At 41.1% G+C, this 101459-nt stretch overlaps 7 protein-coding genes across 11 annotated transcripts; 3 read left to right on the top strand and 4 right to left on the bottom strand.

Annotated features, from left to right (window-relative positions):
* Positions 1-204: 204 nt before the first annotated feature.
* On the bottom strand, positions 205-7882 carry coq6 (coenzyme Q6 monooxygenase). The gene is made up of 12 exons (XM_034563312.1): positions 7451-7882; positions 7035-7169; positions 6170-6228; positions 4366-4492; positions 3079-3209; positions 2872-2979; positions 2573-2635; positions 2376-2483; positions 1525-1727; positions 1265-1380; positions 762-928; positions 205-264 (listed from the first exon to the last, which is right to left on the bottom strand). Exons 1-12 carry the CDS (start codon positions 7653-7655, stop codon positions 235-237), a joined length of 1452 nt encoding a protein of 483 aa, XP_034419203.1. The 5' UTR covers positions 7656-7882; the 3' UTR covers positions 205-234.
* Positions 7850-15973, top strand: fam161b (FAM161 centrosomal protein B). Of its 4 annotated transcripts, none has more exons than XM_034563309.1 (10): positions 7850-7941; positions 8032-8116; positions 9049-9300; positions 9381-9898; positions 10907-11217; positions 12682-12800; positions 12927-13094; positions 13214-13313; positions 13402-13574; positions 13827-14234. In XM_034563309.1, the coding sequence occupies exons 1-10, from the start codon at positions 7851-7853 to the stop codon at positions 13906-13908; spliced, it is 1899 nt and encodes a 632-aa protein (XP_034419200.1). In that variant the 5' UTR covers position 7850; the 3' UTR covers positions 13909-14234. The 4 variants fall into 4 exon arrangements, 2 of the variants coding, with proteins under 2 accessions (XP_034419200.1, XP_034419202.1); XM_034563311.1 differs by having other exon boundaries at positions 7855-7941; positions 9092-9300; positions 13827-15973; XR_004611882.1 differs by lacking the exon at positions 13827-14234 and having other exon boundaries at positions 13182-13313; positions 13402-13518.
* Positions 15974-16647: 674 nt separating this feature from the next.
* Positions 16648-20032, top strand: ngb (neuroglobin). Its single transcript, XM_034563313.1, has 4 exons — positions 16648-16768; positions 17440-17548; positions 17659-17778; positions 17885-20032. Exons 1-4 carry the CDS (start codon positions 16671-16673, stop codon positions 18035-18037), a joined length of 480 nt encoding a protein of 159 aa, XP_034419204.1. The 5' UTR covers positions 16648-16670; the 3' UTR covers positions 18038-20032.
* Positions 20033-23128: 3096 nt separating this feature from the next.
* tmem63c (transmembrane protein 63C) lies at positions 23129-47164 on the bottom strand. Its single transcript, XM_034563354.1, has 23 exons — positions 47105-47164; positions 38373-38615; positions 36505-36584; positions 35041-35128; positions 34236-34273; positions 33347-33489; positions 32412-32463; positions 32213-32321; positions 31567-31640; positions 31352-31432; positions 31151-31271; positions 30802-30935; positions 30548-30670; positions 29628-29781; positions 29426-29532; positions 28707-28793; positions 28512-28577; positions 28241-28403; positions 28034-28139; positions 27093-27260; positions 26868-26980; positions 26708-26782; positions 23129-26153 (listed from the first exon to the last, which is right to left on the bottom strand). The coding sequence occupies exons 2-23, from the start codon at positions 38580-38582 to the stop codon at positions 25938-25940; spliced, it is 2508 nt and encodes an 835-aa protein (XP_034419245.1). The 5' UTR covers positions 38583-38615; positions 47105-47164; the 3' UTR covers positions 23129-25937.
* Positions 47165-50370: 3206 nt separating this feature from the next.
* zdhhc22 (zinc finger DHHC-type palmitoyltransferase 22) lies at positions 50371-52211 on the top strand. Its single transcript, XM_034525235.1, has 3 exons — positions 50371-50422; positions 51282-51839; positions 51934-52211. Exons 2-3 carry the CDS (start codon positions 51284-51286, stop codon positions 52209-52211), a joined length of 834 nt encoding a protein of 277 aa, XP_034381126.1. The 5' UTR covers positions 50371-50422; positions 51282-51283.
* Positions 52212-54078: 1867 nt separating this feature from the next.
* cipca (CLOCK-interacting pacemaker a) lies at positions 54079-57241 on the bottom strand. Its single transcript, XM_034563644.1, has 4 exons — positions 57040-57241; positions 56349-56463; positions 55744-55895; positions 54079-55509 (listed from the first exon to the last, which is right to left on the bottom strand). Exons 2-4 carry the CDS (start codon positions 56455-56457, stop codon positions 54739-54741), a joined length of 1032 nt encoding a protein of 343 aa, XP_034419535.1. The 5' UTR covers positions 56458-56463; positions 57040-57241; the 3' UTR covers positions 54079-54738.
* Positions 57242-58421: 1180 nt separating this feature from the next.
* pgfb (placental growth factor b) lies at positions 58422-71772 on the bottom strand. 2 transcript variants are annotated; one of them, XM_034563650.1, is made up of 7 exons: positions 71298-71772; positions 61915-61951; positions 60565-60761; positions 60393-60472; positions 60053-60082; positions 59899-59961; positions 58422-59804 (listed from the first exon to the last, which is right to left on the bottom strand). In XM_034563650.1, the coding sequence occupies exons 1-7, from the start codon at positions 71481-71483 to the stop codon at positions 59783-59785; spliced, it is 615 nt and encodes a 204-aa protein (XP_034419541.1). In that variant the 5' UTR covers positions 71484-71772; the 3' UTR covers positions 58422-59782. The 2 variants fall into 2 exon arrangements, with proteins under 2 accessions (XP_034419541.1, XP_034419542.1); XM_034563651.1 differs by lacking the exon at positions 58422-59804 and having other exon boundaries at positions 59927-59961; positions 60397-60472.
* Between the last annotated feature and the right edge of the window lie 29687 nt (positions 71773-101459).

Genomic DNA, 101459 nt, shown 5'->3' on the forward strand with positions numbered 1-101459 from the left:
GACTGTCAACAAAAATAATATATATATGGAGTAAAATGCTCAGGAAAGCTGCAATGTAGTGTTGTCGGTCTGTATTAATTTTGTACCATGGCACACCCACACACACGAGAACAAAAACCACAAAAGGAGTAAAATATATCTATTATTTAATTTGTTTTACATTTAGAATTTTTACAGGCAATATAGCTCACACAGTTTTTGAAGATCCACCAGCGACCTAGCACGACGAATGCATCACTTGCTTGCAAATGCTACGATCTGCTCCTGCAGAGGACAAAGACATCAATTCAGAAACTGTGAATCACGCTTACTAAAGACCTTGATACAAGACCTGTAAACACAACATTTAATATGGAAAAAAATGTCACATTTAACTTTTGTGTCTCCATAGTGACCTGCCTTTACAACACTGTTGTGTTGGTATGAATCACTTAGTAGGGAATAAAGTCATTTCACATGAATGGTCGGTAATAAAAGGGGTGTGAAAACACAAGCCAACAACTCCGTCCGCTGCCCTAGGGCCAGCCATGCACTCCACCCACACACTTTTAGTAACACTAAATTTGGGGCTAAACTTAGAAGCCGTAGTAGTAGGTTCAGAACTCTGAAAATTATAGACGCCGCTTAAGTAAAGCTCCGTGTAATCAGAAAAGAGCGTGGAGGGTGGGGTCAAGGTGGAGGAGGAGCTTGGGTTTGATAGGCGGTTGATATTATCTGAGTGATGTCCAGTGATGTTTGGAGCTAGAAGGGAGGGAGCTTACCTTTAGCGCTGGGACCATGTTGGTGGCCTGCAGACCGAAGGTGCGTAGGAGAACAACAGGAGCGGCGTTAGTGGAGTAAAGACGTTTCATGAGGTCAATGGCAGCCATCATGGGCAGATTGTGCCGCTGGCGTTCAGTTTCATATTCCAACAGGTGCTGTATTGCTCCTGCAGAAACCAAAAAAAATTGGGTTTAACAAATGAGGACATAGTTTAAGTTGTGTACTTTCATCATATGTTTTCTGTATTAAGTCAATACACTGGTGCCATTTTGAACATTCATAAAATGTGTAATAGTGTAAAAAATAAACAGGATACCAAAAAAAAAAAAGAAAGCAACTTGCATATAGTTCTTGGCGGAATGAACAGAAAAAAACATAAAATAAATGCCTTTTATAATTTAGGTCAACAGCATGCGTTTGAGTTGGTGCTATGGAAAAGAGCTTAGGGGAAACCACTGTACTCTGGTTGCAGTGCTCGTGTCTGTTTAGAGTTCTCACTGACCCAGGTCCTTCCCGTCAAAGGCTGCCTGACTCAGGAGATGAGTGAGGCAAGCCACATCCCCAAAGCCCAGGTTGACTCCCTGACCCGCCAGAGGATGGACACGATGGGCTGCATCCCTGCAAAAAAAAAAAAAACAGTATACTATTTCACAGTGCAAGGCAGTAGTGTAAGGTAAAACATTAGTTGAGAAAACAATGAAAGCTCAAAAGCCACACTTATCATATATTTTTTTTGTGTGGAAGCCATTATGACCAGCTTACCCAATAAGGGCTACACGGTGCCTGATGTATTCTGATGCATGACCGATGCCCAGAGGAAACATGACCCTGGACTTTGGGCCGATCCCTGCCACACTTGGGGGAAGCTGTCGAGGTGAACCTGCAGATGGCATGATGGCCGACAGGGCGCTGCGGAACAGAGAGCCAGCCGTCTCGATCAGCTCCGACTGGTTCTCATTACTCCACTGTTAGTGCACAGACAGACAGGCAAGAAGACAGAGGCATATTGACAGAGAATGAACAATGACCAGAAGAGAGAAAATAGACATCCCTTTGATTGGACAAATAAATTAGGTGACATAGGAGCAAGCTGAACTCCAGGCCAGCGAAAGTGCTCTTTTTCCCCTCCCTACTAACTGGTTTGGCAGGGCTTCGGGAGCTTGGCTAATTAAAAGAAGATGCCGGCCAGGCTATGCAGTTGAATTAGCTCCGTTTGAAAAACATTCCATGCAGTAATGGTCGACACTGAGAGACCACAGGTTTAATTAGTAAACCAGGCCTGAAACCAAACGTGACTCAACCGTGGTGACCCCGTCCATCAGCAGGTCCAGTAAAAATAGCCAGCTTGGGAAAAAGGAGTTTCTCCAAACATAAAGAAAAAAGATAGGTATGTCATTCCCTTTGTGAAATATTAGTACTGTTTAAAGTTTGAGCAAAACAATGACAACATTGTTTGTATGAGTCACAAAACAACAGCTCAACACTTAAGTGAGTCTATGGAGAACTCCTGCCACATGTTGCACACAATACAGAAATGTTGCAACATCGTCCTGACAGATATGAAATCTGACTGACTACAACATCAGCACTTTAATGTTTAGAGCAAGACTTACAAAGGCAGAGTTGATAGCGTCGACAAAGCTCTCCTCATCCATCTCCAGCAGCTCCTCTGCCAGCCGATGGCTGGTTGACCACACCAGAGAGCTCTCTGTGTCCGACAGCTGCAGTGCACAGAGTTATCACACACTTATGAGACTGACGGATACTTTGAAAAAAAGAAATATTGCAGTAAATAATGCAGATGTATTACCGGTAACATTGCAATGGGCCCTGATGGGAGAAACCTCTGCCATGCGACATTGTTCTCTGTGGGCTGTCCAACACATACATCTGATTAAATTAAATATTAAACTGAAGTATGGTGGCATTGCATACATGTTAATTACATATATTGCACATAAAAAGTTATTACAAAGCATTTTTCTGGGTGGGTGCATTGTTCTCAGATGTAAAAACACTCCTTAATAAATTCAGAACTTAGTAACATCCAATAACACTTGCTTAATAAATACAACATGGAAAGGAGCATGTGTCGAATGTGATACTCACCTCTGAAAGGTGCAGAACAGCAACCACAGCAGATTGGTCATAATCCCACTTGACTGTTGGTATTCCCAATTCTCGCCGAACCATTGAGTTTGATCCATCTGCACCAATCTTAAAACAAAAACAACTGATGAAAAAAGCGACCCAGTAGAAAAACTACAACAAGAGCAGCAGATGAATAACTAGAGTTTTTCATGGAGTCAAACTGACCAACAGCTTGGTCTCAACACTCTCTCCGCTGGCCAACGTGACCTTGACCCATGGGATGGAGTCAGCTGCCAAGTGGGGCTTGGGCCACGCGTACTTCACCACCTTGGACCTGTACTTGACTTGCACGTTATCTGACAAACAACAAGAACATAAAAGTGGTGACTACAAAAAGGCAGCAGCGAAAACAAAAAAGTCAGATTCTTAAAATAAAAATAGCAACTGGTGTGACTAACAACAAAAGGGATCAATCTTGGTCCTGTGTGTGCGTCACACTAAATCAGTGCTTTGCTACTTTCTTCGTCAAAACGAGAGGATTCGTTCCCTGCAGCCAAAGCAGTGGAAGATCTATAAAACCACTTATTTTCCTCCCTGGCACATTGTAGCTGCAAAAGTTTACATTTGACACATTTATGGTCTTGGCTTGCCACATTGACCTAACTAATAGTGTTTATCTACAAGCACACCACGCCACACTTTGCGCATGTTGCCAGCTTGTTGGATTTTGCACTAAAAAGGGCCTCTCTTCCTAAAATATCAGCAGCTGGACACCCTCATCATGAAAGGATCCTGAGCTACGCTGGTTTATGCAGACTTGGAGGGGGACCCATCCACAGCCCGGCTACTGGGATCAAATACGGGTTTCTAGGGATTGTGAGAGCAGGGTTACATTGAAACCAGCTGGTGTGAAGCACACTTCTCATGTAATGCATCTTGAGCGTAACAACACCACGACTAAAATGAGAGAGCAGCTGAAAAAAGGGAGGCATATGAGGCTGTAACCACACGTTCATTGTTTGGTGCAAAACATTGAAAACTGTTGATAAATATGCCACTTTAACTGTCAAGCACATATCAGAGCTAAGTTTTATTTGCAAATGTCACAAAAGTTGGTCTAATGTCAACGACAATACAGAACTATACAGCGTCAGCGCTTTAGTGTCCTAAGAGGTGGCAAAGCTTGGGAGCACATGGCAGCTTTAAATAGGTCACTGGACAACTTTGCGTGTACACAGAGGTTACCGGGGCCCTGCAGCTCCCAAAATGTGAGGTTTTGATTGAAATTGCAGGAAAAACATAAGCAGCTCCAAGGGCTGAACTTGACTTTAAAAACAGTCACCCGGAGAGGGTACAAATAAACAAAACCTGGGGACAGGATGGAATAAATGTGGTGGCATTAGCTGCCAGACTCGGCTCCCACTAGGCAGCTGGAACATGAATCAAGAGGTCTCACAGAACACTGCTGCATACTGTGTGGGGCTTTGTTTTATTCATAAATGCTGTGCTTACCAGACAGGCTGTCCAGCTGTTTAGTGAGTGCAGCCACAACGATGTCGTTCTCCACGATGTATGCCATCTCGTCCTGCAGGTTCTCCTTATCAAATGTGATCAGAACATCTGAGCAGGCATCCCAAACCTAAATGAGAGACGCATTATGCCTGCGGTCTACAAGTATATCCTTAAATGCAGCAATTACGCATCCCCTCTCCCTATATATAGCTGGGCAGAGTGGCGCTTCATTGAGCTGAACACATCAAAGTTGTTAGCTGCTGTCGGAGGTTGGCACAGCCGACATAAACCCAGAGCAATGATGGTCACCAACACTCCTCCGGCCGGTCGGCTGACTACAGCTTCATGGAGCCCTCTGAGGCGGAGGACCATATGACACTTTGTGATGTGGATTTTTGCAAACATTCTCTTGGAAACACAAATAACAAATGACATGTTTGTGAACATAAAGAGTGAGTCAATATTTATCCGCAACAAACAGCGGCAGAATGAGATTTAGTTTTAGGTTACTGTAACTCCAACCTAGAATTACTATTTGAGTTAAACATGAGGGGGTGAAAAGTGTTTGTACAAGGTTAATCCTCTCCTGGGTTGTAACTATGGTGACAAAACCCATCATTCTGCAGTAATATGCTGCTGCACTGCTTTTTTTCCAACTTGCCATAAAGTAGGGGGATATACCCTACAGAAAACCACTAATGGCAGTGGGTTTTCAACTTGTGATAAGTGGTTTGGAAGTAAGATTTACTGAGACCAGCCCAAAAATTGTTTTGGTTTTGTTTAATGCTGGGTGAAATGATGCAGTGTTGGGGTAGAATCTGTTACTACATACTTTAGGATTTAAATAATACACTTCCTCGCAACTTTATGGAGAAAAATCTGGGCAAAATGACGCCTTGATTCAAATCTAAACCGTGGAAGAGCATTTTACTGCATGGAAAGAATGTTATTTAAGAGTTGAACTTCAGTACATACTTTTCAGTGCAATTGGTGAGATGTATATGACCGAGATTCAATGGGAAACAAGCCAAATAAGTGGTAGCAGGGTCAATGTATAATGGGAGAGGTACACTACCATAATCACTGTAAGGCACTGAATGATGACATCTTAGCCCCAGAGAGAAACCCTGCGGTTGAATGCTTGGTACACAGCAACCACATCTTACAAGAGGGACTGAGCCTGCACCCACAGCCGTAAAGCAGCATCACTCTACAGCAAACAGCCACTCTCCAATTCATCTTTTTCCCGTTGTTCACATGAATTTTGATAATTATAAGATGTGGGAAATGAGTACCAATTTGAAAACGTCAAAATGATGATTTAATAAATAAAACTTGCACGGTTAAAGAGCCATCCAGTACTTTGAATATGCCAGGAGATGTTTAAAAAAAAAAATTTTTTTTTAACCTTATCTTCGTTGGCATTCCTTGTGCAAATCCTGCAAAGCTACTGAAGTCATACATTGCGCACAATGCAGTATATGAACAATGAAATCATAAACAGGATTATATTATACAGCATTGAGTTGCTTGTTCGTTAAGCTCAACTACGGAGTACAAGCTGAGTGTCACCGATTTTTTTTCACAGAAATACATACAGTTTGCCTGTTAATTTAAAACAGTCTGGAGGACGTATGAATAAAACTCAAGTTGTGAAACAGAAGGATTTTGGGAGATGCTCCAGTTATCTTAAATTGTACTCTTCTGAACCTTTGACCGAGCAGTACGATGGCAGTTACTACATCCTTGTGTTGAAGATTTTAAAAAGCAACTTAATGGAATAGCGAGCTGAAGATCAACATACCTGCATCCTTTTATAGGGCTTGCATCTCATCTTGGTGATGTGCTCCCATACTCCAACACCTGTGTGTGCACAAATACATTTCAAAACAATTACATATGAATGTAATACAATAATGCATGTCTGTGTATGAAAAAAATGAAAGACCATGTTTTGGGTGAATATTAACAAAAGTTAGTGGAACGAAGAGTACAAGGAAATTGGTCCAACTAGTCTTTGTGATGGGGGATAAGTCTGAGCTTAACTGGGCAGAATTCAGTAGCACTGGGATCAACAAACAGGTGCACATCTAGTATTGTGGATGTGTTTTTGTTTTTGGGATAGGTATATGCTTGAAAAGTGAATTCACACTTGAACATGAATTTGTATTTTTTGGGGAAACCATCATGATTCATATGTAAGAGATACGATTGAATCAATCGATTAACATTGTTTGGATGTGGTAGCACATACAGTTAGGCTGAAATCTTGAAATAATAAAAATCCCAGGTTTGGACAGATGGTCATGTTCAGCTGTCTTTAATGGATTGAGAAGGCGGATTAAGGCATAGAACGTGTTTCACAGGCGAGTCAATCACATCAAGCCTGGCTAAATTTACAAGGAAGGACAAATAAGGTGAGATATGATCCCTGCTCAGCCCTGGTGACTGGTCAGTGTCTGATCCCTTGTCTACCTTGTGGGAGCCATTTATCAGTCAAGTAGCACAAGCTTCTCACAGGAAGGGAGCTAATAAACTTTTGATACATCTCCTATCTGTTGTGAAACTGCCCTTTTAAATGTGCATAGACTTTCAACAAGAGCACAACAAATACAAGGCTACATTCCCCAGTGTTTACAATGTGTTGTACGTCAGGTTGCATACTGTACCACTCAGGAGGGTGGCAGAGCCTGGACTGATGGAGCTGACTCTGGTGCTGTAGGTGTCTGGGACCTTGTCCATCACTTTCTTGTTGCCCGCTTCCAGCAGTAGAATCTTCTTACCCTCCAAGTTGGGATCCATGCCTTTAAAAAAAACATTGAGGAACAATCATTACACATATATAAGATTGAGTCTAAACAGTTTTGCTACAGTAAAACAAGTGTTGAGATATTTCTGGTGTCATACAATTTGACTACATATTGTTCCCTATGGCCACACATGCTAGACTTTATATTGTAGAAGCTTATATAGTAATAATCTAAAATCTAAAAATATGTAGGTTTTTTCCATTATTATTACAATTAAAACGTGTGGTTAAAAATAAGTCATACGTCAAAATGTGAAGGGCGACGGCGTCACTCACCGAGGGAGCATGCCATCGCAGACCCAACCATTCCTCCCCCGGATATAATAATATCATAAACTTCATTCTGGCTGGAGTCGTCCCCATGTTCTGCACACACTAATCCTCGGCTGGGAAGTTTTATAGCAGATACTCGCTGTTTTGCCACAAAGCACCGGCCAAGTCCGTTCAAGGCCAGCGTCGTCGCCCTTGTGAGCTTGTGCATGTTTTCTGTCTTCACGCTGTCTTCACGTGAGACGAGTCCCGGATTAAACAAGACCAACCCAGGACGGTTTGCAGGTCTGGATACTTTCGTTCGTCAATCAGGTCACGATTCCCCCGTGAATGTGTCGTAATTACGGCAGCTGTGTCATTTATTGTAAATCCAGCCGCGTTGGTTTGTGTTGACGAGCGCTCCGAGATGAAGTACTTCCGGGTTTGTGTCCAATCACAGAAGACGACCGTCGCGGCTCCACAAGCAGCGCCCATGAGACCGAAACGGCGGAGCGAGAGTAGGTGTCGTACTCTGTCCACTTTATTACAACAGACCTCGTTATCTTACAGAATAAGCGTGTGTGTAATATAATGTATTTTGTCAACAGAGAGCTTTAGAGAACGGAAGCTCCGTTTGGAAGACGACGACGACGACGACGAGAAACACTTCCTAAAACTCGTCCTAACTAGCAGGTTGGCTTCTCATTATTACTTTAATCGTTTAATCATTGGCTTTTAAATGCCAGGAAATCGAGAGGTTTATATATGAGTATAAAAGTTAACCTAGCGTTAAGTAGCTAAACTAAACACATGATATGACCAACCTCCTGTTGGGAGCGAAGAGGTCTGGTTACCATGGCAACCCGTTTACATTCACTGGATGTGGTCTGCAAGTTTAAAGTTTTTGGAAGTTTTTTTATTTGCAAGCTTTTAAAATACATTGATTGAATGTATTAATCATTTACGAGATCAATAATTTAAAATGACCGTTAAAAAATCCTTATTACAACAGAGCTCAAGAGGACAAATTAAGATGAACCTACAGCTGCCACTAAACATCTGTATGGATGACTTATTTTCTTGTCAATTTCCTTTCAATAAATAATTGATGATTTACAAAATTATATTACAAAATGTAATAAAATATTAAAAATGTCCGTCACAGTTTCCCAGAGCCCAGTGACTCATTTAAACCCACATTCAATATGTATTGAAGTAATACATTTTAAATATACTCAAATGTTATTTTAAAAAGCTGGAATCATTGATTTTATTTTAACATAAGATGAATCAATTATAAAAATTGTTGGAAATTAATTTTCTGTCCACCTTTTAAACAATTCATTGGCTCATCATTTCTGAGCTATGTAAATTGTATAGCTGTTCAATTTAAGAAAATGTACAGAGAACACATAATTCGACAATGTGAACTTTGGCAAGTCATGTTTATGTTGAGTTTTACATCAGTGTGTGTGTGTGTGTGTGTGTGTGTGTGTGTGTGTTTAGATGTGTGTTCACATTGAAAGTATTGACATGTTATTTTCCCACCCCCCTGCTTATTTTCGATCATGGATCATATTCAATGACATTTTATTATTTTGTGTAAAACAACTTTTTGTTTACAGGAATAGACAACCATACTCAGCTTTTGTTTATGTTACAACTCAGAGAAACATGCCAAAGCTGGACACCCTGCTAGCAGAAAGACTCCGATCAGAGTTAATGCTTCAGCAGCAGCTGAAGGCCCTGAGTGAGGCCCTCAGGCAGCAGCTGCAGGAGACAGTAACAAGACAGAACGAGGAGCTTGAGAGGAGGATTTATCAGAACTCTCTACTGTCAGAGTCCGGTGATCAAAGTAAACTGAAACATCAGGTCAAGTAGGTTTCTGCTTATGTCTTTTGTGTTTTGTCATAATTATAACATATCCATTTTCTGAAAGACCTTTCTGTTTTTTAAGACATGTAGGAATGAGGAGATCCACCTCTACTTCTGCCCTGACATCAGGCAAAAACACCTTGCTGCATCCCAGACAGTCAGAGAGCCCCAAATTATCTTCTCCAGCCTGGGTATCTTCAAAGTGGAAGAATAGTTCAGACAGAGCTCCCATGCTCATTCCTGCCAGGACTCAACAATGTGAGCCGTTTGCTTTATCTAAGACAACACAGTTGAGGAAAGAGGAGGAGGCTGAGGCCGAGTGTCAGAGGAAGTTCTGCGCTCACCCAGTGCCCAGCCACGTCATCCAGCCCCTCTATCAGAAGATGATGGAGCTGAAGGAGAAGGACAGGAACCAGGGGCATGAGCAGAGGAGGGACTTCTTGCTCTCCATTCAGCGACCTTTCAGTTTCCAGGAGAGAGAAAAGGAGAAAAAGGAGAAGATAACAATGTTAAACCAAGTCTCGCACAAAAACAAGACTGTTACTGTTAGGAAACCTCCTCAAAAAGAGGTTAAAGACGTGTCAGATTCTGAGCTGAAAGGTGGGTTTCCTTTTCTGGTGGGATGATGCTGGCGAGTGTTTGGTTTGATATTTGGAAAGATCAGACTCTTTGTAACATAACTTTGTTATTTTACAGACTTCCATCTAAGAAAAGTATATAGGCCACACCTTTATTTGACTTGTGACCTTTTATTTATGACTTGTGACCCCGATTATAAGTTGCACATGTCAGTGAGATGTGAGCCGTTCAACCAAAGAGTGATGTTTCCCTCTCAGATTGTTCCACCTTTAAAGTTTTTAGATGCCAGAATAGTGTCCAAAAATATGGAGACCACACATGACTCTTCAAAGTAAAATGTATTTATTTTAGGAAGCTAAATTAAGTGAGCAGTCAGTTAATTAGTGATGTCTGTAGTGTATGAATGTGTGAACGTGGCATGTGCAAGAAAACGAAGATAAACCAACTGACTTAGAGAGTAAATAGAGACTGACTGTTCAGGCACCCATATGAGCAGTCACACCAACATAAGGTTCATTCATTACTCTATAAGAGACTCCTCACCACTTGTTAATCATCCCCCAACGCCTGTCTCACATTGGGACTCACTGGTAGTCAGTCAGTCAATATAAGATATGTACTGGTTTTCAAAATGCATGGTAGCTTCTGTGCTGTAGAAACAAGACTTCCTGATGAACATTACAACTACCTTATGTTAAGTTATCTTTCTTGTTATGCTCCTGAAATTCATAGTTACATTTGATGTGATGTGGGGATGTCACAATGGTGTGCCTCACAATGTGTATTTTTCATAGTCAGCCATAATACTATTTAAAAATGATGGAAGCAGTGTACCTGATTTTAGACCAATTGAATTGTGGCTTCTTGGTGGCCTATACACAAACAAAAGCAGTGCGTTGGTCTGAAAGTGTAATAAAATCTATTGTATTGAAAGTAATCATAATACACACTTAATTTGTATCATGCCATTTTGCGTGCATGCGTACAGTACGTCTGACAGTGACATCAGCTTCTTGTAATTGTGTCCAGACCAGGAGCTTTGCAGTCAAGTCCCCACCCAGACAACAGTGCGACATATGCATCCTGCTGTCTCTGGCAGCCCGAAACTTCGCACTGCTGAGCGCACCAGGAAAGAAAAGTTAGGCTTCCTGGATGAGAGGCCCAGCTTCCAGCCAAAAATCATCCATCAGGTTCCTGATTTCAGTAGGCTGCACAAAGCCCTGCAGACCGAGGCGCTGAGAAAACCACAGAGTAAAGATGTGATCAAATGTCAGCCCTTCTATCTGAGGACATCAGCTCTCCCTGCAAGACAAAGTAGGACGAGCCCTGAAAACCCACAGGTAAAACCTTTTCTTTACCACAAACTATAAGATATGTTAACATGTTTTTTATTAGTTTTTAGTTGCTATCATGTGTAGTTTGGTTCTAGTTAAATGTAATGCTTTTTCTGTATTTCATTAATCCACTGCCTAAACCATGGTAGGAATTAATACACTTAATTCATTTTGCAAAAATATTACATCAATAAAGTGTAAGAATAAGTCAGAGTCAGTGACTCTAGAGAGCATTACATATGAAGAGACCCGGGACTCGAAAGCACCGGGCCCAGATGGCTGGCTTCACATTCTAGTTTTACATTACTATGTTTGAGGCATGGCTTGGGAGACATCCACCCACCACTTTGTCAAGTCAATAAATACCCTTCTCTTTTCTTAAGGCTGATAGGAAACCACTGGCCTTCCTTAAAGCCTTGAATGTTCTAAATGACACACGGTGTTGATTACCTCAGACCTTGCTTGTTTAAAAAGGTCCATATCACCATGGTTGCACCACATGTACAATAACTGGTAATGATGATATTTACCCTGCAGTTTTTGCCATCTGTGAAACACTATCATGTATTCCTGTCGTCCCTCAACACTCAGAGGTTTACTTACAATGTGACAAAGAACTTTGACCTGATCACACTTTACTTTCTTTTTTGTATCTTTGGTAGTAATTTACTTGATTGTTAGAGATTTATTGTTTGGGTGAAGTTCTTTTGTGGCTTATGTGTTATTTTTCAGGCCGTTCAAACCAGTCTCCTTAGTTGTGGAATTGTAAAGCTATTTAAAATATGTACAATGGGCCTTCTTTAGAGAGGGAATCATCCTCTCCCTTCAACAGTTGTATTTCAACAAGTTCAACTTAAGCCCCATTGCGACAGTGATGGATATTTTCTTTATTTCAAGCAGGAATATAGTCATTTCATCTCTATACATGTTCATAGCACATTTGTTGGGTGGAGGATTCACATAAGGGCATTACCGAGTAACAATAAGTATAACAGTAATTAAATATGAATAACAGTAATTCACTCTAATCCAAAGTGAATTAACTTTTTGGTCATAATAAAGTCTTCCTTTCATATATTTTCAAAATAATACCAGATATCTATTTTATGAACAATGTCAGACATTTCTGGGTAAATGAATCTGATTTAATTCATCCCATATAAAGATATATTAAGCGTTGTTGCTAAAGGTGTGGTAAATAAAGAAGATACTGTAGATAAGTAGTCACATTATTTGTAGATTATAGTATCAGATAGGTAATTGTATCGTTTCTCTGGAAAACAAAACAAAAACAAGATCCTATGATTAATCTCATTGACATTAACATTGTTGATACAAACAAACACTGCATTACATTACAAAAGTAATAATTAAATACATTAACCAGAAAGCCTTGTATCTCCATCACATCCTCACTGCACGGATTTAGCAAATCTATATAACTAAATGTTAACTATTTTTCATTTACAGGTTCCAAAAGCAAGGAATCTCAGCAGAAGCAAGTCACTCGGGGCCTTAACGTCACTGTCGGCAGACACACTCCCCACATACATCACAGATGCTGCGAGGAAGCGCTGCACGGCCATCAGGTGACTTGGATGCTTTTGGCATGACTTTGGAACAATAGACGGTGGATTTTTTTTTTCTCCCCTTTATTGTTTCTACACAGTAAAAAGTTAAATCCTCTGACATGCAACATATGTTCACCTTCTCAGAAAGTCAATGGAGATGAGGGATAGCAAGAATCAAGAGAGTGCCGACTGGCTGAGGAAGTACCATATGAGATCCCAGGCCATGAAGAAGACAGTTGCACTGCACGCGAGGTTGCTTGACCCACACAGCAGCTTGAAAGACGTGTTTAACGGCCAACTACAGTACCATCGGTGAGTACTGGTCAAGTGAGGCCGCTCATTCTCCAATATTGCAACCTTTGCAAATCGCATCACAACAACCACCAAATCCTTCCGCAGCAGCTCAAACTATAATGTTCTCCCACATGAAGGGAGGCTGATCAACAAAAGATGAAAGCGTACACGAGGGAGTTACGGGATATGAAGGCACGAGTTGGAGAGCGCCCTTTTTTGTTCGAACAGGTGAAGCAGGTGAGTGACATAGTAAGCTGAGAAGATTACATCGCACTGGAAATGACATAGCCCCTCCTGCATCATTTTGACTTTTTCTTAATGGTAGAAAACTGCAAAGGCTCAAGCAGAGCAGACATTCAGGAACAAGCTGAAGATAGCCGGCTTAAAGGAGCTGTTTGTTGAAGAAAATGGAGAAGCGGTTGAAGGAACATCCTCATCATTCAGCTCTAAGGAGGATACAGACAAGAACCACAGTACTGAGAATCACATTTGCAGCAGGTGAGGAGAGTGAGATTTTTTTAGCAAGTTTTGTTCATCCACTATGTAATACCACTGGGTCCGGTACAATTATGAATAGCACTGGTGCTGTAGAGCCAAGGACTTCTTGTGGTTTGGTCATACTACATTACATTACATAATTTTCTGAGCTTGTCCTGCAGTCTCTAGTGAAGAAGGATAAATACTGTAGCCAAGTATAAGTTCAATGTAATTACAATATAGCCATTTTCTAAACCAACATGTCTGATTTAGGGAAGAAAATGTAGACGACGAGGAGAAAATTGAAGATGTGGAAGAGAAGAGCGTGAAGTCCAAAGGGGAAGAAATGCCATGATCAAAAAGGTTCAGGCGGTCAAGTTTTTTATGGCCTGTTCGCTAGAAAACAACACTGTCTTAAAAAATGATTCATGTCCCGGCTAACTATTCCCACCAAGCATTTGATGGTTTGAAATGTGCAACTACATTATGAAATGACAACAAATCGGGACTTGACAATCCTTTCAAACTATGAGTACTGATTATAAGTAATTCATGTTTTATATGATTTGAATATATATGTATATTTTTGCACTTTTGCTCAGGAATATGAACACATTAATGTTGAGGATGATAATCACTTGGCTACCAGGATGAACAGTTAAAAAACTGAATGAGAACTCCAGTTGAGACCACTGTGTCTGTAAAATTAATCTGTGTTTTACCCAGTCGGAATCAAAAATCTTCTGATAGCATCAAAGGCAAAAGATTACACTTCTGCCATGACAAATGTAATCTGTTTTTGCTTTTTCTTTAACTCGGTTAAAACAATCGTACAAATGTATGTACTTTAATGGGTCAGGTCCCGTAAGGACACAAAGCGTCTGACGTGGCCTTTCTCAGATGGATGGGTTAAAGTTCCCAGTTATTTTTACAGCCACACTGCCACCTAAACAAACATCCTGCATGGTGTAAAATGCACAGAGACCAGTCCAGTGGTCCGTTCCAAGCACATAGACCCACATCAATTACACTTGAACACTGGCCTCCGCTGGAAGCTTGTGCTTAGACAACTGACTTCCAGGAATCCTAAAAATCATCTTTTACAAACAGACCACACGGGAATGTCTGAATATGTTGAAATGCAGTCATGGAGGCCAGTACCTACCATACGGTTACTTTTTGTAGGCCACTGTGTTATGCATTGAAGACATATAGCGGGCAATGTTTCAGTTCAGAAACACAACATCATTTAAAATGAAGTGTTTTGTCCGGCGGTAAGATGATTGAAGGAGTAGTTTGAAATTTAGTTGAAAAGAGTCCAATATGTTACATAAACCTACAGTACAATTTGGTGCTGCCAGACAGCTGTTTAGGTAATGACAGAGAAGAGAAAATGTGACTACAACAGCATTCACTATTACAAAATAAGCATTTGATTAATTTTGCATAATTACAAAAATAATTTAAGTTGTAATGCCAACATGTTGCCACATACTTAAAGATGCATCAAGAGTCCCTTCCTGAGCTCTCAAACATCACATGATGAAGCTTCAAGGGCTTCATCTTGGCAGGTTGTCATGGGAACAGTTTATCCCTCCGCTCTCTGCCTTGTAGTCCCTCAGGAGAATGCTGCGCACCTCTGATTCCCCCAGTGCACGGCTGAAAACCAGCCAAATCTCTCCCAATCTTTTAAAGAAGCTGTAGCGCTGCAATGTTTGTAGAAGCTGCTCAGCCTCTCAGATTAATGAGAGGCTGAGCACTTCGCCACCAATTGTTCTGATCGCACTGTTTGAGGAGTGGCTCTACTTAGCAGATAAGCAATGTAATTTCACTTAGGTGGTGAGTTTAGGTTTTTTATTATTCCAGCAACTCTTAAATTCGATTCCCACACATTGATGGGTTGCACATGTGCAGCTGAAGACACCCTCAAATAGACTTCCCTGTCACAATGTCAGCCAATTCCTAGCCTCACATTTTCCTTGTCTGCTTACTCCCCCTGACATGAACTCATCCACTTGACATTTCATATCCGGCTACTCCCTCCTGCCCTGCTGGAACCCCTGTGTTCCCCTTCACCTCACCTCCCCTGCCCAGCTGCACACCTGTTACCGCTGCCCCATCAGCCCAGTAGTTTATATACTGGCCCATTTCCCCGGCAGATTATCTGCATACTTCCTTTTTAGGAGTCCAGCCATTTTCCCTGCCTGCCTGAGTACCTCTGCCTGCCTTTTGGACTCCTGCTCTCGCAACTGATCCTCTTTTGGATACGTTTGGCTCATCTATTTTAACTTTTGCATATTTTTGATCTCGGTTTACATCAGCAATTGGACTGCAGGACATACCTCTGTGTTCTGGTTTGTCAGTCATCTTTATTTCCTGTATATCTTAAATCTCTTGATTTTAAAGTAAAAGTGCAAAGTAAGTATTTTGTCAAGTGCAGTGTAGGTTGTGCGTGCAGAGTTGTGTGCATGTATATTCTCTGTATGTGTTCAGTCCTTGGTTCACCTGCAGGAGGAGCTGTGGCTCGCTGCAGCCTCTCTGGAGCAGAAGAGAGAGATCCCTCTTTTTCTCCTTCAGTGGCATGACAAATATCCCCAGAGCTGGAGAGAGAGCATATCAAGAGGCAAACGAGAAGGGGAGAGAGATAGCAGCCAGTGTGACAGATAAGAGCGTGGCAGAACTTGTCTTCCTGACTGCACCGTGGGGCTGGGGAAAGAAAGAGCAAGTGCACCAGAGTGTCAGGCAAGGCTGCTGCCTGCACACACACACACACACACGCACACACACACACACACGCACACACACACAGACACAGACACAGGCAGGCAGACCCCTCAGCCCGGCTGCACCAGAAGAAGTTCAGAGAGAAGACTGACCTTAAGAAGGTACAGTATGTTTGTGCATCTCTAGCCCCCTCTTTGTATCTCAAACATGACTTACAAATCTGCTGTACTCACTTGATGGTCCACTTTATTTTCCAGGTGGGTTGGCGGACCTTTCGTCTGTGGATTAACTTGAATATTATGGCTTGCCTTAAACTGAGCCCTCTTGTCCTGTAGAGGAGTTGTGTGTTTCCGCTCTAGAAGAACTTGCCGCGTGTTTACAGCCTGAGGGAGGATGGAGAAGCTGTCAGGCAAAGACAAGGAGCTGATACGAGGCAGCTGGGAGAGCCTGGGCAAGAACAAAATTCCTCATGGTGTCATCATGTTTTCCAGGTAATGTATAAATCAGCATGATTGAAATGGAATTAGACAAGTGACATATAAGAGAAGACAATATTGTTATTCTGTGCAGATAACCTTTCATCAACCTTAATTCAAAATTGTTAACACTTAAACCAAATGTCATAGTATATTGCTGTTTTTTGTGTTGAGAAGATTTGTGCTTAGAGTTTTGAAGTCTAGGGCCTTGAGATGCGTCTGAAATGTCAATTTCTTGTGTTTCTTGTGTACATTTTACAGACACACTGTAATACTGCAAATATATAAATATTGAAATACTTTCATCAGTGAGACATAGGCTCAGGCTCTGTTGTGTAACCCCCTTTGTTGATAGATAGTGACATAACAGACATTTATATAAATCCGTGACTACAAGATTGACACTTTTTAAACTGTGTTGTCACGAATAAGTACATGTGAATATGTAACACAGGTGTGTGTGGAGAGAGAATCAAGCTGCACACTTTCTCCATGCAGGGACCGGAAGCTTGACTTGTTGCTTGGCGACAGACTGCAATAATCCACAATTTACTTTGAGACAGCTGCCGCTAAATAGACGAGCAAGAGAGATGCATGCATACATTGATTTGGTGTCTGTGTGAATGCTTGGCAACCCATGCCGTGTGTATACACCTATAGAATAGTGTGGTATTTGTCTGTGCTAGACTGTTTGAGCTGGACCCCACACTCCTCACTCTTTTCCACTACACTACAAACTGCGGCTCCACACAAGACTGCCTCTCCAACCCCGAGTTCCTGGAACATGTCACCAAGGTGAGCACCGTTCACCCCAGTCACCGCCACTAGTCTACAGGTCGCTCTTGTGCACAGTTGAGAACACTCTCTGTCTGTGTATTTGTATGTATCCGTGCACGTCATGCCAGGTGATGCTTGTGATCGATGCAGCGGTCAGCCATCTGGACGACCTTCACTCCATAGAGGACTTCCTGCTCAACCTTGGGAGGAAGCATCAGGCTGTGGGGGTCAACACGCAGTCATTTGCTGTAGGACCAACATTTCATAGCACAACTCTCAAACAGGAATTTCACAAGTGAATGAGCTGGGGGGAAAAAACTTTTTTTCTTGTGTGTTTGTTTTGGACTACTTAAGGTGGTGGGTGAGTCCCTTCTCTACATGCTGCAGTGCAGTCTGGGCCAGGCCTACACGGCCCCACTGCGTCAAGCCTGGCTCAACATGTACAGCATCGTGGTAGCAGCTATGAGCCGAGGATGGGCCAAGAACGGAGAGGACAAGGCCGACTGAGGCGCACTGCGGTAACTGCTGAGCAGTTGCTGTCAAATCACTCAACATGGTTGCCATGGAATAAGGTTGTGTAACTTGCAGCATTGTGGCTTTGGCTGCTCTACTTTGGGTGAGGTCGCATAGCGTAGCGATTGTATGGTGTGGTTACACTTTACAATTGGATCGACCAATCGCAGAGTTTTTTTTCTTTGCTGTGGATGTTTAGCTACCAGACGACAAGGCTGCTGTACAGCTGTTCTGAGCCAGCTTGCTTTGGTTCTTCTAAGTCTGGATCTGTAATCTGAGCGCCTCACAGTGAGAGAAAGCAACTGCTGAGTCTCTTTGTATATAATGGCTGTGATATATCTACTCAAATAACACTGGCTGTAGTGGTCTTTGATGTATCACAATTGTGAAACACTAGATATTATATTTAGGCATCACAAACTACTCAAACTGTGATGGTTACTGTGTCCAGCGTGGCAGCTCTCTCTCTAACTGGAACACAGTGATACTGTACACACCATGTCGAAAGCTTTGGGACAAGGCAATGTGATTATACAGAAGAAAGTCCTATCACCTTAGTCATAATCATACTGTGTTTTCTATTGATACTACACATCATTACACCTACGTTTGTGTGTGACTTTGTTATCTAACATTTAACCTATTGATGAAAATAATTCAATAGATACTGACAAGAACTGTTACACTCTCTGATAGGTCTCTCCAGCAATCTACGACTGTTAAGGCGTCCATGCGCACCTTACTCAACATGGTGTGTGATGCTCTCCTTGGTGGAGGTTGTGATTAATTCAATAGGCTTCAGCTGACTGTTAAACTAATAGACTGTTAACTCGTTACATTAGAGTGAAGGGCATCTTTGAGGAATTAGAACATCTTTGTTCCTTGAATATCAGTTTCTAGTCATTGTTAGTGTAAAGTAGTTTTCTTGTACTGTAGTCGCTTATCTTAGTAGTGCTTATTAACTGTATTTCTGTGGCTACAAACAAAGCATTACCTCAGCTTTAGAGGTGAAGGTGAGTGCCTTGTGTTTTTCCAACACATGGAAGTGGGGCTGGAAGTGAATATTTATTTTGGATTATGACACAAAGGCAAACTGAACTGATGATGATTTGTTCCTTTTAATTGCTTAACACAGAACAAATAATACATATACTGTGTGCTGTCACTGTCCACTATGTGTGTGTTATTATTATTATTGCTCACTGTATGTATCATCCTCAGCTGTTGTTGACATTCATGGTCATAATGCCAAGTAACTTAGCAACAGTGCGCCAAGTATTAGATAATAACACCATACAACTGTAAATCCAAGCTGCTGATATGTGGTTATTATTGCTTTAGTATGAGTTTACATGTACAAAGTTTATTTTTATATTCTGAAATGTATGTGTTGTTAAAGAGCATAATTTTTGTTTTTTCAAACGTAACATACAGTATATCCTCCAGATGTAGTACCTTGTGTGGGTTTCATTTATTCAAAAATAATATATATATATATATATATATATATATATATCTTCTAAATGTACAGTCCTGACAGAAAATTATAAAAGCTGAGTTTTTCTATTGAACTGTTGTATCCCTGCATAGTCTGTTCAGTCTGTACAGTACTTACCAGCCCACAGGTATAATGTGTATGAACTGTGTATGTGGTGTATTTCTAGTGATTCTTTTCTTAGTATCAGTACACAGCTGTTCTTCACATCTCCTGACATTAGGTCTTTTTAGGAGGCATGACTGATAACTGGAATGTTATCCTGTTAACATCCAGCTCTGTACATATTGGGTGTGTCACTGTCTACCTCATCATTATCAGCTGCTATTGAACAGCGATGACTTCACCTAGTTATCCTTCAACCAAAAACGCACTGTAGTATTATAGTTAATGCAAGCACGCACTCTTTGTAAACTGGATTCCATCCTAAACAAAACTTGTTGTGTGCTTATACACTGAATAAAGTGATCTTCTGTGAATATTTTACTGCCAAACGAGGTCAGTGTGTTTTCCTCTCGCTCTCAGATTGTTTGTCAAAGAACGCTGATTGTTACAACACAATAGTCGGCGTTTTGAAATCAATCATACAATGCCTGAATTCCCACTGACAGCCCATCTCCTAGTGTTACATAAGAGCCAAGCGCTGAATGGTTCATCGCCCTTGGCTACAGAGACGAGCCCACTTACTCATGCAACTGCACAATGTAACATCAAGATTGTTTACAGAATTTATAATAATTGACATGATGGTTTTTGCAATCTGGACAGATTTATTATTTTTTTTCATCCAAAAACAAGTCAAATCCTTATTGACGTTTGCACGTGTTCCCGTGTAAATATAAATATGCGTGTGTGTCCTGTAGGGGAAGCCGTAGTACTGAGAGGAGGATGGTCGTCGTAATGAGTTATCTGAATACACAATTTGCTTGTATCATTGTAAAAGTCACATCCATGAGCTGGCTGTCTGTTCTGCTGTTGAAGCTGTGGCTGACATGGCCTTAATCTGTCTCTCTGCACTGCGAACAGTATCCCTGCTCTCTCTGTCAAACTGAGGGTCTGCTGTATTTCTGTTGGCTCCATGTCTTGCTTGAGCCGAGAGAACCACACTGAGTTGTCTAGTCACTGGGCTTTATGGCGACTGCTCTGACCTCCACTCAGGTCACCGACAAATGGTTACGCAGCGCTCCGAACTAAAACACACTCAGTGTTTATTTACCTAGTGGTAGTTCATCAATCAGTACGTGGAGTTCAACGGGCTTAGCTTGTAATGTGCAAGGGTTTGCTCTGTGGGTTGTCGTCGTCTGGAGAGGAGTTTGCGAGAAAAGACAACGCGCATTATTTTTAGAAAGTCTGCAATGTGTTCTGGAATGAAGGGGTAGTGAACGTTGTCATGGCAACTGTTAAGTGATGGTGGTCCGGAGTCGTATATGTGTGCATGTGTGCATTGGTTTTGTATGAAGGAGGAAAGCAAGACATTGCATTGCTTAATCCCTCACTCATGCTAAATCCTCCTGTGGAGAGGAGTGAGAAGTGGACAATGATATGTGTGTGGGCTCAGGCTAATAAGGTTTGCTCTGAGTCTGCAGCACAAGCCTGCCAAGCAACAGGGGGAATGAGCGGTCTGTCACTTCTCACCTAAAGTACAACCAGTTCAAGGATACGATTGGATTCATATATTTTCTAATTGTCAATCAAAATCCCATTTAAAAGAGGATTTAAAATATTTTTTTTAAAACTTCACAAATTGCCAATATAGTTTTATTACTCAGAGTTAATTGTGGATTTCTTCAGGACCATTTCCAGCCGCGGATTAATACACATTTGGCGTTTTACAGCTTACACAGGAGGCGTTTCGCCCATCTCATGCGAGTCTGAGAGAAACATATACACTTCTATTTTTAATCTATGCAGCCATCAACACAGGTCGCATAACAGCATGTGTATTACACATGCTATTTGCACTCGAACACGACCAGAAGTGCATGTCAATGCTTCATGTCGACTTCCTTCCATTTTATGTGTGCACCACAGTGACTGTGTATGTGGTTCTGAGCACAGCCAAAATGCGGGTGACCTGCAGTCGATGCTGTGCCTGAATGCATCTTGTGTAGACACAGATGGAGGACGGAAACTGCTGCTCTGCTGCTACGGGGGCTGTGTAGACATTATGTAAATGTATGCATAACCTGGTATGTTGCATTGAATTACTCCTCTACACACCTGATACTTGGATATACTGATAAAGCAATTACGTGAGAGTTTGTGATTAAATAAAGTAAGCCCCCTGTGAAACATTGTCTCCAACTTTACAAAACAATCTCAACAGATTGAAAGTTGAGAACAATTTACAGCTACTGAATAGATTATTTACAAGGTCAGGGATTAATTTACTATCTCATCTTTTATGCCAACATGGACAAAAAGTCTGTCCAGTGCTGGAAAAGAAATGGGGAAATTATGAGGCGTGATCAGAAGCTCTTGCATGGCTACTAAATAAAAGACCAAGATATACTCAAGGGGAGATACAACAAGTTAAACATTATTAACAGAATTGCAACCACTTTAAGCCAAAATCTTATGTAAATACTAAACAACACCAACTTATTCAGCAACATTTGCATGCTGAAACGAACCCATATGGGAGTGACTATATGTTTGCTGCAGGAGGCAGAGATATTTTCTATTCTAAGCATCTGGGCAGGACGAGCGACAGGCCACGCACCCAGAGGAATTCACCTTTCACTGAGAAGCATGCTCTCAGCAGTTGCCACGGGTGACAGGGGAAATGTTAGGGACTTTTCTTTCGTAACTCGCAGCAACGAAGAAGCCGTGCATATAATCACAGGCATGTAATGCTGTTTTCTGACAAACCCTTTTATTGCTGAAAAATGGCATCCATCCAGTCAGTGTGATAAACTTGCTGCAGCATCACTTTGCTGGAACATCTACCATCGGCACTATGGTGCCTCCACTAGCGATGTGTTTTGGATACAAGCAGATGCTCTTGTATTGCCACATCCACCCTAAGATGTGGTTTCAGGGACCAATGAGGCCTGTAGTATGTAGCACGGCTTTCGCCGAGGCTCGTTTGTATGCAGGTACACTGCTTCCAACACTAAGCTAACATGCACTGAATTCATTAGTCGCCTCTCCCCAGCGCTGTGAAGTGAGGAAATATATTCTGTAATTATCTTGGGAGAGACGGTTTGATCAAAGGAATCACTGTCATCTGTAGTGCACTTTGTCAGACTTTAGGAATAGTTAGGCATTTTGGGAAACATACTTATTTTCCTTATTCCAGAGAGTTAGATGACAAGATTGATACTATTTCAATCTTCTCATCTGACGTATGGCAAAAAAAGCAAATAATCACAATTGTCAGAATTCAAACTATTTATTTAAATTGTCCAACATTAATCCTAAACCAGTAATGCAAGGAGTTTAGCCTTTTGCACATTTCCTGAAGGCGTCATGTGCACATTCACTCTTGCGCTACTACTAACCACATGAAATGTGACTCACTCGCTCTTAAACCCTTCAGCATAGACCACACGAGGAGAGCAATAAGGAGTTCATGGCACAAGATAAGTGGATTGAGTTGAATTCATTTTAATTTCAGATCACAGCACTTTACTTTGGACAGATGAAAACTCATTAACAACACAGCTGACAGAGATCAATCTCAAATGGTGTCTTTCCTTTAACCTCAACCTTCTTGACAACCCACATCTACAGCAGGATCACATACTGCATGAAATAAAGCACTTATGATACACACATTTCATAACCAAGAGTGAAAACCAGTGGACATGTCTGGAAAGCTAATGTACCTCCAAATAGACCTCGGGTGGCCAAGCCAACAGCATATGAAAAGACACGACAGGATACAATAAAACTCGTTAAGCATGAAAATGGACAATCCCTCCTTGCATGGACATTGGAGCTAAGAATGGCCTAATAAGTTTTATGTTGTATTTTTCAAAGGAAAGTACGTTTAATGATCTGTGCAACCCACAGGACACGTTGGTAGTTCACAGACAGACATTTTGAGATGCTCTTTGATGTTTATTTTTCCAAATAGATTTTTCTTCATGATTCTCTGCACTGACCACTCTCGCTCTGCTTTCATCTCTTCTATACAGCATGAGAAACTACAGTTAGATTCCATGTAAAATGTAGCAAGTTGATTTAATATTATGCAGTAAATCTGAAAACAATGTATGTCACAGACCTATGATTTTGTGGTTACTGTTAATCTAACATGTTAAAATGTAAGACAAACCCAATATAAGTTAATGGCACTGGATAAATAAGTTTCAAAGATTGTATCCTCTAGAGAGAACTTGGTCATCTTATATGAACAAAAACAAATGTGATCGAAATCAACAACAAGGCACCGAAAAGGACATAATACAAAACATCGTAAAGAAGTGAGGGAACTATTGTGATGTAAACACACACAGTAAAATGGCTTAGTGGTGAGCTCGACTGTTCTTGACCTTGAAATTATAATAATGACCTTATTCCAGAGCTTTTGATCATATCACATGGTGTTCATCAGCAGATGAAGTTTGCTCAGTTGTCACTGATGTGTAAACAGTAAACACATCTTTAGGACTTCTCCATGGTGCTGCACAAGTTGAACATTATAGTTTACTCTTAAAGGTTTCAGAAAAAGCAAGTAAGTGGACCTTGGGTAGAGACTGTTTTATTAACATGAATAAACTATAAAGCATAGAAAGAAAAGTCCAAAACCTGCACTACTATCGTATAAAGTTTGAACATGTACAGTTCACTATGACCATGTCCATGAAAACTGAACAAACTAATCTGCAGTTGAAGTTTATGAGATATAGTCAAAAGCTCCGGAAAAGGCAGTAAGGGGACCTTGGTTGAAGATGTTTTGGTCAACATCTCAGTGGAATGAGCCTCCTGCGTATCTGATGACTAACAGAATGAACTACCCATTGCCTGTTTACTACTCTGGGTTGTTTTTCAAGATTGTTGTTATTTTCATCTCTTTAGTTTTGAGTCAATGGAGCATATTTTAGGCCATGCTGGATTGTCACACGAAAGGACGTGTTTGTTCAAGGCACAGCAAGAGACATGAGTAACAAACTACCATCATTTTACATTCAGGAGCAAAACATACTTTCATCCCTCCACAAGGAAATAAAACTTGCAAACACACAGACAGACGATAAGCCTAGCACATGTGAAACTTGACCTTATGGTTAAGGACGAAAATGCATACCTAATTTATACAACATAGTCAACATGCATGCAAAAATGTTAAATTAAAAATGAATAAATTCCTCTCTCGTTCAATATGGTTGTCTTGCAGTGAGAAGAAGTAGACACCACGGTATATTTTTCAAAATATTCTGCAATTTATGATAAAAAGCTATTTCCTTTCTTGCAGAGAATTAGATGTATACCACACTCATATGTGGAAGTGGTATTGATCTTCTCATCTAACTCCCGGCAAGAAAGTGAAAATGTTGAACTATACCTTCAAAATAAAGAAATAAAAAATTGAATTGGATCACATACGCAGTCAAAATAGCATAATAAGGGAATACTCTGATTAAGACGGGACAACTCTGCAAATCCCTAAACAATCTCCAGTAGCCCCCAACCCAGAGCACAATATCAATGACACCGAAAATACTGTAGCAAAAATAGCAACCTTAAATTGATAATAGTTCCAACAAGCTTCAGGTACAGTCAAGCTGCTTGTGCCTCCTTGTTGAGAGTGTACATATATTACAGTACATCTCTAAGTTACATTCGGCCCTCCGTCTGTCTGCGCTCTCACTGCAGATGGCTTCACAACTAGCTGCCCTCGCCCTCAGCCTCCCTGAGCTCTGCGTTCGAGGAACCAGATATCACCCGGGCTCAGACCACTCTGTCAGTCTGCCGGGGCAAGCCTGCTCACACCACCCACACTGATAGGAACTTTCACCTCCACTCATGTCCAAGTGGCACAGCATTGGAGAGAGGATCTCTGATAGCAACCCAAAGACAATTCCACCGCAGACACTTTCGTTACTTTAAACCTTTTTAACTTGCGAATGAAGTCACAGGAGAAGTTGCGATCCCTGTCATGGAGCATCCAATATTTTAACTGAAATAATCTGTACATTTAGGGACGTATCGTCTGTAAAGATTGGTGTTTTTGTCCACGAGACAAGTTAAGGAGATGTTTTAGCAAACTGCTGTCTATATATTTATGACAGCGTTTACAGGGATTGTGCTCCTGCATTCTTTCCTTTTCAGGTTCTTCATCAAGCCCAGTCTGGTCTCAGGGTCTGAGGCAACGGAAATGCAGCATTGCAGCATTTAGCAATCTGTGTTCCCCAGGTGAAGGACACGTGGAATCAGCTTGGGGATTTAGTGTTACTGGAAGCCTACAAGGCTGGAGCAGTAGGGGTCTGGGGGGTCTTGGAGTTCAGTCTCACGGGTCTGGGCGTGGCCTTCCTCACACCGCTCTTCCTCCGCCACGCCGTGGCTTGAACTTTGGGAGCTGGCCATGGTGCCGTAGCTGTGGTGGGCCGGGGACGGCATGGGAGTCAAAGCCAGCTCTGGCTCCAGCAGCACAGATGCCACAAACAGCTGAAAGAGGAAGATCCACATATAGTGGAAATCAGTACATTAGATAAAAGTACGTTTTATTGTTTGTTTACCCATCCTACACTTAACTCATGCACCAAGTTAAGATCTTAACACAATTTAATTGTAAGTCTAACTCTGCATATCCTGGAACCCAAAAAGTAAATGGCAATTATCATAAATCCAGGTTTGGATACATATAACTATGCACCTTTAAGGATCATGCAGTATTTTAACTCGTCATGGCTATTATTATTATTATTATTATTATTATTATTATTATTCTTTGACACCAACATTTTTTTGGGGATTATTTCTCTGACATTGATCATAAATGCAATGCTCATACGTGCAACACTGTTCAGCACTCTCACATCTCAGATGTCAGTGCTTCCCACCAGCACAGTAAATTCCCCAACAACAACTACAACACCTAATGTAACTTTTACACAAATAAAACTATAACTATTAAAACAAGCAAAAATACTAATATGATCCTGTAAGATATGTTTACTGGTGTACTGTCAGGCTTATCATATAAATATGAGCTACTGTACACTAGAAGCAGTTGTGGATGTTTCGGTACTCCTGTCTTCATCAGTAAACGTCTCCTCTGCTTGCTGATCGGACATCTGAAAAGAAAAATAGCACATTATTCATACAATATTGCTTTGTCTTTAGCTGAACTTAGTCTGTGTGGGTTATGGCGGAGCTGACCTGATAGCTTGTCGACTTGTCTGGTTGCTTCCTAAGGCACAAGCGAAAGAGGGAAAAGGCAATACAGGAGAGCAGGGACACTGAGGTGAAGAGGGTGATGGGATGAACTGGACCTGTGACAGCAAGGGGCAAGAAATTACAACTTAACAATGCTATATTGTACGCTCACATTACAATGACGGTTACAGACACTGTAACAGGCTACGAATGGAAGTGATAAAGTACCTAATCTGAGCATTGAGAAGAAGAGCAGCCAGAACATGCAGAGGATGGGGGCCAGGATGACCTGGCTGATGGCTGCTCTGTGGATCCGTTGGCTGAGTTTAGTGGGAATGTATGCATAGTAGATGTTGTATCGGTCGACCATGTGCTTCAGGATCACATAGAGCAGACCTACAGGGGCAGAGAAAACACATTAAAATACCCAAAACACTGCAGCATTCTGGAAGATTGACGGCGGTATTGTTGATTTGAGGCAAAAGACAGAAAACTCTGGTATGGTCCTTCAACATCATTGTGATATTTTATTTGTTGTTCTCCAAACGTCCACTGAACCCCACACATAAGCCTTAAGAGCCTCAAACACTGAATATTATGCTCAATGCATAGTTGAATGCAATGTACAATTTAAAAAAGCATTATACGTTTATTTTTCAATTGAATAGTTATCCCATTTAGCTTTCGCAGGTATCCTGTGTTGTTTTTTTGTGTTTCCACACAATGAGGTTCAACCAATGACATTATCTGCTTAAGCTTAGCCTAACAATAATAATATGAGACACAGACCAGTAGGGTGTATGTATGAAAGGGCCTGTTCTCACTAGCATTGGACTGCAGTGGCCAATATAAGCTTGGTGAGCTCTGGGCAGAGACAGGAGCAGAGTGGGCGTCTGGCTCGCAACTCACTGTGTCTGGGTGTCTGGGACTACAGCAGCAAATTCACACAGTCTGCATCTGATTGGCAGGCAGTGGAGGAGAGTGAGGTCACAGCATGAGGGGAGACGACACTCACACACACACACACACACACACACACACACACACACACACACACACACACACACACACACACACACTAAGACTAAGGGGGAAGGTGATGGGATGGTAAAGAAAGACAGGTGGAAAGAAAGAAGAGGTAGATGAGGATTTGTATGTATGTTGCTCACCAAAGGGTGTAATGATGGGACATGTGATGCTGTAGGTCATACTGACTGCAAAGATACACATGGTCCAGGCGTACTCCAGGCCAAACTGGAACTCATAAGCTTGGCTCTGCATATGAAAACGCAAACACCATTTTTTTAAAAACAGAGCACAATCTTCAACCTTCAAGAAAAACACTGTTATAAGCTAAACGATAAGGCTCAGCTGACCCGTTTGACATGAATGCGCTCAGCCTGGGACTTGGCAAAGCAGAGGCGGAGGGCATACACTGTCAGTGCTGGGATACGGAGCAGCTCCATAGATGTGCCAATCAGACTTGATGTAATCACATAGTTCACAAAGAATGCACCGTTGTCAGGAAGAAACACACACCTGCACCAAGAAAAGAAAGAAGCTGAGTGTTTGGCTGCGCCCCAAATGTCTTCTTAGGAGCCATGATACTATTTGTATGTTTCATTTGAACAGAAAGAGTTATCTTACTGGAATTTGACCTCCTTCTCATCCAAGAAGTTGACATCAAAGAGCCATGTGAAGAACAGGTCCAGACTACAGACAGAAACAAATAAGATACAATACATCTAAAAATTGTGTAAAATCAAAATAATTTTGTGAAAATAAGTATAAAAGCAGAAGTTAAATGTTTAATTTGTCTCTGTGGTTATGCTGTGAGTGTACCTGGACAGACCAAGTGAGGGCAGGATGATGACCATGAAGACCAGCAGGAAAAAACACTTGTGCATCGTTACTTGGTTCTCACCAGATCTGAGACATGAAATAAATAACATGGGATTGTCAGAACATCATTACGCAATGCATATTTAGTTATGTAAAACATATCCACGCAATTCCCTTCAACATAGTAAATTCCTAATGTGAAATAATGTAACGTAAAGTCAGCTGACTCTACATGTAAAGGGTTCATTAGCACAAGCTATGCTTTTCCCTCCAGCGAACAGTTAATTTGCATTCGGTCCTTCGCACATCACGCCTGCACAACACGTTTGTGGGGGTGGTTATGTAAAGAAAGGGTGCTCATTGGTGCTGCGTGAGGTTGTCTCCTAATGCACAGTAGCTCTGCTCCTCCTCCTGCTAGTCACCATGTGCCTTTCCCCTGTGCATGGTGACTACTGTGCATATCATTATCCTCACATGGAGATCTCTATGACAACCTGCCCAAAATAACAGTGCAGAGAGAGTGACAGAGAGAAGGAGGGAGGGAGTAAAAAGAGCAACAGGGTGTAAAATAAAAAAATAATTGAGATGGAGGGGGGGGGGGGGAAGAAATGCTGAGAGTTGAGAGGAAGAAGGGCAGCTACACATGAAGGGCCTATTTGAAGAAGCAAAGGACAGGCATATCCATTTCAGAGGAGAGATGGCTGATGGCTGGTGAGTACCTGGTCCAGTGGGACTCAAAGAAGGCTGAGTAGTAGACGATGAAAGGCAGGAGTACCGAAAACGCCCACAGCAGGAGGGTTGGGAAGAACTGGGTAATGACAGGGCTCTGGATTGGACAGCAACATTATTTATTAATGAAAACGAAGAGAGTTCAAATGTAGCATTGGGGTCACACAGTGAAACTCAATCTCAAACTCTGACCCGCAGACTGTCCACAGGCCTTGTGACGTTGAACTTGTCCATTGTGTTGACGATGATGGCTGGAGTGGTGAGGAAGAACAGCAGCAGGAAGAGGAGAATGTTGAGGAGGACGCATCGGAGCCACCAGCGAGATCCGCACACTGACAGGTTTTCCCTGGTGATGGGAGAAATAATGAGCGTCAATACACAATCATCCAGCAGGACAGACAGGACATTAAACACACCACTCTCTCCCTGACAAGCCTGTTCTGTATGTATTGACATAAGCCTGAAATAGCCAGCTCAGTCAGGTGAGCGTGTTTCCACTGAGCGGGTGGGAACAGAACACTTCAACGCTCAGTTTTAATGAAGGAACAAAAGTACCTGCTCAACCCCACAGCCTGCGACTGCTCCAGAAAACACAAACACACTGCAGCCAATCAGGCATGAAGCACAAACAGTGAGCAATACCATGTTAATATCTTATACATATGCATCCCTCACTTGTTACATAATCTCAATGGGACTGCTGCATTCATTCTCCAAGATAAGAAACATGCCTTTTAGCTAATTCAGTCATAGATAGGGAATGAGTTTACATTGTTTTTTTAATATCTGCTACAAACAAGAAAATACATACTGATACATCTTACATTTGCATTTCTAGCCACAACCCAAAGGTTTCCAAAGATACCAATATGTCATGATTAATTACAGTTTTGAATGTGGGTGTGAATGGTTTCTGTCAGTGTACCAATGCATGCTGGGATAGGTTATAGCTCCCTGCAACCATGCACAGAATCCGTATATATAATGGATGGGTGGATTTCTCACGTGCTACAAAAGTAGTAGATGGTATCAGTATGGAAGATGTTGACTTTGCTATTAAGGGAAAATAAGGTTTAAGAAACTAAGGGAGTTCTGGTAATGTTAGTACTTACCAGATGATGTCACTAGGAGCAGGTGCGTAGTTGACCCCCCACCTTTGCGACTGCACCACAGTGGTGATGCTGGACTGCTGTGGTCTGCGACGGCAGCGTACACAACCATAGTCCTTCACAATGCTGGAAGACCAAACAAGATATACAAAAAGGGATCTGCATCAGTACTCAGTAATGTCTGCTTTTATGCCACTTCATGAATGCTATGCTTGCTCCCAGACATAAACCTTAATGTCATGCTGTTGTTTACTCACACAGCAGTCATCCTCTCATCACGAAAAGTCACAAAGGCAATGCCGAGCCTCTTCATGGAGATGCGGTTCTTCTCAGCGTTAAACTCGTCTGTCCGCTTTTCTTCTAACTCGCTGTAGTACTGTTCTGCATCCACCTGCAGATAAAAGTTAGAGCACACATTACTCACTGCATCTTTCATTCTCAGAAAGATCCTTAGATTTACAGTGGCAGGATATCTTGTTGCTGCATGTTCCTATTTCTGGATGGCAGTGCCATCCAGTGGTAACATACATTATGTGCAGCCCAACTGAGCTGTAGGTCTATACAGGCAGTCACCCACTAATCTCAATTAATGCTGATACAACGTACCTTTTCAAAGCCACAGATGTCGCAGCAGAATATCTGAGCACATGGATGGGTCTTGATCATGATCCTCCCTTCCTTTTGGGCCTTTGTGGCAAAATACAGCCTGCCTTTCATTGCCTTGCGTCTGCAAAACACATCATCCTCAGACAAGAGCCTCAGGCTGATCCCAAACTGTGTTGGTCCAATCTGGAGCAGCTACTGTACCTCTCTAAGTCCAGCCTCATCAGCGTGTGGACATCAAAGCAGAATCGGATATCAGTGACAGTACAGCTGGGGTAGGCCTCACTAGTGAATGGAGCAAAAGGAGTTGATCATAATGAAGGCGATGACTTTGTACATGGACAATGGTCTTGTGACATTAATGAAACAAAAGGAGAGGATTTAACTTAACAATGAAAAAGAGAAGAAAACATGTGTACTGGAAGTGTTTGGTGAGGAGTCCGGGGTCAGAGATCTCTCTTGGTATGGAGGTAATCATCAGTGTCCTGGCTACCTGAAACATATAATGTAATCACCATGAGATACAATAAACTGAAAAGAGAACTCTCCATCTAATAAAGAGGTATCAGCCATGCAAACGTCGTGACTCTATGGATGGCAATGCCGGTCTGTTGGTTCACCGCGTTCAGACATGAATATCTACTACTACATAAACAAAGTAAGTTCACACATTCATTGTCACTAGAGGATGAATCCCAATGACTACGGTGATCCTCTGACTTTTTTTATTTATGCCACCAGCAGGTTGACTTTTGTGCTCCAGCGTGAAACGCCTCTACAACTCCTGGATGGATTTCCAGGAGATTTGACACACACATTCATGTTCTCCTCAGGTTGAATTGTAATCTTTTTGGTGACACATTCACTTTTCATCTATTGCAACCATCATAATCTAATTCATGAGCTAATGACCTTCCATCCAGCCTCAGCTGTATTTTGTGTTTAGCCCTAAATAGCATGCTACCATGCTAGACTAGAGGAATTGATTTAATAAGATGGATATTTTTGCAGTATAAAAATGTCTGGGCCTAAATGTTTAAACAGTATGACATGATGGTGTCAGACCTGCTCATCTTCTCGGTACTCCAGCCGTATCAAGTGGTGAGCCATACACAGCAACGTGATGATGAAGTAGACCAGAGCCAAGATGCTGTGGAGCCACAGAAAGCTGTCCCTATGAGGCACAAAAGGGTTTCAACAAATATAGATATGGTTCTGCGCTACTTCATGAGATTTGATGTCATTCATAAAATGCTAGACTTACTTTGCACTAACATTAGCCAGTGTTGTTCTTCCAAAGTTTTCAGGACTGTCTCCTGTAGAGATAATGAAACATGACAGAGAGGGAGCCATTTTAATTTTTTTAATAAAGAAAAGGAAACCCCTCCTCTTTTGTCTGTGGGCTGAGGCAACAATGAAGCAATGTTACTATTTAGAAAAAAAACTTTCCATGCAATTTAATGACATCTTTCTCATCTCAATGAAATGTCGCACGCAATTCAAACATCGCAGTCATGCCTAACTCTGGTGTTTTAATTCAGGCACCCTTTGTTTGCTGTTACCATGGCAGCCTGACATTGGGTGTTGGTTAATTTAATGGCTACTGTGACACACTGTTTCATCAGATGATAGCCAGCAGTAATAAAAAAAAGAGTCTGTGGACAGCCCAGCTCCTCGTAGGACCCTTAATGACTCCTGCCTTCATCCTATTATGGAATGACTTACTCAACACCTACAAAATAAGCACACAACTGCCAAAAGGCACATTTTCTGCACTATCCCACCCCTCACACCTACATGTGTATGTTAAGTGGAAATGAAGCACTTTCTATTCCTAAAATCCTCATCTTGACGCTATAAACTCCCATTTGATGAAAGGCAGCCATTGTGTATATAAATAGTAGTTTCACTTCAGAATCTTGTGTTATGGGTCACTTTAAGTTAAAATTACCTTAGTGGCTTTGAGTGGATTTCAGCTTTGATCTAATTTCATGTATGCAATATAGTTTTTTATAAACTCATCTTTACCACAGATTGTTTTATACTAAACTTCAGTGCATTTCACTAATACATCCTTTGGTGTGTAGACGCTTGTGATTGTCTCTGTGTGGCCAGATGCCTCATATGACTGAGGTTAAGGATATCCCTTGGCATTTCAAATAGTCGGCCCGCAAGACCATAATCTAAATACCAACATACCCAGGAGGTTCCCAGAAAAGTTGACCGGCAGGATTATGGCCAAAGACAGCAGGCAAACCACTGTCATGAGCAGGATGATGTGGCGCTGGAAGGACAGGTATGTGACGGCGTCGATGCCACATTTGCTACGGATCTCCTCATCCCTGCAGAAACAGAGATGGGAAACTTTCAGAATCCCTGAATCACATATCCAATAGATCCCAAACGCTCTACGCCACATGTCAAAAAGAGAGATTGTTCTCGATGTGTCAATAACGGATTTTCCACACATGCACTGTGATGGGACACAGAGCTGTGCAATCTCATCTGGATGTATGCAGCTCGGTCTCCTGCCAGGACAAATGGGCCTACAGCTTACATCTCATCATGAGTAAAACCGTGGCACCACTACGTTGGTGCCAGAAGCTGCGGTTGTCAGGAGGGAGGTTTAGGAAACACAGTCACAAAATAGAATAAAAAGAAAAAAATGAGAAAAAATGAAGAAAAGAGGGGCACGCTGGTCATATGGCGGCCCACACATTGCGAACTCTCAGGGTGGGTTTGCACTTTCCTAGGGTGAGCCACTGGCACGGGAGCTGAAAACAGAAGCACACAAACTCCACCATAATACTATGGAAACCATGGGCACCGTGGAAATCCTCTTTTCTCCAGGCCTAAATCTGTTGTGTGTAGTCAGACTGGAGCAAGAGCAAATATTCAACGAGAAACCACGGCACCGGCGGTCGCATGAGCCCAGACTCGTTTGTTTTTGCTGCTAAATGACACATAACAAGAGACTTTACATTTGCCGGTGACATCAGCTTTGAAGACAGAGGGCCAATAAAAGGATAGAAGCTACGATGACAGAAGGGTAAACATAATTACACGGGCAAATCCTTTGTGTACTTACTTCATATGGTAGAGTGATGACAGCCATGAGCAGAAGCCCTGGAAAGAGAGAAGTATCGTAAAACATCCCATGGATTAGTTATTAAAGATAATGGATGACATATGTATACAATTCTGTGCACACCACATCTGGCTGCTTGCAAGCATCCACTATTTGCATAGTAATAAGGTCTGCAGAGTGACACAGAGGGGGATATTTAATAGGTCTAGCCTGGAGCAGTAACTACTTTACTGCAGCTCAGCTTTGAGTAGGCACAGGGCGATGACTCCAGTCTGACTCTTTGTCTTACACCGTTATACACATGCAGGGAGTGACCTCATCTATCACACAGGTGTCATGGAGTCACAGTCCAGCAGAGTCAAACTGTCATTGTAGATGTGCATTTGGCTGCATTTTTAGACATCAAGATATCGTTGGTAAATGAACTGTGACACCTTGTTATGAAAAGAAACTGCAGAGTTGGGAACTCATTCTCTGTTGTCTCTCTTTCCCATTACATGTAGTTATTTAATACATTGTTAATGAAAGAATATGACTTAGTACAGCTTTAAAGTAAGGCAGAACCACACTCAGAGGTCAGCTTAGAATGGGACCAGTGCAAGTTTCATCACATAGAATAGAATAATATTCTATAGGTACGAAATGCATTCAATATTTTTGTAAGAACTTAAGGAGACATGTGTTTTGTTGAGAGAGCAGGTGTGTGTGCGTTTGTTTAGGACAAATTGTACTTTTAAATGATGTTTAAAGGGTTCCATGTTGCTTTTAGCAGCTGATGAACAACTCTAAGCCAAACAAAACTTACCATGTCCTTGGTCTCAGAGTCGGAAGGGCTGGACTCTGACGGAGACTTCTCTTTCTCACTTGGTTCTCCATAAAACAGGGATGTGAGACTAAAAACATAAGCAAATAAATAGCAAGGCTATCAATTCTGATTGTGGCATGGCTCGACTTTATCAATGCATCTAATATTTAATATGTCAGTGCTGTAACAGTAAAGGCATAATGTAACTTCTCTAGACGGTCCTACGGTCTCAAACTCTATACATAAAGAAGACTAAAAACACATTCAGTATGGTCGAATCTAATAAAGCCAGTGTGATGATTGAATTTGTGGATATTGTTCTCTGGGCCGTACCAATGACAGTTCAACATTGTGTCAAATTAAGCAGCATAATGTAATCAGTGCCAGAGAGGACCGTTGGCAAAACACACAGATGCTGCTTGCTGTGGGAGCTTTAAAGCCACTGAAGAGGCGACTCGGGTCAAGCAGAGGAAAGCTGCTGCAGACTCACGCCAACGGCTGGATGGACTTTGACTCATTTTGTATACTTCAAAGTAATATGACAATTGATTTATTGTTTAAAAGGATACGCCTTGTGATATACTTTTGTTTTCTTACCATCAGAAAACCTAATGAAAATGCCAAAAACAACAGTGAACCATATTATAACCTAACAGGTATTGTCTGTGTTATTCTTATGCCCCGCTGCCCTACATTCTCACACCAAATGCATGTTAATCCGCCGTTGAAAATAGTTCCACACACAAGCATTATTTTCTTGTGTTTGAGTAACATTTGTTAAAAAAACTACAGTGCCTTTTATAAAAAACTGTTTTTTAAGATTAGAACTAGTGGACTTTGAGTGCCACAGACGGCGTAAAAAAGTTAGAAAGAATTGAGAGATGGATTAACACATTGTTAGTAGTGATCTTTTTGTGGGATTTGTGGACTGAGAAAAATACAGACTAACCAGCCTTATAGCCTTGTCCTTGAAGTTTTCTATCAAGGTGAAATGCCAAACATTGGCTGGTTCAAGCCTCTTCATTTTATATTGCTGTAAATTTAACATATTATAGTTTTAAAAATGTTAATCATGAGGATTCTTTCCAAAATTAGTTGGATCAAATATGGAAATAATTATTAGTTGTATCCCTAATTTTAAAAGAGTGAGAAGACCATTCATCCAGCCACTGTCTGTTTACATACATGAATGTGTATGTCTGATCAGTGTTAACACTTTGATATTTTCACTGTTACTACCAAATACGTGAATGCATTGCCACAGTTGCATTTATCATTCCAATAACAACAAATGAGCATTAATCAAACGCAGAGTAACTCTTTGCAGTACTTTGCCTCCTACGCAGTACCATTACTACCCAGCAGAGGGAGCTGGAGGCTTCATGGTCAGGACTCAGGAGAGGTTCCATTGAAAATCCTAACTTGTTGCCAAGGCTCACAAACCAGAAGTGTATCAGGATTCACCTGTCATTCTCCATCAGCAGAGCCAGGCGGCCATAGTCCCATGCAGCCTTCCTCAGACAGGAGAAGATGAGCAACAGGAGCTATATAACACAGAACCAGAACGTGAATTTAATTTAATTTACACACTCGCCTCACACACTCATCTTTCTGGGCCTTTTCCAAAACCTGTCCATACTGCTTGACGTGAAAGCTGTGGCCTTTCTCTGCATGTTCATAAGAAGCCTACACATATGAGACAGGTTCAAAATGCAGCACCAATAATGAGCCCTCGTCTTTCTTTAGAGTGGTACGTGGTTGTCTTGGAAACTACAAGACACAGGTCAGCATGCACATACAAACACATGCTGTGTACTACATCCAAATGAGTGTGGTCAATAGCGAGAATAAATATGAATAGCCTCCATTCTGCCCAAAAGGGCATTACAATGACATAATTAAAGCCTATTCAATGATATATTATAGGACACAATAGTGAATTCATGCTCTGTTTAAAAATAAAGAGCATAACTGGGTGATAATGGATGAATGTTGACAAATGCAAATCACAGCATTAAAGAATTCATTAATTAGAGTTTAGAAGACATTTGGTTTAGTGGACAAGGATGACAACACTGCTAATAAGAAAAATGCCCCCATTAATAATCGATTCTTTAGTGATCTAGAGCCACGCATAGACAATCAAGGCAGCCTTCACTAAGGCGAGTAGCTGAATAATGAGTGCGTGTTCACATTAACAGTCAGGGTCCAAACTCCATCTTTGAATAAGAATCTCTCCATTATCTCGCTCTTTCCCGGTGTAAGTCTCCACCGTGTTGTTTTAGTTTGTTTGGTCTTTATGTGTGGGCGTACTCTCCTTAAGTCCCACAGATGATTCATTCTTATTCTGTATGATGATGGAATTGATGCTTCCGCCACCTGGGGGGGAAGCACGCTTTGACTCATGCTTGTCATTAGGAGACAGCAGTCGACCCTCTGTGTTGTCTTGACAACTAGGCAGCGATAAAATGAGCCAATTAAAACACGGAGGTGGCATATTGAGAGTGATATCAGGGCAAAGATCAAGCTTGACAAGGCCTGACATCCTATTTTTATCTGCAGACAAGAGGAGAATATGCAATTATGTTTCTAAAAAGTGTAAACACTGTATTATATTATGTTATCCAGTCTATCATATCGACAGATACACTCATCCTTGGAAATGAGTGTATCATTTCCAGGGATGAGTAGCAGCTTAAAGTCTCAAAGTTTACCTAACCACATCTCTTATACTGTCAAGGGAATACAACACATTTATAATGTCATATCCAATTTTTATATGAAGGAAACCCATGAGGGGTTCCAGACAGAAAAGCCCCAGCTGTGTGACCCCAGGACATTGTTTTTGTGAGGTGTCAGTGCTAATCCCTTCACCACTAAGGACTGGATATGACATTTGACCCAGTTTACATTTTTAGCCATTAAGTTGTGAACTATGTTTGCTGATCATACTTCAAGGTAGACTATAAGGGGATTTCTAGTGATAGTAGTTAGCACTGCCCCTCAAAGCAAGAGGGGCCTGTGTTCGATCCCGGGCTGTACTAGTCTGTGTGGAGTTTGCATGTTCTCTCTCAGTGTCAGCGTGAGTTGTCTTCCTCCCACAGTCCAAAGACATGCAGCGCAGGTTAATTGCTGATTCTAAATTGCCTGTTGGTGTGAATGTGAGAGTGAATGGTTGTCTGTCTCTCTGTGTCCTGAGATAGTCTGGCGACCCGTCCAAGGTGTACCTTGCCTTCGGCTTCGCCCAATGCCAGCTGGGATTGGCTGACATTGGGCATCCCTGAATAGGATAAGTGGTTACATATAAAGGATGGGTGGGTGTGAGTCAGTACCATCCAGAGCACGACATTGATGGCGAGGACCGTGGGCACTCCTCCAAATGGCAGACCTTGGAGGACACTGCTGCGGGAGTGCGAGTGGTAGCATCTGTCCGCAGTGCTGTTGTCTTCCCCAAAAGAATCCAGGAAGCTGAGAACATCCAGCTCCACACGTGTCCCCTCCACAGGGGGCGCTCTTGTCACGAACAGCTCAGAGTGCGCCATCAGCACTGGACCATACCTGAAGAAGAGACAAAGCTACACAGAAAGTGATCATTAGCCAAGCTGTTGGACTTCCTGTTGCCTTGATACACACCTGTTGAAGCTCTGGGATGCTCGGGCTTTACACAGTTATTCATAGTGTCATCACATTGGGTTAACTGATAATTAATACAAGTTCTGTAATTATACAATGATTACTAGTGATTCTGACGTTGTGATTGTCTAAGCTATTGCTACTTAGCATAAGAGGAGGGAAGTCAGCAAACTGAATCCCTAATAAAGTTAATATGACAAAAAGTGTCAACAAAAGAAGGAGAAGCTCGTTACAACACACAGTTACATATATAAAAGCTTTTTAATGCTATATTAGTGCTCTGAATACTGTATATTGCATCTCTAACATACACTGTCCCATTTATCTCAGACAAGTACCAGTCATTCACTGTGAGTGCAGTATTGATAAGTATTGAAAGCATTTGCCAGGATCAGCCTAATGACCATCACAGTCCATTAGCAGCTATTGACCGCCGTGTCTGTTTCTTTATCTGACAAATGGAAGCGGAGACGTCACATCAAAAGCGACATGCTGATGGGATGACACTGCAGGATCTGTGAAAACACACAATATGTGTCCGGGAAGATGCCCATTTAACTATTTAACCAGTTAGACAAAAGCATACTTCTGTTGTGAACTAAATTCACCAGAACAAGAGTAAAAGCTTAAACTGTTTACTCCACTGCAGTTTCTGTGTATCCCCTTGTCTACAGAGGCATGTGCAGGATATGGTCATTCACTGCCATGACCACAGAATGGAGGCCTGAACCATCTGTCCTCCAGCAGCACACACTCTCCACACGTTTGATCAATACACTCCAGGATGCCAGCTGCTCAGCTTGTGTACACTCTTCACCGAATAAACAGTCGGAGGAAATGAAGCAGCAACAGAGTGCTGACAGAGCTTTGCATCAATACAGCGAGTGAAAGACATCAATCATCAGATTTCATGGGAAAAGAAGTATGATTCCACGATATTTTGAGAGACTACTGTGACAGTAGACACAGTTGTAAACAAATCGTGTGCTACGCAGCAGTAAATGGCAGCCGGAACTGCATCACAACCCTGCTGCTGTCCAACCCTCACAAGCGATGTGAGGTAACACGAGATTGAAGTGAGAAAGAAGAAGAGGAAGCTAAAGGCCTCCAAACTGGCACACATTACTGATCCCAACCGGGGTGTGATTTATCACTGCGCCAATGATGTCACTTCCTGAGAAGTTTTGTGAAGCATTTACCAAACCACACGTATTGAAGCCATAGCAGGATGTCTGGTGGAGGAGGGCGAGCTGACCAATGGACTGCTGTACGCAACACTGTCAGAAGGTCACGATATAGTTTAAAAATAAAACCCAGTAATCTTTTAGCAGCTCTTTCGGCACTGTTGTAGTCTACTTTATTTTGTGAAAAACTGTATAGCTTGCAGTCAATATTCAGATGCTGTCAGCATCTGAATAGTGCTCCCTGTGGAGACAACTGGGGTGGAGATCTCCTGAGGATGGACCACAAAGCAAATCCATAAAGTACACACACACACGCAGCCTGCAGTGCTGTGTTTCCCCAGAAGCCGAGGTATCAGGCTTTCTCTCTCTGCTAATAAATAAGCCATCGATATGCACAAAAAGATTATTTTACAGCTAAAAGTGGATTAATAACCACATAGGCTTACAGTAAAAGGAGAGAGCATTCGGTTCTCTGAGAAAAATACATGTCATCAAGGACATTTAATTCACTGGATCGTTTATATATTATAGTTATTTGATAAGTCCTGTGTCCCATTTTCAAACAAACTGATGGACAAACTAACACAATGATTTACAGGAGATTTTTAAGTCGTGGGATCAATATAACAAAAGATCAACTAAAGTATCCCAGGAGTTTTTATCGTGATTAAAAGGCATTGCTTGTGATAACATGATGAGAATACTGTTTGGAGCATTTTACTTTTCTTTAATTAATTCAATCATCGTGAAAAGCCCAAAATGGAAAGCTGCAGGAAAAAAGTAAACTGTTCAGTGCCTATTTTTATACTCCTGTGATGAGCTAATGGCATAAAACCAATCAAAGAGGAGCTGTGTGAACTGTGACATGCAGCAACAGGAGCTGAATCAAACAGAATTGACGCCTTATATGGAAGAAAATACAACTAGCTAGCTGTAAACTGGAGCTCGAACACAATTTGAAATGCAGAAGCATAAACAGACCTTTATCGTCTCACTGCCGTTCTTCTTCCTGCATCAGACGAGTCACTTTGAACGCTGCTCCCTGCTGATGCTCACAGTTAAACTCTTCCTCTCCAGAACAGAGCAGGATGCTGAAGGATGCAGGCTGGCTACGGTGTGGTTTCACACAACATTTGGACAAACGTCACAGCATGACTCGGCAGTTTAACAACAAGATATTATTTCTGTCTCACCCATCGTATATAAACACTCAAACATGCTCACAGTTATCCCATGGTATCCATTTCCTCTCCAGCTTATTTAACTCAGCAAATCTGAAGTCTTTCTAATCCTTTCCTTCTGCTGATTTCTGTCCTCCTCATCCCTGACTCGAGCTTCCGAGCCAATGCAGCAGATTACAAACTGATGTTTGGTTTGGTTGGCAGTGTTGTGCCTCCCGCTGGCAGCACGAGTGAAATCTCTTGTCTGTGCTCAGCTAGACTATTATGATCACAGATGCTGAAGTCAGTACACGAGCCGCGAGCTGGTGAAGAAATAACTGAGTTTGAGTCAGAGAAGCAGAAAAAGAGAAGAAAAGGCTAGCTCAGGTCAGCTAATCAGCTCATTGCACCAGAAAAAAGAAACAGCTGAGGTATCTGTGTGTGTGTGTGTGTGAGAGAGACAGAGATAGAGAGAGAGAGAGAGAGAGAGAGAGAGAAAGAGAGAGAGAGAGAGAGAGAGAGAGAGAGCGAGAGAGAGAGAGGATGTCATCCTTGATGTGATACAGACGAATCAATTAAACTGTAAGTCAGAAGGTCAATAACTTGCAATAAACCCTGATTCAATCCAGATATATTTCATCACTCCATCATACCATTTAGATGGACTCAGCTTCTGCTGTGGCCTTACCATGAATTGTTTAAAAGCATCATTATTTCGGTGGTGTCACCAACTTAAAAACATAAATAGTCTCAGCGACCAGTTCTGTGAGGTTGAGCCTTTGCACAGACTTTGAGCAAAATGACAACATGCTTACGATGACAATGAAACGTTACTGATCTTCAGCAGGTATAATATTTAACATGGTCACCATCTCAGTTTAGCATTCAAAGAAATGCTAATTAGTACTATACATAAAATGTGGTTGGGGCTGATGAGAATGTCATTAGCTATTTAGGTATTTAGTCATATTACATTTTGACTTGATGATGGCGTATGATTGAAAGCCTGAGGATCACCAAAGTTATTACAATTCGGACATAGATGTCTGTGCTACAGGAAAAGCTTCACCAAAGGTATTAGGATTCATCTTCTTGGCACCATGGATATCTGTGGCCCCAAGACTTTTTAACCATGTCATTCAAAAATAGCAGCTGGTGCCCAAGAAAAATGTATCCTCTGGGGGATTTCTGTACACACAAATCATGAGATTGCATTCAATAGTTGTTGAGATATTTCAGTTGAGACCAAGGTGTGCTGAACTGAGCCCTCCATCCTCCATGGCTTAAAAGAAACGAGGATGGTACGGGGAACACAACTCCCTGTCAACATATAAACCAAGCGTGTTGGCCTCCACTCTTTGTTACCATAAAGGAATGAGACATTGTTACATATAAACATGTCTTTCAGGGGTTGGGTCCTATTCCCAGCTGCACCAGAACCTAATGATCAACATAAACCATTTGGTGCCCCCCCCCCCCCAACATTCAGCTGGACCAAGATTCATTGCCTGCCTGAGGAAATGAGAGAGATGGTCCTGTTTTGCCAGATAGATGAAACATAAATACAATGTGAACTTGTGTTGACTTCCAAACCTCTGCACCGCAGCTATGAGATAAGACTACCCCCAAGGAGAACTTGCAATTACCATAAATAAAAGAGTAATGGCTTCAGAGCTGTTGTTCTCCTCTTGACTGCAGCCTTGTTAAATGTGCAGTTTCCCCTTGCCACGATTCCTGCATGGCAGGGAGAGGTTTGACGCTTTCCCTGTCAACAGCTTCTTCTCAAAGGCCCAGAGACGGTAGCATATTCATGAGCAATGTTTAGCTGTGCTCTGCATGTTAATCTAAAACTGAGCCGCTGATTATGTAAATCCTGGTGTAAAAGGTATTCTGTTAAAACAATCCTTCTCTAATGAACTGTTAACAAGCCAATAAAACATGAGTCATGACATGAGAGGACACATTATGGAAGCAGCATGGGAGCGTACTAAAAAGGCAACAGTGGGGAGACAAAATAGTGTAAACACATCTTGAAGAACGTCAGCTTTAAAGATGTCTTATCACACCAGAGTTGACGGCGTATTTGCAAAATCACACGAAGGCTGTAAAAAGACCCCTCCAGCGTACCAATGCTCTCATTCACTGTACATGAACTACATGGCAAGCAGGGACACCAACATTACACCTGTATGTGATCTCATTATAAAGCCGTGAGCTGCCTCCACTCTTCTGGGAAGTCTTTCTACAAGATTTTGGAACCCGATACAGCTATTTGCTCCTGGCCTCAAACGCACCAGTGAGGGAAACGTTTGCTTAAAAAAAGACTTATTTTCCCTGAATTAAAAGCATGTGATGGTTTTTAGTTGGAGGGGAGTGTTGGGGGTTGTGGGTGGGCAACCCTCATCAGACTCAACCTGAGGGGGAGAGGGGCGGAGGTAATCGCACAATTGGCTCACCACCTGCTCACCACCTGCTCAGCTCAGTGGAAGAGGGAGGAGGCTTTCCTCTTTTCATACCTCTCTCTCTATCTCTCTCTCTCTCTCTCTCTCTCTCTCTCTCACACACACAACACCCAAACACAGATTAACAAGGTGTGTCTGCATAGGGCAGAGTTATTGCAGCATCCCCCAGCCAGCCTCTTTCTGAAGGATGAATGAGCCATAGCATGACTGGAGCATGACACACAAACCTGCTTCCTGTCTGGCTGCACATGCTCAGTAGGCCCCCAGTGGAGCGCTGTCTGGCTGCGCTACTGCTGCTTTGTGGACTGGGCCGCTCCTCACTAGAGCCCACCTGACATCAGAGATGGCTTCAGTACAACATGTGTGCTGGAGGAACCTGACTCAGAGCAAAGAACCATAACAATCTGTGTTTTCTCTGAAACTCAGAGCTTCTTGAAGATTCCACCCACAGCCTCTTATACTGCTGGAGCTGATCCTAAAAAAGGCCCTGTGAGACCTGAGACTCAGTCTAAATTACATTCATTCCCACATCTACAACACAGTGTAGACACTGCTCATTTCAGCCTTCAGATACATTTCTACTTTTTGGAAGCAGCTTAACCATATAAAGGAATTCACAATGCATCAAATAAGTCTCTCGACATTATGACAACATGTCAACCATACATTTAATTAAAGAATACAATTGAAGCAATTGTAAATGGTTTTATCAATGCAGTTGTTCAATAAGCTTGCACTTACATTTGAAGCGTGTTAATCATTTTTGAACATTAAACTACTGCCAATCATATTCCAAAGAACAGTATGATGGCAGACAATTAATGTTTGTAAGGTAGGACATCAATCTAACCACATACAGTTGAAATGGTCTGCAATAATGTGACGTAAGGACTAAACTATATAATTGAATTAAATATTAATCTGCCATTATTTCTTTAATAATAAATTAATCATTTCATCCATAAAATCGCACAACAAATTCTTCCCAAAGCCCATGTTGGCATATTTGAATATCCCGTATTGCCCATGTAACAGTACACAGTCCTGTACAATTGATACATTATCAAATTAGTTGTTCCAGTCATCATACTAATCAATTATTGACTGATTGTTTCAGCTATAATGGGAAATATTTGAAAACCATCTGTACCATGTACAGAAAACATCTGGATCTGGATCCCTGCCAACCAGAGTGCTCATATCACAATGTCTTATACATACAGGATGTCTGCTGCTACAAAAAGAGGTTGTCTTAATAATCAGCATACAATGTGTGACAGGTAAGAGGACAAGATAGTTTAAAAATCTGAAAATATCTTATGTCCCATGCTTACTGGTGTTATAGTAAGCTTATGGCAGCGTGCTTTGTTGCTGGTGAATATCTGTGTATGATACAACAGTTACAATGCTGCATGTGTCAGTATCCCTGTGATGGACCCCTGTGGAATAGGAGGGAGGTTCGCAGCAGGCATCTTAAATAGCAGGAGCCTCTGACGACATAAAAAGAACAAAGCTGTGTCTATTTGTGCTGTGGTTAGATGGCAGGTGCAATACAAATGGAGGACTCACTATCTGCTGTTTTGTTCTAATATTCTGTTCTTTCGATTTTCCATCAAGAGGCTTATCACTAAAGTGTTTCCTGATTTCTTCATTTAAAAAAAAATGTATTTAACCAGGAAAAGCCTCATTGAGATTAAAAAAGTCAGACATACAACATAAAACAGTGACAGACAATAAAAAAAACAGCATGAGTAAAACCAAAACTAAGACTCAAGTTATCATATCCCAGTTCACACAGGTGCACATACCTCAGTCAAAAAAACATCTACAACCAGATGAACCTTCCACCAACTCTTTCAATCTATTTTTAAAAACACCTAAAGAGACCGGCTCCGGTAGACCCAAATCAGTCTGCAGCAAATTCCAAGCCGCAGGAGCAGCAAACCTAAAAATCCTTTTTCCCGTTTCGAGACGGACGTTAGGGACAGATAGCAAGAGGAGGCCTTGCTCATGTGTCACAGAGCGAAGACGGTAGCTTCCACCATTTTTCTGATAAATTAACTTACATAGATAAGATGGAAGTACCTTAATTGCCTTATAAATAAGGACATGCCAATGATTTAGTCTACGGATGGACAATGCAGTCCAACCAACCCTAGCATACAGGGAGCAGTGGTGAGTAAGAGCCTTAAGATTTGTTATGAACATAATTCATACACACCACCACCATTATCATCAGCATCAGCAGTACTAACAGAGAGGGCAGGAGAGGAAAGTACACTAGAGTGCAATCTGTAGTACCACAGTCATGAGCTCAACATGATAACATACCTATTTACAAACACATTTGAATTGAGATTAAGATTTAATGTAACTAAAAACTAAGTCTGCCCTCGATGGACTGGCGGCCTGTCCAGGGTGTCCCCTGCCTTCGGCCTATGTCAGCTGGGATAGGCTCCAGCGCCCCCGCGACCCTAATGAGGATAAGCGGTATTGAAAATGGATGGATGGATGGAAAAACTAAGTCAAGAATCAATTCACGCTTGAACCTCCTACTGGTTTGATATTTGATATTCCTGGAGCTTAAAATTTAGTGTAGGAGACATTCTTAATCTGCACAGTATTTGGTGTCTTTCCGTGTGATACAGAGGTCATTTTGATGCTTTGCACCATGACAATAAGATCCAGAAAGGATCTTTGCTCACCCTCTCCACTGTTTGTACTGTTTGTTCATTCTGTGCAACTGGAGCTGTCTACCTGCTCGAGGTGCTGAAATATACAAGAAAAAAAAACAGACAAAGAAAATCCACGACGAGAGGCTTACGCATTCTCTCATACATGCACCTTTCTATCGTCAGCCTGTTCAGCAGTTGTACAGGTATTCCATATCCATCTCTACTGCGAGCACTTTATCAATCTGTGTTTAGTCTCTACTGAAATATTAATATCTCTTTGATACTCGAAGATGACCAGCATTATTGCTCTCTATTCTTGGGAAACTTACTGTGCACTCTTTTGAAGTGTTGGATCTCATTTTAAAGTGATAACGCACTGAAAATATTTGAATTATTAAACACTTACTATAAGTGAACTCCTGCACACGACCAACACTTAACTGTGGCAATAGAGCTTTGTCAGGCATTGCAACATGAACACAATTGTATCCTTATTAAGCCTTAGATTGAAAAGAACTACCCATTTTGTAGCCATGAAATGTCATTAAAGGTATCCCCCCCTCCCCCCCCCCTAATGTACTCAATTAGGAACAATTGATGTTGTAGAGAGAAGATCTGTGTTGGGTGTTATAGCCTGACACGTTGCCAGAAACATCTTCATCCTGACTGACCAATAACAACACGGTACTACAGCGCATGGCGCCTTTGGACGTTTAGACTCAATTCTAAAATCGTATTTTCACAAATGAAAGAAAATCTCTTTCTCTCTTTCTTTCTCTCTCTCTCTCTCTCCAATCAGACATATTTCGGCTCGCCTTCCTCCTCCTCCAGCTCTGGAACTTGGTGAAAACGATGGCGCCATAAATAGCGGCATAAATTCCTCCAGTCCACGTTTAGATCACCACACGGATACATGCCTTTACAAATAAAATAAAAATCACATCACTCACCTCAGACAGCTTCCTGGTCGCTGGTGTCTGGTGTTGATGGGCGCTGCTTTGTTTTTTTCCTCCAACAACAAGAAACAAGAGAAACTCCCACTGACTCAGGGGCCGTCTGACAATTAAACACCTGCCTTGAAGACTGCTAAGGGAGCGTCAACTAATGCTTTTACTCCTATGTATTTGTCTCTATTTTTAGGATATACGATATTATTATCTGTTATGATTATACAATTATTTTGCTGATGAAGTGAGTGTTATATTTATAGAGCTAAAACCAGAATGACTGAGACAACACAAGGTAAGTACAATATGATATATATATATATATATATATATATATATATATATATATATATATATATATATATATATATATATATAATATGACATCACTCAGTCTAAAAGGTAAAATAATTGAGGATACATAGCCACCTAGTCGAAAATTATCTTTCATGCATTGTGTCAACCTTTTAGCCTTATTAGCCCGGAAGTACATTTCTGACAGAAAAAAAAAAAAATAAGATTTCAATTTAGCTGTGATAATAAAAATATCTTCGTGGTAAGTCATAATCAAGATATAGGAAGTCATAATTATAAGATAGAAAGTCGAAATGATAATGAGTGCGCAGTGGCTTTTCTATTAGCATTATTATATTATCTGACAGGTCTCTTCATCCTCTCGCCGTTCTAACCATGCAAACGATATGCAAAAGGTAACTATTACAGGTTTAACAAAACAAATAATAACATTGCTATTAATGTAGCTGTTCCAAGGGAGTTAACGTTGCATCAGACTCCATATGGCCCTTTAACCAAGTGTCATCACATCCTCCTTATGTAACGTATAGTGCTACATATGTTGAAAAGTAATGCAGATATTTTAACTGTGCACTTCGTTGTCCTCTGTCATTTAGACAGAAAGTGTGTTATCAAAATACAATTTAGAGAATGAAAACAACTTAAAGCATATTTAAGGTTCCACCTCAACGGCTGGACTCTTAAATGCAACTTAATGACTTAGATGTGGCTTAAAAAATGAATACATCCATATTGCTAAGAATAATTTATTATTCCAACTAATTGTCAAGTATGTCAGTGCATACCTTAGGGAGTCAGACACCCTGCACCTCTCTCTTTCCTTAGATTGGGCACTGGATCAGACTTGTTCACAGGAAAGAACATACCATAACTTCAGGGATTTCAGAGAAGACCTGTTGCTCACATGTGGCTGCTACTTGGAGTTGCCTATCAGTTATTACAACTTTTGACATGAAATGAACCATGTTTTAGAAAGCGACTTTGTCTACAAAGTTTTGAGCCAACAGGAACTGGACTGCCATCAGAGGTTCGTGCATTATAGGATTTCCAGATGTTTTCCTTATGAAATACAGCTACCTTGTTTACCTGACTAAGTGTCACAGCTTCAACATGTTGTCCACATTTTCCAGCTGCTTTTTGCCACTTTTGTTTTGTTGGACATTGTTTTCAGTTTAAATATCCCTTTAATAATAGCAGTGGTGCTCTATCCTTCATGTTTAACAGCAAATGACCCAACTAATGTGCGTGTCTCACAGAACGGAGTACTGAACACATATTCACTGATATCTATATCAATTGTATTAATTTAGTTAGTGCTTTTTGTTGACTTTGAAAGAGTAGTACATTTCTGCAGCAATGGTCACTTTACTCGGGTCAAACTGGTGGTAGAGCACCAATAGTCCCAATATAATGAGTTCTTGCAGGTGAAACACACTGCTATGTAAACATGTCACTAAACATGAAGGATTGTGTGGGACCGGATGTGTGGAATTAGATCGGTTACACATCATTATCTAGGCGGGTACAAACTCTCTGTATGTTATCACCTGAAGACAGTTGAGGGCCTTTTACATGCTCCGTACTGCAGGAGGAAGTGTTGAGCATCTTAATGTATTCTGAAATATACCTCCTTTTTTCACACAATTTAATCCATCACATTTTACATTTTGGCACCTTTTAAAGGTTAACCTTTGGATTTTGTAACATTTGTGTACCTCTGGTGCCACCTTCAGGCCAAACTTCAATACTTTATTTTATTTTTGTTGCCTTGTGTTGGCTAAGAATAGCAATGTTTTTTTCTCTATTTTTCATCAAGTGCTCTGTATTTCATATTCTTTCAATATGTTTTATTAAATATGATTCCTTCACCACCAGCATGGCTGTAATTGTATTACATTTAATGTTTGTCTTTCAAACTCAAAGCAATGTTGAATGAACTATACATTGGGCATTGTAGCCACTGTCGGCATTTTTTACGACACCTGTGACCAATTCACTGTTTTAAAACCCGTTCACCACATTAACTCAACGCCACTGAAGCTACAATCAATCTCACAATTCAAAAGTGCCACTTTAGACGCTTGAGTGTTTTATTGAAACACCAAAATTGAGAAAGTTGGGTGACAAAGTGCTCAGTGGGCCTCTGGGACGCTCGGGCTTTCGGCTCTTCTGTGCTTTCTTCCACATCCATTCGGTCGAGCCCCAGGATTTCCAAAAGGCACAAGCTGCCCGATGATATCGAAAACAAGAAACAAGGCAACGGATAGTTAATCACATTTTCGAAAAATATAAACTAGAGAAGCCAGACATCAGGTGATTACCACAAGAGTTGAGGCAGCCATCTTCCACAGTTAGAGAAGAGGGGTCGATCTGCTGGAAGCGGCGAGTTGATTGTAGGCAGGTGAGCAGGAACCGGGAGGGACAAGGAAGCGTCCGTGACACATCTTTCTGGAAAACCCATCAATGCATCCACTGATTGCAATTCCAAATGAGATTAAGCTTGTCGTAGCCATCGATGCTGCTTCATGGCTTAAACTCATTTAGGGTGTGTTTGCTTAGTACAATCACATGTGAATTAGCAAGCAATTGAAGTAGTTCATCTGTTGTAAAGTCACATTTAAAGTAGTCTTCAATGTACGCACAATTCATTTATATGTCAAATAGGGTAAACTGCTTCTGACTATTGTGGTTAAGGATCTCATAATTTTGACATTCTATGTGTGAGGCACAGCTACATTTTCATTATTATTTGTTATTTTACTGGTAGAAGGGGCTTCCATAGAGGCTGTTACTATAACGAGTAAACTACTCAGCCAATTAAAAGGAAGGAAAAACAGACGCATCCAGACCAGCAGGTGGCGGTAGAAAAAGGAGCTGGCACCCCAATAATGAGAAAAGGACATCAATATGGATCAACGTGACCTTCTCTGCGTTTGAATGAACGTGCTCTGAGCCGAGGCTCCGCGGTGCTGAAAGGACAGCTCCTCCGCTCTCTAACATCAGCAGGTAGGCAGCCTGAACACCACGAGGATGACTGTTTTAATGGTGTCGTCACGTGAATTAAATGATTGACGCCATCGTTGGCAGTCTGAGAAAACACGAAGGAGAGGAAACCGCGACAGAGTGCCGTGTGCTCTCTGTTATCTAGGGCATTATGATCGACCTCCAGTAAAGCCTGCTACCATTTTCATAAATGAACATAAACATATTTTTGTAGGGTTCAGTCTTTGGGGTTCCTTCCTTCCTTCTTTGTGTGCTTTGATTCTTTGTGATTTGCGCATATGTTAGTGCTGTACGTTAGAAGATCGCAGAGAAAAAAAAGGTGAGATATTTTTAGTTTTATCAGTGGCCCCCTAGAGTCCCTAGACCCTACTTTTCAGATAAATTAGTTTTTCTCAGCAGCAGCTTACATTCTCTTTATCAAATGAGCAGCCACATTACACATTTGTATGATCTTTGTGGCTTTTTCTGTCACTTTTACCAAGATGCTTCATGTACATAGTTCTCTGTAATGTGCTTATTTCTGTAAGAACCATAACAAGATATGTTGTCATAAAGTATATTATAATGTACATGAAACATAATTGTTATCTATTCATGATGTTATTATATGTTTATTAAATGTTATTAAATAATATTTTTTTATTTTGTACTTTTGATGAGTTCATGGTCAATAGCTCTCAGTAGGGGTTAATAGTCTGTGGATCATGCTTAAAACCTAGACAAGACAGAATATATTGTGTTAGCCTGTAACTTTACGTTTTTCAAAGTAAACTTTTGAAATAGAATATAATATATAATATAATTGCTCCTTGAGCGCAGTTTCTGATAACAGTCTGCTTATTGTGTCTTCACTCTCACACAGATATGTTCACCAGGATGTTAAAACTGAGGCTTCTCAATGCTGTAGCGCCTGCCTACTTCTTCATGGCTACAGCAGTCACCTTCATCTTCCACTTCTGCTTCTTCATCCCAACAATCTTCCCAAATCCGGATACATCCCTGAGTCTGCCTACAACTCTTCACACACTTGTTTTCCTTTTCTTGATGTTCAATGCACTGGGAAACTACATAATGACTATTAAATATCCTGCTGAAAGCGCCAACGACGCTGTGGTCCCGGTGTGTTCGGCGCACTGCTCAGACAAAGTGGACGCACATTACCTCCTGAACGGTCGCCACTTCTGCAAACTGTGTAAGAAAGTCATCCTGAAGAGGGACCACCACTGCTTTTTTACTGGAAACTGCATTGGCAACAAAAACATGCGCTACTTCATCATGTTCTGCATCTACACATCATGCACTTGTTTGTACTCGTTGGTTCTTGGTGTGGCCTTTCTAACAGTGGAGTACTCCATCTCCTTTGAGAACCCGCTGACCTTCCTAACTCTGCTCCCCCTCTCCACTGGTTACTTCTTCACAGGTGACTCGTTCACTTATTCCAACTAAAGCTAATAACTTAAGATACGTGTTGACTTATGAGTATTACAATGTTCCTTCTTAATTCTTCCCCACAGGAACAATCTCAGGCTTGCAGTTGTTCCTGGTGCTGATGCTCTATGTGTGGCTGGGCATCGGCCTGGTCTGTGCAGGCTTCTGCTGCCAGCAGGTGCTGCTGGTGGCCCGGGGACAGACCTGGTGTCAGATGCAGAGGGGGCAGCTCGTGGAGAACCGCAGCCCTTGGAGAAGCAACCTTAAGGATGTGTTTGGTACCCGCTGGATCCTTGGCTTTATTCTGCCTGTGCAGACTGCGGAGACATGCTCTGAAGACACAGATGCACAAAAGCAAGACTGAGTGATAACCACGTCATGAAATAGCTCCCAATAGGTCACAGAAGTGGCACAAGTTGTAGAAAAGGGTTTCTTGGGATCTGTGTGGTGATTGGTTTGAAATACTAAATGGATGCTTTATGACCTTTGCAGTAGTTTATGAATTAGTTAGTTTTTAGCACATATTCCTTTAAGGACAGGAGCCATATATCAATGTGAAACTTATGATTAGGTGCATAGTGTAAGTATCTCCTTTAATAAGTAAGTAGCTTTGTGACAAGGCAATATTAAGACTAATAAGTTGGTGGTTTGGGTTCATCCAGCAGTTTTTTCATGCATCGCTACATAGTTGCATCAAAATACAGTATAAAGATGGCTTTGCATAAGTGCTTGCATTCACAGCTTCACATTTGTATTTCATGCTATTGATTTGAAGGCCTGCACCGCTTGGTGCTTTGAGATTACCAATCAAGTGTGTTGTTCCTTGTAGGCTGCTACAATGTGACATTCAGGAAACTTGGGGTAGTTTTCACAACAATAACTTACTTTTACATTAAGGGCTCGGAGACAAGGAAACTACAGTATGTGTCTACAGCATAAACTGCCGGGCTTGACACCAGTGTTTTGACAATAAACTGTCACATGTTGAGACTGATTTTTACTAAAAATGAATGTGACTCAGACAGTGCAGTGATGTGCTCCTTTATAAGAATGGGTGGGGGAAATATAAAGATTACAATATTATTATATCCAGGGTATTATTCACAATGTGCCATAAACATGTCTTATATGCTTACTGATGACCCCAAAGATGATGTATTCACTACACTGCTAATGAGAGGGTCCTCTGTTTAATAAAGATAATAATAGCATTAACAATAAGGACGTGTCAATGTAATGCTGCTGCTACAGCTACTGGCGTATTCAACATCCTGTCAAAGCTGTTTTGGATTTCAACAAATATACTTTTTAGAGCTATTTTGTCTATTCCTGTTATACCAATAAAAGTATTAAAATCCCATCAAGCGGCTGTTCTGTGTCTTTAAAAACTACACATTCTGAGATAGGAAAGTGAAATAAACGACTGAGTGGAAATGGTCTACAGAGTTTTATGACAGGCCATTATTAAGTGACATTTGCTAAAGAATAACACAGAAAGCACTTTTCACAATAATAGTAAAAAAAGCAATCTCTGAATAGTAGTCCTAAAATATTTACGGAACTCTCCTTTTGCTCTTTTACAACTAAGAATATAGTTTAATTATTTCTTAGTTTTCAAATTACTCGTTTTCAAAATATTGCAACAGCATCATATTGTTGCTAAAATAAATAATTCAACAGTTAACCTCAACTTAACATTCAAAACTGAAAAAGTAATGACTTAACTTGTCTTCATGCTATTCTTTCTACGTTAACTTTGCTTAGCCAGGGCATGTTTTGTTTTGTTTCAGATCTTTGGAGACCTTTAAGTACATTCAACTTTCTTACAGCTCACAATCGAAGCGGCTGAGCATTGATATGCTTGAGCAGTGAAGTGCAAACATGCACATATTCAAAAAGGCACAGGCATCCAAATAATCATGTATATTCACATTGCTTTATCCGACAGAACTTTCATTTAGCGATAAAAGTTGTAAAGTTTGTCTTAAAAAGTTGTCATCCATCGTATAACTAAAGTGCAAGTGTCTGTAATATGGAACAACTTAGTTGTCATTACTTTGCTTTGATGTTTCAATGTATACACAACACTACCACTACATTAAGTAGCAGGAACGAACATGGCAGCAACATATGAAAAGTCAAGAGAAAAAGATGAATATATATATATATATATATATATATATATATATATATATATATATATATATATATATATATTAGAATGTGCTTGGTTTGTTTATGTTATTCACACAGCTTTAGTCTTGGGTCGGAACTAAATTATATTTTTTAAAAGGAAACAATGTTATGTTTTGCCATCTCTCTGAACTCTCACTGAGCTACCCAGCTGATGTTTGAGAATACACACTGTTGGTATATGTACTTCCCTACAAAAGGAGGAATCTGCTTATTCACTTAAATTTTCCATCAAATTTAAAAACAAAGTAAATGGACAAGATATTGTCCTGTTATTAAATTAAAGATCTCACTAAAGAGGATATTGAAACACAGGCCAAATATATACACACCGGGTTTAAAAATGATATATTATATTTATATTTTCACATTCAGGGTATGTATGAGGACTTAACCCCAAGTGTCTTCATATGTAATGTATACTTGTGTCTAATGCAATTAAGAATTCATAGCCTTTGCAAGTGACACTTTCTATTTTGAAACAGTAGAGGCAAGACCAGCAGTTCTGAATGTCGCTCTAAAAGCATGAAAGTATAGCTTAGTTATGAGTTATTGTTTGTTTATGCATAATTATAAATATTGTAACTAGACTATTTTACACAAAGACAGCTTTAGTAAAGATTTGAGATGTATATTTTCACATTCAATAAATCATCTTGTGACCTCCCGATTAAGAACCACTGGTCATGTCCATCACTTTATTGCACCAGGGCTCTCTGAGCTCTGGCTCCACATTGCTCCTTGTCTGTGTGCTGCAGAGAAAGCTGCAGTTTAGTCCAGAGCTGCGGGTCTCCGGTGCTCTGAGCCTCCAGCAGCATCACCGTTTGCTCCTGAAGTTGCTGCAGCTGCCCCTGGGTGCGCTTATTCTCCTTGATCAACTGCTTTGTGCGCATGGTGATCCCCAGCAAGCCAGATTTGTTGAGAATGTTGTAGGTATTACTGAAACGTTTCAGTTTGTTAACGTCCGTTGAGAGTCCGTCGTCCTGATCAGCATCCATCCCGTTGTTGTCAATGTCTGTGCTGAATTCATTTGTGTAGGGGAGCAGCTCGGAGAGACACTTGTCACTGTCTTGACTCTCAGCTGCCTGTGACTGCTGGTTTGCTGCTTCAAAGTTTGGGATGGATTTGATTGCAGTCTGCAGTGCTGGCTGCAGGCTGGGGGAGCTGTAGAGCCTGTGGCCGTGGTGGTGCCTCTTCGGTCGCTGGTCATATCCTGACGTTGAACTCACCCTCACCTTGGAGGATCCCACCCTCTTAGTGGGCACGTCTGGGTGTGGGGCAATCTTGGGATACGACTTAAGGATGGGCACGTAGCTTTTTGATTGTCGGGTATTCTCAGAACCCGTGTTTGAGGAGCTGCTGCTACCATTTGATACCATGGTTTGAAGGATAACCATCTGTGACTGAGGCATCACTTCCACGGGTGAAGGAAAGCCCCACTGTTTTTCTGCTGGAGCCATCGGGGATGGCTAGAGGGGGAAACAACAACTTTAAATATCAAGTAACAACCTAAAGTACAACACATAAATTATAGTAGTTGAATACAAGGAGCATTCATAAAATTAACAAACATATAATGGTCAAATCACAATGTACACCAAGACGTTATGTTTGCACTCTTAGCAGAAGGTAATTTCACTCTGAATTGACAATAAAGCCCTGGATTAGTGCTATGCAGAAGTAGACACATTGCTGTATTTTACCTGCTTTAATATAAAGTTATTCATGATGATCATTGGAGAAAGTCCAGCATATGGGCCTCCCATCACAGCCACTTGCGGACCAATCGGGTAATTTCGTCCCGCATCTTCAGAGTCAGTCAGATCGACTGTACTAAGGTGCTCAGAGCTGGCATCTGAGGAGGGGGAGACAAGCATATGGGTCTTGTCAGGTTTGAAAGCAAGGTATTTACCTCTATTGGGGCAGAACATTAGTACTATGAAAACAGTGGCAGATGTAGATAAGCCTCTCCAGAGGGTGTGGAAAAGGATCCCATCGACATGATAAGGAGGGCTTAACCAGATCCAGGTCAGCTTCAATAGTGAATAGAATAGAAGTCATAAGACAAATTGACCCAATACAGGTTACCTTACATAGAACATGTGACCTAGATACCTACATTTGATTATGGCTGACCTTGTTGATAGTGATTTTTTTCTAATTATGGAAATGCTAATTATATACAGGTACACTCAGTTTAATACACGTGCCATACTGGCAACACTACCATGTCAAATTAAAACATACATCTGGACAAACCCAAAAGTTTAAAGGTGTATAACTACAGAGTAACATAATTGAATCAAACCTGAGAAGCCTGAATCTCTCTCCAGGTCAGACTTGGATGCTCCAAAGTGTGTTGTTGCCCTGGTGAATGATGGTGTCCTGTGTCTGTCGGGTCGACTACAACTGCTCATGTTTGCCTGGAAAAATGGAGAGTTAAGAGTTGAAAGGTAACTGACACTCTCAGAACATGGCTTTGACAGAGTTCAATGTGCTTTTGCTTTGGGTTATGGTTATGTAATGGCAAAGTAAAGACATTAGGTTGGTGTAGACTCCAATTCAGACTGAACAAAGTGAAGAGACACAGTCAACTTGTAAACAAGCAACAGTGTGTTACACTCCATTACTTTTTATTGCTATATTTTACTGTCTTGATGGCAGATCATTGCTCAATTCAGTTTGTTGTGGAGGAAATTTCCACAACTGAATTAGTCAAGTATTTTGACATTAAATCATGACACACATTGTGTCCATTTATGGAATTGAGCTTGATCTTTAGGAGGCCTGCACCCCTTCTCTACATGTATACATATATAAATAATAAAAGATGTCAATGCCAACAATACGCATGACACGCTGGGACCGCAGCCAACGTTACAGCTCCCTTCCTACTGGTGTTGTTGTTGTTTACAAACGCTTGACCCACTTGAGATAACGACCCTGCTGCTGCAGAATACATGTGGTCAATGAAATGCAACATGGTTCTCTGTCCTCACCGTTTCATGTCACGTAGCTCGGTTAGCTCGCTATGAAGCGCTTCCGCTCGGCAGCAAGCGCATCAGCAGACAGGACGAGATGTCCGGCTCAGAGCACGAGCGCGCACACCCGACCCACGCGGCCTTTGCTGGGAAACACGTATCCGTGCATTCTGGTATCCGACATTAGCTACAACGGCAGTGGGGTTTCCCCAACACTTGACTCGACTCCAGTTCAGCTTCTTCTCTACTTCATTGAGAGGCTTCACTGCTGCTTTACTGCCATCTTCTGGAGTTACGAAGTGTCCTGGATGTCAGCTTCTCATTGGGAAGCGGTGCAAACACCTCATGCAGTGGCTTGCACGGGGGAATACACTATGTATATATAATTATATTATAATTATAGTATATCATATAAATGGAGGGAAAAGAGAGAGAGATGGAGGAACGAACGAAAAACACCATTTGGAGTGCTCTATCATTTTAAAATGTAGATGTACCTATAGTATGTGCTTATGAAATGCATATAATTATGCAGGTGTCACATTTGATAAATATGGGCTTACATTCACATCATAACTAATAAGTAACACTTAAACATGGGAGTAGCATATCTGAAAGCAGTGTCCACAGTGAATGTTACACGGTTTGGCTTTGAAGGCATTTTGCTTGTTAATATACACCATGTCATACACAATAAAAATATTAGTGCTCTTGGTGTGTGCAGTTTTATATTTCTGAATTTAAATTAATAAAATATGGTGCTCTTGTGGACACCACATAATCCTTTACATACACAACAGTGTGACATACCAGTGATTATATAAACGGTGTTAAGGTCAATATGTATCATCATTATACACCATTTCTGAGGACATAATAGCTCAACAGTGATGTTACTGGCGGCATGAGGAATACAATAAGACATGATTGGGTACACAAACACACATCATTATGATAAAGGAAGAAGTTGGAGCATATCCATTTACAAAAGGAGGTCGATTTATACAGGAAAAATCAAGTCTTGCTCAAAAACCTAAAACCCCTTGAGGACCCAAAGCAAGAAATGAAACTAAGCTGGGAACAGAGCCAGCCACTCAAAGTCACGCAGTGCTGTCTCTGTTAACACCAGACTGAGTGGAGAGGGCCTGATGGAGGACATGGAGGGCCGGGCTCGAGACAACAGGGGTCCTGGCAAGATTTTCTTTGCGGGTCCTTACTTTGTGTGTGTGTGTTTGTGAGACAAGTCATATGTTTGCACTACACTGCTAGACCTGACATATGTCCCCCTGACAGTGACATATGTAAGAGCCAAATGGCCGCCATGTGAATAAGGTCAATTACTATTAGTCAGTGGTACGGGTTAGTCCTGTATATAATGAAATAAATCACACTAGACAAACTGACAACATAACAATTTAATAACAAAAATAAATATCTAAATGAAAAAGAAAATACTAACACAGTAGAAATGTTACTTTGTACATTTTGATAGAGATTTTCTTTGTGTAGTACAGGATAAAAAATACAAAAGGACAGAATTTTACATTATTACTTCAACTGATCCTTTCCAATAGACTTAGAAAGACACATGTGCTCTTGAGGGAGTCACCAAAATGCTTTTATATCTGTGAGAAACGTGTAATCACAGTAAACAAGGCAACAAACATTCATCACCAAATTAATGTATTGGTTATTGGAGTATTGATCTGCCCATTCCTACTGGGCTTGCCACGTCCAATATGCAGTCTACAACACACTTCCTGGTGTTGAAATAAACTGATGAAGTCTGATGTGATCCAACTCTCCAAATCAATAGAGAAAGAGAGATAGATTTCAAACAAACATTTAGATGTTTTGACACATAGACAATTTGATACATCATAGTCATTTATTTATACACAATCTTCTGTGGACACGTCTTCAGTTGCCCGATTTCTCTGATCCGTATTGTTCTTATTTGATGAAAACACTTTATAGTCATCATTGTAAATGAGAATTGGTTCTCAATTGATTTTACCTGGTTAAATAAAGGTCTAATAATGCCTGTTCACACTTCGCTACAGAGGGAGAGGATTCATTCCGTTACCTCCATAATAGTGATCGTAGAAGAGTCCAATAAGTTGATGAAGTGATTGTGACTGACATTACTGTCCTAAGTCTAACCTTATTTGTATAATTGATCTAAAAAAAGAAAGAATACTTCATTCCAGAGCAGTTTTGAACACGGTTTCTATTAACACTAGAGGGAGACATTTCATTGTTGCATGTGCAAAGCAGCTGCACACTCAGTCCAACTTGTTGCTATGACAAGTCAAGGTGTCTTAGATAATGTAGATAACAAAAAAATGACCAACTTTTGAAAGGTTGCTAGTCCAAATATATTCAGTTGTATCAATAAATATAGATGTAAAAAAAGTGTAACCATCATTAAATACCAAAGAAATTACCAAATTACAATAACTGATACAGTAATAACTAGTATAAAAGAGAAGGCGTCGGTCTGTTTGGTTCGACATTGCACTGGCTCCCAGGGATGTCCGTTGTGTCAGGTGTGACAGCAGTGTTTCCTCCACCAATCAAAACACACTTCCGGTTGAGGCATGTCATTATAAACGATCTGCCCATCAGCAAGAGGGCATGTCAGCAAAACAAGCCAGCTGTTTGAGCCTCTGGCTGCAGACAGCAAGGAGACTCTGGATGCTGTCACCGGGTTGGAAATAAATAGTGAGCCACACTGCAACTGGTTGGACTCTTACTGCAGTTATCTGCGTGGAATCTGGCAGCTGAAAAAGACAATAAAGAATAATGGGTTTTTAATGCTGTTAACTGCGAGTTTGAGGGTACGTGAATATATTACACTTGAGATTGCGCCATCACCTGTCACATTCTTTCGTTTTCTGTCTCTCCTTTCTCTTCCTTCCTCTTCCTCTTTGCCTTTTCCTACAAGGGGAACAACATTACCAATACACCTCTTTTCTCTCAGATGGAAGATTAATATACTGATGTGATAGCAATATATTCATGTTCTTACCTTTCAACATTCACAATAGGTTTCCTGACTCTGAGGAACAAAGCAATAAATTAGGAAATAAATAGTCATTGTAAGTATTTGTCAACCTTGTCTCCTAGAAATTACATTTATGTATTCATTTGTTTTACCAAATATGTTTTGTGGTAAACGTATTTGCTGGATTATGTTTATATGTCATACAGTCTATTGTTCCAATCATTCCAGTATGTTATGTTTCCTCAGATGGCATTACTTTGCTGACGGAAATTCGTAGGGTATAAATGTAATTTCATTAAAGACACGGTTGGTATTGGAATACTTGTGAATATTTCATGTCACAAATTATGACTTGTTTTCTTACCTACATTCACATGTCTGATGCTCCACAAACGTCATCTCAACATATTCTTGACCCGGCTCTGATGGCCTGATTTTCAACAGCTGAGGGATAAAACCAGTCAATGTTACCAGAAACAAATGAAGTAGATTTAACAAGAACTATTATATTATATTGCACAAATCCCTTGTCTTACCTGCATGGTGACGTTTGAGGTGTGAGTGGGATGGCACTCCAGGTTTTCATCCCCACAGCAACCTGCACACCTCACCAGTGGCACACAGGCGGGGCTGTAGATGTGCTCCACCTCTGACGGGTACTCCTGCACCACCTCCACCAGCTTCTCAATGGTCCGGCAGAAGCTGCGGCCCCATACTTCTTGGAACATCAACACTAGGATGAGAGGAGGAGGCTATGGGCTACTTTGCAGTTACGAACGAGTCAGCTTGTTTCTTATGGGAATACTTGCATGCAGGTCAGATAAATGTATTTTGGTTTAAGAGCTGCATCGTTTTCTGTCTCTCTAGCTTACGTTCAAAGTGCAATCGCCTCCAACTTATTCAAGCTTGTGTGTGTGACTTAGTCCTGCCAGAAAATTTGAATTGAACTGCACTGTTAATGATCATACACCAACAGTCTCAGTAATTACCTCAATAATGCAACAATGGCAACCTTATACCATGTATACAGAAACATAAAACCAGTTGCAATACGCCAGTGTGTATCCTGTTTTCATTTTGAAGAAAAAATGTGTGTCTAATGTACAGTACGCTTTCCTGTGGGAGCATATGTGTGAAAGTGTCCCAGTTGCACAGTCTGTGGGGGAGGAACAGGGAAGACTACGTCCGAACAAACAGAGAAGGAAGAGAAAACAAACATTGGAAACATGGCCATGAACAGAACCCTGCTGTAGCTGGAGCTGTGCCGCCCCACGGGCACCTCCGGGACTACAGTGACCCCTGAGGTCACCGAATGGAGCCTCACAACAGCTGTTTATAAAAGCAGACAGGCTGGAAGGAGACGGGTGGGGAAGCGTCTACGAGAGAGAGATGAGGCCATAAACTACATTGTTATACAGCGCAAAGGGCCAGTTACTGTATATCTGCTGCTTGTTTGGCCTTTCTCTTTTAGTAGCATTCATTTATAGGGATGTGAGAGAAGAAGAGGATATGAAGGGAGAAGTTAAACAGTTCAGAGTCCAGTCCTATATGCAAAACTCAAGAGCTTGGTCATTTATATTTCTCAACCGTATTTGGCATTGATTTATTTGGTTTGCGTCAGAATACTTTCGTAACTGTAAATTATGTGTCGTTTTTTTTGGCAAAATTTGAGTGTTGTGAGATGGAGAGTTGAGAGTTTCTTTTTTAAATATCACGGTTGTTACAGGCACATTGTGAGACCCCAACATCAGACTATAGCTGTATCACAAACACTGTAATAATATAGTATGACAAAATAGTTAGAACTACTTTTTCTAAGTAAGTAAGTGTTTTCAAATGAACATCCCAGAAATTATTTCATAAATAAAACCAGCTGAAATTCTTACCTTCAGTTGTATTGTTTATGCTTGACAAAGGAAGACTCTGTGAAACAGAAAACAATGTTGGTTATTCATTCAGGGTTCTTGCGACTGCATGTTTTAGTGTAAAACCCTAAATCGATTTAACAAGCATTCAAATTAAATAACTCAAACACAGATGACGCCAAACATTCACACATCCGACTACCTCAATACACACCTTTCAAACTTGAAAATGCAATATATACAAAATATCCTGGACATAAAGACAGCACCAGTCTGCAGTGTCACCAATATCAGGTATATTTGTACTCCGGTGGTGATAGCTGGAACTGCAGTGAGATTGAGCTGACGATCACACACCTTTTTTTCCACCCTGCAGTGGAAAAGTCTTTCTGACAAGCAGCAGATCCAGTCTCTGTGTGCCCAACTGTTTAGGTTCAAAACCTGTTTCCTGTGGTGTAAGATTCAGCTCTTTATTTATTTTCCAGCTCCGTCTTGATTTTTTCCCATCATCCCATGATAAACAGAGTGCATTTCTCATTCGCCTGGGAAAACACAAAACCTCTAGATGACTCCATCTCAGGAAGGGAAATCTACATTTGATAAAATACCCTCCAGCAGAAGAGCTGAAACGGCGACAGACAACCTGCCGCTGCAATCCCTCCTCATCACCAGTGTTACATTTCAGTTTTTGTGTAACACATACACACACACACACACACACACACACACACACACACACACACACACACACACACACCTGATGACAGTTGTACTGTTACACTGTCTATGAAAGTGAGACAGATGGTGAGATTGAAAGTGTTGGACTAAAACTTGTTGTATAATAGCACACAGAAGGACATTCCCAAATGATGCCAGTAAGGAATGTTGCTTTTTACACCATCTGTCCGTTGCTAAAATGCATCTACTTCCTGTTAAGTACCAACATTAGTTTGAGGGTGAAGATAGCATCTGTCAGCAGCACAGTGCTACGCTATTCTTGTGATTAAAGAGGTATGTCCTGCTTTAATGATGATACATTCACACTAACATTTCCAAAGCACTTATAAAACTGTCACTGAGATAAGTGGCAGGGAAAGCTATGTATTTGGGACAGTTCTGTCTCTGCAACAGAATGTACTGTACACCAGACTTCATATCAATAGATGCACAAGAGCTTCCAGTCAACCACTTATACGGTTCGGTCCTCCTCGTGTTAGGGGATCTGTTGAGGCATCTCCCCTTTTCTATAAAGTGTCTGGTGATCTGGCCAGAGTGAGCAGCTGTTCCTCTGTCAGAACAGCTGCTCTATACAGTGGTGGTCATTGAACTGTGTTGTCTTTACAACAGCACCACAGGAGACAAGCTCCGCTAGCAGCGTCATGCACAGCACGGGAACGTCACAGTTCAGTTTCAGTTTTTGTTTAAAGTTGTTTTAAAAACTTCCACTCTCTGGGGTATTGCTTTTTTTGCAACGCCAGGCTTGTAAAATAAATCCTTTTCCAGTATTAATTGGAGTATGATCTGTACTTCTTTTCTGTTGCTGCACCACATCACAAGGGCTTTTTGGCTCGGGCTCCTCAGTTGCCGTTCAGAATGTGGTGAGGTGGAGAGTTTTCTGACCTTGGTCATGGGTTAAGCCTCGACATGGTGAGCAATCATCTTTGGCACCTCCTGTGGTTGAGAACCGAGGAGTGAGCTGCCCACAAGAAGATGCCAGATTATGGAAGGCTGCATGAAGATCCTCACGTAGACATTCCTTCCTCCTTGTGTACAATACTGAGTGATTAATGGTGACTGGAAGGTAATTCAGAACAACTTCATACATGTGTGTAAACTTGTCTTAGGGTTTCTTTCATTCTTTCACTTCATTCCCTGATGACCTTGTTCAGGGAGTTTTTGCTCGTCCTTTTTCATTTATTGTTTTCATAAATTGAGTGTTATAATCTTTGAGAATTAAATGTTATTAAAGTCTAAATACAATTGACTTGACTAAACACTATTGAAATACGTCAGCTAAAAGCCATGTACAACATCTGTGTTTTGGGGAAAAAAAAACTACATTCCAACAACAACAACAAAAGGAAAATATTTATGCGCAAATTTGATTTGCTGCATGTCTATTGCTAATGGCTGGTGATGATAGATTAAAGATCAAGAGAAGGGAATAGTGCAAACAATAAACAGCCCCAAAAGCAGCAGTTAAAAATGGTAGTTTGAGGTTGATGTTTTTACAAATTATTGAGCAATATAAAATGTTGCTATAAAACATCTGTGTTACATTTGCAGTGAAAAAGAGAGAAGAGAGAGGAAGAGATGGCTGAGTTTAAAAAGCTACAAATTAACATGGTGCCCACTCTGGTCACTGTGCCCTAGTTAGACAAGCTCTTGACATCTGCTTCTCGGAGACCTTTTGCTTAGCAGCGCAGTTTATCTCGAGCCTTTGACCCGATTGTGTTGCAAAGGGAGGGGCGGTTGTTTTGATCAAAAGCAGTTAATATTGAAAACATGGCATTGACGGGTCACATATGTTTCTGAAGTCTCTGGTGAAAGTTTGTGAGCTGCTGGCTGAGAGTGTTCTCCGTCCTCTGGGTCAGATCAGAGGACCTGTTGTGTCCCTGGGCTCCTGCTGTCAGGACACAGAGGCTCCGGGCCTCATTACTCTCCACTCCCACACAGCTGAACTGTGTCATCTTTAACCTCTTTGCTTAACTCCATCTGTCAGAGGAAGGGCAGCATGCGTAGGGAGCAAAAACAAAACATGATGGGGACCCAGCGTAATGGTCATAAAAGATTTCTCAACATTGAGGGTCAAGCTAGGGAGGGGGGTGATGGGCTATTCCACAGCAGGTACTATGGCCATGAGCCAGAAAGATCTGGATACCAGCCAGCATATAGTACAGAGTGTTTCCTAAAGAGAAACAGAGACGACTTACAGATGAAGTAAAGCAATGCAAATAAAATGCCTTCATAGTTCAGCCTTAATAGATTGGACAACTTTGCCTGTGTGACTGGACCGGGAAATTACGCAGAACTTTGTTAAGCAATTTAAGTGTCTCTTCCCTCTTAGATTGCAAATCATTGACAGTAAGGATGAGCCATGCTTTGTTTCAAAATAGTGTGAAGTACAAAGTGTTTTTCATTAATATATTGTTCATACATATCCGTAGTCAAAGTTGAGTATCATAAAATATGCTCATTTAGGTTTTAGATGATGATTACTGGCTTGTTTGGTCACAACTTTTAGGACACAATGCCAACATGTTTGGAGATTTCTTTTCTTAACTGAGCGAAACTGAGTCTTTCAGAAAATTTGTAAATTTTGGCTCAGTAGCTTTCACAAAACCATATCCATATGTGGTGTAGTTTGAAGAGTAGGGGGATTTCAGTTTAAAATGAATTCTAATTAATAAGAGGAATCAAATTAAACCATGGACATGTTTTTATTTTCCCTATTAGCACACAATTACTAAACTGAAGCTATACTGCTGTCGTAGCAGTGAGTAATGATGTATATGTAGTCCTCTAACAAATCTCCTTCGACAAACATATTGCACACTGATCACTTTCCGGCTGAGTCTGCCTGAGGATTCAAGAAGATCTTCAACAGAATCACTAGAAACTACATGTGATTTGGAGAAAAGTTCTGGTTTAAGATCACAACAATCAGGAGGGCAGTACTTGGTGTGATTGGGGCTGAGTTTTTGGAAAACCCCTCTTCAATCCTTCTTAAGTCTAGCAAATAAAGATCCCAGCTAGATTGGGCATCATGCCATTATTTACTTTGCTTTCCAAAAAGGTCTTCTTTCAAACTTAACCTTATTCGGTGTGGGTGACCGTGTGGATAAACAGCCCACGGATGAGATGCAGGCTTCTGTCAACTAAATTTGCTCTTGAGCAGAGTTTGGAATTTGGGGGGTGCATGCAGAGGGGAAGCTGGCAAACATACTCCAGACCAGTAAAGCACCTGCACCTCTAGCTCACTAAAAGAAATATAGGTCAGGAGGAACTGCGTCCTGGTTTTTGCCAGACTCAAGCTGGACTCTAAACACGAGACCACACAGGGCCGCGAGCGCTAAAGCAGAACAAGTGAATACAAACACAGAGGCGGCTAGACGAGTGAGAAACAGAGCTACCTCCCTGCCTCACTGAGCGTCCTCATCCATCCTTTATCGAGACACAGATTCCACATCATCAACACCGTGACCGTGACATTTATTCTCAGGACTCTCACGCGACCTGCAGGTCGCTGTATCTATTCTCAGCCACGACCAAAGTAAGCAGGTTCTGTTTTGTATACACAACGTGGGTGAACCTACAATGCCAGCCATTACTGGTCTGAGAGTATTCAGCAGTGATCACTATGGTAGTCGGGTCAGGGCTTGTGATCATAGAGCGCTGACCAAACGCCAACAAGCTTCAACAGGAGCATGTGGTGAACGAGCCACAACCCTTAACTCTTCAGTAATCCGGGTGAATGAAGCCTTTCAATTTTTCTTTTAGTTGGGGTGTCACACAGATTCAAAGCCACACCGTAGCATGAATAAAGAAATCTGTTACTATTTGATTTTTAAATAGGCCTAGATTTGGTTTTACTGTACCATTTCTTGGCTGGGAGCAGTTACTTCTTTAAGTCTCAGCTGGCTCCCTGACCTTGAAGAAAGTGAAAAACTAGTTGTTACACTACGTTTTTTTGTACAGCTCACAAGATCTTTATGCTGACTTTGCTTATTTAATGCACAAATATGAGAGTGGTAGCAATATGTTTCTTCTACTTTTCAGCTAGAAGACAAATATTACCCAAAATGTCAAACAAAATCTGACAAAGAAAATTATATTGTACTTGTAAGTAGTAAAAAACGAAACAACAACAGTAAAATAGGGTCAAGTGACAGGGTAGAGGTAAAGGTTCATATAAATGTTGATTGAGATAAACACCATTTCCTCAGTATAAATCCATTAATTCACGCACAAATGTTCCCCTAAAGACACACGAACACACACAACCACTGTATAAATCCCATCTGCAAACATACAACACAGGTCTTGAGATAAGGCTGACCGGTGGTAATTGTGGTCTCTATTACAGTAAACGCTGTTCTCCCTGTGTAAACCACAGCAAATTACATCCAGATGGGAGATTAAAGCTGAGTAGATGGCTGCCCCGAGCGCCACCGCTCCTCCTCCTCTGCAGGAGGAAGGAGAAATCCATATTTCCTGATTGCGATTGCGGCCCTCCCTTGGGCCGGGACATTACAACTAGAGAGAAATACCACAATAGCGCAAATAAGAGCCCTATCAGTCAGCAAGTCCCTGCTACTGCATAGCCAGCATGCAGACATCTGAACTACAAATGTGTGAATGAGAAAGCCAAAGACACAGAGAAGGGGGCGCTTGATTTGTTTTAATGTTTGATTGTCGATAACTGGGCTGCATCTTTGGTTCTGAGAAACTGAAAGCTACACCTGATGTTTACGATTTTAGGAAAACCTGTGCTGATGAAACTCTATTGTAACAACTGGAAGTGTGACGTCATGCCGTCTACACTTGGCTATGAACAAGAATGACAAAAACACACCATGCACACAAACACGGCACATGTGTGCGATGCAGATGGTCAGACTCATGTATTGTTTTGCTGCCGGTGATGACGTAAAGGAAACACCTGTGAAACGTCATGTCCTCAAACATAGCGAGCAGAGACAACAGCAACATGCTTCAATGGTGAAGTGATGAGTCAAACTGTTGAGCAACATCAAATGAGTTAGGCAATAAGGGATTCCAATATCAGATATCAATGGTTTCATCCAAGAAAAATGATGTATCTTTTAGATAGATACAAACAAATAATTCCATGCCAATGGAGATTCTTACTTTAATCCGACACAGACTATGGGGCGACTGTGCGTCTGTGGTTAGCAGGTCTGTCATTCAATTAGAGGATCAGCAGTTCGATTCCCGCTCAGGGCCCGCCCTAGTCGACGTGTTCTTGAGCAAGACACTTAACCCTGTATGGCTCCCCGTAGCTGTGTCTACGCTGTATGATTGTAAGTCGCTTTGGATAAAAGCTTCAGCTGAATGTAATGTAATATAAATATAACATGTGTACATAAATATGTCAATGTCTTCAGCACTCAACTGCTTTGTCTTGTCAAGTTGTTTTGATGCAATCTGCTTTTATCACTCTGACAATAAAAAGGAGGTATTGTACATAAGCCGTTCTATTGCATATTTATAAGGTTGGGGAAAATGCAAAACGGGCCGGAGGTAACATGTACTGCAGATTTGAGCAAAGTTCTATTGAGTGAAGTAGAGGCAGGAACAAATTAGGGATATTTACATTGTTGTAGTTTAAACACACACCCACTCACACACTCACACTGTGCATGTACAGTATGTGGTTTATATGCACAGGAAGCATTAATAATACACTGAACAGTATGTGTAGAGTGTCTCGTAACAAAATAACCGGTGGTAACTAATGACCAAGAGGCCACCATTGTTCAGAGGGAAACCCAGGTGCTTCCACTCTGTATCAGGAGCCATATATGAATGGGACCAGGACCGTTTTCAAGAGAATGCATCACATCTGACAGAATGTTTATTCTGCTTGCTGTTAAATCCCAACATACAGTAGCAATGATGTTTCTTGTGCAAAAGGTAACTAACTAACTAACTAACTAACTAACTAACTAACTAACTAACTAACTAACTAACTAACTAAGCTCTGGTTTAGATGCTAGAATATGTTTACTCAGCTGTCAGCCTGTACTTGACCTTTGCACTCACTATCATTTATTTTGACCAACACCAGTGACTGCTTGCTTAGATGTGTGTAGCTGTCATTTTGATTATGTTGGTAAATTGAAGGTTAAAAGCAGAAAATATAAATAAAACAGTAGTCATGGTTAATGTTTTACGTGAAATAACAACTTCTGCTACCATATAAGTTGTTTTCTTATGGTTCCCAATCTGAATCCATTGTATAACAACAAAATGAACATTTATACTAAACAATAATATATTCATTTGTTTGGGACATTTTTTCTAATAGCTTTGCTTAGTGTGAATACAACAATTTTAACATTTGACCTCTTTAGTTTATCTGGCAACAATCTACTATTATATGCAGACAACGATTATGGTAAATAAGCAGACTTTTTTTTAAAGAGGTCACAAGCCAAGAAATGGTGGCTACTACTGCAGTGATGATACCAATCAAACAACATGCAGGCACCACAATAAACATCTCACTTGTTTCATCAAACATATTCAAATGACAGAACTTTGTTTAAATTAGATTGAATGTTTCTACCACACACACACTGGGCTATTCTGTAAATCCCTGGTAGTAAAGCAGAGATACTGAGCACATGAAGTTAACCCCACCCTCTCTCTTGGCCACTCTTGGTGAACATGAATGACTGCATGAGTCACAAGGCTGACGACTGCAGCTCCAGCTGCGAGTATAATGAAAAACTCATTTTCAATTAGTGACACATATGTATGGGTAGAGAATCCCAAAGAGAGACATATATAAATCACATTCCCAAAGCATATGGCCAATGCTTTCTCCACTTTGGCGGGCCAGACAGTCCTGGCAGGACGGACACCTAGCAGAACAGTCTCATTTTGCCACTGTGACTTTAAAAGAGCTGCAAGAATGAGTGTCGCTTGTCTGCTAAAAATGTGAAATATTTGGTGCATCTTTGCACTCAAGCAGTAAAGCAAAGCAAATCAACTGTTCCTTTTAAAGCCAACCTTTCTACATAAGCACATAATAATGGTAAATGAAGGGTTAGAGAAATACCTCAGATATAACACGCTCAGATCCTCCCAGTCAGTCTGTATCAGCAGACTGGTTGAATCTCAGAATTGAATGGTTTACATTTGTTGTCAGTCTCTTGGGCAGCGGAGGGGCATTAACCTGCTTCACTTTGATGGCCCTGGATTTTGTCACTCCTATTTTGAATGAGCAGGCCATGAGCTGATTATGAGGATTAGTGGAGATGTGGTGATCCCATGCCTCTCCCACTCACGCTCAATTCAGCAACAGCTGCAAAGTCTCCGGCTAGAGAATCTGGTGGGACATGGAGCTTTTTCCAACCTTGAGAGACGACTTTGTGAGTGTAAAATGTCTGAATGTGAACAGCAGCCTGGCAAAAGGGAAACTAAAACAGTGTTACTAAGTTAAACAGGCTGCAGCAGTGTATGAAGTGTGACAGAAGGACTGAATGGACACAACAATGGCCTGGTTTGCATTAAACATGAGAGGCATCAGAGATAGCTACCAGACATCAGCCACCTTGGGATGAAATCAGAAACTGAATGGGTACAAGAGTTGGCACAACTGTCCAGTGGCACACACTCTTACAAGTGTGTTTAGCCTTTGAATGAGATTCACTTCAGTTTCAGCTCTGTCCTGTTCAGGCACATTTTCATGTTAAGACTAAAAGGCAATGCCAGGCAACAGAGAACAGAACATCTTTGTACCCCAATTATCTCCTACCAGGCTGACAGGGATATGACTGGCTTGAAATTAAGTTTCAATAGATTTTTTTTGCACATACACACACACACACACACACCAACACACACACACACACACACACACACACACACACACACACACACACACACACACTCTGGTTCATCTTTATCAGCTTGATTTTTCACACTGCATGTACCTATTAAACATGCACATTATATTGTGAGATTAAACAAGACACGGAGGAGGAAAAGCTGCAGTTGCAGATGAAAAGAAGAGAAACTAAAGACTGCAAACTTGCTGACAAGTTGTACCTGATACACTACAAATACTTGGAGATGGGCTTGTCAACTCACCAGGATCTGGTGAAACTATATTACCATTCAAATATGTATTGAGGATTACTTATTTAAGGGATGTGTCACCAACATGGTATACAGAGTGTTTTCTGATGGAAATCTACTCTACAAAAAAAAAAGAAAAAAAAGAAAAAGACCTCATACAGGAGTGGACACGTCTGCATCTGTAATTATAATCTATAAGTGTAGAGGTCTATGGCAGCTACAGCAGTGAGTCACTTTGCATCATGTGTTCCATGCAGTTTGTCAGTTTGTTATAAATGAACTGAGAAGAATGACGCTCATTCAATACAGAGGTGTCAAAGCACAATGGATTGTTATCACTTCATCTACGCGGCTTCTGCTGACTCAACCCTTTTCTATATAGCCTATATACCTACATGAGACTGAGCTATGCACGGGTTTGAATACGTTATCAACATTATGACTTTGTAATGTTAGATATAGCAGATCCACATCTAACTAGTGTGCAAATCCCTATACATATGTCAGTTAAAACGATATCAAATCCCATTTAATGCTGAGCGTAACGTCTCATTCATCAACTGAATGTAACGTACCTGTGCAGGTGAGAGCAGCAGATAAAGCGCCACCGCAGCCTGGATGACAAGTTTCATTTCGCGAAGTCTGCGAGTGGAGAGGAGGTGACGGTGATGGCTCCCGGTGTGCACAATTAAACAATCCAACCAAAGTGCCCAACTACTCAGGAAAGAGAAAGAGATGCTGACCGCGAGTTTCGAACTCATCCGCCCTCCCGGCTCCGCAGGCTTAAGGGAATGAGTGCAGGCACGTAGCTGCGCTCGCCGCGTGTAACCTGATGAAGTGATTGTGCTGAGGCCCCGGAGGCGAACCGGAGGTGCGGAAGAAATAGGCTTCTTCTTTTTTTGTTAAATTCACTGAATAAACTGAATCAAAGCACAACTCCTAAAACGTCTCTGCAGGATGCAGCCAGTTCGGACAAATCATATTCAGTGCACACACAAAAAAAGGTCGTCTATTCAGTCCCAAAACGTGACGATCCGCTCCATGTGTGAAGTTGCGGCAGTTTCAGTTTCCAGTCCTGCTCGGAGCTGCGCTGAGCTTCTAATTGCCACCACAGTACCTTTTTACAAGCTGGCCATTTAAATCTCCTCCCCTTCTCTGTCCTCCTCTTTGCTCTGCCTCCTCTGTCCTCACACAGCTCACTGCCCCTTTAAACTACAATATGTAATGGTCCTCATTTGTGTGATGCTGTAAATGCTTATGCAGAGACTGTGGCACTGCTGCTGATGCCTTCTTTCTGAATGGTAGACGATACACCACAGGTGATGTACAGAGTATACACAGACTTGCTGAGAAGCTTCTCCTGAGGACTTTCTGTGAGAGCTATTCAGGCAAGGTAAACATTAGGAGAGCCTTTGCAGTGGTGACATGGATGGTATACTCATTGCTTTCTCCGGCTCCAGGATGCACGGAGATTTTCCTCTGAGGCTTTAGTATTTGCAGAGACAGAAAGGGAGATTCCATTACTGTTGACACACAGAGTTAATCTTCAGTGTGAGACTTCTGTGTTTGGAGAAACCCTGGAACGAAAGGATTCCTTGTGGGCTTCCACACATTCCTTCAACAGTGCTGAATAGCTCCACTGCCTCCTGCTATTGTACGGACCACACTCAGGAGTGTGGTGTTTCTAAACATCTCAGACACTTTGGGCAGAGTAAACCATCCCCCATTACTATCGTCCCGGACCGAGCATCAGTAAGTGCAAACAATCAGGGACTGTGAAAGACATTTCCTCTTATTATGCTGGACAGTGTCACAGTAGTCTTTTTCCTAATTTGTATCTCGACATGGCAATGATGAATGCTCTTCAAAACTCGAGGAGAGGACAGAATGGAAGTAAGCAAACACTTACTCTTCAGGGAACTATCCACCTAATTGCAGATGGACCAAATATTGCCCAGAGGCTGTTTTCTTCCATCTAAGAAATTAAATCAATATATCAACTTCAAGCAAAAAGTAAGGCTGTACTGATGTAGTGCACATGATTACGTTTTAAATGTTTTGAATAGAAGAACTTAAGACCATTACGTCTCCTCTCTGCATGCAGCAGCACTGCCTGTTTGCTCAGAGGACATAGCCAGACTCGTACTGCAGTCCCGCCATCTGTCCAGTGATCTATCTGTGTTTTTAAGAGTGCACACACTGATATGGCTTAATAAGATCATAGAAATTGTTTGCACTATAAATACACGCTGACAAGACAAACAAACCAGGCATGAGTGATAGCGTATTCCAGGAGGAGATGGATCTCTGGTCCTGTCAGATGGGGAAACAACCTTGAGGCCCTCATTGCTTTGGCTAAAACGATAAAATGAGTCTCCATGTTGTTGTCTTTGGAGAAAGAAAAACTGCATTGATTCAATATTCTTTTCAAATATGTATTCAATCAAGATATGTGAATGATGCCTCTTCAATAAAATCAAGTTCTAAAGGAGAAATAGGCGTCTGATTCCTACACGGCCAATAGGTGGGCTTGTTATGATCAGGGATGAAAAGAAAATACTTTTTTTCCTAAATATGAAGAATGTTTGAACGCTTTTCACTGATCCAGAAATGCAATATAAAGATTAAAATGTCAACGTAACCTCTTCGCTAATTGGGTTTTGTGATAAGGCTTCATGATTGAAGCAAGGTCAGCTGGTCGAATAAATAAGCCGCTCGTAGTCTGCGATGTCTCTTGATGTTGTGAAGACCAAACGGGTGGCTCTCAGAAACTGGAGTGCCAAAGTAAGCACATTTCCCTTTTGCTGTTGGGCCCTCATTTTCCCAGATTGCAGAGTAAAAGGTAAACAGATGAACAGCATTAATGATGTCCATTCATCATTATTGGGGCAGCCTTAGTTTCCTCCACAGTGGGGCCTTCAAGGGGAAGGTGGGAAGCCAGAGAGCCCCTTACTTTGAAGGATCTCATTAACAAAAGTTAGAGCCCTATAGGAAGACCAACATTTCTGATTATCATCTTTGACATAAATAGCGTGCCTTAAAACTGTCAATGTTGCTGAATATATATCTGAAACACTAAACCAAAAGCAAATGTATAATAAGGCAACGGACAAAACCTGCACAACAGGCTTCTGGGATATGATGTAATATGATTTTACTCTCACTACACGGATGGCACCCCTACACAGGATATGGCAATACTGTATGTAAGATCCAGACCCTTTCTTCCTGTCATTAATTAGTGACAAACCATTACTCTTTTTCCTTCTGCGCCATTGTGACAAAAACTATATTTTGCATAACTGGTAAATAGGAAGTGCCCCAGCCATGAGTAAAACGCTGATTATTGTTACCTACGGTGATTAGCATTATATCACAATAAGATATTTCATTTAAAACGTGTCAAATCCTGTTTACACTTCCAAACTACATTGAAGTATTTCTGGCACAGACACATTGTCAGGTTGTCAGGTGTCATCCTGTTTTCATGCCCATGTCTGGACATGTGTGAGCATTGTTTCATTCTGTAGGAAGTCAGTCAACATGTAAACAGACAATTGGAAGTTATTTTAGTCTGGAGATATCATCAGTCATTGGAATTTAATCTAATCTATAAAATTATGTAACTTCATGCACCTGTGTCTTGGACATCACAATGCCAGTTGTCCGCGGTAACCACAGGCTAAAGTATTTATGTCTTGATGTCACAAGAAAATGTGGCTCAGTTTATATGTTTAATATGAGGAGCAATTATAAAAAAAAATATTAAAAAACATATGACCTTAAATGCTGGCAGAAAAGAGTTGATACACCTCTGTGCTCTGGCACAACTTTGACATTCAGGGAAATACACTTGTTGGTTTTCTCTCCCCAAGATTTAGATGAGAAGATTTATAAAAACTTCATATCTGTGCGCTGGGCATGAAGCTGGAGTACGGGGGTGGTAAATGTATAGCCTAGCTTAGCATAAAGACTGGAAGCAGTTGGGCACAGCTAGTATGGTTCAGTCCAAAGTAAAAAATACTCTAAAGCTCAGTGAGTAGAGTTTTTAGTTAATTTAAACAGAAATGTATTTTATATGTTGGTGGTATTCCAAAAGTGCTGGACAAATAGAAAAACTGTTCATCAATAACTTCTTACAACACATACAACTTCCTCTAAAAACACAAATTGTCTATTTGTGTACAGATGAAACAAATGAGAAATACGACATTATTTAGTGAGTTTTAGAGGTGCTGATGGATTTTGTGTTTCTGGCTCTTTTTGTTCAGCTAAGCTTACTGGCTGCTCGCTCTAATTATATACAGTGTAGATATCAGAGTGTTATCAGATCTCATCTCTCACTCTGAAAGTGAACAAGTGTGTTTCCCAAAATGTCAAGCTATTCCTTTAGTAGACAAATGAAAATTCAGTTTGAAATGTTAACAAAAAACACTTTGAATCACATTTGATTAAGAGATAGCCTGGCTCCAGTTTGGTATCATCTGTACGTCACATACATGACCGATCCAATGTAAGGATGTCTGTGTGTCCACGAGGCTGTGCGCCCCCCGACTTAACTGTGCAGACGACCTGGAGCACAGCGGCAGCAGCAGAAGAGCTCTGGAATGAACTTGTGTGTTGGAGTGTTTGTCCAAGATACAATTTCATCACCTCTACAAGCTGCAGGGACAAGGGCCTGGTAATATAGAAGAGGAAAAACAGCACTGAGAGTGAGTTATCACGGCTTGTGTCATTGCCAGTTGTAAAAGCTGTTAGCCTTATAAATGGAGAGCGAGCGGCACAAACTGCGCGGAAGTGGTCCCGCAGTCAGAGAGCGGGTTATAACTCAGGCCTGTGGTGATACTCTAAACTCCATTAAGAGGTCCCACATGTGGAGGACATTCACAAGTTCATGTGTTGATGCTGTTGGGGGTGGTTCAGCGTGGCCATTAAACAGATATATTAGATTATTCTTGTACATCTCCTTCATGTTAAAACATTCTCTTCACATTATAACCCCATGTAAATATAATGTTCACTCCAGCCTCAGATCCCTCTGTAAACACATCCTTGTAAACTTACTGGGTTTATTCAGGCCCATGACATGTTATTAAAAGAGATAAAGGAGGCCGAGGCTAATGGAATACCCTTTAATAGTAAGTGTTGCAGTGAGATCAATTGACATTGAGAGTAGATTTATTCCTAGAAGTTGGGGACACTTAAGTAAACATGAACACAATCAGGCTGCAAGATTTACACGACTGCATTCACACTTGAGTGCTGCTGTTTATTTTTTCTGGTTACAGTGTTTTTTTAAACCTCAAATTAGTTTATCCTCCCATTGGGGCTATATGTACGAGTTTTAAAAGGTTTCCTTTCGAAAACACACACACACATCAGCCACATTCATTAAATAAACCTGGGTAAAGTGACAGTAGTTGTGTAACACTTGTGCGATTAGCTTAAACATGGCATTAAAGTTCCTGTAGCACAAATGAACTGTTCTACAGCTGCACATGAACTCAAATGAAAAACATGTGGAACTGCTTGACGATGTAATGCTGCTGCCCACAATTACAACATAATCATATACAAACATTGCACCTTTATTGCTGTCTTGAAAGGGATTTAGACAAATACTGTTTTTATTTTTTTTTGCCGATAGTTAGATGAAAAGGTCAATACCACTCTCAGTTCTGTAATGTAGAGTCAGTAGCCCGTAGCTTAGCTTAGCATAAAAAGCATAACGACAGCAAACAGGGGGAAACAGCGAGCCTGGTTCTTTCCAAAGGTAAAGAAATCCCCCTCCAGTATCAGTGCCTCTAAAGCTAAATAAATAATGTGTTGTTTCACGTTTGTTTAATCCATAAAAAAAAAAAGGTCAAATAATTTCTCCAATAACTGAATACGTGCTTGGATCCAGAATAGCGGAATCATTCATTTACAAGGTCTGATCTTTTAAGTTTTAAAACAATGCCAGAAAGCTGGAATAACTCACCCTAATTCTAACCCACAGAGACTAATTTTTAAAAACAGTGACTTTGAAGTACGGTGGTAAAATGATCGATTGACTGTCAGAAGAGGAGTCCTTAGAGAAAAAGTACAGAAGTAGGCCGTGGCCTGAGCAAGTGTTAGGTGAAGTTCATCTGTGTGCAAATGTTTACGCAAACTGCAGCCAAGCAAAGTTGTGCACTGAGATTTATTTATGTGTAGAGAAATATATTCACTCAAATAGCTATAGCATGTAGAACAAGGAACAAGAAAATGAGAGCAGAGCAAGGAAAGGGTGGGTGGAGGTCAAAGAGCAAGGGAAAGTTAATAACTTGGAATAATAAATAATACAGCCCCCAGATAGGAATTTGGCAACAGGGCCATTTATTATCATCAGTTAATTCAGTTCGCTTGACAAATATATCTGAGCTCCTTATTGCTTTGTGGCTACTGTGCACTTGCTGGGACAAGGAGATTTCATTACGCAAGACAATGTGTATGTTTGTTGCTTTACTCCTGTGATTAAGTGTCTGGTCTTGAAGTGTTGCTGCCATGGAGATGGTGGAGACAACTAATCCCAGATGAGGCTGTGCCCAGAGGGGAAGGATAAACGAGGACCACCAGGGTGGATAAAAGAGCCGGACCGTGACACCAGCTCTGCAGCGTATACATGCATTATATTAACTTAAAGCAAAGCAACAGATAGAGAGAGGTTTGACCATTGTGTCTCAAATGATATCCTCACGTTGCTCAATTAAATGAGCATCATCTCTGGGACAGAATCTGCATGACTTTCCATTTTTTAAAGGAAACATGTTCACTGACATTGTGTGAGGTTTCATTTTCCATTACCCTAAAAAAGAAAATAAGCAAATAAATACACAAGTTCCACAGTGGTGAGGCTGGGGTTGTGAGAAAGGAGTAGCAGTTAGACTTCATTCTTTTCTTGCTTTGCTGATGTCAGCGACACGGCACAGAAATAAACCCTCAACAAATCCAGACATATCCCTCAAAAATTGGAAATAATTGCGGACATAAAATATTGCTTTCTGTGATTTTTTAAGCTGTATTCCAAAAATAAAAGCTCATCCCGGATATGATGTTGCTCTACGAGTCATTCACAGCTCTTGCATTGCAACATCAGACCTTCAAATTCCCTCATTACATTTGCAGAGCTTGCAGTATTGTGCTCAGCAAAAAGATCTGTCGCGGAGCCAAGACTCTTTTCTTTAGAAACCAAGTGTGAGGTCCTTCCTATATGCATCTGTGATGAAGAACAGGACATCCATCCTGTCTGTAAGACTGACATTCAAGAAATATCAAGCGTGATTACAGTCTTGATTGCTTTCAGACTATACAAATCTGTAACCAATGGCAAATGCTTTTTATCTCGTGAATGATCGGCTCGGGAAATGATTGAAAACTGGTGTTTGACAATTCCAGAGGTAAGATCAACAAAACCTAAACGCAGTTCTCGTCTGGGTGTTCGGGAGCATATCTGGCATTGAAAATGTTGGGGGATTTAGAAGGTGTCGTGATAAGCTTTTAACCAGAGCGGAAAGAGCTGGGTGTTGAATGAACACAGACCACTGACTGACTCCTGACACCCCGAGCCGCGAATGAGTGAAAATGTGCGGCGCTAATCAGGAGAAAATAAACAGAGCAGCACCCTCCGGGCATCATGGTAACAAGAGGAATGACTGCAGGATGGTGAGGCCAAGACATCATGAGACATTCAATAAATATTCATGTCAGTCTTGAAGTTGTATGTGGAAGCAGGAACCCCATTAGGCCGATGAGTCCTCACCTATGATTTAGTTTTTACAACTATAAATTGGTAAGGGGGGTCACTGCGATGCAAGCAGAGGTTCACTCACTCAAATGTGTTACTCTGGATTAAAGCCAACGAGGCCTGAGGGAGCCCACTTACAAATGGTGAGCCTCGGAGGAGCCAGCGTGCTCTGTCTGGGGGACTCCATCCTAATCTCCAGGATCAGGGGAACTTTCCCATCGCGATGAGAAGCAGATGTCTCTTTTTCTCTCTCGCTCTCGTGATGTCAAACTGACTGTTTCTGTATCCCTCCCTCATTCAGTCAAAACTAGCCCTTCGTCCCTAGAGGGACATGGGGAGGAACATGAGCACCATGGGAAGGGTGGCTGTCCCCAAGCCCGATCACATGCCGAAGAAGCCCTTTTTGTGGGAGGCACTGCTTTAGGTACAGAGCTGTGAGCACATAGAGCCGGTCCAACAGCTCCCAACTTTCTCATGGAAAAACACAAACAAGGCGATTTGATATAAACGTCATGTTCTGGCAAATTCCACTTAAGAAGGACAAGTGCTAGCTAGCATGCTTTTCTAGGTGGACTGGAGATACTTAGACTTTACTATATTATATTGTTCCCAGTGTTGATCTAGGGTGTGACCTATGACTTCTGGCAGGAAGAGGAATCATGGAAATCAGACTGGAGAGACTGATCCACGCCTCTTCTTCTCATCATGCCTCTGGAGTTGGTTCTTTCACCATAAATACTTTGACTTTTATGTGCACCTGCGGCTCCTCTGGGCCCTGGCTTTGGCTTCCCTAGAGCCCAATCCCTTGGCTCCTGTGGCTCAGTTCTGACGTGCATACTCTGACTTACAGCGTAAACAGACAGAGACAAACTGTGGGCCAGTCACCGGGTGTTTGTTCGTGGTCTGTAAACAGATCAGCAAGAGGAGGAACAGGAGCTCCCACTGGAGATGAGACGAACTGACTATCGTGAGGTGGGAGGGATGAGATATAAGGCTTATATGGATGCCTGTTAAATGTCCAAGTTGTGGTGCCATCCTCCAAGATAATGTTTTTGGTATGAGATTGTTTAGGCAACTAGGATTCCTGGGTGGTTAGAAAGATCATCTCGAAACCAAAACACAAAGGTTCACCTCCTTAAGTATCTTAAGCAAGACTCTCTGCAATGCTGCGCTGAAACTGAGGAGAGCAAGCAAACAACAACAATCCTTTTTGTGGGGTAAATAGAAATCTTGTTTCGTACAATCCCTAACAATAAACAGAATGGTTTAATGTGATGTAATTAAATGGGACATGCAATAGGCTGTTGGATAGTTTGGGAGTACTATTGCATAAGTGAAAAATGTTGTACACCACAGGGAGCACATCATTTGCCTGCCTTCCTCAAGGGATCTTGGGTCTGCGTCAGCTCAAGTCTCAAGTTAAAAAGCAGAGAACTTACAAGATGTCTGTAGCCCGCCCAAGGCTACATTAGCAACTACTAGCATAGCATACCCAAATCTCTGAATGAACTATTGGTGGGCATGTTGCATTGTGGGTAACGCAAGCACAAAGTACACCAATAATAAGTGCAATAAAAAAGACTACATCGCTGGTTCTGCTTCATCGGATACTGAAACAAGAAAAGTCCAATGTAATGGTGACTGCAATGCTAAATTGGTGCAGTTCTTTTCTAACGTAGCGTTAGAGAGCTCTTGTTCCTACTGTGGGACAACTGGTGTGTATTATTAGACCGTGACATGAAGCTGAGTATTTGGGGCAAATCTTAAGAGGGAACTCTGGGGCAGCTGTCAATCGTTTTCTGGAGAACATCTATAACATCCTATTTGCAACCCTTATTAATGGCCCTACATCCCTTAAACCTCTTTAGCCATAGCCTGGAATAATGCTCTACTTAAGATACCCAAAATGAGCTCCTCAGCCTTCAGGCTTAAATGCATATTTCTGGTCAAATTTGAAAGGTAAGAAGCAGAAGAAAGTAAACTCTATTATCCTTCCTGAGTAAATGCAATAAGAGAAACAAAAATAATTTTGAATCCTTGCCTAGTATATAATTTAAATTTCAAAGGCAATATCCCCATTATAACTGAGATCCCATGAATAATAATACAACTGAATGTATATTTCTACTCTTAACCACAACTGGGACTGTAAATTTGATGAACATACAATTTCTAAAGATAGACTCGGGCGTTATGTCTCAATGTTTTGGCCATGTTTACTGATTACACGTTGACCGTTTTATTTCAAAACTGATTTATTTTCATAAAGCTATGTTACACACAACATACATCTCCAAAAACATTGAAATAGTAATAAACAAAATAATAATTGATCAATTGGCGACATGACTGATGAGCTTCATGGCCTACAGGCAGACTGGAAGGGCCCGCAGTGCTCTGTGAGATATCCACAGATTCATTTTAGCAAGCTGAATAGAATGAAACAAGGCGCTTAGGTGTCAGGGCTTCTGCATAGACCCCAGACGGACAAGAACAACCAGAGCTCCTTACAGTGAAGCCTAACTTGACCAAGATGGCTGCTGGCTGCTCACTGAAACTTCCCTTCGGCCTGAACTTTACTGTATGTTTGCAAAATACCATATGCCTTGGTGAAATATGTTTGTGTCAGTGCACCTATAAAGTGAGAAGTGTTTCAAGTCGAGGTGTGCTTAGGTGCCTTAGAAAGCTTGGGATTTCTATTTTCCACCGGTGCTATATTACATTTTTGTCATAGGTGATTGTAGACTGACGAACAAGTTCGACCGGATGGTTTGAACACAAGTCGCTCATATATTTACGAAGGTTACATATGTACGACTCGATTGTTAAAATACTTCATATTAAGACATAGTTTGCACAACATACAGTTGGTTTTCAGATTGTGAAAGCTGAAGACCCCATGTTTGCAAAACAGTATGCATATCTTCTATGAATTAAACTGGTTTACCTTTTGTAATACTGCGATCCGTCAGGTTTAAGTTGAACAAACAGCTTGTACATATACTTCAACCATCTCTTAACTAATGATTGGTTATTGAAATATTTTCTTTAATACAGTAACCTAGAGTAAAAATCACTTTTTGTTGATGGTTTTATCTCAAAGGCGTATGAAGCCCCAACATATTAATGTCCATTAAAAATCAAAGAAAATCTAATTTAGAGAAATGTTGACTATAAACTTCACACGGCTGTGCCGCGCTGTAATGAGCAAAGCTCAATGCACATCTGAGGCTGAAGCCTGATTCATGGTTGAAGGTTACTGAGGAAGATTACTGGCCGTGTTAATAAGGCTGTGTTTACATTCTGCGGCTCTGTGTTTAAGCAGACCTGAAAGACCTGGGATTAAAAGGAGGCTAGTGTTGGCTTGATGGTAGACACACTCAGATGACAAAGTGGTGCCGATGACGGTTTGAAGACTGCGTTCAGAAAGTACTGAGTGCTTTTCATATCAGCAGGATTGATTGCTAGACTGGTATGCATGTTCACATCAGCAGAACTGCTCCCTCATTCATTAGACTTATCATTTGTATACTGTATAAAACTCCAACACACATGCACAGCAAGATAAACTAGGTTAATACTACTGGTTAAGTTTAGTTTATATTAAAATACACATTTCTTCTTTTCATACTGATGCAGTTATCAAGAATGCACAAAAGCACTGCTGCTGGGCTTTTAAATCAACTGAAGAACAAAAAATGTGTTACACTCAGTTCCTGATTGTGAATCGGATTATAGATGATTCCAGTTGCTTTCAGACAATATATTTTGGCATCTAAATTCAAAATGCACACATGTGGTGTTGTTTATGTGAACTTACTGGTTAACACTTATAGATAAGGACAATTATTCCCTGACCAACAATCTGACAATTGCGTGCGAGAGAAAGTGCAGTATAGTTTCAGATTGTAGGGGATGTCAGGGGTAGTTTTGATTTGTATGCTATTATTACAAATGGGCCATAGAGTGACTTGGGGTGGGTTTGACCCTTTTTTCTCAAGTTGCTGCTACTGTTATAACTTCAGAAGAAACAATGAGTGACACGCTGGAGCTGACAGATATTAACTGGATACAACAGGGAGGACTTCATAATTTGTCAGACATAAAATCAAGACCGTGACAATCATCAGGCGTCTTTGTGCCTGTGATCAGATTTACGGTCTTTTGTTTTCACCTGATTTTGTATTCTCCCAACATACAAAAGCAAGCACTTAGCACGAAACTCATCTATCATTTTGACATATTTTGGAACTGAACAATTGCCACTCTGCTCTAATATTCCACTATCTAACCTCTTGGGTCTCTCCATTCACACTCCACTACACCTGGCTGTAAAGAAACACCAGCCCACAGGCACCTGCGCAGCCAGCACTCTGCAGATAGAGAGATTAATCACACAGCAGATGAATGCTGGTGATTTATGGGGATCTCTGACAGTGTAGTCATAACACAGTAACGTATATGCAGGACGGCCTGGAGACTAAATGGTATGGCAGGAGACTAAATGGGCCATTATTTGGAGTTCAACGCTCAGGCCCCTTCTCTTAACCAGGGGATCTGAGGGGAAGGAGCAGACCCACATCTACTGCCTTTGATGGTGCAGTTACAAGTTATTCCCCCCTCCCCCTTGTCCTCTTCCCCGTGGTTTTCCTTCTCCTCTTATTATTCCTGCTCCTTCCTTAGAGGACATATTCCCACACTGTGACCAGAAAGAATCTGGGTCCTCTCTGTCATGACTCTGTCCACTTTCACCGCAGACATATCCAGCAGCTTTATGGCTCTGCTGAGGGCGAGGTTAAGGGGCTCGCCATCCCGAGGGACCAAGCTCTCTACAGTCTTCCATATGACAGATAAACTCTCACAAATGGGTTCTGGCAAGTGTTTTTTACACACTCTCGTGATATCAGTAATTAAACTGGTGCTCCCCTCCTCTCTGCATTCTGCCCACGGTGTCCCCTGGGAAGACTCTTATCAATGTGAAGAAGTCACTGAAGGAAATGCCAACTTAACTTAAAGAGCCTGCACACTGCTGTTCATCTTCTGTCTACAGTGACAAGGGATTTGCAGCAGCAAGGGGAGGCCCGCTTGTCTTGTAACTATTAGGCAGTGTGCCCCGTGGCACTGTGGACGCTGGTGAGCTACAAGATCTGTGTTGTGCACTCCGTTGGATCCTGGATCAGATTACAGGCCTCGGAGATGGGGCACAGAGCATGGAAGCAACAGGATCAGGCTGAGCACGCAAAGCATGGGAAGTGCACTCATGAATAGACAGACCTTTTTACTCTGGGCAGGAAACACAAATCTGCAGATGTTGAACAGCTGGGAGACATCAGAAATTACTGCATGGGAAATAAGTACTCGTGAAATATAGTTCACACTGCTGAGTTGTACATGTAGGAATTGACAAACTAAAATGAACTAATTGGATTTATTAATGGAGAAGCATAGAGTAATTTATCTTCAATGTTCTTTTTTTGTGTTTCTTCTTCTGTGTATATTATAAACATGAAGAACAATTGGCAGTTGATGCATATGTATCTCGTTGCTGTGGAAATGAGATGTACACTGAGGAAAGTGAACTTTGTCATTTCAAAGATGCAGGCAGATAGGAACGAACATTTTACACTCATTGTCTTGTCCAAAGCAGATGGTATCTGAGATGATGTAATGCATGCAAGTCAATAGGGAGTTACTTGAGATATTGGAAATAAAGTAAGTGAAAAACCTCAAATTAACAAGAATTGGTCATTCCCATGAACTGGCCCTTGGAAGATATTATACTGTGCTTATTTTAGACAATTTTCTGCTCTCAGTTCAAGAAATTGCAATCATAATTTGTATATGTGTATAATTCATTTTTATAATTAATTTACCTTTAACAACATGCAGAAAATGGAAAACACTGCATACTGTGCAGTACTGTGGCATCAGAAACATCTGTTCTAGTGTCCCAGTTTGAGAATTGGAGCACACAACAAGATGTTTAAAAAAAAAAGTCATGTGCAGTTTCCGTCCGTCCAGCTGCCTTTTTTGTGTCTTTATTATTGAACAAAATGTCTTCAAATGATTCGATTGAATGTATATTTCTTAAAAACAAAATTTAAAAAATAAAGTTGTGTAAATGTTATGTCAGTAAAAACGACAGAAGTTTTTCTTTTTGAAAACATAAAAGATAGGAGGATAGGATAGGATATTACTGTATTCTGTTGGAGAACGGGCTTCGCTGTCCCTGCAGTAGGTGATCTTTGTTGAGTTCATCTTTTGTTGTCTTGGCCACTAAAAGGAGACAGACGAATTCATGCAGAGAAAATCAATGAATGCCGATTAAAGAAAGTAAAAAAGAGTTGTGGTACACACGTTTGTTCTCTGTATATTAATGTTAATGTGAACTGAAGCCAGGACAAAGATGAGGTCAGCAAACTTCAAGATGTAATTTGTGATGTGAATACGTATTTGCAGTTGCACATAAATCCCCAAATAAAATGTAAGATCTATCTATCTTATCTATCTAAGTTATCAATCTATATTATCAATATTATCTATCTTATTAATCTTTATTCTCGATCTTATCTCTGTCAATCTATATTATCTATCTATATCTATCCATCTATCTATTTATTTATCTATCTATCTATCTATCTATCTATCTATCTATCTATCTATCTATCTATCTATCTATCTATCTATCTATCTATCTATTTATTTATCTATCTATCTATCTGTCTATCTATTTATCTATCTATCTATCTATCTATCTATCTATCTATCTATCTATCTATCTATCTATCTATCTATCTATCTATCTATCTATTTATTTATCTATCTATCTATCTATTTATTTATCTATCTATCTATCTATTTATGTATTTATCTATCTTATCATATCTATCTATCTATCTATATATATATATCTATTTATCTATCTATCTATCTATCTATCTATCTATCTATCTATCTATCTATCTATCTATCTATCTATTTATTTATCTATCTATCTATCTATCTATCTATCTATCTATCTATCTATTTATTTATCTATCTATCTATCTATCTATCTATCTATTTATGTATTTATCTATCTTATCATATCTATCTGTCTATCTATTTATCTATGTATCTATCTATCTATCTATTTATTTATCTATCTATCTATCTATTTATGTATTTATATATCTTATCATATCTATCTATCTATCTATTTATCTATGTATCTATCTATCTCTATATATATATTTATTTATTTATTTATCTATCTATCTATCTATCTATTTATTTATATATCTATCTATCTATCTATTTATTTATCTATCTATCTCTATCTATCTATCTTATCATATATATCTATCTATCTATCTTATCATATATATCTATCTATCTATCTTATCATATCTATCTATCTATTTATGTATCTATATAGCTATCTTATCTATCTATATCTATCTATCTATCTATCTATCTTATCATATCTATCTATCTATATATCTATCTTATCATATCTATCTATCTTATCTTAACATATCTTATCTATCTATCTATCTATTTATTTATTTATTTATCTATCTATCTATTTATTTATGTATCTATCTATCTATCTATATCTATCTATCTATCTATCTTATCATATCTATCTATCTATCTATCCATCTTATCACATCTATCTATCTTATCTTAACATATCTTATCTATCTATCTATCTATTTATCTATCTATTTATTTATCTATCTATCTATCTCTCTATCTATTTATTTATCTATCTATCTATCTATCTATTTATCTATCTATCTATCTATCTATCTATCTATCTATCTATCTATCTATCTATCTATCTATCTATCTATCTATCTATCTATTTATTTATCTATCTTATCTTAACATATCTATCTTATCTAACTATCTATCTATCTATCTATCTATCTATCTATCCATCTCAAATTACCATTTCATAAAGTTCAGTATATCTGGGTCACCTGCACAAACATACAGATATATTGAGAATTTGAAGTGATCAGCATGCAGCATACTTAACTTGGGATTTGGACTCAGTGAGACTCTGGGAGACTTGGCAATCGCTAGACCATCTGAAATTACTTCAAATCTTGGTTCCCAGGTTGGGAAATTGTGTTTTTTGCTGTGTGTGCAATTGGACATGAAGCCAGTAAATGTAATGTTTTTTGTGAGGTGCCAATGCAATAGGCTTTGGCATGCGTAAGGACATCAATTGCCAGGAGGAGTGAGAACATTTCTTTATGGGAATGGGAAAATAGGAATAGAGTGGACTCTTTAATGAAGATGTACATTTTAGGAACACACAGTCAACCAGAGCACCAGGATTGTACCTTCAATTAAATCTTTTAATGCCAAAGCAGATCTCATTCCAGTTTAGAAAATGAAAAATTAAAGCTTTAGATTTGAATCCCCTAAGGGGCATATAAATAGACAGCCTCTTTAGACACCCTGTCTTATCTGCCTTACAGAGCGTATCTGCCGTCCTGTATTAAGAATATTACCGCTGGTTGTACTGTTGTTGCACATGTGATGATTAAAAAAACTACCATTGTTCAGTAATATTCTATAATCATGAGGACACAGTCAGTGACCTGCAGAGTGGACATTTCATCCACACTGTGGGTTTTCAGAAGGATCCTCTTTGCAGCTGACCACCGTGTCTGTGTTGTGAAAATCTGTGTGAATTAACAGAAACAGATGGCATCTGGCATGCAGCACGCATCTGGCATGCAGCACGCAGCATACTGTACATCCCAGTCTGCCCAGCATAACAATTCAAGAGCTGCATCAATTGATTCAAAGTTAGAATTTGTAAGTCATGTATTGGATTTTATTGGAAATGCTTGAAACTGAACATGAGGATTTGAATGAGGTTTTATTGACACATTAAAGTTTATTTCATTCAGCGTTCCCAGGGTCTTGACTGTGAGGGAGCTAAGTCTCCCTGAAAGGCAGTATAATCTGTCGTTTTTAGCCACTAGTTTTACTGTAATTGCAGGAAATAAAATTACTCTTGTGTCAATGTAGAGGCAGTTATCTGATTTCATGGAAGCAAAACATAGAAACAAGTAGTTACAAATGAAAAAATGTAATTTACAAAAATAAAATCAATGCTCAAACATTGTCTTGAATATACTATACTCTTCTCTGAATATTGCATTAATGCTACTTACATAGGTGATCCTTTAATAATAATAAAAAAATCATACATCTATGATCAACCTAGTGCATATGAATGTTGAGAGAAACATCAGACAAACGGACAGAGTTCCATCCATCCATCCATTATCACCCGCTTATCCGGGGTCGGGTCGCGGTGGCAGCAGGTTCAGCAGGCCGACCCAGGCTTCCCTCTCACCCGCAACACTTTCCAGCTCATTCTGGGGGATCCCGAGGCGTTACAAGGCCAGCCGGGAGATATAATCCCTCCAGCGTGTCCTCGGTCTTCCCCGGGGCCTCCTACCAGTTGGACGTGCCCGGAAAACCTCTAATGGGAGGCGTCCAGGAGGCATCCTGACTAGATGCCCGAACCACCTCAGCTGACTCCTTTCGACACGAAGGAGCAGCGACTCGACTCCAAGCTCCCCCCTGATGTCCGAGCTCCTTACCCTATCCCTAAGGCTGAGCCCGGCCACCCTACAGAGGAAGCTCATTTCGGCCGCTTGTATCCGAGATCTCGTTCTTTCGGTCACGACCCAGAGTTCGTGACCATAGGTGAGGGTTGGAACGTAGACCGACCAGTAAATGGAGAGCTTTGCCTTCCGCCTCAGCTCCCTCTTCACTAAGATGGACCGGTACAGCGCCTGTTTTACTGCTGCAGCCGCACCGATCCGCCTGTCGATCTCCCGCTCCACCTTACCCTCACTCGTGAACAAGACCCCGAGATACTTGAACTCCTTCGCTTGGGGTAGGCAGTTTGCCCACACCTGGAGGGAGCAACCCGCCGGTTTCCGGCAGAGCACCATGGCCTCAGATTTGGAGGTGCTAACTCTCATCCCTGCCGCTTCGCACTCGGCTGCAAAACGCCCCAGTGAATGCTGGAGGTCACGGTCCGAGGAGGCAAACAGGACCACATCATCCGCAAACAGCAGAGAGGCGATCCCGAGACTCCCAAACCGGATCCTCTCCGCCCCCTGGCTGCGCCTAGATATCCTGTCCATGAAGGTCACGAACAGGACCAGTGATAAAGGGCAGCCCTGGCGGAGGCCAACACCCACCGGGAACGTGTCTGACTTACTACCGAGGAGACGAACACAGCTCCTACTGCAGGCGTACAGAGACCGGATGGCCCATGCCAACGGGTCCGGCACCCCATACTCCCGCAGCATCCCCCACAAAAACCCCCGAGGGACCCGGTCGAAAGCCTTCTCCAGGTCTCCAAAGCACATGTAAACTGGTTGGGCAAACTCCCAGGACCCCTCCAGTAATCTTGCGAGGGTAAAGAGCTGGTCCACTGTCCCTTCTGGCCCGCCGGTACTCGTAAGCTGCTTCAGGAGACCCCTGGGCCAGCCAGGCCCGAAAGGCCTCCTTCTTCAGTTTGACGGCTTCCCTCACCCCCGGTGTCCACCACCGGGTTCTCGGGTTGCCGCCACGACAGGCACCGATGACCTTCCGGCCACAGCCCCGAGCAGCCGCGTCCACAATAGAGGCTTTGAACAAGGTCCACTCGGATTCCATGTCCCCAGCCTCCCTCGGGATTTGTGAGAAGTTCTTCCGGAGGTGGGAGTTGAAGACCTCCCAGACAGGATCCTCTGCCAGACGTTCCCAGTTCACCCTCACTACACGTTTGGGCTTGCCAGGTCTCTCTAGCCGAGTCCCCCGCCATCTGATCCAACTCACCACCAGGTGGTGATCAGTTGACAGCTCTGCTCCTCTCTTCACCCGAGTGTCCAAGACATACGGCCGCAGATCAGATGATACGATTACAAAGTCGATCATTGATCTCCGGCCTAAGGTGTTCTGGTACCAGGTACACTTATGAGCCACCTTATGTTCGAACATGGTGTTCGTTATGGACAAACTGTGGCTAGCACAGAAGTCCAACAACAAAACACCATTCGGGTTCAGATCGGGCAAGCCGTTCCTCCCAATCACGCCCCGCCAGGTTTCTCTGTCATCTGTCGTTTCTCTGGGTCCACAGGGTGACTGCTGCTCCATGATGTTTTTTCGGGCTGAGCCCGACCGGGCCCCATGGGCGAAAGCCCGGCCACCAGACGCTCGAGCTCCCCTCCTGGGTCTGGCTCTGGGAGGGTGCCCCGGTTTCCCTTGTCCGGGCAAGGTAGCTTCAGTCCGTGGGCTGCTTATCATCAGGGTTTATTGAACCGCTCTTAGTCTGGGCTCTCCCCCGAGACCTGTTTGCCTTGGGAGACCCTACCAGGGGCTGATGCCCCGGACAACATAGCTCCCAGGATCACTGAGCCACTCAAACTCGGACAGAGTTGTCTTTTGATATACTTTATGTGATGTGCAGCTCCCAGGTAAGATTATCTACATCTTTCAGAACATATTCTGCCCAAATTAAGAGCAAAACACACCAAAGCATAACAAGACTGTGTATTCTTCGTCTTGGGCATTTTTTTTAGCAAACTCTGTAACCTGTAATCTTTTCTGCTATATTTCAGAGCCTGAAGCAATGATCCTAGTAGTGCAATTAGCAGGTGGACCACTGGGTGGCAGTCTGGTGACAGCTGTAAAATGAGTGTCGGCAGAAACAGCATAATATCTTAATACAAAGGGAGAACTTTATACTCATACTATAGGACCAGGATGTGTATACAAACTGTGTTCCTGAGAACAAAATCCACAACAACAACAACAAAAATTCTGCAAACCAAATATGACGTTCAGCACCAGTGCCTGGAAAAGGCAACAATGTGTTATTCACATGGTTTAGGCCATAACTATTAAGACACTCTCACACACACTACTGAAACACTTACACACATACTAATAAAACACTTGTACATTCACTATTGAAACGCTTGTACACTCACTACTGAAACACTTACACATACATACATACTCTGTAAATACTCTTACGCATACATATGAGACGCTTGCACATCCTCATGTAAGAGCATACATACATATAACTGAAAACAGATAGATATGTATACATGTTTCACTTGTATGCATGTAAGCATTTCATATGTATGTGTATATGACACAGAAGTATATATGTATGCGTGTGTGTTTCTCATATGTATGCGTAAGAGTATTTACAGAGTATGTATGTATGTGTAAGTGTTTCAGTAGTGAGTGTACAAGCATTTCAATAGTGAATGTACGAGTGTTTCATTAGTATGTGTGTAAGTGTTTCAGTAGTGCGTGTGAGAGTGTCTCAATAGTGCGTGTGAGAGTGTCTCAATAGTTATGGCCTAAACGGCCCCTCATATGTAAATGTACGTATATACTTATATACTTATATTTCAAATTCCCCTTTGCTCCTAATGACAGCATTGTTAAACCAATATGTGCTTCCTCTTTAGCTCATATGTTAGACTGGATGAGGGTAGTTTACACATTGACTCTTTAAACGTGCAAAAGTCAACCAAAGCAGAGAGAGAGAGAGAGAGAGAGAGAGAGATGCTCAAGGGTGCACAGTGTCATGAGGAGAAAAGGATCAATATTTCCCCAACCCAATGATTGGAAATACCCATGCTGATGAGATGCACATCAAGAGTTTAGTCATTATTCTGAGGTGTAACATTTAAGTAATAGTCTTACATTTTGTGAAATACATAATTTGCTTTCTTGCCAAGAGTAAGATGAGAAGATTGATACCCCTCTTATGAGTTGTGCTGTGATTATAAAGCTACTGCCAGCGGCCGGCTAACAAAGATTTACAAAGGCTGAAACAGAGTGAACATTGAATTTAAAAATTCATACAACTATGATTAGTGCAAATGAATGCAGTTAAGAGAAACACCACACAAAATAGCTTTCCTTCAAAGGGCCTTCTGTAATGTGCAGCTCACAGTTGCAAATATTTACATCCTTAAGATAATATTATGTCCAAAATAAGTGCAAAAGGGGGCATGTTGCCAATCACAGGAAAAGAAACCTGCCCTGTATTCACACTAACGCACATCAGCTTTTATGGTAACAAAAGGCTGTTTTGTAACATTATTTATACAATGTCCGCTGACCTGTGGTTCTGTGTGTTTGAGGAACCTTAAAGAACCAGAGCTTAATGAATCAAAGTGGAAGTTGTGTAACTGCCACTGCTGGGAGGAGTCACCTGGGCCTGTGCACCGCAGCTACAGGAGACAAATCTGCTCGACCAATGGCGACCTCCCAATACCATTCTTCATTAAGACAAACAACAGTGGCTGGAACAGAGGGCTCTGTTGAGAATATCCAAATACCTTCATAGATCTCCCAGTCAATACGCATTTCCAACGTGGTTTCCCTGTGTTAGCGGTCTATCAGAGTTCAACGGCTTTGGCTGAGAATTTACCATCAGGGCTGAGCATTTATTAATGGATTACTAATATTTATACCTGCATTATTACCAAAATGTCAAAAACCAAAGGGATTGTTCCCCGTCTGGCAAGGTCTTATTAAGCTTCACAATGTAAAGCATTGGTAAATGTATTTATTATTAAGGATTAAACAACTCCAACACTAACAACTCTTAGAAACAAAGAGTGGGACCAGATATTCTATTGTGACTCAAAACATTGTTCAGCTCATGCGTGTTTGTTTACTCTTATTTAGTCATGTTTCTGTCAACACCCCGATGGTGCAATATAAATAAAATATCTGCAGATGCAATCTGTTGAACAGCGTCTGTGACAATAAACATCCTGAAATAATCTAAATTCAGAGTGGGTGAGAGTGAGACAGCCCCTCAGCTGATATCGATGTGAACATTACTAACAATCCCGCCGGGTCAATCAGACTAAATGCCCTGTCCCTGCTGCTGGTGCTCCTCAGCCCTCTCACAATAGCGGCCTAATCCATCATCCTGACTGCAGTGAGGAGGGATGCAGCATGCCGAAAAAGCTAAGAAGAGGGATTTCATTTTGTTATCTCCAGAGACCATAAATCTCCGGCAGTCGCCTCCTCACAGATTCTGCAGGTGAGATCAAGTTAAAATTCACCCAGAGGAACACAGCCTTTGTCCACTTTCCTGAAAGGGGAACAGAAACCCTCTGCACCATGGTGATGCTATTAAACACACTAGATAACATAAAGGATGTGTAGATATCGTGCAAAAAAAAAAATGCCAGTATGATGCATATGGTGACACTGATGCTTCTGTGACACTGTTTTTTTCTGATTTGAGTCAAAGACATTTTTTTGGGGCAATCCTTAAATTATCCCAAGGATTTATCATCACATTCAATTAATTATCTGGTTAACTTGTTATTGACAAGCAGTGGACCCTAATGAAAAGAAAACCTCTCTCTATTTGGTCACATTTAGGTAACTAAAACTTTAAGCCCCCCTTAATACATAGGTGTTGTTCACTGTACAGAAGGTCTGAAGGGACATTCAACCTTGTAAACTATTACACCCGACATGCACTGAGGTTTCTTTATTGCAATCTAATAAATAGACAACATGTGAAATATCTCCAAATGAATGTAAATATACTCACATTTTCAATATACAAGGAGCAAAGAAATAAATAAGAACGATTGAGAAAGAAAAACTAAATAAAACACTACAACAAATCTAAAAAGCACACAGTAATCTGTAAACAAATGCCTCAGGATGGGGAGTCTCACTGTAGTGTTCAGTCAATTGAATGGACGTATCGATTGTTCTTTGACTATATAGTATAAGGCCAAAAGTTAAGTGCCTTCTCATGTGCTAGCTCTATGTTTATAACATATTGCTTTGTCCATTTTGCTGACGCATTCAGTGGCGTGCCTCCAGCGTCTCTTGTCAGCCAACATTAAATCATGTGTACATGTTTTAAAATGCATGGCCACATGAAAAGCTGCTGACCTTCAGTAAAATGGACGCCTACATAGTTGCTGATGAAATGTTGATGTGCAAAACACTTCCAGTGATTTCCAGGCTAATTGCCTGCTGGGTCTGTTGTACAGTACATGTTACAGTAGCGACTTACAGCACAGTTGGTAGTGTATACTGCACATACAGTATGCAACCGTCTTCCACTAAATATGTGTTTAAACAGGCATGAAACATAGTAGAGAGACAATTGGCCTGACGGAGAGGCCAAGATTAGCAGATCGTCTATTTTTAAAAATGCAGTCTGGTTATTTAATATTTTATTCATACTCGGATTGGCATCCTTAAAAGAGAGCAAGCAGGCTGATTCGCCGATCGCCTCCTTGAGGCAAATCAACTTTTGTTGATGAAGAGAGACCAAGAGGAAACGCTATAGGCCGCTCAGCGCTCAGAGAGACTCCACAAGCAGGTGTCTGTTTTTCTTTGCATGGAGACAACAAAGAAAGGTCACATGAGGCTTTAAAGGACATTATGATATTTCATCTAGTGCACAGCTCCAGTGAACAAAGAGAGAAAGTAAAAGCAACACTCTGTTGTTTTGCAAGAGAATAGCATCTATTTAAAGAAGAGAAATATATATTTGTTCAGGCAGGATAACACATTCTTAGCCTAAAAGTGAGATTATTCATCCTGTAAATGTGCTCTGGTAGGATTATGTATTCCTAAATGTGCTAGCATTCCTTTCTCTTCCTCTAATTAAAGCCATACATTACCGCAGAGACCCGTTGATCAAAGGTATTAAATAATTACCACGCTTAACATCGTGACCTTTGTGGGCCAACAAGTCACTATATTCAAATACAGCACCGGCTTCTGCCGAACAGAACATCGTTCTCTCTTCCGGCTGCACGAGCCAGGTTATCTTTAGTGCACATTGAATATTTATACAGCAGGTGGCTGGGGAGTCGGTCACTGATCGCTAAGGTGACTTGCTGAGTCTCTGTGGGGGGTGCTGGTGTGCTGGGGTTGGCCTGGGATGAAGTCACATGGGACATATTGTCTCCTCAGTGTGTCCTTTTATTCCACTTAGGCAAAGTATAGGGTTCAATGCCTATCACACACACTGAGGAGAAGAGTCAATGAGGTATTAGAGAGAGCCAGTGAGTTATGGTCAAACTATCATTTGATTTATCTCCATCAATACATCATATCCCAGCATCAAAATCAGAACCAGCATCTAAAAATAGAAGCCACACACTTTGCACACACTAACTGAACAAGCTGCATAGAATAAACACAGCTGTGCAGTAACAGAGAGATTGCTTGTCTCACCACAAGTGGAAAAAATAATGGGAAATGTTTAAGGATCTAATGAACATGATAACACTCTTAGATGAATTCTCCTGAAATAGAGGAGGTTAGAGGACAGGGAGGTGAAACAATGTTCATCATGCACAGAGGATTTGTGTCCAGGGATGCTAATGCTAATCATGCTGTCTGAAACCTCATTCCATCCTCATGACTGGGGGATAATTAATAATGATATTAAAGAAGATACGAGAAACCTCCTCTCATGATAGCTTTTATCGCTCCAAGGATTGATTCCTATGTAGATCACTTGGCGGTGATAACACGTTGACGCACTGCAGTGCTCTGTAAGCCTGCACTTGCATTGCCACAGCTGATGCATGAACTCTTTTCTTAATGTTGGTTATGGCTGCAAAGGGTTTTAATGGGCCCACCGCTGTCAGAGAACAATTTTCCCTGTTGAGCTGAATTCTTTTTATGACATATTATTAGCTGAAAATATTAATGACAGAAAGCCACCACCTAATATTATAATGTAGCTGTTTACGTATTGTATTGCACAAACTATACCGAACTGTAAAGAACCACAACAAAAGTAGGCGATTGAAGAAAAAACTTTTTTTGGACTGCATAGCTGCATAAACTTGTAAGAAAGTGTCCAATAATAAATGAGCAATTCTCAAAAAGCGTTGAGAAACTTTCTGGGCATTGGCATTTCATTGTTGTAGCCACAAAGCCGTCCCTGAACTGAACGTGTGAGATAAGTGCTTTGGAGCTCAAACCAAGTGAAACAAAAGAACATGAGGTGGAGATTGGTTTCGTAAGTAAGAGAGGGGGAGGAAGCACTTCTGGAGTCCAAGGGCATCATAAACCCAAGCATGTGTCTGCACAACAATGCCAACAGGGGCACACATTCTCCACACACTGGGAATCGATTTCACACCGAGAGTGGAGGACTTGGAAAGAGGCGTATCGGAGAGCCACTGAAATACTGCATCTTGTGTTATTGGATTTGGAGCCCAGTTTTCTGAATTTTTCTTTTTTTGGGCAGCATCTGCAAGCTGGGGGATCCAGTCAAGTGGAGCTTTCCCCGAGCCAGCCAGAAAACCTGTGGCCAAGGAAAAGAGAGGAAAGAGGAAAGGCGATTGTTCTGGGTTTAACGTTAGAATCAAATTCATGTTATAATACGCATTTGAAAATGATAAGAAAAAACTTTATTTATGGCAAAAAATATTGTGCACGAACTTCAATATCAGTCAACTTTTATATTATACTGACGGGAAAAGTAACAAAGATAAAAATAACCCTGTTGGACCTCATTCAAGTGTGTGTGTGTGTGTGTGTGTGGGGGTGGGGGGGGGGGGGGGAAACCTGTGCCACATTTGTTTCTCAAAAGCACATGCATTTTTTATTGTGAACAGCAAATGGAAATATCACAGAGGGGCCGAGAAGGAGTAGCATTAGTCCACAAATATCAGAGACCAGGAAGAAGCAGTGAATGGAGGCTGAAAATAGTGTCTTAAGAATAAATTCTTGGTGAACATGTTGGATATTTTTGTGTGGGGTTAAATGACAATCTAAGATGTATTCTTTGAAGTCCTTTTAGACCGAAAGCTAAATATAAAGTGTTCTCTGCTGATCTAAGTGTGCAGATATTCTATCATGTTGGAGACATGCGGGTATTTTAGACTAATTAACTTCAGGTGGTTTATTTTGAGAGCAAAGAGACAGAGAAGATGTTTTTAGATCAATGAAGTTCATTTTAAAAAGAAGCAAATATCAGACCCCAAACCAAACATTACAGGAATATCACAGTGATACCAAATGCCACTTTAACTTCACCTGTGTGTGTATATAAATATTACAGTAAGATAGTGATACAATTGCTACCAATGATCAAATACCAGGTAGCTGACTCAATAAACACAGAAGAGTATCACAATATACAGTATTGTATTGACATGAACATTACCACAAGTAATTTATTATAAAAACGACAGTGACTTTATTTCACAGAGAATTGTCATAGTGCCAAATGCCATAACAATTTTAGTTTTTTTAGAAACTTGTTTATATGAAAGCTGTAATTATTGTTGGCTCCTGCTCCACACAGCTGGCAACAGCCACGTTGTTTCTTGTCCTAATTGAATTCAAAGCATGTGCTAGTAATGACACGCCCCCTAGTGTTTGGTGTCTGCCAGACTCCTGGAGAGTGATAACCTTGCTCTGCGTCCGGGAGCCTCACTGAAGGAATGTGCATGTGCATCTGGACGTCCTCCTCTTGTTGCTTGTTGTTGATGCAGCCCAGAGGGTCCCTCGCATGCTGATCAGGGCTCATCCCCGCACTCTTCTAATCTCTGTCCGCTCGGACCGACAATGATAAGCACCGAGAGTGTTCTGGAGAGTGGAGACCAGGCATGCATCCGGCTGGAGCCCCTGATAAACACGCACTTGCCGGGGAAGGCGGCACCGACAGCCGGCAGCTGCGCTGTCTTCGTGGACGGCAGCTCCACAGTGACAGCCAACGGGGGGGTGCACGACATCGAGGACCGGATTCTGAGGATCACCGGCTACTACGGCTACAACCCGGGATACTCCAGTCATAGAAGTGAGTGCAAAGAAAACTAAGTGCACTGGTGGCCTCATCAGGGGATGCGACAATGGCACGCCTTCCTTTCCAAGGTGTGCGATGCCGTACATTAAAGACCCCATATGAGAATGGTATGATAGAAATAAATGACATGTATCAGTGAATGTTATACAAAATACAGACTGCGTCTGTGGTTTCGGGAAGAAGAAGAAAAAATGCTTATTTTAATTAGATATCAGCAAATTCCACTTTTGCAAACTTAGCTAATTGGGTTTTAATTATGGCCATTACGGACCAGCATGCTGTCAATCATGCCACAGACAACATTAGAGAGAGAGAGCGAGAGAGAGACAGAGAGAGAGAGAGAGAGAGAGAGAGAGAGAGAGAGAGAGAGAGAGAGAGAGAGAGAGAGAGAGAGAGAGAGAGAGAGAGAGAGAAAGAAATCAGTCTGTGCAAATTGCCATGCCACTAATTACACTGGAATTTTCAAATTCAATTTAAATTGTTTAAACAGTCGCCTAATGTTGTCCACATCATGTTGATGAACTCTGCAAACAATGAATTACATGGCGGCCTTGTATTGGATTCCAAATATTTAATATATTTTCCAAATGACAAACCGGGTGCATGTGAATATTGCCAGCTGGCTCCTGAGTTGCCTCCTGAGATATAGCAGCTCCTCAATATTTGAAGCTTCTATAATTTTCATTTGTCAATGTGGTTTTGAGGCTGCACGGTGGTGTAGTGGCTAGCACTGTCGCCTCACAGCAAGAGGGCCGTGGGTTCAATTCCCGGTCGGAGCGGTCCTTCTGTGTGGAGTTTGCATGTTCTCCCCGTGGCAGTGTGGGTTCTCTCCGGGCTCTCCGGCTTCCTCCCACAGTCCAAAGACATGCTGCAGGTTAATTTATCTCTAAATTGCCCATAGGTGTGAATGTGAGAGTGAATGGTTGTATGTCCCTACATGTGCCCTCAATGGACTGGCGGCCTGTCCAGGGTGTCCCCTGCCTTCGCCCTATGTCAGCTGGGATAGGCTCCAGCGCCCCCGCGACCCTAATGAGGATAAGCGGTATTGAAAATGGATGGATGGATGGAATGTGGTTTTGATTGGTACAGCAATGCTCTGAGTTCTGCTGACTCAAGACAATGTCTGGATTGGAGAAGAGAGCTGATGGTGCACTTTGTTTAGGGATGATCTTTCTTCCTTGCCCTCCAGTTAGACCGATCCATTGCACTGTGTCATTGTTCTTTAAGGTAGGGCTGAACTATGCTCTGCTTGAACACATCTCCAAACATCTAATCAGTAATCTATCTGTGAGCCTCTTGTGTTTCAGATGCTTGTACTTTCACCCCAAATGAATTGGACTTTTCACGTAAGCTCCCTTTGGCTGTTATGTAAAGGTTTAACTACAAATCCATGACTTAGAGATACACTTCTGGAAAAGAGATGCACTCGTATGTTATGGCGTACCAGATGCACCAAACCCTGGCACTCTGTGACACCCATTACTCTGACGAACTTGTTTTGAGTCTGAGGGGAAGTTAGCATGCAGTGAGGGCCTCATTCAATCAGTTTCAGCAGAGGCTCTTTTGGATGAGCTGTTAGCAGCTCGATGTTTTCTTAGCTAGATGCAGAGGAAAAGGTAATGAGCCGGTCTCTCATTAACTGCCTCTTATTTATCAGAGGTCAGTTGCAGTAGATTACCATGAATGCAATCACACACTTTCATTTGAGAATATATCTACTCGTCCAGATTAATCTTTTGGAAGAATACCGAGGGGTACCCAAAACTTTAATTTGAAAACAGGTTGAACAACTTAAACAATTCAATGGCTTCTGATATTGCGTAACAAAAGAGCTTTGGCTCGGGTACTGAAAGTGATAATTAAGTAAAGTTTTAGGATAATTAAGACGTCTAATATGGTATTTTTTGCAAAAAACTAAAAACCTGAATTCATGCTGTTCATTGGTTATAATATGATTAAATGGCCTAAATGGCTGGCAAGATCAACCATGTGAATGTCAACATACACAATGTTGATATCTTAAGATAGTATTGTTTCCAATAGCAATGCAAGGATAAGTCGATTAATCAATTTTGACAAACGATCATTTTAGTCATTTTTCAAGCAAAAATACCAAACATTTATTAGTTCAAAATTATTTTCTTTAATACATATGATAGCAAAATTAATGTCTTGGGGTTTTGGACTGTTGGTCTGACAAAAGACATTTGAATATACTTATCATAATGTAATACAGGATTCAATAAATGGCAGTTAGTTGCATCTTTTGTTCCAAGGCCTTTGTTGATCATCTCATGCCTACTGATACTGAATAAGACATAAATGAAAGATGGGGTGTCATCTGTGGTGTCATTTCAGTGATAAGGAGCAGGTGTAGATTGTAATAGCGTCCACACCAAGTCTATAACAACCAGTGTATCCACGAGCTGAGGGGTCATTTGATCTGAGAAACACATTTCTTTGATGACATATGCCATACATAGCCCTAGATCCTTTCTCCATCTATCCATCAACTGATCTTATGCATGCCAGAGTCAACAGAAGGTATTCCTCAGGGCAGCATACTTGTCACAATTTTTCCTGCTTGCACAGCTATTAAACATGCTGGCACTGTCACTGTGAAGGCGTCTGGTTATGTGCACACCCATATTCCTCTTAAATGTATTTGATTAATTCATAGAAACTAGAACGTGAAAAGTCACTTTTGTTTAATGCTGCTTTCTGTCTGCAGGTGTCAAATGTGTTTATTTTGTTTTGTTTACATGTTTGTAAACCTTGAGTTGAAAATCACACATCCCTCAATCTGCTAAATATCTTTTTCCACGAGAGTTAAGAGCACGTAAATAGAACAGTGGGCTCACCCTGCCAAGCCTATGGGCTAATGATATATTTAGTAAGATTCTGGTGCCAGTTTATTATTGACAATTGCCATCTGCGTTGAATAAGAAGATGCCTCTAAGGGGGATTGTGGACTACATTTGGAGACAGGTTCTGAGCTGTAATGCATACAGTACAGTGACGATACAATACCTAAAATAAGAAGGTAAATGTCATTCTTAACAAACAAGCTCCTCTAGTTCCTAAGAGAAAAATGTCCTGAAATTGACTTCAAATCTGAAAACTAAAGGACAACATATTCATACAGCAACCACTTGGCTTTTGCTGCAGCAAACAACAATGCTGTGTGCAGAAATTGCTTCCTCAGCATCTCCTGCGAAACTATTACAATAATATACTGTGTTCCATGTTTTGATTAGCCAATTTAGAAAAGGGCAGCCTGTCGGGCACACATCCCCACTGTGTAAATAGTTGTGGTGCAGGAGAGATGACAGGTGATTGTAGTGGCAGTGCCACTCAGCACTGTGTTGCCCAGTATCACACCAAGACAACAACAACACACAGCGGCACTCAGAGGAACATTTTGAAGGAAGGGCGTGTAATCCAACCGTTTATCACAACAGGGTGTGTTGCTATGTCTGTCAGCGTACAGAGAAAGCCTGGAGAGATATACAAAGAGGAATAGACATGCCTTTGAATCCATTCATGCTTGTACTGATTGGTAATTAATTTTGCATATTTGAAACCATTCATATCCTGCGTTTACAGCAGGTGAATTCACTGTCTTCCTCAGACATTGCCTAAAACATTCTGTATGTGCATGCACTTATTTTGGACTGTCTCAGTGCTATTTATAACTAGCCTAGAGTCGAATGGGATATGAGCTTTGCCTGAATGACTCCTGGAGGGCTGTTAGTCTCACGTGCTTCTGGGAATGAGCAAAAACCTCGTAATGCCTGCAATATTTCTCCATGGGAGTTACAGAACTGCTGACCTGTAGGCCACTATGATACTGTGATATTGGTCATATGTTGTAGTACTGTATGTCAGGAGGAAGTTTTCCTGCAAGCTATTTTCTGTAAACCAAAGGTAATACGACATAATAGAAGGGCACAGTATGTGAAAGGTTTGTAATGGCCTTTCCATCATGCGTATGCCAGCAGTCCTATCAGCAGCCTAACACTGCCCTCCTGTGGTCAGCAAGTCCAACAACAACAATAAAGTGACTCATCCTCTAATGAAATTAGTCAGAAAATGTCAGTACTCAGTACTCTTACTACA

The sequence above is a fragment of the Cyclopterus lumpus genome, chromosome 22, assembly GCF_009769545.1.
Source record: "Cyclopterus lumpus isolate fCycLum1 chromosome 22, fCycLum1.pri, whole genome shotgun sequence".
NCBI classification, from domain to species: Eukaryota; Metazoa; Chordata; class Actinopteri; order Perciformes; family Cyclopteridae; genus Cyclopterus; species Cyclopterus lumpus.

What these genes read in the sequence shown, in the direction of transcription:
- ngb (XM_034563313.1), top strand. Translation starts at nt 16,671, where the DNA reads ATGGAGAAGCTGTCAGGCAAAGACAAGGAGCTGATACGAGGCAGCTGG. An exon ending in GGTGTCATCATGTTTTCCAG is followed by an intron (nt 16,769 to 17,439) that starts GTAATGTATAAA and finishes TGTCTGTGCTAG; the next exon opens with ACTGTTTGAGCTGGACCCCA. An exon ending in TCCTGGAACATGTCACCAAG is followed by an intron (nt 17,549 to 17,658) that starts GTGAGCACCGTT and finishes ACGTCATGCCAG; the next exon opens with GTGATGCTTGTGATCGATGC.
- fam161b (XM_034563309.1), top strand. Translation starts at nt 7,851, where the DNA reads ATGAAGTACTTCCGGGTTTGTGTCCAATCACAGAAGACGACCGTCGCG. An exon ending in CGAGCCCTGAAAACCCACAG is followed by an intron (nt 11,218 to 12,681) that starts GTAAAACCTTTT and finishes TTTCATTTACAG; the next exon opens with GTTCCAAAAGCAAGGAATCT. An exon ending in AAGCGCTGCACGGCCATCAG is followed by an intron (nt 12,801 to 12,926) that starts GTGACTTGGATG and finishes TCACCTTCTCAG; the next exon opens with AAAGTCAATGGAGATGAGGG.
- cipca (XM_034563644.1), bottom strand. Translation starts at nt 56,457, where the DNA reads ATGAGCAGTTGTAGTCGACCCGACAGACACAGGACACCATCATTCACC. An exon ending in GAGAGATTCAGGCTTCTCAG is followed by an intron (nt 55,896 to 56,348) that starts GTTTGATTCAAT and finishes CCCCCTCCTCAG; the next exon opens with ATGCCAGCTCTGAGCACCTT. An exon ending in ATAACTTTATATTAAAGCAG is followed by an intron (nt 55,510 to 55,743) that starts GTAAAATACAGC and finishes TTCCCCCTCTAG; the next exon opens with CCATCCCCGATGGCTCCAGC.
- zdhhc22 (XM_034525235.1), top strand. Translation starts at nt 51,284, where the DNA reads ATGTTCACCAGGATGTTAAAACTGAGGCTTCTCAATGCTGTAGCGCCT. An exon ending in CACTGGTTACTTCTTCACAG is followed by an intron (nt 51,840 to 51,933) that starts GTGACTCGTTCA and finishes TCTTCCCCACAG; the next exon opens with GAACAATCTCAGGCTTGCAG.
- pgfb (XM_034563650.1), bottom strand. Translation starts at nt 71,483, where the DNA reads ATGAGTTCGAAACTCGCGGTCAGCATCTCTTTCTCTTTCCTGAGTAGT. An exon ending in TGCTGCTCTCACCTGCACAG is followed by an intron (nt 61,952 to 71,297) that starts GTACGTTACATT and finishes TCTGTTTCACAG; the next exon opens with AGTCTTCCTTTGTCAAGCAT. An exon ending in CATAAACAATACAACTGAAG is followed by an intron (nt 60,762 to 61,914) that starts GTAAGAATTTCA and finishes CTCTCATCCTAG; the next exon opens with TGTTGATGTTCCAAGAAGTA.
- coq6 (XM_034563312.1), bottom strand. Translation starts at nt 7,655, where the DNA reads ATGCACAAGCTCACAAGGGCGACGACGCTGGCCTTGAACGGACTTGGC. An exon ending in GTGTTGAGACCAAGCTGTTG is followed by an intron (nt 2,980 to 3,078) that starts GTCAGTTTGACT and finishes TTTTGTTTTAAG; the next exon opens with ATTGGTGCAGATGGATCAAA. An exon ending in ACGCTATCAACTCTGCCTTT is followed by an intron (nt 1,728 to 2,375) that starts GTAAGTCTTGCT and finishes GTGCACTAACAG; the next exon opens with TGGAGTAATGAGAACCAGTC.
- tmem63c (XM_034563354.1), bottom strand. Translation starts at nt 38,582, where the DNA reads ATGGCGCACTCTGAGCTGTTCGTGACAAGAGCGCCCCCTGTGGAGGGG. An exon ending in CTGCTGATGGAGAATGACAG is followed by an intron (nt 35,129 to 36,504) that starts GTGAATCCTGAT and finishes TTATGTTTTTAG; the next exon opens with TCTCACATCCCTGTTTTATG. An exon ending in AGCGCATTCATGTCAAACGG is followed by an intron (nt 28,140 to 28,240) that starts GTCAGCTGAGCC and finishes TTTCATATGCAG; the next exon opens with AGCCAAGCTTATGAGTTCCA.